We start from the raw sequence: 118,039 nt of genomic DNA, 5'->3' as shown, positions 1-118,039 counted from the left end.
TTCAAAGAAGTTTGTCAGGCAGGGAGGGAGAAACAAATCAGTGTGCCACTTGTTGCATCATGGGAAATGTATGGGATTCAATGTTTCTGAAGCTTGACCCATTCTAAGTTCTGAATATCAGGATATTTCAGCCTCTGCTACATCAATTTTGACAATAAAAAAAACACTCTTTTGTGATAGGCTAACTGAAGTGCTATGCTTCAGACATACGATCGTCATTTGAATTGTTAGCTCTCCATCCTTAAAAACTACTCCATTCCTAATGAGCTCATTTATGAAAACTCTTCATAGACACTAGACAATTATATGTTATTGTACGTTAACATTATTTTTTTTTTAATAAAGATCTTCCAAATGTATAATCGTCAACCAATATATAATACTCAACCAATTACTTCGGAGCTTAAAGACTGTCATCATTAATATACTATTCTACATCATACATTTATATTACTAAATTTAAGGTGTGGCTTGAAATACTTCTTTCCATATGGTTTTGAATTGGGTTAGTTTGTTCTTCTGTAAAGCCACTGTCTGAAAAACATGGTAACATTCTTAAATCAGAAGTGAACATACATGTAACATCTCATGTTAGAGCCGTATTTAGGATTTAAAAAAAATGTAATGTAATACTATTTAACTTATTTCTCACAGTTATTAATTTATTTATTCATTTCTATTTCATGTAACTTATCTCCCTTTACGGTGATCTAAATACCAAATTCTGGGTGTGACCTCAGTGTAGCTTACATCTCTGTCTTTTGTGTTTGGTTATGCAGTCACGTTTGCCAATAGTTTTATTTTGGAAGATGAAACCGGAAGTTGTAACTATCTTCGTAGCCCACTTGACCTAAGTCCGCAGCAGTACTGGTGCTAGAATTTAATAATAATGACAATGCACTCTCCAAAAATGAAATACTGTAAAAAGTCTTTGCATTCCAGAAACGTCCACAAACAAAAGCAAGTACACGTGATTAGGCCATACAGAACATTATCGATAGATTAATTTAAAGTTAAAATTTGGCAGCCCATTTTAATAGATAGCATACTATTTCGCACTTGACAGAATACTGAAAAATACTGAAATACCCCAGACAAAACAGCTCTGTTCTTGAAAGTCAGTACTCAGTTTGGTTATTTAGTAAATACTGACAAAAGTTCAACTCAAGAGGCAGAATCAAACATCTGGAATCAAGTACCAGGCATCAAGTACCTTCAAATATGTATTTAACCTAATGATTAATTATCTTTTACTAACTACAGTATAAATAATCAGGACTATTATAAGTATAAGAGTGCTGATCCAGAATCTGCATGATTTAAGTGGGCATCATTTGCTTCAAAAAGATGATGCTGAAGTGAATATGTGCTACTCATTTAAAATAAATGATAGATTGGATCATTAAGCATACCAGCAGCTACACATTTAAAATGAATGCATAAAGAGATACAATAAGAGTTAGGCCTCAATTACCATTTCAATTTTTTGCAGCTTGAAGAGAAAAGAGATTACCTCCTCATTATATTCCAATGACAAGACAAGATGTGGAGGAATTCAGCTTTCCACGGTCAGACTTTTATCATTAGGTACTTGCTGCAAATGCACTTGACTCTGCAAAAGAGATGAATAGAGTCACAATATCTTTCTTCAGTGGACATTCCCACCATTAGCATTAAGAGGGATGAATATCTCCAGTTGGCATGTGATATTAAAGTAATTTTTGTACACATGAAAACCAACAGGATGTTAAAATAAACAAAGTAACATTACTGGATGTATTAGAAAAAGTATATATACGCACGCAAACAAGAAAGCTTATCACAAAAGGATCTGCTTTCAAAGATGGTCTTGTCTTATATTTATTTCTTGCCTTTTAAAGAAAACTTTACACTTCCTATAACATTATTTACAAAGGTAGACTGTTCTTCCCTGTATAAGATTAGTTTGAATGTATGCTCAACAAGACTAATGCCTTAACATAAGAGGGAAGGGTTACAGCACCAAGACCACACAGATAGGACAGCATAGGACATGTGAAAAAAAGGGAAGGAGTTGAGAGCAAACTTCTTTCACTTGAACTTTAAGTCTGACAAGTGTAGCTACGGCTATTGTTTGCTGTGGAGAGGTCAACAATGAGGACAAAAACTGGTCAATGAAGCATAAAAACTGTAGATAAAGGACAAACACCGCCAAGGCCAAATTAATCTTAACTACCTCCATATTTAACAACTATTTCTAACAGCACCACAACCAAATTTAAAAATAGTAAATACTTGACAACAATACTCACATGGGGCTCTTTAAACTGCCACTCTAAAAAGGGAGATGGCAGTATTAACGTACAATATGCAATAGTCAGACAGTCTTCAGTTGTTCTTATTTCATTCAATAGGTGGCAGTGAAATACTTACAATATTTTTCTTTAGAGGCTCAGCAGAAGGTGGGTGGCCCACTAATCCTTGTATTGAACCAAAAGTGGACAAAGCAGATGTAAACTTACATGAACTTAGATAAACCTGGTTTGTATGTGTCAGCATGTAAAATGTAAACATCTTATATTACTGGATCTCTTTGTGTTTCTTATTTGAAAACTAAAAATCTTATTTAAAGCATTATACTGCAAATCATTATCACCCAGGTAAAAAGTTACAATAAGCACAAACAATTAATACAGTATAGAGAAAATAAGCACAATGACCTCATCCTGAATTTCTTCAGAGAATCTGGAAACAAATGTGACTCACTCGAGTAACTTGGGATTTCCACCTATGGATCACTTGTCCTATGTTGTTATTGCCTAAAATGTACCATATGCCATTATGTACTATCAGTCAGCCAACAGAGACATGAGTTGTTTATTGGTGTTCCTCTCATATCACACAAGTGCACCGTAATCAAGGTTGAGGAGGTTAAGCAATTGCCTAGTTTTCCTAATACCTAAGTCATTGCTGCTCATGAAACATTAGTTCTACTCTCTTACAGACATGCTGCGTGTGAAAGAGGCTTTGGTTACTCAAGATGCTGGTCACAATAGTCCAAGCAATCAGCCAAAATTCATTCCTCACCAATGCCAAGTCATTCTCACCCACAATTGTAAGCACAAAAATATGCCGAGTGTGAAATTTTAATTTCAAGGATGACATCATGTACAAGTAATAGCCATTTCTTGCCTGCCGTATCTGGCCTTCGTTTTTTGGAAATGTGTGGTTAAGTATCGTACTTTTCTTTTAAACTATAAATGTTTATCAATACTTAATAAAATATAAGGAGACCTTATTTTCCGGGTATCATACAAATAGGACTCCTACCCATCTCAGTATCAGTACTCACATGCAAACATTTTGTCTGCTCTTTTAGACTGTTGCTTAAAATTAAAGAAATAACAGTACTGCAAATTCCAATGTGGAATTGCACAGCAAGAACTACATTTTACACCCAGGCATAAAGTGGCCATTTTGTCTCAGAACAAGCAGCTTGCAAAGAGAGCTGCCAAAAGGAAAAACTGGACAAAAGCACCAGTGTCAGGGATTCAAGAATTAACTATAAATTTGGAGCTGACAAGACTTTGTTTGTATGTCACATTTACACTGATCCAGACAAACATTTAACACAGTAAGCGTAGTATTTCCAGTTCTGGAAAGTGAATTCAACCAAAGTACTTCACCACTTTAAAATCAGTTATTATTAAATCTCAAACGGAGAGAAAAATTGTTATTGCTATGTTTTTGGAAAGTAAACAAGATGAACAAATTTAAATGCAAAACAACAGTTTTATTGCAATACACAGGATCTTCTTCTGCTGTGCTCATTGCCTGCCAGGCACATCAACACACTGGGGACAGGCTGGTACCAGAATACCATGAATGTGCATCTTGAAGAGAGTGAAAAGGTGATTATCAATGAGCCCACCTGGACTCAGGTAGGCCACGCGCTGGTCCAGAGTTCACTTATCTTCAGCCGTTTTAATTTAAAACATAAACAGAGGCCTACCCCAAGCAAAAAAGGCATGTTCTCAGATAAAGCAAGCAATGACGACAAAGCAGAGAAGTACCTGCACAATACATCCGCATACAATCAAAATGGAATTTTCTTTAAGGAAGCAGAAACATTTGGGAGTCAACAATTGCATTCATCTTTGTTTCAAAGTAAATTTTTGGCATCTATCCTTTAACCGAGTTTGAGTTCTGACAGCAGATCATTAATGTTGGACACATGTTGAAATGAAGAGATAACTCATAAGGAGGAGTTCAACACATATTATTTTGTAAAATTTACAGGTTTTATGTAGTCATCCAATCAGGATCCAGCAACATAAAAGGTGGCACTAGTGGAACTCCCTGAAACATTTTACATTGGTGAGAAGATCTATTCACCCCTTTCTGATTGAATGCCTACACATTAAAGATTTAAAATAAGCACCTTGAAATTTGAGCAAATGTCTCTGTGATTTTTTTTACGTAAGGATTTCCATTTCACATCAATCACTGTTTAAAGCTGAACGTTGTACAAGCACTCAGATATCTTAACCTTACTTGAGATGCAAAAACGTTTTTAAAATGACAAACTGTGCCTTAAACCAAACTACATCTACAAACACAAACGGTGAAATTAGTAACCACAATACTGAGATTGATAGTGTCACAGTTAAAGTGATTAGGTAATAGCTAGACTGTTGATTGGTGATTGAATGATCGCAGGTTTCATTGAAGAACAATATGACGAATTGGACAAAGAGCTGGAAGCCAGAAATAGGGCTCAAAGTGCAAGAAGTTGAGGACAACATATTTGAATAGGAATCTGGTGAGAACAACAAAAAGAAATCCTGCTCTGTGTTTAGATGTACAGGTGAATTAACCGTGGGGTGTTGGAATGAAAGAAGATTAACAGGGGAGCAGACAAGGAGCGTATGGACACAAACAGGGAGTAGAGGTGTGTTCAGCTGATCAGTAGAATACCACACTAGACTTTCCTCCAGGGGGGTTGAGGACCCTGTTGTGAGAGCGAGGCTTGGGTCCCAGATGAGGCTCGTGGTTCTTCAGCTCACCAGTCTCCTCTTTCTCAACAGCAGGTGAAGAAGAGGAAGAAGGGGACTGGGGCTTGGGCTTGGGCTCAGGCTCTGGAGGAGCTGAGACAACAGCAGGCTCTTCTTTGGCTGGCATGGGAGCTGGGGCGGCAGCTTCCACCTTCCCTTCAGGTTGGCTGACCATGGCTTCAAGTGCTTGAACAGGAAAAAATAAAGTGTCTTACAGAAATGCCAGAATAGAATTATAGCCTAAAGGTAACAAACATCTTTTCCCACCTAGAATATATATATTACAAATCACATCTTTCCAGATTCACAGTTGAGATCTCAATGGTATGAGCCCGCACCCTATACCTACTTCTTACGTCTTAAATAACCACTTGTGCACATTCGAATGGTCTTATTTTGTAATTCAAAACTTAAGGCAACAGTTGGTGTTGATTTGTTAGTATTAGCAATGGGTGCAAAACTTAAAATAAACATTTCATTAAACAAAGAAAAAGAAGACCTAACTATTTTCTAATCCCTGTGATCTGCATAACAAGACTCTTGAACAGAGGTACTTTCAAAGCTACAGTGAGTAGGAAGACTCAATATAAAACAAATCTCCCAAAAAGATTTCACATGGACATTGTCCTTTATGTAACTTACATGGTGATGATTCAGGTCCCACACTTAGATTGTCCTGTAAAATAAATAAAGAATATCAATACAGCATAGTATCGCAATATTTTCCATGGCAATACTGTATCGATACACGGATGCAAAGTATCGCTCTTTTATTATATAAATTACACGTGATAATTTAACGTTTTGGTACTAGAATAATAAAATTAATTGCTTTTTCAGCCCACTAGATGGAAAACTGAAGTGAGATGAATAAACAGAAATGTATCTTTTTTTAGATAAAACACATGTTGACAAGGTTTTCCTTTCCAGACATTATTTAAAGTTGGGAAAAGGGTAATAAATTGCAATAGGTTTAAAAACGCAATAATATTGTATCATGACAAAAGTATTGTGATAATATCGAATCGTGGGGCCTCTGGTGATTCCCACCCCTAGTAATCAGTGAAAGGACTTAACACAGGCTCTCTTCTTGCTACTAGAATAGAGCTAAAGCAACTGCTCAAATTCTGGAGAACAGTGCAACTTCCATGACCAAGGGTCCTATCTGACCCCTAAATTCCTAATTGTGCTGCATTCCAGCAGCGCCGTGGCCACCAGAGCAATCACGGCCACTCAAGAAAATGCTTGCGATTCCAGCAGCCACGACACACAGCGTGTCCCAGAAGTGTCTCTCTGCTCCGCTAAAAATACACGCTAGGTCTATTTTAGATGGAGCAGAGTGTGTCGCACAGGCCAGGCAGGAAGCGGAACAGCTAGAGCATTCGGTCATTTTCAAAATAAACACTGCAGTAGAGGTGTTGAAATTAAATAATCGATGCATCGAATTGTGGACATGGACGATGCTGCATCGATAATCGGCCGGGCCATAATCGATTATTTCTGTTTACAATTTAATGTAGGCCTAACAACCTTTCTGTTTACATAGTGTTATGTTTTGCACATTCAGGAAGTGCCATGTGCTCAGTGCTGTAGTTTTATATATCCAATTTATTTAGTATTAGAGCACTGCAGAATGCTTTGTTTTTGAAGCTTGAAAAGCTATGAATTAAATATCCTATATGGCTCCAATAGTAAAAATGTATTTGACGCATCGAGACATCGAATCGAAGACATGATAATCGTAATCCAATCGGGAGATCAGTGAAGATTCACACCTCTACTGTGCAGACTCCTGTTCGTATATCACATACTATTACACTATTTTAACTAAAACAGAGCAACAAATCGTTGATCCATGTTGTTCATAACTGGACTAAATGGACGAAACCATTAAACTACTACTTACTTTAAAAGTATGTTTGCATGCCTTTCCAGGCTGCAAGTGGACAGGTGTATGCAATACAAACACCATCACCAACCTCAACAGGTTTACAGAAAACATTTAGGTTTGGTCTCAGGAGTCTAAGCAAACAATACTCTGGTTGCACAAACACTACTGACCCGTGGGGAAGACCGATTGATACACACTAAGGTATGCAACACAGTTGCTTTGCGCTTCAAGTCTTACAGCTCAAATGAGGATCAAATATTGGATAAATTGAGTAACTAGCAGACGTTTGGACCCTAACTGCACAGTGGTAAGTAGACAAATAATACATTTTTAATTTGGGGGGGGGAACTATTTCTTTAAAAGCTCACTTGTTGGTGAGCTAAAGAGGGGAAAAGGAATAATATAAAATTAAACAAAAAAGTAAAAACCAGAGTCAAAGTGGAGTATAAAATGTAGGTGCATGGCCTACCTTTGGCTTATTTGGGTGGCTTCGGTTCTGGCTTTGGGCAGGTGCACTCTCTGCAGCACCGAATATGTTGCTGGTTGGTCCACCAGGAGGTTTGGGTCTCTGTTGCCGAGCTGGAGGTTCAGGTTCCCCAAATATTCCGCTGGTCTTCCCACCTACATAAAGTATTACCAAGATGTGTGTTAAGTTATGCAGCAGTGACAGCATCATCATGACACTTATGACTGGCTAGTGGAATGCAAAGTGCATTTGGTGGTATGACACTGTGGCAGAATCTACTCTGTGGTTATAAGAGATTAGGAAATAGTTTGACATCGGAATGGTGCTTTTTCATGGCCAGTCCCCCTCCATACCATGCACATAAGAAAATTATAGTGCCACATACTGTACACATACCACAGTGGCAGCAATTCACTGACCATTTCAGGGATTCCAATGCCACAGTGAAAATAAGCAGATACTGCAGTCAGGGTGACTCGGCAGTCCCTGTCTGAAAACTCAGACCCTTTTTCAATACTGAACTGAATGAAAACATACAACTGAAAATATACTTGACTATAACAGATACTCCATAAAATCTGGAGGTGGATTACATCCATGCAGAGAACTGTGAAAGTGTTGATACTGTAATTATCACATCATTGTAACAGTTTTCACACCCTGGTTTTTACTGGCCTGCCTCTGCACATCAAGCCCTGACAAGCTGGTCTGACCTGGAGGATTGGAGCGTTTGGGTACACACTGGGACTCCTCTGGTGGAGCAAAAACTTTAGAGGCCATCTTATTAGGTCTTCTTGATGCTGCAGCGTCATCTTCATATCCACCAAACAGGTTACTGGAGCCACCTCCAGGAGGCTGCAACACCCTGCAGGAGATGAAAGATTACAGTACCATTTGTATAGGATCCTATACAACGTATTCAAAGTCTAATTTAAATGAATTACCCTGCACAGGCGTGACCTGACAAAGACAGACTTCAAATAGAGACAGATGATTTTCACCGGTTTACGTGGAATCTTTATAACTAAATCATAAAAGATTAAAGTAAACACGTCAAAATGAAAGCGTGGACACTAATGTATTAAGAGAACCTTTGAGTCATAGTTTCATGTTTACTGAACGGTTAGAACCATTATGTCATTTTACACTCTAACACACAAAGAGGACAAATAGAAAACAGAAGGTAACTTGGGTATAAATATGGTATGCTACAGAACAGCCGACAACTTGAGCCAACGCAGCCAAATGACAGGTTATTTGATTATATATCGGGAATGGCGCCATACGTCTGAAAACTCTAGCTAGCTTGTTAGAATTGGCGCTATGGGTTCTCAACATACGTGAACTGTACTATTTAGCGGGGCTGATCCCAAGAACTGACGCTTTCGAGTCAGTAAGAGGAAACTGAATCTGCCCTAGAACAATGTGGCCGCAACGCCGTTGTTGTCGAATACAAAGAAGAGCAGTGAGTGGCTTTCACACACTTCCGCAGGCGCAGCAGACAACGCCTGGTCGGTTAGCTTTAAAGCTAATTCTTGACTCTTAAGTTTGCTAACGCAAGACAACTCAAACCAAGCTAGCTCGAGTTAAGCGCCAATACAGATGTTTGGCTTAGCGATGTGCTAGCGTACGTTTGAAGGCATTAGCAGAAAAAGTGATGGTGCAAAAAGCTACGAAAGCTCCTGTCATATAATGTTAACGTTAACCTACGTTAAACAACTAACATTAGCTAGCTGACCGTGCGACTGCCTATCCTCGAAGTAAGACAATGTTGGCCATTTCTTACACAGATAACCAAGCTACACGACTATATTATTCACCTTGAACTTGGTTTTGTACCAGTATCCAACCCTTGAAACATGTTTGTCGAAGTCATAGTGGGGTTTGAGCCTTCAAGTTTCCGAAGACAACTTCGTCAGTTTGCCAACTGGACTGGAGTAGGTTCCTCCTGTTTGCGCATGCCCAGCCAAACTCCGTAGTGAAGAATTTAAATCCACCCAAGGATGACGAATATAACTGGTCCACTGTCAATCTGATGCGGTGCGCTCGTTTCATTTCACCTGGTACACCTCAAGAAAAGTATCCATTGCGTAGAAGTATTTTGAGACAAAATTGTTCTTTGAAAACAACAGTACTGAAGCCACTGATTTGTGTGTTATATATTTTGAACATGTCGTATATAGAATGTAAACGAATAACTCCGCCCTGCTGGTCTGTCACAGAGCCGATGCACTACTAATCTCGATCAATTATGTTTCTTTTGTGACAACCGTAGCGCCCATAGATGGTCTGAACAAAAGCAACGTGGGCTTAATCTAAGATTAGGTACTCTAACTGTTATTTAATTAAATGCCATTTGTACCATATTCTGTGTGCTTTCTAGCTGGCGCGTTGTAACTATGGTTGTAAACCAATGTTTTGTTGTCAGCCCTAAATATCTGATTCTGATTCCGCTAGCCGGTTGGTTTTCGGCGTACGCCAGGATAAAATTCTACTGCAGCCTGTGTTCCGCCCATTGATTTGATCGTCAAAATGTCAATCACTTTCTGGGCGGAATTTATTTTTAGAGTGCCAAAAACCTCAGTTGCGTTGATCCAATCTAGTTGAAATAACGCTTTATTACTAAGCAAAATGTTAGATTATTTAAGAGTGAAACTGGCTTAAACTTTAAAAACATATATTGGAAAACGTATCCGGCATGACAGGAAGAGAATGGCAATTGGTCCATCGCAGGGTTTATCTCACTAACAATTGGCGGTGCCGTCTGTCAATCAAAATCTAACCGTCGTCCTCGTGTATTTTTGACCAATCATAGGATTTGTTTTTGAGTTGTAGTGGGCGTGCCTAAACGCGTGTACAATCGAACCGCAGGAACTGTCATCTGTAACAAGCTGGACGGCTGCCGTCAGCTAGGAATGCTATCCTGTGTTTCGATTGGTAATACCAACAACAGGCTTACACTTCAGGTAATTCCTAAACTTTGAATAATGTTATCCATCTAACAAACTGTTTGAGGCTCTGCGTTAAATAGTAATTATGTTACAAGCAGGGTTTGCAACGTTATTCGCTTGTTTGACTGCAATAGCGTTGGCTAGCCAACAACAGCAGCCATGCTAGGTACCACGTTATGTATGGAGACAACTCTTGTATGCATGTAATACAGTTTATTACAACGAAGTTAACAACAACTGTTAGTATAAATAACATGCTTATATTAACTATTAACGGTACCACGTTGAACTTCTAGAGTAATGTCAACCTTTTAGTATTATGCCAGACCAGTGGTTAGACTAATCACTAGGCTGCTAGGACTATGCAGGGTCAATAATGTAACTGTGAAATCAGTGTTATGCTGTAAGATTTTAGATTAACATGAAGCTACGGCGAAACGATATTTTGACGTTGAGTATAGATTCAATTATAGTTACATTCATCTTTTAACATTACAATGACTTGAAGTTGTAAGATACCAAGCAGCGCAAGTAAAAAATAACGAACTTTACTAGTTTAGGGCTCTCACTGTGAGATCAGTTATACTTTGTGGCTGACGGAATCTGAGATTTAGCGTTTCGATGACACATAATTTAAGGCTGTGAGGGAATGTAGAAAGGGGTCCCTCGTCATTTTCATACTTAAACTATCATGTACAATTCACATTTTTTTTGTGTAGTTTTCTCTTGCTGTCATGCCTCTGCGCGCTGCCACACTCCTGATTGTTCAAAATAAATAGATTAGTGGATAACAATTCGAACAAACATAATATTATAAATTCTATCATGTTTACACATTATAACACTGTTTTAAAAATGTAATACTTCAGGTCTTAATGTGCGCCGGGCACATAAAGCCTGGTTATGGTTTTGACGTATGATTAAGTATTTGTATGAGGCGATAGTAATGTTAGAGCTGTGCAAATAGAGTATTGTCACAAAGCCTTACAATTGCAGGAATTGAGAATTAAAATACAATGTTTTACAAACATTTCTAAAGGCGATGGTGACGTAGTGACAACCAAAGTCCACTTGTATACAGGTTAATAAAACTATCTTATCAATTCAGATGAGCTCATTGAGATATGCTACAATACATTCTAATTCACTGCATGCAGTAAATATATATTATTTGCCAGTGGTTTTATAGTTGTATTTCTTGTTGCAAAGAAGCATTGAGTATTGTTGCTGATAGAAAACAGTTGAACTGCGCAGAGAGTTCAGCTCAGTCGAAACAGGAGCAAGAAGAGGGCAGAAAGCGGAGAGAACGGTCTCGGTTTTATTATGCTCAATTTGATCAGTATTTGCCTATCTAACCGGTCGGACTGATGGTGAAGAGAAAGAAGACGTCGCCTACTAGCGAAGAGCACGAAAATGGGTAAAATTATGTTTTAAATAAACACTTTATTTAGAGGTCGAATGCACCGAGGGGTTTCGTTGTCGTTTCTGCAGGGCGCTAAACTGAAAAGCGCTCGCATTTGAATTTAGTTGAAATTCAACCTAAAATATTGGCCATTTGAGCCGAAAGACACTTGGTAAAACACCGTTGCCACTTACTCAACTATTTTGGTTGTTGAATATAATTTATCTCAAGACGTTAAATGCATATATTTGGTGTTGTTTTGTCGGGACTGGAGAGGGGATTTGAAACAAACAGCGGCGGCCATGTTGAGAGACAGAGAACGTCGTCTTTAGAAGTTAAATTTGGACGCCGCTTTTCTCCTAATGTGACAAATTTCCCCTAAATGTGTTTTGGCAGCATGACACTGGGCTCCAGGGAGGGGATTGGTGTCGATGGGAGGAGGAATCCGTCCAGAAAGCCCGAGGGTTGCGACGAGGAGGAGAGCGGAGAGCAGGCGAGCGAGGAGCGCAGTACAAAGGGAGACGACGGAGTGGAAATTCTTAATCCATCAACCACGGATCTGAGCCCCGGTTCAGCTCCGGTTCTCCCCGCCTCTCCGCCGAACCAAACCGGGCTTGCCTCAACCCAGCATTCCCAGACCTCAGCGGAGCCCGCCCCTCCGTGTCAAGACCAGCATCATTTTCTCCGATCAAGCGTTCGACCTCCGAGCAAACGCATCCGGAAGGATTCAATCGGCTCGACCATTAATGGGCATGGCGGGGCAAAATCGAAAGGTACTGAATATGACCAGCTCATAGAAAAGTGTGTGCATAGGTGGGGTTAGCAGGGGGTCTGCCCTCAGTTGTCACTGTGTATACTGTTTGTAGTTTGTTTATCAGTGGTGGCTAAACTGATGCTGGTTTTGTTGCTGTTCCCTTGGGCCACTAGCTGGGTTGTACTCTGGGTAGATTTTTGGCTGCTCCAACCCAAGTTGCAATACCATCATATGGACCATTTCTGTGGAAAGGAGGAGAGTGGCAGACCAGAACTTAAATTGAATTAAGATCTGACTATTTACATTTACAATTTCTTGAAAACGTGTCATTATGGCTTTAAAAACACTGGGGCTGTTATGGCTGTCATTATCAAGTGAGTGTAGACTTCTAAGCATGGAAAAGATAGCAGGCCCGGAAAGCAGCATTATAAACAGTTGCTCCGCTTTGATTACATTTTTTATTTTTGTCAGCAAATAGAAAAAAACAGCAGGATCAACAATTGTATTAATCCATTGATTCAAACATTTTGTGTTTTTCTCATTTAAAATAAATAAATCATTATGTACAATTTATCCATACATGTCACCACAAACAATAGTGATGCAACAACCAACTGAAATGCCTTATTTCATTTTTAGCAATTCTACCTAGAGATAACCTAAGGCTCTCTGGCTTTACTGACTTTTAAACACAACAAAGGATTTGCCTCGTCGATTATTGATCACAAATAATGATAAACACTAAAGAAAGATGAGGCAGTGGGGCAGGAGCATTAATGTCCAGTATGTTTGAAACTTACAGCTACTGATGTGGCTTCTGCTCATTTGAAAGCCTGATATTAAATTGCTACACCACCAACCAAAAACCTGCATCTTCCTTACTCAAGATTTTTTATCTCTCACAGATTTAGTGAGGAATTATTTGTTTTAGTGTTTATAATAATGCTGCTCTGTTAATGGCAGTATGTCCGTTTTTTAAATGGCTTTTTACATGAATTAGACTCAGATCAGACAACACATCTACAGTATATCGATGAGTTGGTGTGCTCTGACAGGTATGATTTGATTTATTTTGTTGTTGTTAGAAAGAGATAGGGACTGTGATTGTTTCATCAAACTTAAATTTAGAATGCCCAAGTGTTGACTAGTTGACAGAGGAAGCCCTACTTATTTTGATATGATGCTATATTGGTGCACATCTATTTTGAAAGAGACATATCAAGGTTAGTGCGTGTGACCCACACAGATATTTGTATTTGTAAATTTAAAATCTACATTTCGCTTAAAATAGTGCAGTGCTGCAACAGCAACTGCCTCTGTGCTTGTGTTAGTGCCTCTGGCATTGTGCTTTACGCTGGGGTAAACTCAGCCATTGGAGAGTTGGTTTTGGACCTATGTACTGTAGACCTGGCCGTAGGGACTGATTGCTTTTCCTGTCTCCTTGCCAGACCTGAACCACAGAAGGGGAAGCTCTGCAGGTTGTGGGCAGTGTATTGGCAGTGATTGGCTTTGTGTGCATGCATTTTAACATCTCCCAAACTACTGACTACAATTGTATTTTTCTTTCCATGCCATACAAAACAACCCAGGCAGTCAACTAAAACATTTGGCTCAATCCTTTTTTATTCTGATATTAAATGTGTGGTTTTTTTTTCTCTGAATGTTTCTTGACTGATGGATTTGTGGGCTCTGTGTAACACAGGGGCAGAGAATGGCTCGTCCTCCCAGGGGACAGTGGGACAGTCAGGGCCTGTGTCGGGCTCCACGGGGGGAGTGTCAAAGGCCTCCAAGGGCCAAGGGTCTGCTGAGAAGGAGGAGCAATCTGGTAACCAGAAGAGGGCCCGTCGGCAGTGGGAATCTTGGAGCACAGAGGACAAAAACAGCTTTTTTGAGGGGCTCTACGAGGTAAAGGGTAGAACCAAATAGTTTAAAAATGGGCACTACTGTATGTGTAACAAAGTGTTGGCATTTATTTTTGACATCTTATACTCACCTCTAACTCCTCTGGTTTCCAGCATGGGAAGGATTTTGAGGCTATCCAGAACAACATTGCAATGAAGTATAAGAAAAGAGGCAAGCCAGCCAACATGGTGAAGAACAAGGAGCAGGTTCGCCACTTTTACTACCGGACCTGGCACAAGATCTCTAAACACATTGACTTTGCCAATGGTGAGCTGTCGGGTTGGAGGGTAGAACAGTATTTATTTCTTAGAGTTGGAGCTCCACATATAACTTTTTCACAATATTATCATACAACGTATAGAGGGTTTTCACGATGCGTCATCAGACCCGAAGTCGCCATGTTGGAGGTACTCCGCATCACAACAAAGCACAGGCACTGAAGTAGATCCCGAATGGCGTCAAGGAAAATGGTTAATTATTGCCGTGTTTTAGGTTGTACCAATAGGTCAGACCAAGAAAAACATTTGGAATATTATCGACTTCCAAAAGTTATTAAAAACCAGGGAGAGGAATGCCAGAAGTTATCAGAGGAAAGGAGGCGCTGGTGGTTGGCAAAGCTCAACCAGGATCTACGAGGGAAAACTCTGTCTTGTTCGGTCTTTGAAATGAAAAAAAAAACTGTTGAGAGTCACTTGGCTACACCTTGAGTATCACAATGATATCATACAGTTAAGGTTAGGTTGATTAAAGACGTTATTGCATTACTTACTTTGGCCTTCACAACACGGCGGTCGTTAATGACTTGGTACTGCGTCTCCCTCACCCATCCACACACCATCTGGTTATAAGCCTCCAAACGTTTGTAGGATTTAAGGTCTTCCGCTGTGTATGGGCTCGGCGAGAAAACCAGGTAGTTGACTATATCGGGATATGCAACTGAAGGAAGAATCACTGGATCACCATGAATCCAAGAAGAGGGAGCCAACTTGTAGGGATCTGCACCGCCAGTAAACTGTAATTTCTCAAAATATCGCGCCTTTTTTGTGGTCCAAGTCCTTTCATGCCTTTGCATCTTGGACGCGTTTTGATGAGCTTTTCTGTTGTTTAGACATAAAGTATTAAAGTATCCAAAGTGCACAATACTCCATTACTCCATTCAGTTGTTTACACAGAGTGCCTCCAATATGGCCACGCATCCAGGTTACCGCCCAGAACATGACGTCGGTGAAAACCCTCTATACCACTCATCTTGTCTTACTTATCCTGTTATGTCCATTAGAAATGTCAGTAAAGTTAACATGGCAGTCGTATGTGTTCGAGAACTGAAAGGGACTTTTGTTTATATTATACACTCTGTATGTTATGATGGGAAGACACATTCATTTTGTCTGGTCATATATATATATATATATATATATATATATTTTCCAGGTTCATGTTTTTTCAACAATTCCCACACTGATGTTTATATAGCATTTTGTTAGACAGGGAGACTAATCCCAAAACATATATGTTAAAAAACTCCAGATAAGCTTGAGCCCCTCTTCACTACAAAAAAACCTCTGTGTCACTGTCGTGTTATCTTTATGTAGCATAAACATATCGCCTGCCTTGCTAGTTACAGCCCTGTTGTGACTTGTGCCACCTTTCCTTCTCAGTGTACTCGAGAGTGCTGAAGAAATCCTCTCAAGAACTGTACGGCCTTATCTGCTATGCCGAGCTCCGCAAAAAAGTTGGAGGGCGTAAGTGAGAGGCTGCACATGTGTTTGACTGCATGTCTTTTTAAAGTTGTTTTGTGTGCAAGTGTTTTTCTGCTGTTTCTTTGGGACACAGGGGATGTGATTAAACGCTGCACCCTCCCAGTCATAGGGGACAGCTGCTCCTGAGGGATGATGTGGTAAACAGCTCTGTGTTTTGTTTTTGACAGTAATGGATGATAAGAACGTGGCAAAGCTGAACGAACTAATCCAGCAAGGGTAAGTTGGTAGTAAAATTGAACAAACTCATTGCCCACTCATACTGTTTTAAAGTTTTGTGATTACATGCACACATCTGGGATTGTCAAGTATGCAGTTTTGGGTTTTAAGTACTATCACAACACATATACGCTTTAACCCTCAGTATGAGGTGATGATGACATGCCAAAAGCAAGAAATTTGCATTAGAAGCAGGGGACTTGTACTTAAAGGTGTTTTTCTTTTAAAACATTGTATGATATGGTATAGTATAATATTACTGCATTGCATTACTGTTTTGTCAAATGTTTTTGGTATTTTGTTTACTACTAGTATGTTCAGCTTATTCTGTGATGTGTAGTATGTGATCCAGAAAAGTTGTCCCTAACATTGAATATTTCACTGCTGTTCTGTATGTTTGACCAGAGCCACCACCGTGCGCTCCAAAGGGAGGAACTTGCGGATCAAAGCACCCATGTGCCGTGCACTGAAGAAACTTTGTGACCCAGATGGTGAGCATGTGATGCACCTAGACATCCAACACCTACATAAAAAGTAAACAAACATCAGGGCTGAAAAATACAAACCATGGCGATGGTGAGGCACAGGGTTTGTGGGGGCGGGGTTGCGGCAATAACTATGGCAGCGTGTGGGCTCGTGGCGTTTCCTTGGTAACTCTGTGGGAGCAAAGTGAGGAGCAGGAGGACAATGATGGAGATGACTGGTCTGATCGACTGGCATCTTCCCCTCTGTTCAATTAACAGCCACTCACCAACCTTAGATAAAACATTTTATTTATTCAAGGATGGAAAATTAGAATCCCACTGTTCATCTGACAACGTTCTCATGTAGTCAGTGTTTATTTTCAGTGTTGTATCAGTGTTTTGCAAAAGGCATTGTACTTGTATGTTCTGTTTCCTCTTCAGTACTACTGAGTTTGGCTACTGTATTTTTGTAGCCTGCTAATCCAGTGTTTCCCACACATAGACTAATTTGTTGTAGAGATGTTCCGATACCGATACCAGTATCTGTATCGGCTCCTAAAACGCTGGTATCGGTATCGGGAAGTACTGGAGTTAATGCACTGATCCGATACCACGTAATAAAGCCCTAAAGAAAATCTACGTTAAAGTAGTTTATTTATGTTCTTTTTCCGTTATAACTGACTGTCAAACTGCATAAGAAAAGAAAGTTCTGTGGCATTCATGTTTCACAAAGAGTTTAACCTGAGCCAGACCGACAACAAAGATATAGAAATAATATCACATCCATACAGGGATAGTAGTATACAGTTGTTAAAACATAATAAAATATGACACACTGGTATCGGATCGGTACGCGGTATCGGCCGAAACGCAAGTTCAGGTATCAGAATCAGTATCGGGAAGCAAAAAATGGTATCGGGCCATCTCTAATTTGTTGCGGTGCGCCACAGAATCAACACCGGCCGCCACACATTGTGTTTTGTTATTCTTTTTTAAAAAAATGTAACGCTATTTAAAACACGCAGCATATACATTCAGCTGCATTTCCTTTCCCTGCACTCCGTCTCTCTGTCACTCACGCGTCTCACTCTCTCTCACACTCTCTCACACACACACACACACACATACACACGACACAGCCCCTCAAACTGTGCAGCCTCTGCTCAACCCGTACAGTGGGCCGGAGCAGCCTCTTATTTCAATACAAACACAGGTAACACAAGATACTACAGGTGAAATAAGCTAAGCCTTTTAGCAAAGTCACTTCCTTTTCTCAATTTGGCCGGCTGTGGCATAAGTTAGCTTGGCAGTCAGTTCCAATGCGCTACTTGCGTTGGGCTAGCGTGGATCATGTTGCTGTGCTGTGTGTATTCACCGGACCATTCGTTGCAAGAGAGCATACTCTTCAATTCAACTCAATTGCACTGTCAGCTGTATTGTACTGTCGTGTAGTATTTCTGTGGCTCTTTAGGTTTAGTATTTTGTTGTAAAGTTGTAGAATTTTTCTCTGCTAAGTTTTATTTATGACTTCATACTCTTACAAAATCCCTCTGACTAGGCGCCTGCTCTCGCTTTTCAAAAACACATAACCTTTTCTCCTAAGAGAACTTTTTGGTGTTTCTCATTCAATCTCACTGTGTCTTTGTGTCCCTGCAGGAGTGAGTGACGAGGAGGACCAGAAGCCGGTGCGTCTACCCCTGAAGGTGGCAGTGGAGCTCCAACCACGGAGTAACCAGTCCTGGGCCCGCGTTCAGAGTCTAGCCCACAACCCTCGGCTCAGGTTAGACTTGCCTGTTAACTAATGGCTGAGGAGTTAATTATCAACAAACGCTTTCAAAAGCATACTATATGGCATCACAATCATTTCTTAATATTTAGCTTCAAAGCAGACATTTGAATTGATTTCATCACCAGAATCAGTTTGCAGCCATATCCTAATTCCCCTGTTGGCGTCTTCAGAATGCTCTGACACCTGACACTTGAGTCGGATAGTTTTTAATAATGTAAGAAAATACAAATTCACAAAAATTCCGCTTTTGCCATTGTTTTCAGGATCAATTTTCCAACAGCACAGCTCAATAATGCAATGCCTTTTGGCAAATGAATGCCAGTCCATATTTTGTTTGCAACTGAAACACTGCAAGACGTAGGATTGCCAAAACAAACTATTAAAAAACGTATGTGTGCTTTGGAAAGTGGTCAGCATAAGTCCTAACTATACGGTATATGTACCGTTTATTGTTAGTTGCCAGGATCAATGGCTAAAGTTAATGTGTATTAGTTTAGAATGAGACCTAAAATTGCTATAAATGTTAGGAGCATAAAAACTAAAGCCCAATGCTGGTATGCACCATGTTACCTCAGCAACTATCTCTTTTTGTGTCTTCTCCAACCCAGGATGGTGGTGGAGCTCCACAGGAAAGTCTCCAGCCTCATTGAGTATCTGAAACAGAAGTGGGCGTACCATGACCAGCGGATTGTATCCTTTAAAACATCATATGATTTGCAACTTTGTAGAACACCGATGCATTTCAGTTTAGTGCAGTAGCACAGAGTGTGAGAGCGCTGATACAAAGTCGTCATGTGACAGTGGAGCAGTGAACTTTTAAGATTTTTCTTACAAAGAATCCATTTTATCAGTTAATGATGGGCTAAGGCTACGTTCACACTCCAAAAAATCCTGAGCGCTTTTTTAAACGCCACTGCCGATTTTTCTTTCTTTCTGCAGCTCAGGGCGTCTTTTTGAAGTTGAAGAAAGTTGATGTTGGGGGAACTCACTTTGTTTTATCTAACGTTAGTATCACCGGCCGCTCTCTGTGTTCATTCTCTAGCTCCCTTCGCTGCTTTGTTTTATCTAACGTTAATCCACATAGCACTCTAGGATACTGAAGCAGTAGCTGTTGTTATAGCAACAAAATATTTGCTTTTTGGAACCAAAATGCTGCCAGCTTCTTCTTTTTTTTACTACAAAAGCGCCCTAGTCAACTTTTCTTGTCAAAAAAGATGCCAAGTGTGATCATGGCCTAATTTAAAATTAGTTTTTTTTTTTACGTCACTCTTTCATACAGTAATTTTATGTACAGCCAGCTGCAAATAACACATTGTGTATTGTGCAATATGTTGCACAATACAATATTTTTATTATCTTTGGTCAGTGATATTGCACTTCAGCTGTAAACATTTGTGCACTGTAAACATGCCTATTTCTGTCAGTTATGTCTGAGTCCTTGACGCTGACGTTTCAGCTTAAGAGTCTCATGGAGAGGGAGGCTCTGGAGGGCGGCCAGTCCAACACAGCGTCTCCCAGCAAATCCCAGCAGGATGAGCTCTTTCTTTTCCCCGCTGAGAGCAGTACTTTGACCACACTGCCTGGTGTGGCACGTGTCGTTCACTCCAAGGCCTCCTGCACTGTACACTGGCTAGAAAGTGGCAAGAACCGGCCTAATGCCAAGGAACTGCCAGCTGCTCAGATTCTTGGTATTCACACGGCTCCACCACTTCGGACTAGCACTAAATCTGGACGGGGAGGCACAGTTGCTGCTGGAGGTGCTGGCTCTTCAGTGACTGTATTGGGTGATAGTAGACGAACTGAGCCCCTTAATCCTGAGCCTTCGCAAGACTGTTCTACAAAGGTAGAGGAGAAGAGACCTCAGTCTGTTTCTGTCCCTGCCTCCTCACAACAGACTGTGGCTGCTAGGGAAGAGGGAATTGGGATAGGACCCTTTGAAGGGGGAACAACCTGTACTGGTATGGAGGCCAGTAGTGGTTTAGCAGTGACCAAAAGCATGGATAACTTGTGTAGTGGTACAGAAAGCTCATCTGAGCAGTGCAAAGAGGAGCTGAACACCAGCACCTCTTCCCCAGAGGGCAACCAGACTCCCCCAGCCAAACCTTCAGTGACTGGCTCAGAGGAGGGAATGTTGCAGGGATCTGCACCAGCAGCCAAAGAACGGGCTGTTGAGCAGATCAGAGGGGAGGGCTGGAGCGCCCGTGACGCAGAGAACGTCACCCTGGCTGAGCTCTACCTGATGTTTGGGAAGCCTGGCAAGCTGCAGCTGGAGTATGAGTGGCAGCCCATTGCAGCTCCTTTCAACAACCAAGAAAACGGACAAGCCTCGTTACAGCTCAAGCCCAACAGGACACACCGCGTTTTGCGCTGCCTGCTCAAGCTGGTTGCCACTGAGGTCAATCCTAAACCTTTGGTAGGGATTAACTGTTTCTCACAATGTTGTTGCTGTATGCCAGATACCAATTTTATCTTTTTATTTGTGAACACAACTTCTGAAAGTCATGATTATTTGTGCAGACTTGTTACAAATTAGAAGTTTAACATTTAAACTTGGGTAAAAAAAAAAGAGAATGCAGGGTGCATATTCCTGGATGTGGATTCATAAAATTGCATTGCTAAGTGAATTAATCCACAACAAAAGGTTCAACACACGTAAACGTAATGTTGTATTTGTACAATGTCAGCTGAAAGTTGGCACTGGGAATGCGATGTGAATTATTTTGTGTCACCTGTAAACTCTAGTTAAAGCATTACTTAGAAATGTACATGTAGAGCAGATGGTGTGAACAATGTGTCTTCTTCTCCAGGCTCCAGAGCTGTGCTCCACAGCTACATCACCACTTAAGACCCATCAAGAGGAGCAAAACCAGGCCCTCACACCTCCAGGGAAGGGTCCCATAGCGGGTGTTCGCAGCCCCAGCTTTGGCCGGCAGCAGGCGTCTCTCCGAGGGGCCCGGTTACACCTGCCAAATGCTGGAGTCTCAGGTATTTGCGGGTGTCTCTTACATACTCTAAAGCCTCTACTACAGGCACTAAATGTGCATTCAATTCAGTGTAGCTGAATCCCATAAAGATTGTCACTGCGGTTTTCAGCACAGTAGCTACTCGGTTTTTGCATAACAAAATCTTGTTTGGGTTTAAATTAATTTGAAATCAATAAGATGTCAAAGAATGGTTATGATGCTTTATGATAAATATGATGCTTTGTGATAAATCATATCTACTCACAATTTAGCTTTGTTTGTTGACCCATGTAAGTCTGCCAATATTACTGATAATGTGTTTATCAATTTTGCTTGACAATGACAAGTTATTATGTAGTGCAACTCCTTCCTGCTTCATAGGGGATTGTTATTGATTGAATACTTATTTTGTGTAATGTACTTGTGTGCTGTGCGTGTGCAAAGAATCTCTGGATGCTGTTCAATGGCTTTATACATATTCTAAAATAATTGTCCCTCCTCACGTACTTTACGTATCTTACATGTTCCTCCCCTCTGCAGGTGGACGCAATCTGCCCCGCTCTCTGCTGGGGTCGACGGCGGGCAGCGACGGAGAAAGCGGTGTGTTTGCAGTACCCACCACGCTGCCCCCCAACAGCTCACGGCACAACAGAATGTTTTCCCCCAATAAGGAAGCGGAGCTAGCCCTCAAACAGCAGCTCGACTCTATCAGTGTAAGACAGAGAAATGCGTTATTTTTTTACACCAGTTGTACAAAGACTCAATTGGTACACCGTCCACAGGAATATGCACAAATGTTAATATGTATTTTTGTTTTGTTTTGTTTTTGTTTTTTTTACAGCAGTCAGATCTTTTTTCAAGACAGAGAAAACCTCGAAACAGACAACTTCGGAAACCACTTGTAGTTCAGGTAAGAGAAGAACAGAAGGCTGTTTTATCTATTCTGGAGTTTTTTTGTGATTGTTGCGGGCAAAAATCCTTGATTATGCGGAAAAAATGCGATGGAATATGCAAGATATTTATGCAATTTTATGCAATGAAATTGCGGGAACTTTCAAAAATTGCGGGAACTTTCAAAAACTGCGGTTTCATCATGGCTTCATCGCGGGGTTTGCAGCTTTTCGATGATGTTCACGTCGCGTAATTACGTCACTTCATAACGTTCCCATGGCAACAGGGGAAAATGGCTGCTCTTGTTTGAAGTAAACGCAACATTTTTCAACTTTCTGCTAAGATATATGTGACTTTTTTGCAACGAAAATGCGGGGATTATGAAATCATGCAAGCCCTGCATATTTCGCGCGGAAATCAGCAATTTATGCAGCGAAAGTGCGGCGTATTTGGGGAAAAAATGCGGCCCCGCATAAATATGCGGAATTTGGCTGATAATGCATTGAATTATGCGATCGCATAATTGCGTTTCTCTGGAGGGACTGTCTCGCTGAGTATCGCAGTGAACACCAACACGCCTCTGTTGCTTTGTACAGTAGTATAAACAGTCCTTTTGTAATGCCTTGAACACAAATGCTGCCCATTATAGGGCTGCAATAAAGACTATGGAGTTAACAAAGTTCCTACAGGTGTGGAACAAGTAATATAAAACATCACCGCTAAGACTTGAGTCTGTAACATGTACAAACTCCACAGTCCACATAGTCGGCTATGGTGGGGTTATGGAATTGGTTGAATACTTGTACTGTGAATGTATATAGGGCTTCTTTGGGCTATGTTAATAAAATGCATTTAGTTCAGTTGCTTCTGTGTCATCCACAGCGAACACTCCTACCCCGAACTACAGGAGATACTCCTCAGCACGTCTGCTCCTTCTCTATCCTCTCCAACTCCTCTGCCACAGGTACTCTTCAGACAACAGCGTTCTACAGTACAATTTGTTGTGAGCAAAATATAGAAATGTTTTTGATTGTACTTTTCCCCAATCCCTATAGTGTAACGTAAAACCGCTACCTTTTACACTATGTCATCTTTGCGTTCTTGTCACAAATTATTTTCCAAAAACTTGAGTGTCCCAACTGATGAGTCTTATTTGAGACAGGTTAGGGTTAAGGGTAGGGGTAGGGTTAGGGTAGCACAGGTGGTTTAGCAGGTTCATAATTAATTAAGGACATTGTATGGGGAATTTGTGACGCTAAACTGCACGTATACCGAAAGTAGGTCCTTGAATAGGCTTATTTGTGTAATGCTCATACACTCGGCTAATGCGCTCTTTGTACATAATTAAATGTAATTTCTCTTTTTCAACAACAGCCCTGGTAATCTCTCGCTCTCTAACTTCCTGTTTCTTCCCTCAGGAACTGGATCTTTCCGGCCAATCCACACTCGCCTGGCTCCTTCCTCCCGCCCCCTCCTGTCCAAAGCTTCCACTGCAGCGTCCAGCTCTGCAGCGGCCAGCCAGCTCTCCAGTATGTTCAGCTTTCATTGTTTAATCTATTTTTCTGTTTGATTAAAAATGGTTCTTTTTTCTAGATGGAGTATAATTTACGTTATACTGTTGAAGTTTGAGTATTAGTTAAACCACTTCTTGTCATCCTTTATCCTCTAGTCACTGAAAAAAAAACAGTAGTACTTATAAACATGCTTTTTTTGTCTCCTTCACTAACTAGGCTCAACAAAACTGTAAGCAACAAAATTAAACCACTTAAAGAGAGTTCTACATTTTCAAAACTAAAGTAACTCTACTTTACCAATCAGTTGGCTGATTTACATTTTGTATACCTTTTTGTTCGGCCATCTCATAGTCGTAAGCCATTTTTGTTTTTACATATGAACTCCAGACTATGTCCGAGGAATCAGGTCCACACACAGTCCGGAGTTTTCCTTTCACACATGTAGCACACAACAGGAGATTGTCCGCGTCAGATGCTTTCTCACTCCCTGGAAATACTCTATTTGATTTAGACGAGAGGTGGCGCTGGGTAGAGCTTGAAGCAGACAGGACGTAATGCAGATAACACAGTGTCACGGAGACGTTCATAATTTAGTCATAAACAACAGATTCTCTTGCCATTTGTTGAATTTGTCTGAAGATTTCGCCGTCAGGCCTTACCGACAGAAGTTCCCGAATCTCGTCTCTCCAGTTGGACATTTTCGTTGCTGACTTCAACAGTGTTTCCTCTATGTTGATTTTGTAGTGGCGGCCCACCATGGCAACATTTCTGCCACCACGGTATCAGAAATAGGGCCGTACAAAAAATGTAGTCGCAGTTGCGTTTTAAAGGTCCCATGACATGGTGCTCTTTGGATGCTTTTATATAGACCTTAGTGGTCCCCTAATACTGTATCTGAAGTCTCTTTCCCAAAATTCAGCCTTGGTGCAGAATTACAGCCACTAGAGCCAGTCCCACAATGAGTTTTCCTTAGTATGTGCCATTTCTGTGTCTGTAGCTATTGAGGAGGAGAGGGGGGGGGGCAAGGTGGAGGCTGGGGGTGTGGCCTTGACCAACTGGCACTTTGCTCGTTTAAAAGCCATGATGTCTCTCTCTTTCTCATGGGTGGGCCAAATTCTCTGGACGGGCAAAGCAGAGAAAGGGGAGGTAACCTTGCTCCTTATGAGCTCATAAGGAGCAAGATTCCAGATCGGCCCATTTTCTCAAAGACAGAGCAGGATACCCAGGGCTTGGTTTACACCTATCACCATTTCTAGCCACTGGGGGACCATAGGCAGGCTGGGGGAACTCATATTAATGTTAAAAAACATAAAGTGAAATTTTCATGCCATGGGACCTTTAAATGATCCTGCCGACATAATGCACTGTTGGCTGCTGCTCACATTGCAATTTAACAACAAGTAGAACTATTTGGAGGTTATTGAGTCTGTCCAGTTTAACTCCACATACTGTTGTGTTGATGTAGTTTATTGTCAAAATGTTCGCTTTCTTCCGAGTCGACTGTTAAACGAACAGCTCCACCAAAAACGTCACCGCGGTGGGTCCCTTCTAAGTGTAGACCTGTTGTAGATGTTAAGTGCCCTATTGTTCCTCAAAAAATACAGTTCAATCACAACTGAAAATATGCCTCATTGTGTGTGAATAGAGGTGAATAAATATATTAGTTTGTGTTGCAGCGAAGTGTCAGTTCCGTTTCATACGTAAAACATTTGGCCGCGGGGCTGGGGGGTTGTTGTTCGGACAGACCTGCCCCCACTGCTAAAAATAAAAATCCTAAAGGAAACACTGTTCATGTCAATCACCCTCCTTCTTCAGCCTTAGATGTTTGTTTCTTCTGGTTTTGCGCGAGCAGCATGAATCTTCCTCAACACACGCCCACACGCTTGCTGTGCACATTCAACGCAATCGAAGGAGATTACACAGATTTTGTCCTAGATGTTTCTACTCCCACATGATCTCTGACAGTCAGTATGGTTTTAAACAAATATTTTTTTGTGCAGGAGTAAAATGACAAAAAGAACACTTTTCCAGCTACTATCTCCAAGAGGAACAACTTGCTTTTTTCATGCTTTTCAATTTTTGTATTTTGTATGTTTTTAATTGTTGAAGTTAAACATTTATGGTCCATCTCCACATGCTCAGTTACTGTTAATACTTATCAGGTATGTGCTGATCCCTTGTGTTTCCAAACTGTGATTCCTCTTCCAGGTGCCATTGACCTGGCAGCGAAGTCTGCAGGTATCATCCCTGGCAGTCCCTGTCGGGAGCTAAATTCTCCCGCTGTTGATAACAGTACCCTGCTCGCCACCACACCCATTGTTGATGCTGAACCAGACTCTCAACTCCTCCAGCACAATGTCCCAGAGGTCAGCAGCACACATACACTAACTGGGAGCTTTGCTTCACTTGGTGTCTACACTATACCTTCTTCTTCGGTTTTTTTATGTCTCCTCACCTCCACATTAATGCTAAATGGCTATTCAGTATCTCAGTAGTTATTTGTGTAAATTAGCAAAACTAGTTTTTGCTTACATACCACTAGATCAGATTATGAGGTTATGAGAATGATTCAGTGGTTATCATGCCCGGTCACTGAACACCACATCAATGCTGGTTGAACTTGAGACTGAATATTTGCGGTTCAACGTGAATGCAGGTCACATCTTGGTAGAGTATACAGTAGAACCTACAAGGCTGCGGTGTTTAAAGGGGAACTATGCAGTTTTTTTTAGCTTAATTTACCTTAACTGAACAGCTTCAGAGTCATTGGAATGGTCATATGACTTTTTTCGAGTTGATTGGTGGTCGTCTCGCTCCCCCCTAGCGCCTGTGAGTGGAAAAACCACCCTTGCAACTTTCGGCCGGCGAGCCACCGGCCTCAACGTCAGGAAGTATCGTGTGATATCAGGTCTCGCGATGTAACAAATTGCTTCACGGCACTGCACACATACGCCCATTCAGGAACCGGCTAACAAGGTAGTGATGGAGTTTTTCACAATGTCATGGCTGAGCTGGCAAAAAAGAAGCAGAAAGCTAGGAAAGCATTGTCGGAGGAACAGAGAAAGAGGAAACGGCAGACTGACCAAGCGAGGAGTCAGACACAAGTAGACATAGGAGCTGCCAAATATCTATTCCGAATCTGTAGGGGGAGCTCTATAGAGAAACCTGCGAGCAAAACTGCATAGCGCCCCTTTAAGAAGCATGATGAAGAATAACTACTTTACTGTTGAGGGTGAAGTAGGACTCCATTGGGAAAGGCCACAGTACAGGCCAAGTACTGCTTGTCCGTACAAAACAATTGTTTGGTACCCACAACATGGACAAGTCATGTTTTTGTTGTTTTTCTGCAAATTTTCTGTCATTCTGTCCTTGCCTGGCCAGCTGGGTAGAAAACACATTGTTGCTCTGAAATCTCATCTGTGGGGGAAATAAAACCATAGAAAATCTAGCAAAGCAGCCCCAATGAAGTGTTCAACTTGTTCTTTTCACAGAATGGTCAGCCTCCACCGTCTCCTGGAGTGACCGGTGGTGGGGACTCTCTCCTCTCTCCACCCAGCGTAGCCTCGCTCCTGGACATCTCGCTCCCTGGCCCCCCTGAAGAGGCTCTGGCCCCCGGAGAACCTCAGACACACATCAGTGACTCCATCATCGAGCTTGCCATCAACTCTGCCCACTATGGTGCGTGTGTGTTTCTATCCCACAGTGGGGTATATTTCTTTCTTTAAAAATGACAAATTGCAGTTGGTACTTGTAAATGTTTATACTGGAGCGCAGTTTGCTAATTGAGATGAAAAGTAACAACAGGTCAGAAAAGTTTGCAACCCACACCAACAGGATTTGGTTGGGTGTTCTCCGGAGAGGTTGTGTTGCATCTTTGAAATATGTTGACAAGCAACCAACTAAACTTCTGAGACCTCAGCCTTATTGAACATTGTGTGTGTAATCTAATGGCTGTTTACCCGTTCTGCTGCAGGCGAAGAGGCCGCTCTCTCTCCAGCCAAGCTGAGCAACAACGACGGCTCCAAACTGTTGGCCTCGTCTCCGTCAGTCAGCCCGTCCAGAGGCTGGATCCCTTCGCCCAGTCATGACCCCCAGTGGTACCCCAGCGACTCATCTGACTCCACACTGGGATGCCTTCTCTGTAAGTCTATTTCTCTCTTAAATACATTTTAAAACACATACTATTACAGATCTTCGTTGTAGCTCTACTGAACTCTACTGTGTGCTTCCTATCCCAAGAGTTGATACTAGAAATGAAAGTTAAAGCCTGAGACAGACAAGCAGACTGTTGAATTGAAAATTTTAAAACTACAGACTGCCGGTCTATGCTCCCTTTGTGTCCGAGACCTCTGTGCCTAGAGATGTTCCGATACCGATACCAGTATCGGCTCCGATACAGCCTAGAACGCTTGTATCGGTATTGGGAAGTACTGGAGTTTGTGCACCGATCCGATACCACGTAATAAAGCCCTAAAGAAAATCTACGTTAAAGTAGTTTATTTATGTTCTTTTTCCGTTATAACTGACTGTCAAACTGGATAATAAAAGAAAGTTCTGGGGCATTCATGTTTCACAAAGAGTTTAACCTGAGTCAGACCGACAACAAAGATTGAAATAATATCACATCCATACAGAGATAGTAGTATACAGCTGTTAAAACATAATAAAATATATGACACACTGGTATCGGATCAGTACTCGGTATTGGCCGATACGCAAGTTCAGGTATCGGAATCGGGAAGCAAAGAATGGTATCGGGCCATCTCTATCTGTGCCTTCAAACTTTAATTCTCTAGTTAATGCAGCGATGTCCCATAAAGACGGCTTTGTTTCCACTCTTCATGTGTGCTGTCCCCTTTATTCACGGTCTGTCTCTTTTCCTTCCAGCCAGCATGGTCTCTCCTTATAAGGGCAAGCGGAACACCCTAACCCCCTCTGGTCCCTCCAGCGGCACGGCTTTGCTTGGTCCTAGCCTCCTGGACTGCAACTCCCATGATTCCTTTCAGTCCCGTGGCATTCCTGATGTGGCAGAAGTAAGTTGATCCCTTTCTCATTAAGGGATATGTAAGTAGAAAGAATGTTGGTATCCAGTCTTCTATACATAGCAGTTTTGCAATTGTTTTATTACTCTTGTCAGTCTAAAAATTGGCTTCCTTGTGAATAGTTTAAAATGTTGGTAAATCCCTGATTTTTTTTTTTCACAAAAACCTGATTTAAGATTTAAATCGATTCCCCCCCCCTACTTAGAATCAATCTTCAGATGACAAAGAAATTATTCAAAACAAGTTTTAACTTTATTTAGTTTTGACTCATACACACACATGGGATTATTTATGCCAATTTTGTGGAAATATAAATTGGTTTGAGTGTTTTCCCTACCACTGTTTTGAAAGAATGACAAAATGATATAATTATGCTATATATTCAACAACAAAAAAACGGATGTGTGAGATAAAGCTGTTTTCACACATACAGTACAGGTAATTCACTTATTCCTCGCTAAAAGTTCAAATAATTTTGACTTTAGTCGCGCAACCTGCCCCTATTTTCACGTGTTGCTGAGTAACGTATATTAACATCCCATGGTCTCATGAATGTAGCATACCTGTAGCAAGCCCCTTCGTAGTAACTACCGGTAAAAAAAAACGTGAAAGAGGAGCTCCGTGCTACAGAGCGGCGGTCGCTAGTTGTTTAAGCCGCTACAGACCTCCGTCACAGCTCGGTCGTATCAGCGGCATGTATCAGCAGCATTAGTAGATGTGCTGAGCCGCAACAGAGTTCCTCAACACCGCCTCTGTGCTCCGCATGGTGCTCCTTCAGGTCAGTGGTAGTTGGTGGTTCAGTTATCTGGGAATAGGTGACTGTGAGCTGTGTACAGAGCACCGCGAGCTGCCGGTCATTTCGGCGGAGATTACGGTTAAGTAAGTAATGAAACGACAAGTTAAGTAAAGAACTAATTTTAGTCCCTGTCGCTGCCATGTTGTTTGTCTATCTCTATGGCAAACGTGCAGGGGGAGGGCTGAGCCCTTTCAGAACTACGGGAGCCCAGAGGGGAGCGGTGGCGGATGTTAAGGAGAAAAACGATTTTCATTTAAACAAATCAACGTTAACTACACATTCGACTTAATCGATAAAATTGATTAATCACCCAGCCCTAGTAAATACATTAGTTGAATATTTATGTCGAGAGTTAGAGATTGATACCACTCACATGTAAATATGAAGCTACAGCCGGCTTAGCTCGGCATAAATACTGGAAACGGATGAAACGGCTCGCATGGCTCTGTCCAATGGTAATATCCCTCAAACTATTCCTTTAAACGGCAGAGGTCCCTGGGGGGGGAAAAGGTATTTTAATATTTTTTTTCAGTGGTCATTACTGTTGTACATTGAAAGCTCTTTGGTTGTGCTCACAGATGGACTCTCAGCTTGCTTGTATGATGAGTGAGAGCAGCGTGGACTACATTGCTCGCTTCAATGACCTGGCTCAGGAGCTGGCTGTGACAGAGCCCTCCATCCCACCACCCTGAGGAAGAGAGGACCTGGCTCCAACGGCCATGTGAAGGATATGACTTTGCTTTGTCTAGACTGTCAGATCTACTTTGGAGAAAAGACGGCGGTAGAGTAAAGGCCGTCCCCCCCAAGGCCACCCTACCCTGTATGTAAAAGTGCAATAATGAGAGTGAACTTTTGACGATTGTTCAAAGTAAGTTTGAAACTTGTTGCTTTCACTGAACTGTTCTTAAAGTTGAAATGCCCTTTAAAAACGAACACTTCAGAAAAACAAATGCGTTTACAAAACACAACCTCATGTACAGGAAAATACTATGCCATATCTGAACAAAATATTTTCACTGATCTTTTATGTCTCTTCCTGCTCTGTGTGTGTTGGTCTGTCTTCTACTCTCTCAGATTTAACCCTACAAAATGTGTAAATCCGCCAAAATGTGCAGTTTAGATCTTAGCTGGTGACAAACAACTGCTGAAGGGTGATTTTGAAAGTAATGGCAGCAAGAAAGAGATTTAATGTGGTGAGATACTTGTTTCTTTTCAGTTGTTTTTGTGGCCTCGGTTGCAAAAGTAGAGCAAAACACAGCAGGGCAGGTAGAAGTCAAATGCTTTGGTACTGCCCTCCATTTCACGCGCTCCTCCTGATCACTTCAGGTTTTATTGGTTGAATTTTAGGAACATAGCCTGTCATGTGTGTTTTGGAATCAGGTCTATCATTTCTTACGGTCAAATGTCACATGCAAAATGGCAGCTTTTGTTGGTTGAGTTAATTAGCTCAAGCTACTAGCCTTGAAGTTTGTGCTGAAATCACATTGGAGTTCAATGTCCATCGGCAGTCGCTTCATGCAATTTTCATCACCTTTTAATACATTTGAGATACAGTTGAGATAATACCAATTGCAACTGTCTTCAGGGTTGGTTTGTTGTTGCATAAATAGGTCGACATTTATTTTTGAACTTATTTTAAATAACCTTGTCACAGTAGTTGGGGTATTTTTCACTCGACTACTATTTACTCATTTACTTAGCTCTTTGCTTGTAGCTCACAGCCCTCGTTAGTTCAAACAAAGAAGGGAGTCAAACTGTTTTCAATCGAGGACTAAATCGAGGCACCCTTAAAGGAACACGCCGACTTATTGGGACTTTAGCTTATTCACCGTAACCCCCAGAGTTAGATAAGGCCATACATACCCTTCTCATCTCCGTGTGTGTTGTAGCTCTTTCCGACGGCTCCACCAGTAGCTTAGCTTAGCACGGATCCTGAAGGTAACTGGTTCCAACTGGCCTACTGCTCCGAATAAGTGACAAAATAACGTCAACATTTTGCTATTTACATGTTGTGATTTGTATAGTCACAGTGTGTACAAATAACAAGATCACATGAGACACAGACATCTTCTAACTGTATATAAACTGGGAACTATATTCTCAGAAAGGCGAAGCACTGCTACTTGGGCGGAGTGATATGCTTGCACCTGAGAAGCACTGGACAGAGAGTAGAAATGCTTCGCTTTTCTGAGAAGGAGCCGTCGGAAAGAGCTACAACGCGCACAGAGATGAGAAGGTTATGTATGGCCTTATCTAATTCAGGGGGTTACGGTGAATAAGCTAAAGTCCCAATAAGTCGGCGTGTTCCTTTTAACCAAGAATGTGACCAACCATGTATTCATTTTCACTGACAAGTGACATTTAAAATGTCATGGGTACCCATGTACCAGTAGTGTTACACTCTATTTCAACTCCACAAAAGCAACCAGTCAGAAGAATCTAATGAAATCAAACACTAAAGCCACTCCACTTATTCAGTTTTTTTGAAGTCATGTAGTCATTCTTTAAATCACTAGTAAACCTTTTGATTGGTTGTGCTCAAAAACATTAATTCCCCATTCAAGCTTTATTAACTCCTACTGATACCGGATGCTAACAAAACACTATGGCTAACATGATTGGCTTCTAAACATGTTCACCATCCCTTCACATCAGCCCACTCAACCAGCATCACCAATATGCAGTATTGTGAACATTCTGAGTGTAAATTGTAGGGGAGCTCTTGTCATTCCACAAATGGGAATTAAAATGTTTGTCTCCTTCAAGCACCTTGAGGGCTTTGACTACATTGTAAAAGCTCGTGTAATGTTTATTAATTTGTCAAAAGGCTTCATCTTCTCACACTAGATACAATGAAGATGATTCTTAATAAGGAATAAACATCAGGTTCGTCTTTGAATCTGGCACGTTTTCTTTTTTTTTTTTTTTTTGTTGAAGGATTACAAATGTCAATTCCAGTATTCACTGCGCTTTTGTAACATACATGTACATTTTTATTTGGACTATTTATTAACATTTCAGGAGAAAGTGTTTTTTTTTTTAAGTTAATATTAAGATGGCATCTAAAAAGGAAAAAAAACTGTTCAAAGTTGTTTGTAAAAAGGTGTTTTTATTCTGTGTATAAAGATAGTTATAAAAAAAAAAACTGCTTGAATTTTGTATTCATTATTTACTTTGTGGACCGTGGTAAAACCAGTTCAAACTTAAATCAAATGCAAACTTTAACGAGTATGGTATGTGGCCTTTGGGTTACTATACCAACAGTTTAAAGGAACGATTCACCCCGAAAGCATACTAATGAACGATGGGGTTTGTGCTCGTGACAGCGGGAGATGTAAACATAAATGGCGTCCTCATGGCTCAAAGGCTGAGCTGTAACATTAACTATAGCTCAAGTGAGCTAGCAGTATTAGTTAGCTAAAAACTAATGTCCACAAGCTAGCAATGTTGGACCGCGAGGGGACTTCTGTACTGTGATACGATTGGCGGGTCTATTTCGGTAAAAGAAAAGAGTTCCTACATGAACTGCTCAGGATTATCTTAAATAACCTGCACTACAGGTAAGAGGACAAATATGTATTTTTTTTTTATTTTGGGGTGAACGCTCCCTTTAAGGTTGGTCAGCTTTTCCAGAGATAGCTAAGTGGTATCTTGCTGGCCCCATATTGAATCCCCGACTGTTAAATTATTAAATTCTCACTCATCAAAACAAAACAGAAATAAAGTGATAAAACTTTGACAACTGCTTCACCTTTGTTTGTCAATCATTTACAGTGATGTGCCGTATTATACAGTTGACGAAGAAACATGTCCGATGCTATACCACATCTCTAGGAAAGACTCAAGCTTATTGACAAAGTGTTCTTTCTTTTTATATCTTTCTGCAACTGCTGTGGGTAGATCCTCTTGCCAAAACAGCATACAGAACACTTATTAAATCCTGCATTTTGGTAGCTAAAGTTCTCATAGAGTTGTTTCTACTGTTGAGATGAACAGCAAGTCAGTGTTATGTTTACAAATTAAATCTCTGTTCTTCAGTCATTACCTTGTATACTGTATGCTTTTAAAAGGCGATTATCTTGAGTGGGACACCAGAAGACACTGAGATAATAGTAGTACTCCTACCTGGACAATAATATTTCCCAGACCTGACAGAATTACAAATTAAACATTAATGCTCCTGTAAACGGATAACAGTTTAAACATTTTATTTGCTAACCAAATCCATGCGAGTCAATCTGAAAAACAGCATCACATGCTCACGTCTTTCCAGCACAGCTTTGAGTCTTGTCAATGTCTGAAATAGCTGAACAACACACCTTGCTAACCTGGTCAATCACAGATGTAAGTCAAAAACATAAAAGACACTCGCCATAGATCCTGTTACAACAAAAAGGGTTTCTGGTTTGTTTTGTGTTACTGAAGAGCTGCATTTATTCCCACCTCCTGTCCTCCATGTCAAGTAGTCACTTTCATGTTTCGGTCCATGTGCCTCTAACGTGCCCCGTGAGCCTTGTGGTCCTCACATGCTGCCGTCATCAATCGTCTTTTGGTTTCTGCTCCTTTTGAGCGCGAGAGGACATTAGTTTGAAGAAGAGTGCGGGCCACAGTGTGCGGAGGTAAATGGCCAGATTGGGCAGAGGTCCTGCCAAGACAACATCTTTGCTCCTCTGACGGACAGCCTTCAGAACTGCCTGAGCCACATCCCTGGGGTCCTGACCCATTTCTGTGGTTTTATCCAAAACTGAATACAGTGTTGCACAAACAAGAAACATGTCAATGATACAGAGGAGTCAGTAGGTCAACTAATACAGAAAATGGTTAAATTACTGGGATGGTGTGCCTTCTCTTGTCTTATTTTAATTCCATTGTTAGCTTTTTTTTTTTTAATCTTCTATCTAATTTAATTTATTTTAGCCTATTTATGTCTCTTTTTACATCATCTTGGGTTTTTTTCTATATCTCACCTGAAAGTCTTTTCATGTCTACAGTGCATATTTGTCATACTGATTGAAATTCTCTTATTGTTAGTGTAAACAGTCACATTTCACTGCCTCACCTCCATACTTGGAGCCGTCACCTGTGACAGCGTTGACCGACAGGCTGGTTCGGATGTACCCTGGACTGATCACGGTCACTGGAATCCCGTAGCGCTCAATCTCGGCCCGTAAGCAGTCAAAGTAGGCCTGGGTCGCGTGCTTAGAGGCTGCATCTGACCAAAGTGAGTGCAAACCAGAGTCCTGCTTCATTTCCAATCAGTCGCACAGATTGAAAAACCTCTTGGGTATTTTGTTTGCTTTAATTAAACAAGTAAAGACAACTTACAAGCTGATCTGTAAGGAATGGCTATCTTGCCCTGGACACTGCTAATGACAACGATGTGGCCACTGCGCTGATGAACCATGGAGGGCAGGAGCGCTGTGAAGGAGAGAAAGAAGCAAGAAAGTGAAAAGGCTGACTAATGCATTACGTATATTGTGCTTCCTCTGCTAGGAAATCTGAAATTGTCCATGATAATCTAGCTTTGTTACGTTTATGCATCAACCACTTCCCTTCCTTATTTTAATTCAAGATTCTTTAAATAACTTCACTATGGTTTGGCTCCCTCGTGTATTTCTGACTTTTTTAAACCTCATTTACTGCATCAAGACTACTCAGATCCATCAACCAAAAGCACTGCTCACAAACCTTGAGTAAGCGCAATGGGCCCAAAGTAATTTGTTTCCATAACGTCCCGCTGAACTGAAAGGTGTGTATCCAGTATGTTGCCGCGGTAACTGATTCCAGCATTATTAATCAGGACATCCACTTGTCCGTAACATTTCAGGATCTCCTCTGCAGCTCTGTCCACCGTGTCTGTATCAGCCAGATCGAAGATAACGGTGCTGGGAGTGTAAGTCTAGTGGTTAAACAGAACAGAACAGAACAGCTGTCATCAGTCTGCACCAGCATTCAAGCTGTTTCAAATCATTATACAATACTTCGAGCTTAAATATTGGCTGATACGCAGAGTTAAGAAAAACGGTTTCTCTTCTCATGCAGAGTAGTGGCGGGTTCTTGGAAAAGACGGAGTGATAATAGAGATATTGATAATGCAGACTTGTAAAAAAAAAAGGTTGCCCTCATTTTAAGAAAAGAAAGAAAGAACGTTTTTTTCCCGTCATTACATACAATCGTACAGTACATTATAGTGAAATTCAATCTCTGCATTTAACCCATCCTAAGCATTAGGAGCAGTGGACAGCCACATACAGCATCCGGGGAGCCACTTGGAGTTCAGTGTCTTGCTCAAGGACACTTTGACATGTGGCCTGGGGAGCCTGGGATCGAACCACCAATCTTGTGGTTGAGGGCCGATCCCTCTACATCTAAACCACAGCCATCCCAGTTTCTTTTCAGCTTCAGAAAAAAAAAGATGTATTGCCAGGTAATTAGCACTTACTAGGAATGTGCTTTGGTTTGGTGCATACATTAAAACATATTTAAACATTTTCTGAACTTAATGGCCTCAGAGCCTGATGCCATTTAGTCTTTGGTTGTCTGACTATGTGTAAGTGTGCGTGTACACACCTGCCGCCCTGAGCCTGTTAAACTTGCTGTAAGCTCCTGGACCACCTGCTGCAGGCGGGCTGCATCTCGTCCACACAGCACGAGCCGTGCGCCTGCTGCGTGAAAGACCTGAGCACACTCTGCAACACAAAAAACACACCTCTTGTTTATGGTGAATATCATACCAGGGCATGTTAGCACACGCACCATGACAATGACACACATTACTGTACAATATCTCACTACTACCCAATAGGGGTGGAGGAAAAAATCGATACAGCATAGTATCGCAATATTTTTCGTGGCAATACTGTATCGATACACAGACGCCAAGTATCGATCTTTTATGATATATGTGTTGGTCAGTCCGTCTGCTTGACACTCCCATTTTGCAGCAATAAAATTGAAGTGAGATGAACAAACAGAGAAATGTATCTTTTTTAGATAAAACAGATGTTGACAAAATGTTCCTTTGGGGACATCATTTGAAATTGTGAAAAATTTGAAGTTGGAAAAAAGGTAATACATTGCAATATATCGCAGAATATTGCAATATGTTTAAAATCACAATAATATCGTATCGTGACATAAGTATCGTGATGATATCTATCGTGAGGCCTCTGGTGATTCCCACCCCTACTACCCAATGGAAATTAACTGCCGCATACCAATATTACTTAGTTTGCAGAAAGCATCTACATGTAAACTGAAGAGAAGAAGAAATTATCAGGAGGCTGACCTTTCCCCAGTCCAGAGCTGGCCCCTGTGATGACCACCACAGCATCCTGCAGAGCAGCTCCTGGTCTGAGGCGTACAATTATCCGATAAAGCAGCAAGATCCCTGCACTTGCTAAAACAAACGGAAGCACTCCACCTCCCGTGACGCGCTCCATGAGCTGCAGATACAAGATAAAAACATTTAGGAAGAGTTTATCCCAACTGCAAAGTTGATTTGCAATATTACAACATTTAAAAGGAGCACGCCGACTTATTGGGACTTTAGCTTATTCACCGTATCCCCCAGTAAGATAAGTCCATACATACCCTTCTCATCTCTGTGCTTGTCGAAACTCTGTCTGACGCCCCCACCGTTAGCCTCGCTTAGCACAGATCCTGGAGGTAACCGGCTCCATCTAGCCTACTGCTCCCAATAAGTGACAAAATAACGCCAACATGTTCCTGTTTACATGTTGTGATTTGTATAGTCACAGGGTGTACAAATAACAAGGTCACATGAGACACAGTCATCTTCTAACCGTATACATACTGGGAACTATATTCTCAGAAGGCGAAGCACTGCTACTTCTGCTACTTGGGCGGAGTGATATTACCCCAACTCTGAGCGAACTCTCTGCTCCTCACATAGACTATATATAGGCTCCTCACCACGGGGCTTCTCAGTTGCTGTGAGCAAATCACTCCACCCAAGTAGCGAGAAGTAGCAGTGCTTCGCCTTCTGAGAATATAGTTCCCAGTTTGTATACGGTTAGAAGATGGCTGTGTCTCATGTGATCTTGTTATTTGTACACCCTGTGACTATACAAATCACAACATGTAAATAGGAACATGTTGGCATTATTTTGTCACTTATTGGGAGCAGTAGGCTAGATGGAGCCGGTTACCTCCAGGATCTGTGCTAAGCTAGGCTAGCGGCGGGGGCGTCAGACAGAGTTATGACACGCACGGAGATGAGAAGGGTATGTATGGACTTCTCTAACTCTGGGGGATACGGTGAATAAGCTAAAGTCCCAATAAGTCGGCGTGTTCCTTTAAATCCATTGGTCTTGTAAAAGACACCAAACAAAGGTCTTTTTATAACATTTTAAATAACAATATATCTCTGTCGGATGTCAAATGAACCACCACTGCTAACATGCAAAACACCAACTTTATTTTGGCATCAAGCCCTAGGCGCTCCATCAATGATCATAATGTTTCTTCAATTGATTAGTTGATCAATGATCAACTACATTTTGCAGCTCTTAGCTATTGAAATGTCAAGTTTTGGATGGACACTTAGGGATTTTATTAGCTGGATTTCAGACAGCAATTTTAAGACATGACTGAAGTAATTCCCCATAATGTTTTATAGTTAATAGGCTAAATGATTGATCATTTAAAAAGTAATGGATAGTAGATTTAATAATGAATACAAATCCTTGTTGCAGCGCTAGTCGGTTCATAAACAAAACAATTCATATTGGAATAAAATACTAATAAAAACACAAAAAAGGCCTTTAAACAAGCTACAGTGTGACCTTGATGTGTGTGTGTTCTGTAAGCTCTCAAGCCCCCATGCCAAAGGGATTGTCAATGTTTTAATGACCAGTGCATTTAGTTAAGGCCCTTCCACTTGTCCTGTCTCCAAAAGCACAACACAACCAGCATGGCAACAGTGACAAGTACTATCTCACTCTCTCACTCTCACACTCTCACACACACACACACACACACACACACACAGAGTATCAGGACTTTCTTTTAAAGGTAAAATAGACGGAATATCCGTATATAAGTCCCCTTGTGTGTCATACTTAGGCCTGTTTATTTCCACAATAAAATACTATCAGAGTTACATCAGAGGTACACAGAGAAGTTAGCCATTTTAATACTCTCCATATCCTCAATACATGCTGATTTGTCTTTAAACAGGTGATTTTCTTCTTCTAAGTCTTTCCTTGCATGTGTACATATTCTGATTGTGAGCACAATGACTCAATCATCTGACATGACATGAACTTCATACTTACACCACACATTCCCCGGATTAGATCATCTGACAGTATGTTGGTGCTCCATTACTCTGCATATTTATGAGTAAAAGGAGCTTTTCTTGAAATAACTGGAACTACTGAGACTGAAATCCTAATGTGTTGCTTGAAACGTTTGCTATCAACGGTGATAACGTCCACCTTTCACACGAGCACACAATATAAACAGGTTCGATGTTAAAACCCTAACTTACAAGCAGGGTCCAAAATTAACTTTTTTGTCCACCAATCAAATGGCTAGTGAATGTTTAAATTTTACCAGCCACTCAATCTATTACCATTGTTTTTTGGCTGGTGAGTGAAGCAAATCTACCAGCCACTTGCATATTTTACCAGCATTTGGCTAGTAGATGGTGCTAATAATGTTGGACCCTGCTTACAAGTGACAAAACACAACGAGCTCGGCATGTTCTAAAGTCGTGTTTACGTTTACATGTGGATGGGGATGCTAATGCTAACGTTAGCTAGCTTCCACATTATAATAAAACACTCATACACTAATGTTCGGGTATAGTTAGAGCTCACCTGAGTTGCTGTGCTGCTGCAGGGTGAGTTGCAGTTCCGGGCTCGGGAATGTGTTTTCTGAAGGCGCTACCGGGCGCAAAATTAGAGTCGCTCCAGGCTGCAGCCATACACTCTTGCAAAATTACCATAGACAGTATATAAGAAAGTTACGAATCCCACTATGGCCACGCCAAGACCCGCCCTACGAAGCAGCCTGATTGGTTGGGGTTAGGCATTTCACCTCGAGTGGTTAAGGTTAGGATAGCCGATTGGTCAGGGGATAGGACCTGTACAAAACAGGTTACGTTACCTTGCGTAAGCATGGACGCCTGGCCAATAGTAGCTATTGAAGGGCGGGTCTTGGCGTGGCCATAGTGGGAAAACAAATGTGAATGGATGAACCATTGACATATATGGATGAACGGCTACCGGTTGTGTTCCCCGCAAGGAATTGTGGGAGTTGAAGTTAGGTAAGCCAGTAAGCTGACTGATCTACAGACATGTACAAATAATAATTAGGAGGCGTCTATGTATATGTCTATGGACTGATCGAGCACATTTGGACTCAAGTGCCTATTTGGATGTCTGTCGGACACCAATAATTTGCCAAGGATAACATTAAGCAGCCAAATAAACCTATATAACTTTATTTTTAACCTCAGACAAGATTTATCTTATCTTTAATATCAAATCCAGTTTTGAAACCATTTTGGAATAACTAGGCTGTTTCAAGAGCAGACAAGGTTGCATGTAACAGGTGTCAAAGGTGCAGAGTGATTCTTCTCCAGGTTAAAGCTGACAGCGTCTGTTGTTTAAGGTACTTTCATATACAGTACAGTTAACAAACTATAAGTTATAGGTATCTATGAGTTTAAAAACAAAAGCACCCTGGTTTAAGCTTCAGCACACCAAAGGACAATAGGATGACAATTATCAATGTCAACAGCTATTTTCATTAAAAACTGAACTCTTTGCAACCCAGCCAGTCCTTTGAAACCAGTGTAATACGTGTTATAGATTTCCTTTGTCAGAAATTGACAAAATATTGTGAAGGCAAGACTTTTACATTTCCGTGATAAACTGCTACCAATAACAGCCGTCTATTGGCATATGTGATCACACTACTTACTGAAACACCACCAGCTGTCAAACCTTGAAGTTTACAATTTATTTATTACATTGTTTTATTGACCTTTGAGGGATTTACACAAAATGATTTAGGAAACTCTTCATGAACACGTTTTAATTTGCTCAAATCCTGCTGGCAAAGTCAACAATCTTTAGTCTGCTTGTAATGGACATTTAAATAAAATGTACTTTAAATCAGTGACTAACAAGATTACGGTCACTCTTGGTATTCAACTAATTCATATCTAAACTCCACTCTATTATTAAATTGTTGAAAGTCTCTTGTTATATCACAACTCATCCTTTACTTTGTCTATACTTCTACCTCCTCCTCCTCCTCGGACCCCAAAGTTTAAAACTGCAGGTCTAGACAGCAACTCATAACTAGCACCATTGGATAAACATACACAAGAAAGTATAAATTTATAATTTGCTGTGCAATTGGTATCTGTTGTGTCAAACATTGTTTATATTTAAATTTCAATTATAATGGCTTGATGTCAATGTAATATACATTATTAGAAGCATGTGTGAAATGTGGCTTTGTAAAGTTGGTGTTATTGTAGTGTTTCAAAAGAGGACATTGAGCCATAGCATTGTCACATAAGATCTTTCTTGCACTCTTTTAGACAAAAATATCTACATGAACAAGACACAATCTCAAATAAGTTGCAGTTATTTTCTCTTTTCTGGACATCATGTAGAATCCATTTAACGAAAAAGGTAAAATAAAATACTGAAAAGGTAGTTTGAAATATTCTAACGTTTAATGAAAGGGTGATGTAATGATCAGCAAGAGAGGGGTACAGTAAAATTACGAGGGAAAGGGGAAAGAGCTCGGTACCCAACACATGTCGGTCCGTTTCAACTGCAATACAATTCAATCCAGATGAACTGCTGCCATACCCTTGGGCACTTGCTTGTGTGTCAAGGATACAGGTGGAGGGTGCAGGGGAGGAGGCGCAAGGGTACTACACAGATAAGTGTGCTGTTGTTGTCACACAGAAGTAAAGAAAAAGAAAAAACAATTCCTTCTAGTTTAACTATATCCCTCTGATCATAGTTCAAAATGGAAGCACCCACCATGTGAGGAGCTAACTGCTGGGCCTGATCGTGACTTCCACTTTTCTTACATCGGGGGGGAGGGGGGGGATAGGTTCTGTTTCTTTTTTTTCTTCCTTTTTTTCTGTTGGTTCTTAAATCCTCTTCAGAGTGCACTCATACCGCATAGAGTTCGTAGATCTTCTTGGCGCAATACGCCAGGGCAGCCAGTGCTATCGTATTATGGAGTCTCTTTCTGTGGACGTCATCTCTGCGTACCAACACCACGGGCGTCGAGGAGGTGAGTGTATGCAGGGGCAGCCGCGAGAGTTTTTGGCTGTCGTATTCCACCTGGTACTTGCAGCAGGGATCAAATTGCCATGAAATCCCATAAAGGGCAGAGCAGGCCACACTGAGGGCGCCAGCGGGCAACGCCACATAGCGCGAGTATTCAACAGGCAGTGAAAGTGGCGTCAGGAGGCAAGCAGCACCTGACAACACGGCCGTCTTGTGCAGGCAGTTGCCCACGGTAATCCAACGGGCCGTTTCATCTCCGATGCGGGTGGGCTCAATGACAATGTATTTATACTGGGCCTCCAGCGCCTGCTCCAGCTCGTACTCAAACTGGTCCTGCGCATTCTCCCCGTTGTAGATCTCGTGCACAATGTAGCAGTCTGTCGCCGCCATCACTCCCCTTTTCAAAAACAGAAAGAACAGCAGGGAACAGTGAGAGAAAGGATAACGAGTAGAATATCAAGACTTGACATATCTAAGGCTTGTTTGCCTCCATTTTTACACCAACCTGCCCATTTGTCATGGACCCGTGAATAGTTTATGTCTAGAATGGTTTGCATTTCTGTTCCATCAAAACTCCCTCCATATTATTGAATTTGTAGTGGTGTGTTGCATTTCACACGTTGAACCAGTCTTCTGTCGTAATTTCGATGTTAAGTTCACTTTCCCATTTGGCCTTGATATTACATAGTAGAGGGAGCTGTTCAGTCTCTTAGCTTTTTGTATAGCACTGAGATTACTTTGAATCCTGTTCCATTACGTCAAGTACTTCATTTTTGAGGTTTGTATTTCCTTTATAAAATGATCCCTCATCTATAGATATCTAAAAAAATGTTCAATTATTTCAAATGTGTACACTTGGGTTGCGTAAGTAATATTGCTCCATATTGTTTTACATCAATTCATGAAATGTCACAATCACCAAATGGTCATCACGTTTTCGGAGCTTAGCTAAGTGCTGTCAACAAAATACTCTCTCCAACAGACAACAATCTCCGTTTGAAATATGGAATGACACATAAAACCTAGCATTTGTGGATCTGTAACCAACAACTTTTATTTATTTATTTTTTTATCTTATACAAATACATTGTTTACGTTTAGCTGATTAATCAACTACTATTTTCTGAAAACTGATTTCCGGTGGTTTGTAAAATATCTTTAAATATGACAAACGTGTGTGGATCAGTGACACCACTCTGAGGCCTTCCTGTACATGTTGACAAGATGGCAAACAAACCCTAACGAGATAGACACCAAGCTTATTCGACTTTTTAAAGACAGCGGAGCATTGGCTAAAGGAGTACTGGGGAGGATCACAGTGGGGCATAATGTAGCTGAGCGTCGGTTAGATAACGACAACACGTTAGCTAGTTTTAGCTGACTCGCTCGCATGGTAAAAAGTTGGAGGACTGGTCAGCTAAGTTGAGGACCGTTTTACTTTTGAAACAGGTCGACAAGCAGCGGGCAATACTGTTAACTCAGCCAGAATTGTGTAGCATGTGAGCCGTGGCATATCACACCAGCGTTCGCCACAACGAACGGTTAAACGCAACTTTTCCCACGGTGATCGGCTGGTGTGAAATAACCAAAACATCACATGAGCTGTTAGTTTATTTCCTTGCTAACGTTAGCTAGCTAGTTGTGCACGTTAGCCTGCTAACGTTAGCTAACCCTGGGATAAAATCCCGACTTGTCGTGTTGGCATTTCACCCTAAGTCTCAAACGATATGCATGTTCGGGGTCTGGTGAATGGCGACATCGACAAAATTATGTATCATATTAAAACATTTTTGTTTAATAACTAAGATGTTTAGTAACTGACCTCTCCCTGCTTACTGGGACACCGCGCCTCCTTCCCAGCGACGCCATGTTGGAGATACAACCGTGATTGCAGTTGACGTATGAGAGCACCAAGCCTTCTGGGTAATGTAGTGTGTCAAGGCAGTCGTCGCATCACTTCGACTTGAATGAGGACTACTATTCCCATGAAGCTATAAAGCAAGAGTACCTGCCTTTACGTATTTTATAATAGCACATAGAAGTTTGAGAGGTCAGACCATATTATGAAGCTAACACAGATAAACGGAGGTATGTTTGTTCATCATTTATCAAGTAACTATATTAAAACTAAACAGCAAATACAGCAGCTATTTATATTTTTTTAATTGTGCAAGTGGATTGCATGCATTAGTTACAACCAAAGTATGTAATATAGTGTCCCTCCAACCGCAGCCGTCTCATGATAGGATTTGTGTTTGTAGATTCTTGTTACTCACCCATATTGTGCTCTGTCTCTGTGTCACCGTGCGCAAGCATGGGCTCCCTGTCCGCGTGCTGTAACCCGAAGCGCTTTTGATGTAACAACTTTAAAAGCTACGTTCAAGAATGTGAGATCAGCTGAACCTAAATGCTGCGACTGTGACTACAATTGTAACAGCTTCAAATTCAAGCTGGCTAAATGATGCAGATATGACGAATCAATACAAATCAAATCAAATCAAATCAAATCAAATCAAAAAATATCGGATGATTGATGTTATGGTTACTTGACCTGCCATGTCGCCTCAGAACCCCCATTTAATACCACCAAGAGTCCTTTTAACTGATGTAGGCTATTTGGAGACACAGAACTATTTGTTGGTCGGTAAATGATTGGTTGATTATTGAAGGTTGGTACAGTATGTTTGGTTAGATTCTTAGGTTTGTTTACTTGCTCCAGGATCAGGTAGTTGCTGATTGAAATTAGAAAACGGTTAGAGTAGGCTACATTTTATTCGGGCAAAGGTTTTTATTTAACACTGTTTGAAATATTTTATCATAAAAAGAAAAGGGCAAATACCGGTTTAAAGGCTATTCTTCAAAGTTAGATATCAAGTTGGCACAATGCACAGCCCTAGTCCTTTATTAATGAAGTTTGTGTTGGCCCAAAACTTTTAGAACATTAACTCCCCCTGAGGTCCCTAACCCCCAGATTCCCAGAAATACGACAGAGGACATGACCGCAGTGTCCTGGTAGCCATAGCCCTGGCTTACATGAGACGCTCTATGATGAGAGTCCCAAAGAATCTGGGTATCTCAGCTGGGTTTGTGGGTGAACTGTTGCGCTGAAAAACAAGAGACGAGCAAGCAGATATCTTTCCAACTCACCATTTGAGGGGCGCTCGCCCCTATATTGTCAACAACACACAATGTGACACATAGTTCAGGTAATTCTTCATAGTGTCACTAGATGGCGCCAAAAGCAAAATGACCGTGTTTATTAAGAGCATGATATATGCTTAAAGTTACCACGATATACATTACATAGTTTAAAACAGTGGTCTTCAACGTCTTTTTTCAAGCCAAGGACCCCTTAACTGAAAGAGAGATGGAGCAGGGACCCCTTACTACAAAAATTAAGTTGCGTATTAAACTGAGCCTACAATAATGTGTAAGGCGGCCTAAAGCCTTTACATATAGGCCTACCCTTTTTCTTTTGCATAGAATACCAAGCTATTAAAATAAGTATTGTTGGCATTATTTAATAAATCATGTTTTATGTTAAACATACATGTAGCACAGTGAATCCTCAGGATGAACTGTATCTGTGGATAGTAAGCATATCATCAGTGGTTGTTTTTTCACAAATAAGTTGATTTATATTTGCTAATAATATGTTGGATTCATGTGAAGACATTTTAATTTTTTGAAGAAAAAAAAAGAAATTCAAACAATTTACAATAATTTGGAGCCCCCCCCCCTGCAGTAACTGAGGACCCCCTGTTGAAAATCTCTGGTTTAAAGTTTAAGTAGCTTTCTAATTTACTGTACATGTGGTACTTATGTAATGTATTCATCAGATTAAACTTAAGTAAAGGTGTTTTGGGGTGGACATTAAAATATTTTCCAAACAAATCAAATATTGAAACAAGCAGCAGTCCTAGTCCAGTCTGTGGTCATTCAAGGTTTAAAAACTACTGTACTGCCATGAGATTTAAATCCACCCATCCTATGAACACTGGAAAAACATAATTGCTTTTATGCCCCATTACTAAAAACTAGTTTGGCACTGTAATAACAACAACAGCTCAGTTGGCTGCACCCCTAATGAAAATCTATTTTGCAGTATCTAATCTACTCTTTAAAGTTGGCTGTATGTGCATCTTTTCCTGTTTTGTTATAAATACATACTTTGACATTAACAATGTGATGAGTATTGTTTTATTTATTTATACAAGAAGAATGGGGGAAAAAAAGTAAAACACTATAACAGGAATTGGTACATTATGGTCGAGCCACCTGTTCAAAACGGTTACATCAGACATTTGTTTCCTTTCAAGAAAAAACACACACACACACACACACACACACACACACACACACTCACACACACACAACTAAAATCATACCTTGGTCTATCAATAGGTGTGTCACCAAAAGCAAAGTTTTACAAAGGTAAAGTGGTTTCCTGCAATTACCTCAAGTGATTAAAGCAGTTGATGTGTGTCCTGCCAGAGTGTGTTGAGGAACCTGAGGTATTTTTCTCCTCAACACATGAAGATTGTCAACAGCAGAAGCTCATGAAGAGCCTAAAAAAGGGAAACCACAGTAAACCTCCTTCAGTAAAACATTTCTTCCATGATGACCTTTATCATTTTAATATCAGCTGGTGAAAGAAGCCTTGTGAGTACGAACAAAAAGGATCAAATGACAAGAAAAAAAAAACAAGTGAGTAAGCTTCGGCGATCCAGTGTCATTATTGTGATGGTGGACACAATACAATGTAAATGCCCTGAATATAACTGCTGTTTTTGAAATGCCGTTTTAAGCAGAGATATTTATCCATCTCCACGTGGACAACCTTCAGACCCAATGTATCACGAGTGCCTGTAATATTTAACACATACAATGGAGACAATTACGAGTTTTGTCCCCAGAGTTCGACTCAGTTTGTGTTCTTTGGTTTACAAATCTCTGCACCTTTGACTAATCCATTTGTGACTCCAATAATGAACGGGTACATTTGTTACTGGGAAGAGTGGATAGAGATAACACTGGAACCAAATTGAGAGTTTGGGAAAATAATGTCTTCAAAATGCAGATTGTTTTTTAAAAAATTACCCACCAATTTATGCCTATACCTCTTTGCAATTACCAAGAAAAAAAAAACCTCTTGAGTATCTTAATGTTAAAGATGCGTTTAGCATTCACAGCATAAAAATATAATACAAGTAGAGTGGACATTGAACTGTTTGCTGTGGTAATTTGATTAGTTCAAAAGAAAATGGTGCTCAGCACTGTGCATTGACCATAGAAATAGAATGAGTTAGCTCGCTACAACGGTCAGTCCGTTTGCAATGGCACATAAAAATGGCCGCCACTCCAACCATCCTGCTATGTTGATTTGAATGGGAATGTCTGTTCTACTCTCATTCTATTTTTATGAATCAGTTTACCAAAGTAGCATTTCAGCCCTAAAAACACTTTAAAGAGAGGAGAGGAAAGCAAAATAGAAAAGAAATAACAAAAAAGGTCGAAATATAAAAGTCATCAACTTTGAGCATCAGTGAAGCTATTATGGCTTCTGCTCACAACCAGTGAGTCCAAAGGACAGGAAATTTGCAACATATAAGATTTGACTCGCATCTGTTCTCATTACAGGCCTAAGGCTGCATTCCCACCAAATCAGGCGTTGTGGTGATCAGCGCAGCGTTGTGCGACGGTATGGGAGTGTCACCTAAACGACCCATTTGTATCTCCATTGTGTTCCCCACTCCATTGTGTTTAGTTTGTTTGCCAGTACGACACACTTGACATGATTGGCAGTGTCGTCGGGTTGCGTTTCTCCAAAAGTTTATTCTGTTTCAACTTTTCTTTTGTAAGCTGCTGCGTTTTTTTCCGGCATCCTCTGCAGCCTAATCGCACTAGCCATATTCACATGAATGGGGGGACTGGCGTTTTCGCCGAAACGCCCGATTTGATGTGAATGCAGCCTAACCCTTGTTTCCAGTCCATAATGGGTGGATCCTGAAGGTTTCTGTATGAGGTAACAGGCTTCAGCTTTGGTTAGTTTATTTGCTCATGTTTTTACAGCTAGTGACCAGCAGATGCAGTTCCTGTTTCTGGCGAGTGTGTATCCCCACATTACGGACCCGTAGACCCAACGTTCAGCTCATGGACGTCTTTGCCGTGAGATCAGTTGTCTCTGGAGGGACATGCCTGGAAGGTCATTTGTTGTATGTCAGCCTGTAACTCCAAAGCATGATGCCACACAGCATTTATCCCCTGGGAGTCTCTTTCTCCTCCTCTTCTCTGTCAGAGTCATGTAGGGTCATTGATAAATATGTTCAAAGTATTGAGGCTGAGGATTCTCTTTGACATATTTCTGAATGTACCAGCAGGTCAAGTGGGCTTTCAGATCCTCTTCCACCACAAAATCCATGGCTGCCTGCCATCACAGAAGCATAAAACCACATCACAACGGTTCTGACAGGCATTTTATATTTTTAATGTTATTATAATATTACAACATATTGGGCCTTTAAGAAATGAACAGAAAGATAAACGTTCTCTCTTCTCTTAAGATAATTTTGTTACTAAACATAATATACTGTGTGATCAGCAATATGGTTTCAGGGCTAATAGGACAACTTCACATGCACTTATTCAATTTGTAGAAGAAATAACAGCAATAGAACAAAAAAAATATGAAGTGGGGATATTCTTGGATCTTAAGAAGGCATTTGATACAGTAGACCACAATTTATTGATCATGAAATTATACAAATATGGATTTAGGGGGACTGCACTTTCTTGGTTAAATAGCTACTTATATAAATTGACAACAATATGTTGAACTGCAAAACCATAAATCAAAGTTAAAGGTCCCATGACATAGTGCTCTTTGGATGCTTTTATACAGACCTTAGTGGTCCCCTAATACTGTATCTGAAGTATCTTTTATATAGACCTTAGTGGTCCCCTAATACTGTATCTGAAGTCTCTTTCCCGAAATTCAGCCTTGGTGCAGAATTACAGCCACTAGAGCCAGTCCCACAATGAGCTTTCCTTAGTATGTGCCATGTCTGTGTCTGTAGCTTTTGAGGAGGAGAGAAGGGGGGGTGGGGCCTTGACCAACTGCCACTTTGCTCGTTTGAAAGCCATGATGTCTCTCTCTCTCATGGGCGGGCCAAATTCTCTGGGCGGGAAAAGCAGAGAAAGGGGAGGTAACCTTGCTCTTTATGAGCTCATAAGGAGCAGATTCCAGATTGACCCATCTGAGCTTTCATTTTCTCAAAGGCAGAGCAGGATACCCAGGGCTCGGTTTACACCTATCACCATTTCTAGCCACTGGGGGACCATAGGCAGGCTGGGGGGACTCATATTAATGTTAAAAAACCTCATAAAGTGAAATGTTCATGCCATGGGACCTTTAAAGAAAATCACCTGTGGGGTCCCCCCAGGGGTCAGTGTTGGGACCATTGTTGTTTAACTTGTATATAAATAATGTATGGGAGGGGTCAAAAAAATTGAAAACCATTTTAATCTGTTCTGGGGAAAATTTGGAACAACTCTTGGATACAGTGGAAAATGCATGTTTGATGCAAATAAACTAACACTGAACTTAAATAAAACAACATTTATAATTTTTGGTAATCATGCAATCACTTTACAATAAAAGATAAAAATAGAGAAAGGGAGTAGGACTAGGAAAGTTAGTTTATGAACTTCCTACTCCTTTTTGAACATGGGAATTTCTTATTTGAATTACTTATGATAACTTTGGTAGATTGTGCTGAGAAGTACATGTCCTTATTTATCTGTCATTTTAATTATATATATATATATATTTTTTTTTTTTTTTTTTTTTACATGTTCAAAATAAACTACTACTACAATGATGATAGATGAAAATAATGAGTTTCTTTAGGAGTTTTACCTTGGCCAGGTGCTTGGCTATTCCTCTACCTCTGTAAGCATCTGGAACTTCAGTGTGTTGCAAGTCAACTGTCTTCTTCCCAACATATTCATACAGCAGAACTGCACGATCATGAGATCCTGAGGGCAGACAGAGGTCATAGTTCTTGATTGTGTTAAGTTGGTCTCAACCCGACCCAGTTTCATACAGCTTGCAAAAGGCAACAGCAAACCCACCTTGCTGGGGGATAGTGATAATACTTAAAATGCAATTGTCAATCTTTAGAGGCAAAGTCGATTCACAAAAATTGAGCGTAAGCCCACAGGCTAAGTTATTGATCAAGTTGCAGGAGCAGCTTGAAATCTATACATAATACTGCAACTTGGCTGCACAATAAGACAAGGCATGAGTAATTTCCTTCAGTGAGCTTTCAATAAACTCTAAACAAGAGGGTTTGATACCATATGGTGCCAAAGTTAATAGCCTATAACTATAATAGAAAAGAACACATTGCCTAGCAGGTTCAGACAATGCTTGTGGAAAAGGATAATGTAGCTGGTAGGAGAGAGACAGAAATGTGATAAAGATCTTCACCTATTTGCTGTGAATACATGTCACACATTAAAAATTCATAGATATTTCCATGAAAACATTAAATTAAACTAACCTGGACATATACACACACATTTATACACTTCAAAACACCCGTTTAGTTTGTCATAAACTAAAAAGAATCAGCTTTAAACTTAAACATATATAAATCACTGTGTAAATAAAATTGGTTTGAAATAAAAGTTATAAAAAGAAGTGCCACAACCCATATATGGGTCTGATAAAAAAAATTCTAAAAATTGTCTATTCAGGGAATTTCATTTTTGTTGGTGTTTTAAGCATACATGTTGGATAACTAAGTTGTTATACGGTAACGTCACTAAAAATAATGATTGATAGTTAGGAATGTCTATTAAATTGTCTTTTGTAAGTGGAAGACATTGAAAGTTGCATATTTGCTTTCAAGAATGGAACCATCATGGGTGTATTAGAATGGAACGAAGAAAATGTTTCCGAAAAACAAGCTGGTGAAGTTACAAGTCAAGGAAATCAGCAGCTTTGACCAAGAAGCACAGTCGTCTGTTTAGTTCCTAGTGTCAGCTGACACTGAGTAATAATGGAATAAAGACGTGACATTCCGACTATGTGAATTAAATAAAGCCTCCGTGTGTGAAATGGCAGCTGGAGTTATCAATAAGGACACCGCGACGACGTTGCCAGCAAGAAAACCTAGCTACACCAACCTCTGAGCTAACATTAGCCAGCTAGCATGCTAATGTTTACATGTTGAACTTACCATTTAGTCTTATAACAAACTGCCGACGCTTTTTATCGTGTTCCACCTGGATCTGAGAGTTGTTTGCGTCGAAGACATTCGCCGGTGCTGCCTGTGCCATAGTAGCTTGCTACAGTTGACGATGACTGCTATGCTACTTTTCAGCGTTGCTAACCAGAAATGGCTACATGAAAATAAGTGATGAACGGTCAAAGCAGCACACAACACCTCATCCAACGAAATCAGCTGTGAGGTAATGTGACAGCCAGCCAATCAACGCCGGCATTGTCAGGGAGGAGAGAACAGTGCAGATAGATGTAAAAATTAAGATAATTGCAATATTAGTAACTGTTACACATAGTTATAATAACACGTTATTCTGTATTATGTTGTACAGAATTGTTGGAGTTGAGACTATAGACAGTATGGTTGAGACCCCCCTAACTTTGAGACCGACCGCAAATGTTTCAAATGCAGCATTCAAGTGACCTGGGAAAATAGAAAGTACGTGTAAAAGTGCAGTTTAATCATTGCAATTTTCCGAGTTAAAGCTAGTTTAATACCATATTTAACGTTGTCTCTTTTTAGTTAATTCGTCCAAAGGCGAGTTTTATGGGTTCAGATTTGGCAAAATAAACATTTTAAGTGAACAATAATTACTAAATGTTCAGAGCACTTGAAGTATACCCAATGTTAATTTTAGTATGCAGTTGAGGTTCATTTACTCCACAGCACCGTGGAGGTCAGGCCAGACTAAGGTTAACTAGAACTGGAAGCTACAATGGGCCAACCTTACCTATGGTACTAAAAATAACATGCCATATTAACACTTTTTACATTTCTCTTTCATGCCAGTATTTGGAATTGAAAAATGATAAACAAAAGATATAGTGTGTGTAAAAGTGTGTGTCAGATTTACGTGTTTAGTAACACTAGTTAACACTATAATCAGTTACAGCTACTTAGAATTGCCTCATGGCATAAGATTAAGCTATTTGACATAGTGTTTAACCTTTAGAAAAAACGGTTAAACAATTTCTTACTCGTCTCAAAATCATAAAATTGGCTGTAAAGTTGTCATTTTTTCTTTAGAGCCAGTTTTGTTCACGTGTGAGCCTTGCACTTGTGTCTGTAAATCTGATCAACTCATTTCTACCTTTCTCCAGATTGGAGGAATTTACTTCAAACCTTTTTGTATATATAGCCTACTGTATTTTCCATCTCAGTGTACTGCTTTACACTTTTTTGCCTTGACCACACAACTGATTTACTAATGAGTTTAGGCACATTTGCTATAATCACATGATAACTGATTTCTTGGTGTGTAAGAAGTGCTTTTATTCAGACTAGTAATGTACAGTAGTTTTTGATAGTTCAGGTCAGGTCACAGCTCACAGATCCACAGTGACAGCTGTGTGTGTGTTCTCAGCAGAGCAAATCCTTCTCTGTTGGACTTGGTTCATGTGTTTCTCTCCACTACTGTTGTGGATTGTACTCATATAAGTTAAATACTGTGTCATGATATAAACTTTGAGAGCCTTTGCAGTATTTCTAGACATTGTAGGCAGGTATGTCCACATCACTAAAATACAGTGAAGTAATCCTGTTAAGCTGTTGGCTTAATCCTGTAAAACTCTAATGGAGTTTGTCAACTCTGTATGGGATTGTGTGTGTGTGTGTGTGTGTGTGTGTGTGTGTGTGTGTGTGTGTTACTATTGTAAAGACCTGTTTGTGATTTGTTCTCTCTGGTTTTTGCCAGATTGAGTGAGAGGGAGCGCACCTCTTTTGCAGATGGATAACAATATCAGCCAGAAGTTCTCACATTTATCTTAATATTCTCATTCAGTGTTTTTTCATTATACTGCCAAAAATGATGTCTAAGGCGCCAAGGTAAGTCAGAATTATCCAGTTTTCCTATATTTATCAGTGTATCATTGCTTTTAAGCTATGTTTGGATTGCGATGTCCATAACATATCTATAATAATAATAAACATGCATGCAGTATTCTCACCTGGCAGCTGAAATACTAAATACACAAGTAAGGAACAGTGAGCATGTTCAATTCTTTATAGACAAAAGTTTGTAATATTTACCTATTCTGTTTCTAACTGTGATCAGTTTATTGGCAGTGAATTCTCTCTTTCTTGATGTGAGAGAGATGGATGTGGTATAGATTAAAATGTTTTTTAACACTTAGCATTGTAGACTCTGTGCACAGTCTCTGGCTGACAAATTATGTAAATGTTTCCTGGCACCATCCTGCCAACTCTGGGCTCTAATTTACGACGTAAAAAGCCCCTCCATCTCCTCTGAAGTAATCACAGCTTTTCCATGTGTCATTTTGGCAAAATTAGAGAAAAAGACAACATGTTGACCTTCAGTAATGATTTTGCATTGCGTTTTCTAAACAGTGCAGTAGACTGATTCGGGAAAGAGCTTTTTGACTTGTCAGGTAGGCATAAGGAGCACAGAAATTATCAATAACTTTAATTATTTTTTCTGAATCTTGAACTCCACTTGAAATAATTGTGTCGGATTATCCCTTTGAAACAACAACAATGATCACTGGCACAGATGCTTGTCAACTACATACTATTTCCAATAACTTGGGCCACATCCACAAGCTGTTAATTAGCTTACAAGTACACATAATACATACAGTAAAATGATCAGTTCAGGAATGCTTTCTATAAATGTGTATACATTATTAAATATTGCCAAATAAAATGTAATGATAACACTGTGACCCCCCCCCCACTAAAAGTTTCTGAAAGTGCAGGATGACAGGATGGTTTATGCTTAACTGTCTTAATCTTATCTATAACAGGTGGCCTGATAGCCTGGTCAACTCTAAGACCAACAAACCTGCACAGAAGACAGGGGGGAAGGTAAGTGCCAAACTCACTTCATAAATGCTGGTTTGGTAAGTGATGACCTTAAGTGTGTTCATCCTTTATTAGAAATGTCATGAGGATTAGGTAACATGTGCCCCTTAATTACGACTTACTTTACATTTTCATTTTTCATTCAATCTTCTAGAAAATGTATTTTCCACCTGCAGACTGTTGCTCAGCTGCATTGGAAACATATTGATGTAGAGCACATTTGATCACAATAAACAAGATTTGAGATAGTTTATGATGTTTATAAAATGCAACAGCAGTATTGTTAAGATTGTTTTGAGTTATGAAATTGACACATCATTTACGGGATCATGTGGGGGTCCTTTAAATAAGATCCCCCAAATACCTTTGAGCGTTTAAACCCTGTAGCATACTCATAGACACAATTTTCTCAGACTGGGTGCACGTTTTTGCTAGACGTGCCTGCATTTGGTTTTATTTATGTAACCATTAATGGCCGAAGATGAAGTTAGTGCATTTACAACCTTCACAAGCTGCAAAGTCAGGACTCTTCGAGCCTCCTCTAATTGATTTTTCTGTCTTGTGGTCCGGCCACAGATTGATTGCCCCTGCAGTTGGTGAGTTTGCATCTCTAGAGACTGGAATAAACTGCCTATGTCTGATGGCTTTCCATTGCTCAAGAGTGATTAAGTTCAAGTGTGTTTGTGTCCATGATCACAGTGTCGGTCAGATGGTACTTAAGCAAATTAAGAGCTCTTTTGAGGATTAAAAGGTTCTCTCCAGTCGTGATTGGATTGTATGTGTCAAAGAGTCCAGGTTGGGATGGGGTTGAGCAAGAGGTGCGATGTTTGATATATTTAATATTATCATCCTCAAAACTGAAAACCATACAAAACTTTATTCTTACAAATCTGTATTTTTGTGACTTATTTTCTCAGACAATCACTAGTCTCTACTCTTGCTCTTTTCTTTCTCCCAAAGGAACCAGCAGCATTAACTGTACCTGCATCTAGTAGAGGTAAACAGACTGGCAGGAGTACGTCTAAAACCAGCATTAGTGTTGGAAGGAGCAAAAGCCTCAGCAGCAGAGGTAGTGAGTCAACTGCTAGCGGCAGTAAGGCTGGTGGCAGTTTGAAAAGAGGCAGCCTCAGCCACCAAGACCACCAGGGTACCAGACAAGCATCTCGCCCGGCCAGATCAGCTTTCCGCCTCTGCAGCAGCCGCAGCTTCTCGTCCCTCCACACCTCCTCTCTCACTGCTGCTCCGTTCATAAGAAGCAGCCGCTCTCTCAGCAGACTCGACCAAAGATCCACCGGAGGCGGTAATTGCATTCATGTGTTATTTATGTATGTCTATTTCTAAAGTATTATACAGAATAGTTATCCAAATTAAGTTATATTACAGTCAAAATTACCTAGATATGGCTAAAAATCTAAATGTAGTGGCTCATTTGTATTATTTTATTTATTCAGGTTTTTTTTTTGTTCTTTGTTAATCACAATGTCACTAAAGAAGCTTCTGAAATTGCTTTATATACAGCTGATACAGCTACAGATTCAGACCATGCAGTATCAAGTTCACAAGTAAAAAAAGGACAAACTGCAGAAAAAAAAGCCCTGAATTCTGGCCAGCTGTTCTCTGATGAGCAAATCAGGTTTGTTGTTATTTTTGAATAATTTTAGAGGATTTTAGTTGTTACTGTTATTGTGCTATATTTCAAATGAAATAGGATAACCAGTTTTGTTAATCTGTTCCATTTATGTTTCCATTATTAAAGGGATAACAAAGACCAGTGTCATGGCAATAAAGCTGAGAAAATGAAAACAAGCAGCTCCTCTGAGCCACTGGAGTCTTCCTCCTCTTTGGTTTCCACCACTTCATTTCGTCATCACTGCAACAAAGTAAAGAAACAGGTACTTTTACTTTTAATATGTATTTATGATTACACACTAAAGTAGGTTAACTGTTAACTGCTGCTGTCTATACCAATCAGCAAATGACATACATATATTAATTGTTCTATATCTTCTTGCATATAGTCAGTTGGAACTGACTCATGTAGCCCCTACATTTAAAGGTGGACACTGCAATGATCTTAATAATCCAAATTCTTTGTTTTCCTGCTTATCAAAAATATTGCTGAGTTAAAAGCCAAATGAAGTCATAGCCAATAATGGCACTGCCTCTGCTGTTACCATAGTTTCAATAATAATCATGATGTGAGTGTGACAGGCAGGAGTATATGATATGAAGGATATGTCCAGTCCGGTTTCTTGCTGGTTACTGAAGGCATGCCACATTTTGGGGCCTGTGCAGTTGACCATTTATTTAAATGATAGTGTATATAGCACTTGATAATGAGGCTTTGTTGGTTTTTGTGTTTGCAATGTTTCTTACCATTTCATACGTTGGTGATTTGTGTATTTTGTCATGCCTCATTTACAAATTCATGAAATGATCAGGATTTTCAAAGAGTGAAATGAAGTTGAGGTCATTGGGGTATTGAAAGACAGGAACTGCACAATATCTGAACTCTAAAGAATCACACAATAAAATATCATGAACAAAGAATCGTGTTTAAAACATTAGCTAACCTTTAGTGAAACTCAGATGTTTGTGTTTATCTTGTGTCACAGCTGGCTCATAGGCTGCAACAAACATGGGAAAGCAGAAGAGGTATAAGTGTAAAATAGGCATATATTTACCGAAACCATACTGAAAAAACAGAAACGTTGAAGTCAGTAATCAGTCATCTATGTGTGTATGGCTGTGTGGAAATGTCTGTAACAAGCAAAACCAAAATGACAGCTGCGGTGAGGGAAGAGCTGGTCTCTGTAGGAAGGTGGTGATCTTTATAATGAGAACCATCCCAGGCCCAGGTGTGGCTCGTGACCGAGACCCAGAATAATTAATGATGATGTTCATCAATAAAGTAATGGATCACATTTGTTGATTATTCCTAGCCATTATTATGATACACAATATTTCTTTGGTATTGCAAATAAGATGCTTTGCTTCTTCTTCAGCCTGCCCTGCTCAACTTTAAGAAAGGATGGATGATGCGGAAGGATGCATCTGGTCAGGTGAACTGGTCAAGTCACTTCTACTTAAAATTTGAGGAACAGTGGCATGATTACAGGTCTGACAAGCTAATAATCCTGTGCACTGTCTTGTTCTGCTTAGTGGCAGAAACACTGGTTTGTCCTGACTGACCAAATCCTGAAGTTCTACAAAGATTCAATAGCTGAGGAGGTGCGCTGGTATTCTGCTATATTCTGCTCTGTTAAAAAGAAAACAAGATAAATGTAACTTTACAGTTGAATAAGAAGCTCATATGTCTGTCAGTATGGAGATTGATCCTAACAAAATAATTAAATACTGTAGGTAAAAAACAAATCATGACCCAGACATATGACGCGCTACTCAACATTAACTGTGAGTGAATGCTTCAATGGAGTTTCATGTCACAGATATTTGCCCTAAGCTTTCTTTGTTCCTTGATTGTTCATTTCAGGCAGCTGATGTGGACGGTGAGATAAACTTGTCCACATGTTTTGACATCAAAGACTACCCAGCTCAGAAGAACTGTGGTTTTCAAATTCATGTGAGTTCAATAACTTCTCAAATTTACAGTCAAACAAATGAGTAATGCAAATAGTAGGATGAGTCTGATAACATATATATATCATTTCAGTATAGTAAAGACAGACATTTTTGAATTTTAAAAACAGTTCTGTAGATTTATTTCTTATGATTTCATTTTACCCACATATTCATGGCTCAATAAATATTTAGAGCAATAAAATAAAAGAATCCAGCTGCTACACAGGCAGGTAGGCCAAATAGTATGTGCCAGAGTCTAACCAATCAGAATCAAGGATGTTTAAGCATCACTTTTGGTTGAAGCTGCCTGTTGGAGCTAGAAAAGAAAAATGGACCAGCAGCCCATTTGTGACTTTGGGGTGGCAGTAGCTCAGTCCGTAGGGAGTTGGGTTGGGAAACGCAGGGTTGCTGGTTCAAGTCAATGTATGGACCAAAGTATGGAGTGTGGACTGCAGACTGTAGCTGGAGAGATGCTAGTTCAGATGCCAGTTGCCCGGATGCTCCTGGGCACTGCCAAGGTGCTTTTGGGCAAGGCAACGAATCCCCCCAATTGTCCAGCAGTCGCAGCCCCTCACTCTGACATCTCTCCATTTGTGCATGTATAGGACCTGAGCATGTGTGTATTTCAGGCCTGTGTGTAGTGTGTTCTAACAAACAGAGTGTACATTGTAATTACCCCACTGGGGATCAATAAAAAGTATGAATTATTATTAAAATTAATTATTTTGGCTTTTCTACTAGGAATTTCTCAGTCTGCAGACGCTGTTTAAGCAAGTGTGGACCTAGTATGGGGGAACTCTGTGGGCGTAAATTATACAGGCTCTGTTGCTTTGCACTTGTACCAAGGTTGATTTTAGTTTGTTGTGTTATTTATGCTGTCAAACTTATTGTGGTCTTAAATATCTAGTGTAGGAATCCACATAAACAAATCTCTCTGCCACTCTGGAATCATGGGGCTTTTTGGCTCCTCTGTGTTTGAGGTTTGATGTCCTCTTTTATGTCCTCCTGGTTTATTTTTGATGAAACCCTGAGTATTCTCTGCAAACTCCCCTTTATTTTGTGAGTTATTTATTCCTCTGCATCTGTGCAATCAAACTGGATTACACTTGATCTGAAGGCAAATATGCTCACTTACTATAAGGCTTGTTCTGTTCTGGTGTTATTAGAGATGTAATATGCTTATCTGCAATTCTCCACATGTGAATTACTTCAGTGAGTTCACAAAGTACACTGTTAGAAAAGTCTGTAGAAATACGGACTAATATACTGTGTTAATATGAAGACATTTTCAGTAATGATATTTCACAGGTGTTTTTCCGTATTTGGATTTTTGACAGAAATGTCCGTTAAAGGTACAGAGGGTATATTGTAAAGCTACAGAATTTTCTGTCCGTAAACTTAACGGAAAAGGTACTGGTAATTTTCTGCCAGGACATTATCTGTTTTTCAACGGATTGTTTTCTTACAGTGTAGTGATTTTATCCGTCTGGTTCTGGATGCCATTGCAAACCGCCAGTATTCCTGCTTTCTTACTGTACTGTGTTGTATTGTGCTGTTTTCTTATTGTATACCAGTAACAATCCATATACACATCTACTACAGTCTGTGCACATTCTTCTTTGCAACATATTGTAGTACATTTGAAAAACGGTTTCACTAACCATAAAACATATTACATTGAGATTGGATTGGATGCTTGAGTAAAGAGGAGTCAAGCTTCTTTGATGTTACCAAATATTGAGGGTAAATCAAAGTATTCACACATTTTAGATAAACTGTGACAAGATGGAAACCGGTTTTTAAAGCCAACACATCCACTACCTTTCACTTTAAGGTGTGTAACGAATAATATTTAATTTCTTACCACAGACCAGAGATGGAGTGTACACACTCGGTGCTATGACCTCTGAGATGAGACACAACTGGGTCCAAGCAGTGTTGAAGAATGTGAGGCCCAGTCTTACCCTTGACGCCACAAGGTAAATAAACTTGTTAAAAATGCTGTATAATTGGTGCCAATTAGCAGTACATAGTCTACATAAGTTCCCTTTTCATTTCTCACAGCTCCCTTTCAGAGCAAGAGACTCATCAGAAATCACAGCATGCAGACTCACAGTCAGCTGAGGGTCTGGAGAAAGCTGAACACCCAGACAGCTTTTTGCAAGAGCACAAAACCAGTGACAGTGCAGAGGAAACACATCAACAGCAGAAAAAACAGGAAGTCAAACTGCAGCCAGAGACAGAGGAGAGTTCTGCTGATGCATCGTCAATGATCGCCTCCTCCTCTGCTCCTCCACGGCAGGTGGACGAGGGTGAAGGTGCTTTCTGTCTTCAGTGTACGCTTCATGTTGCAACCACGTGGTGCTTCTATATTAGTGGTTTGCAATCATGTTCTATATATTTGCTTCATAGGGGAACAGACGCAATGATACATGTCTACATATCATTACATATCACATTGTACTAAATTTATTTCTGTGTATAACCTTCTGTGCACCAGGTGTGACAGATGTATCACCGTGTGTAGAAGGAGCTGGAAGTGACAGCTCTACCTCCACAACAATGCTTTCAAATCTTGAGTGTTTGGAGCAACAAGTATCAATGAACGCCACCTGTGAGCGCACAAAAGAGAAGGATAAATTTCCCTGTGAGCAGCAACCTGGGCAACTTGTCAAAGAGGTGGGATTATGTTTGAGTGTGTGTGTGTGTATGTTTGTAATTGACACAATTGACACAACAATTGACTAAAGCATGTTCACCTAAATACGTAAACACAGGAATACCTGATTCGTGTGACAGTTTTGTTACTATTTCTCTACAGCTGGAACAAACACAGAAGGAATTCTCTCGACTGCAGCAGTTAAACAGGGATCTGCAGGAAGAGCTAAAACAAGAGAGAGAGAAGCATTCCAAGGAAAGGGTGCATCCACAGGTATAACACAGAAGACACTCAAACATATACCAAATCAGCATGCAAAGCACAGTTTGCCCTAAAAGCTCACTGTTGTCCCATAGAATGATCCTTTCTCCAACTCGTCTTCGGAACAACAAACATTGGCTTTACAGCGGCTGCAGAAGATAAACCATGATCTCCGCTTTGAGCTAGAGGCTCAAAAGAGTAGCCAGGAGGAAGCCAGGGAAGATGAACTACGGCGAAGGGTAGATCTCTTAGCTCAACAAGCGCAGCTACTGGTCACGGGTGACGCCACAGCACTTGCACAAGCCCATCTGGAGCAAGATCGTCGGCAGTTTCATGAGCAGCAGATGGAGTGGGAGCATTGCGTGGCGACCCTGAAGGCCCAGCTGAGTGCCAGTGAGGAGCAGAGGAGGGAGGCCGGGTTGCGCTTCACACAGCTGCAGCAGGAGTTGCAGAGTTTCCACAGTCTCCAGCAGGAGGCTGATCGCTTGCACAAACATCTCCAAGAGGTGACAACTCAACTTCATGCTAATGAGGAAGCGCAGGCTCAAAAGGAGGCTCGCCTGCAGAAGCACCTCACACTCCTTCAAGCAAGTCAGGACAGAGAACGGAAGAGCTTGGCCGCTAGCCTGGCACAGGCAGAGCAACACTCACACGACCTTCAGAAGAGACTGGACAGGGCTGAACAGCAGGTTGAGAGCCTGAATAAGACTCACACCTGGACCAAGGACATTGAGGAGGCTCAACAACAGCTTCAAGAGGAGCTAGCGTGTACAGTATCTGCTGTGCAGAAACTTCAAGAGGAAAGAGAGCAGCTCGACCATCGCTGTCAAGAGCTGCAGAACCAGTTATGTGAGGCAGATGAGGAGGTGAGCAGGCTGCAAAGCCGCTTGAAAACAGATGAGACGCACTACTACAATCTTGAGCACTCATACGAGAGAGTTAGTGAGGAGCTGCAGCTGGCCTTGGGGAAGGTGCAGCAAAAGGAGTCTGAAACACAGGATATACGAGAAGGCTACGAGAGACTCCTGGACAGGAAGGAGCAAGAGCTGAGTGAAGTTTTGCTGAAGATGGAAGTCCTAGGTAATAGCCTGGAGGACACGGAAGTGAAGCTGAATGATGTATTGAAAGGTTGCACCTGTGCCTTTTCTCAGTTGAAGGATGAGAAAAATGAGAGACAGACAACTGATCTTCTCACTGTAAATGACAGCAGGCCGAATGCAAGAGACTCAAATGCAGTTGAACATGCAGGAGATTACCCAGAAAGATTTATGTCTGTGATCCAGATGCTTGAAACCAAGCTTTATTTAACAGAGGAGAAACTAAGGGACATCATGCAAAGACTGGAGGAGCACCAGAGTCACATCAGCTGCCGGGACCCCCACCTTTGCTCCCAGCTAACTCAAAGCCGAGCCACGGCTCAGCACCTCAGTCTGCTGCTTCACAGTCAGGCCAAGCAGAGCCAGCGCTTTGCCCAGGAGACAGAAAACCGCTGTAGGATGTTGGTTGGTAGGTTTCAGGTCGCACTGAACATCATACAAGACTGCAGAGAGAGGCTCCAAGCTACTCCAATTAATATTACGGACTTTGAGAAGCAACTAGCAACCGTTGCTGCCTGCCTTCAGCAGGGAAAGAAAGATGCAGAGAAACAGCAGCATGAATCACACAATGAAAGCAAAGGAGAGGACAGGATCCTCAATGATGAGATATTAGCTGGAGCTGAGAGCAACATTAGTGCTCAAAGTAAGCCCCCAAAGGATGACATGGAAAGTGCTGGGAAGTGTTTAATGAGGGAAGTATTTGTAGTAGAACAAATTCTGTCTGTCCTTCAGAGTCAACATGGCATTGGGCAACTATCCTTAGCATCAAGAGAGGATATGGGGGATTTGGCACAAAAGTACAAAAACATAATCTCCCAAAGAATAGCCTTAAAACCCCCAAAAAGTACTGGGAGAGCAGAATGTGACAACAATGGACCTTTAGAGCAGGTCATTGTTGGAGTCTGTGCTGAAGCGGAGCTCATTTATGCTGCCTTAAAAGTTCAGCATCAATATGAGAGCATGACTCAAGTAAATAATCAAAAAGTGGAGCCTCAAAGGAAGGGTCTGGCAGATATCAACCCCCCAGAGTTGGCTTCCTATGAGGAGCAAGTGCAGGGAGAGGACAGAGGTTCAGAAGGAGCTGCAAAACCAGCTGAAAGGAATGAATCTGATGTCCAAAAGGTAGAGGCAGAGAAAGAACCAGACTGCTTAGAGAGACTAATATCCCGGCTGCAGAGAAGGGCTAAATCCTTACACCAACTCTGCCAGGAGATTTCGGATGGCAATGCAGTAGAGTGTAGAGTGGATGATAATTGGGAAAATGCTTCTGCGGCTGACTTAAATTGGATGCAGGAGCAGGCAAAGTTAATTTATTTGTTAGACAGGCTGCACTCAGATTTAGAGCAGCAGCAAAGTGAGGTGTTACAGGACAAACTGCAAGCTTTGTGCGAAGAGCAGGATATCACATTAAAGGATGAGCAGGAGGCTTTTAATCACACCTTATGTCAGCTTCAGGAGGACAACAGCGTATTAAGAGAAGAACTGGAGCGCGCTGAGCAAAAGATAGTATCTGCAGAGACTGGGAAGCAGAGACTCCTGGAAGAGTTACGGAAAATCGAGGATTATCATGAGGAACGGATGAAAAAACTGGAAATGGGGTTTCAAGAGAAGATTAGGGAACTGCAACAGATCCACGAAAAAGAGATGAAGCACTTGCATGGTTACTACACCAAGTCTTCCAAAGAGAAACAGACCAAAACCTGCACAGAGACACCTGCTTTGACCGAAAGTACCTCCTCCCTACCAGACCAGACTGCGGCGGAGAGAAAAACAATATTGGCAGGTGGTGCAGCAGCCATGAGAGAGGCTTACCAGAAAGATCTTGAAAAACTTGAGGTAACAAAGACCTTATTTCTTTATCAGCTACTCTGTCTCTTAAAGAAAGCAATTATTGATTTTGAATAGAGAACATTTTCTAAATTTCAATACAGGCATCCTGTCATCAAGGTGTCACTGCTATGGAGGAAATGCACAGGCAGCTGATAGGTGATCTACAGCAGCAGCATCAGACAGAGGTGGCAGCACTTCTGAAGGAGAAAGACAAGCTGCTGCAGGAAGAGACATCTGCCACAATGGCAGGTAAACTTTCAGCAAGAAGTCATACAAAAATAAAAGCACTTTAGGCTGTTATGTCAATACAAACTGAATTTCACTTCTTTTTTTGTGACAGGGAATTTTTGCTGAAGTTGTAACAGTGTTTAAATTGATTCACAAACAATATATAACAATGAAGGACATTCTTATAATGCATTAGTTAAATAAATGTTACGAATATACGCTACCGGTCAAAAGTTTGGGGTCACTTAGAAATTTCCATTCCACTCCATTACAGACAGAATACCAGCTGAGGTCAGCTGCATTGTTTTTTTAACCAGGGCAGCAGTTTTCAGATTACATTATGTTCTTACATCATTGCAAAATGGTTCTCGACTGTTGTAGAAAGAAGTGGCTGATCTTAAATGCAATATCTACATTGCCCATTATCAGCAAACATTCACCAGTGTTCCAAAGGCACATTCTGTTTACTAATCTGATACCATTTTAAAAGGCTAACGGAGAAAACATTGAAGAACCCTATGGCAATTATGTAAGCACATAATGTAATCTGAAAACTGCTGCCCTGGTTAAAAAAACAATGCAACTGATCTCAGCTGGTATTCTGTCTATAATAGAGTGGAGTGGAAATTTCTAAGTGACCCCAAGCTTTTGACCGGTAGTATACAATATATATATATATATATATATATATATATATATATATATATATATATATATATATATATATATATATGCACAATTTATGAGATCAGCAAAAAGAAGACTTACTATACAAGAAGCTTTTGTCCATCGTGAAAAGTTAGTTGAAGATTAGCAGAAATTAAGTTACTCTAAGGTAACAATGGTAAACAATTACGCAAGTTTTCATATCTTTCTGCAGCCATTGTAGCAATGAGGAGAGCCCATAAACAGGAGCTGGAGAAAAGCCGATCAGCACAGCACATCAAGGAGAGCGATGACATCGCACAACTGCGCATTGAATATGAGTGAGTGACTACTGGTCCTTTCACTGCATTTGTTTTTTCTCTTACGTTGAAGCTACTGAAAGACACCTGCATACATCTAACTATACACTACTGCAGCATATATTGCAGGACTCTTGGATTGGATTGCATTTTATTGTGACATTTTTCAGTACTGCATAAGGTAGGTAACACATCACAAGGTGTTTGGCGGTGTGAAGCGGTTTTAGAATTACTGCAGGGGTTACAGTTCTGGGTTTTCCTTTTTTGAACGTATTTATTTATTTCTTATTTCTTTCTGCAAAATCATCATTTTTCACTTAAAAATGAAATCATCACAAACGGAAACATACAAAAACATCAACTACGGCAGGTTGACTTCCTGTCTTAGATTGAGAATATAATCAATCAATTCATTAACTCAGAATTAGTGTAGTTTCCTTTCTAAAGTTAAAAGAAAATTGATAATTCTGAATAAAAGAAAAATTAAGTAATCAATAAAAGGCCCAGAAACCACCGTGACACTCTCCACACTCCACCCCTGGCTCTTCATGCCACTGTACTCTCTCTGCTGTAATGCTCTTTTTATTTCTATCTTTATTTTTAATTTAATACATACTGTGTACATATACTTATACTTATATTGTTTATACCTATACTTATATTGTTTAATATTCCATTTAGAGAATGTGTGACGTGCACCAACAACACCAAAACAAATTCCTTGTATGTGTTAAAAATTTACTTGGCAATAAAACCCTTTCTGATTCTGATTCTGAAATAAATTAATGAATTAAATAGCTAGCAGGTAAAATGTATTTCCACCAGGTGGAGTCACTCTGTATTTGGTTTTCCAGTCAAGATCGACTAAAGTTGATGTTCATACAAAGCCTTGGCAGCAGCATTTCTGTGCGCTTCACCACACCGATGAAGACAAACTAACGAGCCCTGAATTGGCTGCAGGTGTGGCAGCTAAGGTCTTGGCCTGTGTCGCTGACCGCTGTCCATGGTGCTGATACCTGGACAGTAACATGAGAGCAGATACTAGATTAGACTGCCATTGTGTTTATAAACTCAAACTTTTTTTTTTTTTTTACACAGACTGGTTGGAAGAATATACAAATGCCATGTACAACTTATTAGGACATGCACCTGTTCTAATGAAGATGTAAAAACACTGCCAAAAACTATTTGGGAAATACACTCCCAATATTTCCATCATTCAATGCAGGCCTGATAGTGAATCTGTGTTTCGAATGTGTAGCTCCATTTAGTCTTGAACAATGTCAATGATTCACATTTTTCCTCCAGTTGTACTATAAGTCTCACCATTTATGTCAGTTTTTTCCATAAAGAAGAATAGTCAACAATTATTAGCCATTGGACCTGTGTCTGGGAGCTGTTTTTCCCAATTCCTCATAATAGCTTTTTTACTTGCTCTGCTCACTTTACTGTACAACATAATGCTTCTGCTTTGCCATTGCAGGAAGGAGATCCAGTTGATGCATAAGGAGCTCGAGGTGTTGTCGGTTCAGCACACTCAGAGATGCCTGGAAAACTCTCAGCTGAGCCAAGAGCTGCAGGATGAGAGACAAGCTTTGATGCAGTACCAAAAAGAAAACCAGGAGCTGAAAAAGAAGCAGGTATAAACATTTTCTTTCCACAAAGGTGTCTCAGACAGTGTAGCTGAGTATTCTTCATTTGTCTTCAATTAACATATCCACATGTCAGTAGTGTAAACAGTGTGTATTTCAAAAGCCATTTGTAAAATGTGTCATCTCCCCCTCTGTCCCTGTCGTCCCTTAAAGAGAGAGACAGATGGCATGTCTCAGCTACATTTCTCGCTAAATGGACAACAAGCACATGTCGCCCCTCAAGTAAATGACTTCTATGAGATGGAGGTAAGTGTCTGGAAAACACAGTTTAACCTTTATCTTTGTCCAACAAAAAAACTTTCAAGAAGAAGAAAGTAGTGATGCTGTCTGTGTGTTCAATTGTTAACATGCATTTTAATTAGTTTGTGATGGTATAAGTGGTTTGTGTATTATTGATTTATCCAACTTGAGGTTATAAATACATTTGTGAGTGCTGGAAGAAAAGTTGGAATAATGATAATGTTTTCCATAGGTATACAGTATAATGTTTGCACTTAACGTATACTCTTCTCTCCTTTACTATAACACACAACATATAAACTACTGAATAACCGTGATGTACTGTGTTGATGTACTTTATGTTACAGGTGATTCTGCGAGCGAGAGAGGCAGAAATGCAATTTCTCAGACAGGAAGCTCGTTCTCTCAGAGAAGATTTGAAGATTGCTCGAATGGTACTGAAATCTCTTGTAACATCTGGGGATCTTGCTAGATTACGAGATTAAATTGCGAAATAAATAGTTAGAGAATCTTTTGCATTCATACTTGAACAAAAACATGATTCATTTTGTATTTACTGAAATTAGTGAATGAGTATAAATTATCAGTCACAATACAGTCTGCATGGAGTGCTGCTCGGGTGTGTAGAAAGTGTCCCTCTGGTGCTCTAGTTTCAAAAGGGGGATATTGACCATGCGATCACTTTCAAACAAGTATTAGAGACAGCCCAAAGGCGACCATTTTGTACTTGCCCTGATGAAGGCCTTAATGATTGAAACCGCATAGGCATGTTCTAATGACTTTATGTAGCCAAGAAGATATTAAAGGCTTTTTAACCACTACCCTCTTGGGTGCCTCAGATTCCTTCAACCCTTTTGAATATAAACTATGTCTGTCTGTGTGTATGTGTGTGTATGTGTAACAGGACAAAATATATGCCCAGAACAAGCTCAAGGCCCTCTATACGAACAGCCAGGATGTCAACAAACTCTGTGAAGATGTCAAGTTCGCCACTTGGTCTCCAAGCGGGGACGCCTCAGGACAGAGCATCGGTGAGACACTATTATTTTGTTTTCTACTCACACACACATTCAAGTCTGAGAAATAAAGCTTATTTGCTTTCTTGCCAATAGTTAGAGGAGAATATTCTGTACAGTGACTATGTAGCTACAGCCAGCAGCCTATAGAATAGCTTAGCATAAAGACTGGAAACAAGGGAAAACAGCTGGCTCTGTCCCAAGGTAACAAAATCCATTTACCAGCACCTCTATCCATCTCCTCATCTAACTCTCATAAATTGCATTCCCCAAAATGTAGAACTACTCCTTTAATTCCCTTCCTGTCTGTTCCTACCCTCTTGTTTTTTTCAGAGGAAACTGTGACAAACACAAGTAATGTTGCTTTTCTGAATAAAACAGAGAAATCCTCCCTCACACGTCAGATCAGAGGAGTGAGATCAAAGGTAACCTTTGTCAATTGATAAATGCCAAAAATGTTCCCTTCATACGAACCATTTTAAATACTTTTTTTAAACCTTCAACTCACTTTAAAGTGTTACAGTCATACTAACTGGAGATTAAGAACTTTTACTCTTTCTGTTTATTTTTTATTTTTGTATGTGTGTTTGGCTTGCAGAGTTTAAAAGAAGGCCTCTCTGCCCAAGAAAGAATGAAGTTGTTTGAGTCATTCTGATCCAAACAAGATGAGAAAATAGAATATGTGTTTCAGAGTAAAACTGCTGTTTGGTCAGTGCAGTTTAAAGACAGAGGATGTATTATACATTATGTCTGTTATATGTAACATTTGTTATTACACAATATGTGGTATATTATATGTAACTGTTTTTTACTGTGTAAAAAGTTGATTTGTTGTTGTTGTTGTTGTTGTTAATGTGCTTTAGAAAATATATGTGTGTCTGTGTGTGAGAGAGAGGGAGAGAGAAAAGGCATCAGAATACCACTAGAGGGAGCAACAAACTGTTTTTAGATAACATTTCTAAAAGATTTACTCTAAAATATAACACTGTTAATCACAAAGACATTATATATATTTTGTTCATCAGTACATTGCACAGTGTAATGTATAGACACACTGCCTGTGTTTTCATTAAATGACTCAGTGTGTTGCATCACTTGTATAAAAACTGTTATTTACATATTGTACCACTAGATGTAGCATAATACAACATGTACTCTCCCAGCAGCAGCACTTCTGAAACAGAGGTTGATGTCGGTGTATCTTTTCTGATGATATGCAGCTGTTTTATGACCCAAAATATTTGAGCTGCAAAATAAAATTAGGGCAAGAATTTTAGGAAGGTTACTATTTTTTTTATCAACATATGAAACAATTAGTCATGATGTATGAAGATGTTCTATTCTGGCATCATTCAGTTATATAAATTCAAACAATAAAGTATTTGTTAGTTAACCAAAACACATGTTTGTGTTTCCCTGTTTCTCTGATTGCGAGAGCCTATAAATAACTGTGTTGTGAAGTATGTAAATGGTAAATTATTATCAGTAGCATGCTGTGGGGATAGGTAGCCTTTTTTATCCCAGAGGGAGATTTGTTTCCACAGCAGGTACATGTTCCACACTGATGAAAAATGATAGGCTACTAAAACTAAAGAACAGTGTCAAGATTTTAAATGAAAAAGACACAGAGCTTATATGGAGGTTTGAGTCACATATGTGTTGATATGGCCGAATGTCAACAAAAAACAACCACTGTGCAGCTCTGCTTTTGTAAACAGCAGTGGCAGTGTGTGACACATGAGCCTGAGGAGGCTGGTGCAGGAAAACACTGATGTCCGCTCTCTTGAGGGACTACACAGTACAGTACCTCATTAGTGGAGCATCAAGTCTGAACTGAGCCTGTCAGTGATGTCAGCAGGGTCTCCAACATCAGACCAGACGTCATACAGGAGGAAAATAGTCAAGGATTCCCTGGTTTCATAGTTCAGAGATCCCAAACATATTGAATCACTTCTGAATGAGTGTGTTATTAAAATGCCGTTGACATTTAATGTGCCTCGCATTACTGAGATATGTTACCAGTCGCCTCAGTTAACCCCTAGCGCCTAATATTTGTGAACCTAGAATTATCTAGAATGTTACATGGAGAGCTTTTATTTCATTTTTAATTTAGACTGTCCAACTTTATTCTATGGGAACACAGATTATTCACATAAAATGTCTCTGATTTCTGTGTATATTATAAATCATAGCTTGGTGTCCTTGCAGAAGCCCTAATTTGTTCTTTGGATTCATATTCCTTAAGAGGAACATCGCACCTCATTAAAATCCAACACTCATCTTTCCTTCCCTGTGACTCCTGCGTGTGAAACTGCAGTCATGTGAGCCAACACTTTGAAAGAGCAAAGCTGTTTCTTAATGTTATCCATCATGGATATAATTCTGCACCTGTGAGCTCTTTTGGCTTGCTGTGACATTTAAAACGAAATAACCACAATTTTTGCACTTGATACCTGAAAATCAACATTGCTTTTACATCAGGCAGGTAAGATTTCTCATCCTAAAACACCTCAAGAAGAATGGAAATAGTAGTTTGACATAATAATCTTAATTTCACATCACAATGTTCTAGTTTTGCTAGCTCTGAAGATTTCATCTGCTGAAGAGCACTTTAAGATGTGGTTTAAAGCTCTGGAAAAAGAGTAATTGGACCAGAGTTGGACAAGTACATTACACAACTGTATTTTAGATCAGGTCACCTTGGGCTCTGGAAACTATGATGATAAAAAAAAAAAAAGATTACATCAGCAAATTAATCGATAATGAAAGTATGTGAATGTTTTGCAAACTGGATTTTAATTAGTTTTACTCTAAATAATCACATTAAAGAACTTTTCTTAGAAAGAAATTCATTTCAAAGGGCCAACGCATACAAAAGCATTTGAGCATGATTGGAGTTTTAAGGATTCAGCCTCATAAGGCGGGTTGTGTTGTCTCTGTTCTGTTGTTTATTGGTAGGCTACCAGTAAGCTGAGAATGATATCTGACTGATATCCTTTTAAATAATGCATACAAAATTGCATCTGTGATAAGGTAAGGGTTCCTGGTGTTGCATGAATTCTGTCCCTTTAACCACATAATTTCCTTTCGAAAATATATTTGTCTTGTCTTCTTAATCTTGATAGCTCAGTGGATGTAACTTTAACTGAAATATTAATTAAGTAAAACTTAAATCTTTGAAACCCTTTGACAAACACGCTCACAAATAGTTCTCTTATGGCTTTATTATCATGTACTGTCATTCTTTTTTTTAATTCCTTCATTATTTTCTCGACATGACTTTCTAATACTAATGACATTTACTCTGATTACAACATGTTAAACAGAATAAAGAAAGTAATTCTGATATATATCTCAAATATAAACTTCTCTCAGTTTGTTTCTGCATTTCTTTGTGTGGGGAGTGTATGTGCACCTGCCGGGTCGAGCTGCCCCACAAACGCTCCCAGTCCTCATGACTAATCAGCGGCTGATGTAGAAACACCAGTACAAAGGTGCACCTGCTCAGGCTGTAAAAATAAGTGGCCCATTTGCAAAGATCAATTACTGCAACCAGCACAGCCTGCTTCCACAATGATACACTTCAGTAGCGTTTACACTGCAGCTGACGGGACCACAACTCTGCTTGTTTTTCCTCTCACATGCAACACAAATCTGCGTTTGTGTTTTAAAGTGGGTGTGAACACGAAGGAGTTGCATGGGCTTGTTTATTTCCATTTTGATTTGGATCACAGTGTTACAAAATCAGGTCCAGAGGTGTGTGACCTACATGGAACTCAAATTTATCAGTGTTTCCATGACAATGGATACATCTTACGTTGTTCACCTGGGACAAATATAAATTTGGCACCAACATCAGTTTGGCAATGCCAGCCTCGGTATGGAGGATGATGAGGCTGATTGGTATAAAATGTGTCAGAAACAAACAAGCAAAGTTTTGTTGGTGCAAAAACAGGTGTGAAGATGTGAAGCATATTTATATCAGATACGATATGGACATCTTTAAAAGCCATGAACAATAATTCAATATGAAATCACTTAATAGGCACCAATTCTATAACTCAACGACTAACGTGAACCATGTACAGGACAGACCGACACATTTTTAGAACAGCACCAGACCATGACGTTAAACCTTTCATAACCTTTTCAAATAACCTTTATGTTATTTGAAGAAAAATAAACATCATTATCCACTTGTATGGGGTAGAATAACAGAATTAACTAAAGTGTTTGGATTGCAGAAGGCGCTTCACAGTAAGAGGGACCTTACTCCAGGGTCTCCCCCTGTTTATCACAAGGTGAGGGCACTTTATTATGATGAGGCAGGATGTTGATTAGGCTGATCTGGAGCAGACTCTCTAACTGGAGCAGGGAGGTTAGTGAACAGCTCCCTAAAAAAAGTTGTGTGTCTTGTGTATGTGCAGCATTTCTTTCTGTTCGGTGGGAGCACAACGCCTCTCTTCCCCACTCAGGTTGTTTTTGGCGGTGTTGGCTGCCAACAGAGACATAAATATCACTCACACTCTGTACAGTATATTTCGTGTTTTATTTCTCTCTTCCTTGTGATCACTGCTGTGTTAAACAGGTGTGCAACCATTTTGTTGGAGGTCCATCTTAGCAATAGAGTTAGCTCTGTTCCTAAGACGGACAAAAATGAATTTTCTGCTGTTTTTCTACAGCTGAAAAAATAGCCTCAATCATGAGGCCACTGTAACCTAATGTGGCAGCACTGACTAAGAGGGGAAAACAAGTTACAAGTTACAAGCTCTTGCTCAAAGATTTTACAAATATATGTACTATTAAGATGAAACAGCAGATAAATCACGTATTTAACTGTGTGATTGATGTTATTCCCAACAGTAATTACAGGCCACGTCTTACAGCTAGAGATACTGATATATAGCTATATATAGATAGCTATAGATAATAGAACAATGAGCTGCAGCAAGTGAGCATGAGCAGCAGGAGTGCTGCTGAGACTGAACTAAACAGACGGTTACACAGTTGTATAATTGGAGTACCTGCCATGCTCAAGATCCTGAGTGTCCTGCCAGGACCAGTTACGCTCATGTCTGACTGAGCTTTGAGTAAACATCCTGTGTCTTCCGTATCACATATGTTGGATAACCACAACATGACATAACACTCGATATGAATCAGGAGAGTTTGTGCTGATTATCTGAAAGGTGATCAAACTGCAGCGTGTGTATCCTGAGTGTGGTCAAGCCTGGCCCACTTTGTCCTGTCGCAGTGAGGCTGCCTTTAAATAACTCGCTGGGTACGAGGTATTGGCCGCGCTCTCTCTGTCCCAATAGCACACTTCACATCCCCATCTGGTCTGCCATCTCATAACTGAACCCACAACCCATTTACAGGCCTAATATCATAGTAACGTACAGTAACAGTAATGTAGTGTGTATGTAAAGATATGACTCACCCACACACAGGATCACACACCCAAAGCTCCTTGTATTTTAAGGTTTTGAAATGTGCTGTATGAATAATTACATTTATAGCCTGCCAAATGTTACATTCAACAGATTTTCTGTTAAAGATTTTACTTAATAAATGTGAAAATATGTGAAGATACTATAGTCTTATTGCTTTAGTAAGCACAGATCCAACAGCACTGACACTCTCAAAGGTCAAACATTATTTCCTAAAATTCCTCTTAGAATTAGAAAACTGATACTCAGACAACCATGGCTTAGCTTCCTTGGATGCCGTGCAATGTGCACCTTCCACCCATCTCTTTGCTCTGTGAAGGCATCTAGTGAATCTGGGTTAGGCCACTGGAACTAACTGATCCTGTTTCTGTCCTGTAAAATAATTACAAACTCCCGGGAAGAGAGGTGTGTCGGTGGGTTGTTAAAGAAACAGCATGAGATGTGTCGTAGCTTGCCCACTGCACATAGGAGATATATTTTTATCTGGAGTGTTTGGAAATGAATTGCCGTTACCCAGAAGACATATTTAGTGACAAAGTAAGTGTGTCTGTCCTATGCTTTGGCCCAGAGTGAAATATCTTTCACTATACTATGGACACTTCTTTTAAAGTCATGCTAGCACCGTGGCTATATTGGTTAGTCCACCACTTTGGTCCAGACTGAAATATCTCAACAACCATCAGATGGTTTGCCATGGTTGGTATTTTTTCTTTCTTTTTTACAGACATTCATGGTCCCCATAGGATGAATACTTTGGTGATCCTCTGATGTTTTCCCTTATTCTGCGAAATATCTCAACATCTAGATGGATTGGCACACAATTTGGTACAGATATTCATGGTCCCCAGACGACGTATCCTAATGACTTTGGTGATCCTAACTTGTCAAGTGGTGCCATCATTAAATCAAACATTCAGTTTGTCAAATTATTTGGTTTAGGACCAAATAACAAATAACAAATGCAAAATGTATGACATTCCCATCAGCCTTAGCTTTAGCTTGAGTTTAGTGCTAAAAAGCAAACAGCAGATAGCATGCTAACATGCAGCAAGGTGAACATGGTAAACATTACACCTGGTTAACATCAGCAAACATGCTGATGTTAATGCATTGCCTAGGTACAGTTTCACACAGCTGCTAGCGTGGCTGTAGACTCATAGTCTTGTTTAACTCTGATCAAGGGAACAACTGCTCACTGGCCCTGTGATACACTAACTATTCACTGATTTCCTCCTTCCTCCAGGCATGCACACACACATAAGACAAATGAGTGATGTTCAGCAAGGAACTGCCTACATGAGCTTTTCAAAGTCCAGCATGTTCAACAGGAGCTGCTTTGCTTCATGAATGAGTCAAAATAGAGACCACACCACCCACTCTGTGATATGTTTGGTTTTTAGTTTGAAAATAAAGACAACATTACAGAGTATGATAGTGAATTAGAAGTGTTAACTTTACTTCCATTTATGCCCACCTAATTACCTCTGGACCAATAATACACCCAATGTGCCAATCTAACCCAGATAAATCAATTGTATATGTTTATGTTCTGGTCATGGCTGGTCTCTCTAGTACACATCAGTCCTGAATAAACCAGTTGGTCTTTTCAACTCTGAGCATTGCTGACCAGCGGGTGCAACACTTGGTAGGGGAAGAGCACTTCGTCTCCAAATGCCAAGTATCTACAGTGACACCGTGAAAGGGAGGGGGAGGACGAGAGCTGAACAGTGAGCAATAGTTCACTGGATGTGGGATACAGAGTGGGATCTGCAGCAGAACAAGATCAGATAGCTGATATACCAAGAAAGTGTGATACTGTCGACTGCCCATGACTCTGAAATAAGCTGTGAGGGACAAATTTTGTGATTGGATTGGACCCTAAAGGCCATGTGAGTCCTACAGACATTTAATTTGGGATAGCTGTGATCAAGTCGTTGTGCTATTTCAGTGGTTCAAATTATGACTTCATTCTTCACTAAAGTCATTTTCTAATTTCTTGTCTGTTTTTGATCAACTGGATATCAATCGAGCAACAACTTTGGAGGACTGACAGAAGGAGCAATTGTAATGCTCTGCTTATTGAGTGGAAAAAGAGACATATTTAAAGTAGGAGGCACAGACATGATGGTACTCTGTGGCCATTTACTTTTCTGCCTCAGGAGGATAGAGTGGTTCTACCCGTAACAAAAGAGAAGATTTGAAGAAAGCCTGAGGAGAAGGATGCAGCAGTTTGGCTAAAAGACCTGGGGGAAAAAGGAAAATTGGAAATCAATATTTATTGGGAACACTTGCATACAAGGTAAGCTGCTTTAGACAGAAAAACTATATATATAGACCTGTGGACTGTCTCATTGTTTAATTCACATATATTTTCAGTCTCTATCATGATCAGGAGAGAAATAGACTCATCTCTGCTCCAGTGCTGAGATCACAGCCCAGCAGGCAAAGGGTGGCTCCTTTGAGAGCTGAGAAGCAGTCAGACAGAATATTAGATATTAATAACATTTGCATCCTAGCAACTAGAGCATTGAGAAACATGCACATAATGTCAAATTTGTTGTTATCAATTGTCATCCTGCAGTCTGTACTCAATTCAGGTTGAGGGTTTGAAACATACCTCAACTTGAATCTGTACAGAAAGTATATACCAAATTCATCATTTACTTTATGTTACTGTTCTGTACAATGTATTGATCTCTATAGCTATAGTGCATCAATGGTGGGGACACCTGCACAGCAGCCTTTGTGACCCCATTTGGTTTTATTAAAGATGAAATCTCAAATGCTTTATAAGTGCCATTCTTAAAACATTGAGGTACGTTATTTGATGTTTGACTGCATCTTTTCTCTTGAAAAAAACAAGCATTTCACTGTACTTATACATGTGACAATAAACTTGAACTTCTCAACAAGTTGAGGGATTACAATGCATTCTGAGGTGGATATGAAGGTGGTACACTTAAGTTTTCATTTAGTACCATCATCAGGTAAAAAATTCAATCTGTCCAACATTTTTTGTTTATGACCAAATACCTACTAAATTAATGACATTCCCATTAGTGTATCTTTGTGCTAATTAGCAAATGCTAGCATGCCAACATGCTAAACTAAGGTAAACATTATACTAAACATTGCGAGCATGTTAGCATGTTGATGTTAGCATTTAACTCAAAGCACCACTGTGCTTAAGTACAGCCTCACAGAGCCACTAACATGACTGTAGACTAAAACATTAATAGACAGTCTGACTCCAAAATATTCAGGCAGAAGGCCTATAAACCTGTTGCTGATAATGCCCTGGAATCACAATTGTCTTCCTTTGTGTAATGTGTTTCTGTGTGAACAGGATGTTGAGAAGGAATCTGATTACATTTACTGTATAATACTGGTTCTTGCACTATCTAGCAAAAAAAAAAAAAAATACAATCAAAACTGTATGGTGCACAGTTTGCTGGAAATCACATGGAAGATGTAACACACTTTATTTCTAGGATGTGCTGAAGGCTGCAATTGGATGAAGTTCCCCTTTTTTAGAATATTATTTCTGTTAATGTGCCTGTGTGGCATCGATTACCATCAAACCATTTGGATTTGAGGCCTTTTCTATGATATCCAATTTTCTGCCCCGTCTTTTTCAGCCCATATTATTTTCCAGTCCTGCCTCACAAGTCACAAGGGAATCACACAGCATCATCACAGTACTCCAGTGACTCTAATAGTTGTGCCAGCTGGAGGAAACAGAAGATACGTCACATAAAATGGCAGGACATTGGATTAGCTGGCTATTTCTGTACCTTGTTGATCAGAGAAACATGTATTGTATACACCAGAGTATTTCCAATAGAGCAGGGTGGAAAGAGAAGGACAGAAAATCAAATGTCTGAAAGGATATATTAAAAATAAAATGTAGTTGTGTTTGAAAATCTATGTATAACTGCATCATTTGCACGCCTGTCCTAAATTGTGTAGCATAAATAAATCAACGTCTAAACAGCTTTAAAACACAGATAATTGTAAATTACATTCATCAACAACATTTATATTGAAAGGAAAAACAATCAAAAGATTTGTTACTAAATCAACAGTGGCTAGGAAAGCTTTGTAAATCAACAGATATTATTAGAAACCATCTCCTTAACTATGTGGTTTGACAGTGAGTGAATCCTTAGAGAAGTACATCATAAGTAGCAGAAGTCTGTCCTAAACAAGTAGTCAAAAGTAGTTATAGTCAATAGTGTGGAACAAAGAGATAATGTGTAGATAGAGAATGTGTGTTATTCCTAAACTGAAATTTTTTTTTATCTCACACTAAAGCTACTTACGGGGAAATTTGAAGGGGAAATGTACATCATGTTCATTGGCCGTGTCCAGTCTATTAAATGTGCAATGTTTTTGCTGAGTCCAGAAGCAGCAACACATTAATGTACTATTGCAAACATTACTGTATGTCTGTTTAAACAAAGGTAAATTAATTCATATTCAACTTTTCAGGTGATATCCATCACTTTACATTCATACAAATACTAATATTTTACCTGTCCTTCCTTTACAGGAAAATACTTTTGTGCCTCACTTCTCAATTCCAGTTGACACTGACACTGTTTTGGGCGGAGCTGTGCACTTCCTCTGAGCCTGGTCAGTTTTGTATGATCCAAGCTGATAGTGTGAAGCCACGTCGCTGTGCCCCACTGAGGCATGAGTGTGGGAAGGGCCCACCACCACAGCTACGTGTCCTGTGAAGAAGACGGCCTGAGACTAAGTACCATGCCTGCTGTGGGCAGCTTCGGCAATGGCAAGATTCACACAAGACGCAAATACCACAGCCGGTTTGTCAGCAAGGCTGGACAATGCAACATCCACTTCTCAAACATGGATGAGAAGTCACAGCGATACATATCTGACATTTTCACCACGTGTGTGGACGTCCGCTGGCGATACATGTTCTTGCTATTCAGCCTGGTGTTTGTGGTATCCTGGCTAACATTCGGCCTGTCATACTGGGTCATCGGCCTCCTACATGGTGACATGGAACATCCTGAAAGGGATGGCAACTTTGTTCCTTGTGTCATGCAGGTTAACACCTTTGTGGCAGCTTTCCTGTTCTCTGTTGAGACCCAGACGACCATTGGGTATGGTGCTCGCTGTGTGACAGAGGAATGCCCGGTTGCTGTCTTCATGGTGGTCTTTCAGTCCATCATGGGCTGCATCATCGATGCCTTCATGATTGGTGCCATCATGGCCAAGATGGCAAGGCCCAAAAAACGTGCAGAGACTCTACTGTTCAGCCACAACGCAGTCATCGCTTTGCGTGATGGGAAACTGTGCTTCATGTTTAGGGTTGCTAATCTAAGGAAGAGCCACATTGTGGAAGCTCATGTACGAGCCCAGCTCGTCAAGCCCCGTTACACAGAGGAAGGCGAATACATCCCCTTGGATCAGATTGACATGAACGTAGGTTATGACAATGGCACAGACCGCCTGTTTCTGGTTGCACCCCTCACTGTCATACATGAGATTAATGAAGAAAGCCCACTGTTTGGCATCAGTAAACAAGATCTTGAAACATCTGACTTTGAGATAGTAATAATACTTGAGGGGTTGGTGGAGGCCACAGCCATGACGACGCAGGCGCGCAGCTCTTACCTGCCTTCAGAGATCCTGTGGGGTCACCGCTTTGAACCCGTCATCTTTGAGGAGAAGAGCCAGTACAGGATAGATTATGCCTACTTTCACAAAACATTTGAAGTACTATCCACCCCCAGATGCAGTGCCAAGGACATGGAAGAGAGAAAATTCCCAACATCGGGCGCCAACTCTTTCTGCTATGAGAACGAGCTGGCCTTCATCAGCAGGGATGAGGAGGAGGAGGGGGATGTGGAGAAAAAGGAAGACAGAAAGTGTTCAACAGAGCTAGTGGATGAACAGGTCATTCCTGGACATGATCAAATGTCTTCCCGTAAAGAATCAGAGATCTAACCTTTGGCTGTTGCTTGTTTGGTTTGTTTTTGGATGCAGAGCAATGAAAGCGTCGTGGGAAGAGCCCTATGACTGTCATTCTCCTGACATGAGGATACCAATAAAGGTGGATAAACAGCAGTAATGATCTCCATCAGAAAAGCAAGGACATTTCTCGTTGGATTTACTCTTTTGCTTTCCCGAAATTGTTATGGAGCTTTAATGCAAAAAAAAATCATGTCATGTTTCAATTTGCAGACGAAACATAAAGTGCATGACAATAGCATAGTTTTGTATGAATATTTTGAGAAATGTTTCATAGTTTGCAACGAGTGTGGAGTGAAATTGACACTTTGCAGATGATGTTTAGGAAACTAAACCTTGGGAATATTTCTCCAGATTAATTTGGTAAAAACAGAAGTGTAGATTAACAGTGGATTTTCCTCTTAATGATATAACTTTTGTGAACAATAAGACTAAATATTCTACATTATACAATGTAAATGGATGGTAAGTTGGCATACATACTGATATACATGCATGCATGTAGGCTAACTATGGGGGCCACATGACAAGGTAGAGTTTTAAATATTTCTATCCCAAAAAGGGAAAAGACTCATGTATGCATATCTTTGTCTTATATATTCAGCCAGAGGGAAACATTTGACCTGAGTAGATGTTAAATATGGAGTTTCTTTCTCAACAGTTGTTTTGAGTGTACGCTCAAAAACAAATGTTTTTGAGCATACACTGAGTGACTGAGCATTTTTCCAAGCCCTGCTCCCCTTGGTGTTGCTACACCTGTGAAACTTTCCGTTCTTCCACAGCAACATGCAATATAAAATAATAAGCAGATTTAACGCTCAAAAGCAAATATTTTCAGAAACAATGGGTCCTTGATTTGAGGCAGTGGTAGACAAAAGCAGGCTTATCATTTTTTAGCAGACAACCGTTGATTATATTTCACTCTCACTGGCTAAAGCTAGGCAGCCCACACAAAAACTGACTGCCTGTCTACTTCACAATATTTCAAAAGTGAGTTTTTCAAGATATGTCTCTTTAAAGTTTAAAGGCCAAATCCAAAAAACAAATATTGACCAAAGCGAACCCCAGCACACAACACAAAATACAGTACTGAGAATATCTCTTCAAGTGCTTGAATATCGATATAAAGTTTCTCACATTTACATGTTCTGTAATCACTTGCATTAATATATATATATATATATATATATATATATATATATATATATATATATATATATATATATATATTGTGTGACGTTTTAATAAGCACTAACTCAGATTTAGATGCGTTATAGTGTTATCTTCACATGAATTAAATGAAAATGAGTTTGAAGATTATATAACAATAATAAAAAATAGTCTACCTGGAAATCAGTGTAAACAAATCAATCCATACCCTGGGGTAACATTTGGCATATTATATTAATGTGAAAACAAGCAGACATGCAGGCAATCAAGAAACATTTATTTAATCGCGTTTTGCAGAGACATGTGCTTCCTAGTTTATATATTATTTTTCTTAGTTCTTCTAAGAAATAATGCCAGAGGCATTATTCTCTTTCTTTCTCTTACTATTAATAGGGCAAGTAATACAGACGTTAGGTCAGACAGTGTAGCACTGCTTCACTTATCCCAGGTGAGATTAATTTGTTTTCCCTCCACATTTCTCAATCTAATAGCTCCATGTGGGTTAACTTACTACACCTGACTGCCATTTCAGCAAATTTCAGCACATTTGTATTTATATCTTGCTGACTTGTGCTGAAAATATCAGAATGGGCTTGCTCCAGAAACAAATTGTGGTTCCACTGCCATTTAAACCAAGAGCAGAGCCAAGGACTTCCTGCATGTAAAGTCAGAGGAAAGATAGCTAATTTGTACATTAACATACAGGCCATTATTGTAAATAAATATTTATTATTTTTGGTTTTATCATCTTTCTGGCTGAATAGACACTAAGTATTAAAACATTATTAAAAAATAATCTGTGTTGTCATACATGTCTTAATCAAAGCAAGAAACTGGAAATACTCTCTTTGCTTGATGGACTGAAATAATGTCTACTGAATTGAACGACCTCTTCTTGTCTTCCACTAAATGCATTTGAAGCAATCTGGACTCTCTGAGTTGTACTTTGTTTTCTTCTAACAAAGTTTTAGTTTGTTGTGTGAGACAACAATATATAAATTGACAGAAGAAGAAAAATCTCCTGTTGATTACCACAATAAAATATATCTCACAAAGCCAACAGTTTTCTTTTTCCTTCGTGGCAGACAGATACAAAGTGCTGGGATTATTATAATGATATGCATCTGTTGAATGCATTTGTTGTCGAGTTAAAACAAATAAGTGGGACGGAAAAGTGGGAGCTGTTTGATAAACATGGAGGAATGGACTGTAGTTTATGGCAGTGATTTGGTGGGATGATATCTGGTTGGGGTCAGAGGTTTCTTCTTTCACTCTTATGCAACCAATAAGGCATGTCTTTGCATATGTACAGACAAGACTTGGCAGTCCCGCTTGATTTCACTGCCCTGTAACCTTGAACACACACACACACACACACACACACACACACACACACACACACACACACACACACACACACACACACACACACACACATAAACACGCACACACATAGCTCACAGCTTCTACTGATGGTAAATGCTAAGTAATGCTTGTTAAAAGTCCTGTAAAATGGACAGATATGAGTACAATATCATTGTATCTATGGGTTGGTGGTACCTATATCCAAGCACCCAGATCTGGTATTATTCAATTACCATTTAATATGACCTGTCAGCTAAAGAGCAGAACAGTGGGTGTATAAGATATTATACTTTTATCCTGGCATCAAGTCCTATCGCAGTGACATTCAACAATAATAATAATAATAATAATAATAATAAACTGTTCTACTCTTTCATGCATTTCACTTTCAGGAAGTAATATTGAGCGCCAAATGAAAGTCTCAATTCTTACTTTACTTTAAGACTGCTGTATCCTTTGAGAGGTGCTGTGTGATGGAAGGAGCACTGAGAATAAACTGAGATACTTCCCACCCACTCGGCAGTGTTGGAGGATGAAGAAGCCGTGGAGGGTCAGTCTTCCAACATGCAGAGTGGGTTGTTGAAAGGCAAATTTGGCCTTAATTGCAGCAGTTCTATTCTTCGCTGGTTTCCCTCAGCTGCCAGAGGGAGGTGGAGGGTGGAAAAAAGTAACATGATGCAACAGCTGCACTTCTTCTCCTTAAGCCATCACTCCAGATATATGAGACCTGATTCATATTGTTCCTGTGTTTTCTATTAACTATCAATTCTGACTGAGACCATTTCAACTTTTTCACTTTAAAAGTACTTAATGTCACTAATGGATGAAAATGTTGCCTATCTGAAGTTTAAACTTTTTAGGACCTGACAAGACAAGACAAGACAAGACAAGACAAGACAAGACAAGACAAGACAAGACATGACAAGACAAGACAAGACAAGACAAGACATGACAAGACAAGACAAGGCAAGAATGTATTGTGTCTGATTTGATTTACTTTCTCACTTGAGTTTTAGAATTTGTGTTTGAAAACATGAAATCCTCAGTCAGGGCCAATGGACCAAAAACCCCAAAAGCTCCCAGAGGAGTCTTTTCCAACAGTTTAATTGCTCTATCGTCATAAAAGGTGTAGATACAAAGCTGTAAATGTCTTTCTGGTGCAGTTTTAATATACCTCGGCTAAAAAATGTCAATTAGATGTTTTGGATGCTCTTTGGCTTGTGTGTCTGGAATGTAACCATCCATTTATAGGCGAGACTCTGATGTAAAGAGCTTTTGGTCAGAGTCAGCCTTAAAGTATTGTCGTCCTTGGGGTAGGGATGAGATATCACATCAGGACAGATCAACTCAAGGAAAGAATTCTTAGCATCTTCCTGATACTATATTACAGTTTCCATTTCCATTCACAGCCAAATCAGATAGCTAAGGCAGTGTTGTGTTATTCTTTTGAGGGGTGTGGAGCGTTTAAAGGTTAGAGGAGTGAACTTATGAATGGAAGATTGCTGGTTGGAAAAAAAACCCTGACTGGGAAAATGTGATAGAGGAAACTGGTTTTAGAAATCAGGGTGGATTAGACTGTAATTCAAACTGCTGTTTAACTGTCCCCAGGTGAAGCTACACAAAGGAGAGCGTGTGAATTGAAAAAAACAAAAGAAAAATCAATGTACAACACATAACACTGAAATATTCAGCATGGAATATCCTATAATAATAATAATAATAATAATAATATTAAAAACAATATTATCACTTGAATTGTTAACTCACTATAATGTAATCATAATCAGACATTCTCTAAAATTATCAGAACATTTTAAGTGTTTATTAATGTATTTCTAACAGGTCAAGTTGTATTAACACAGAGCGGTAAGTTGATGCAGTAGACAAATAAAGTTTACATTAGTCGTCATTACTAAAAATCATTAGTAAACATAAATTATTTTTTTCTGGAGTCACGTTGTCTAAAATAAGCATGTTAAGTTAAAGCTTTAGTGCGTAACTTTTTTATATTAATGAACATCCGTTACATTCAAGCCATTACCAAATGAGTTGATACAAAGCTAATTAAGACTATCAGCTCCACAAAACGCTCTCTGTATTTCTCAGTATGGCTGTGTTCAGAATCTGGTCTCGATCGGCAACTTTCACACACAGAAAATAGAGTGAAGATAATTACCTCTTCTGAAGAGTCCATCATGTTTTTTTAATCCTCCATGTCCTCCTTGGCTACTAGCAACTGTGTGGAGGAGGGGTGGGGGTGGTGCGTGATCACGGAAGGCTTGTATCATGTGGACGCGCCGACAGTTTTGTTGTCATTACAGAAACTACGCACTATAGCTTTAAACATGCAAAGAAATATAACAAATATAAAACATCAGGGCACTTATCATTACCAAAAATACAATTTGTTCACATAAATATAGTTTTTTCCTAGTATCCTAGACAGTATCACTTCAAGAATAATGTATTAAATACATGTATTCCCAAAAAACAGAATGAGAATCAATACAGATAAGAAAAGATTTTCCAATGTATTGTACTGCGAGGAAGATTTCACTCAGGAATCAGAGTTTCTAGTTTCCCATCTGTGTATATGCCACTGACTGCTTTCTCACTGCCCAGACCCCATCAGTAACCCCCCCCCACCCACCCACCCCCCTACAGCTGTGCTATACTATTTTAAGTGGTGGAAAAAACTCAGTACATGTACTTAAGTACTGTTCTTAAGTACAATATTGAGGTATTTTTACTTGAGTTTACTGAGTTTTTCCATTTTCTGCAACTTTATACTTCTACTCCACTTAATCTCAAAACCACCCAGATTTATTTTATAACCCTGATCGGCATATAAAACTAGTTCTACCTTAACCAGCTACAACAGTAAAATGCTGCTTAAGCAATGATGCATCAGTTATAATAATCTAATAAGGAAATGAATAATAATATATCACTCAAAAGGGGCTATATTTATGCATAACAAGTACCTTAGATACTTTAAGTACATTTTGCTGATAATAGCTATGCATTTTTACTTAATGAAGTGTTTTGAATGAAGGGCTTTTTTTTTCGTATTTCAGCACTTTTACAATGTTGCATTGGTACTTGTATTTAAGTAAAGGATCATAATACTTTTTTCCCACCATTTATTTTTTTTGTAAATTATTAATTATCTCTTAGACATGCTTCACAGGAGGAGTTAATTGTTGACAAATATATTAACACTTAAAAAGGTCCTTATAGCGGCTTACAACTACATTATAGTGTGTTATAAACCAGTATTTGTTACATGCTAATAAGGTGGTTAGAGTCAAGTGTTACCATTTCTTCTATTATTCAGGCAATCAAACTAATAATGTTGAAAGCTGACGGTGTAATGTATCTCATGTATCTCTGTATAACACTGTGAAGTCGTTGTCAACATGAACAACATGTGAACATGTGTCTTAACATGATTCAGCAAACATCAGTCACAGGTGAACGTTGGTTTGAACCACATTAAGTGGATCAGCATTCTCCTTTAGACAGTTAAAGCAGAGTATTACTAGTGTTCACTATTCTGATCATCTATCTCTCTAAGTTATTTTGCTTATGGAGACATTCATCCTCCAGCTGAGCACATCACTCAGTAGTGCTTGAAGCTTCAGCCCCGACTCCTGCAGACATAAAGTATTTGATTACAGCAACAGGCTGATTGGATTACAGGAGGCACTGACTCAAATACCTACAGCAAACACAGAGCAACTGGAGAACTTCCTGCTGGGGATGATCGAGCAGAAAGGTCACTAACTATTCAGTGCACACAAACACCAACAGGGTCATTCTGGACTATCAAGCTGACATGATCTGCTAAATGAGCTACAGTATACCTTCATAAACCATTAGGATCTCCAATGTCAACCACGCTTGAGGATAATGTCTCTCAGGCTGATGCTGTTGGTCTTCATCTAACAGAGATGTGTGTTTCATTTCACATCTCATTGGTGAATTTAGTGGATTGAATTGCTATAACTAATTATTTCTTTCTTAATTTTATCATTCAGTCTCACAACTTTTACTTAAAAGACTGTACATGGAGCAAATGACAAAACTATTTTTAATAGAACCATAAGATACTGACAGAAGTTGTATTGCATGGTGCTTACGTTTCTTAAAGTGCCCATATTATGAAAAAATCACTTTTTCTGGGATTTGGGGTGTTATGTTGTGTCTCTGGTGCTTCCACACACATACAAACTTTGAAAAAAATCCATCCATGCTGTTTAGAGTGAGATACGGTTTCTGAATGTGTCCTGCCTTCAGTCTCTGGGTGAGCTGTTCAAAATCAGCACGGCTTGTGATGTCACAAGCCGAAACGAGCAGGCTAACCGCAACCATTAGCTTGTAGCGTTAGCATGCTAACGCTATGGCTAACGCTAGCATGCTAACACTAGCATGCTACCTCGTTCTCAATAGCAAAGCACTGCTACAACACACACAAGTTCACCATAATCTACAAAAGAACTACTTACATGTGCGCCCTCATTTAGAAGTCTCCCAGCTAATCCTGCCTTGTAACTGAGCAAAGTTGTAGAAACAGCCTTTCTTTTACTGTCTATGGAGCTAGCTAGCTGACATGATCTACATCTGAGCTACTGGGCATGTGCAGTGCAATCAAAGATAGTACAGAAGAAGAAGAAGAAAAGAGGTCTCACTCTGTAGCTAAAACAGAGACCAGGTGAAAAGAGGAGCTGCAGCAGTGAGAGAGAGCACTGCAGTACAACACAAATATGGTGTTTTTTGAAAATTAAACCATGTAAACCTATTCTGGTACAACCTTAAAATACAATTATGAACCTGAAAATGAGCATAATATGGCTGCTTTAAGTATTACATTACTTGGTACACTGCTATTTTAAGTACATCTCAAACCTTTTTCATAAAAGAATCCTTTATCTGACCTTGAAAGCACGAGTAGCCTGGATGCCAGCCGAATTTAGCCCCGCCCACAACATTTGAGGTCGGGAAGATCATATTCTGACTAGAATCTGAGTAGGATGACGTCAGGCTACTACAGGAGAGTCAGACCATTCAAACTTTTAATCCATCACCTCTCAGATTAGCAGACCATGCTGAAGAGATCAGCAGGGTTATCGTTTCATCACATCTCAAAACATCTACACCTAGTTAACTAATGGAGTTGATAGTCTAAATATATGTCAAGTAATATACTAACCACAAATTGTAGAATTAATGTAATGTTTAAGTTACTAGTTTTATTGTATTTAACTTTTTTTTTTTTACAGCTCATCAAAAAAAAGATATAGTTAAGAAATATACTCTGACTTCCTAATTTTGTTCATTATAATTAAAAATCATTTTGACATCACTTGCAAACACGCTCTTGCAGCACCTCTTTGCTGCCCTCGTGTGACATATTCATCTCGTAACATGCAGTAATATGCAAATCGCATAGGCCTTTTTCACGGAAGACACTTAGACTTGGCGGTATTTATGCATAATACATGTAACAGAAAGGAATATACTTCTTGTTCATATATAATTTTTTTTTTGTGCATTTGCTTTTGTAAAATCACCTGGCTAGCAAATACCACTAAACAAAGGAGGCATTATTAAATACATTTTATTACATAAATGACGGATTTTTGACAGTTTGGCCTTTAAACATAAAGACAGTGCTAAACATTTCAGGTATTTTGGTTGGGTAAATCTGAACAACCATGAACCACGCATTCATTTGAGTCAATTTCTGTTTGAGGTTTGTGCATGGGTTTATGTACTGTATTTGTATGTTTCTATAATTATTTGATTTGACCAGACACAGATATCCACAGACCCTTCCTCCCTGCACCCCCAGCACATCCTCCCCCCACCCCAGTCCTCTCTGCAGAGTTTCCCCTTCAGCCCCAGTTGCTCTGGTCTTCATCTTTAACTGCCAGGATGTCTGTGACCAGGCCGGTGCCGATGGTTCTGTTTCCGTCTCTCAGAGTGAACCTCTGGCCTTTCTCTAAAACCATTGGCTGGCGGAGTGTGAGCGTCAAGGAGGTGTCCTCCCCTGGCATCACCATTTCCTGGACAAAGATGACAACAACAGACAGGAGAGTGGTTACTGTCCTTCAAAATCCTGTTGTTGTACTACATTGTTTACAAATGCAAGAAGCTTAAAAAGTACATTAGGTTATGTTGAAAACATAAACTGGTGTATGCCAACACCCTATCGGCAAATCCATACGGGTACGCTGTAATAAAATCAAGATCCAACAGGTCTGAATTCAATACTACCTTTGTGAAACTTATAATTCCTACAACTTTCACAGCGCAAAATGCAGCATTGCTTCAAATATCTAAATATCTAAATATATATAAGCCATTTTAGCGTACTTTTTTAAATCTCTATATATGTTTGACCTGAAACATACTGAAGTTATATAAAGTATATTAAGATGTTGAATACATGCATTAGCTATTTTACAAACATCCATTCACTGACAGACCGACATACACACACAAACCTTGTCATCGGGCAGAGTGACTCTGCAGGCCATGTCCCAGGTTAGAGAGAACATGACGGGCATGAAGTTGGTGACAAAAGGTTTGTGTCTGCCTCCCTCTTCCTTACTCAGAACATACACCTGTAATACAGGAAGCACAAACATGTCCACACACACGTCAGCGTTTCAGTTACTAGACACAGTGCATTTTTATTTTAAAGCTGGAGTGCAGAACCTTTGTCTCCCCCCTCTGGCTGTGAGAGTAATTACACAAACACTGTGGACATGCTTAAGAGAAGCAGAGGGATTCATCCAGCTGCATGCTGTGGTCTCTCCACCCTTCCTGCATGTCCAGGTATTGAGTAAAACAGGTAGACTGACATACTGTGTAACCAATCAGAGAGCCAGAATAGCAGCTAACAGGCTTAATCAGCACTGTGTGAACTCATTAGACAAGGGCTTGAATGTAACAGACATTCATTTATATGTAAAAGTTCCACACTCTTTCAAATAGTAAAAATTAAACTAAACAAATAATAAAAAAAAAAAAAAACATTACATAACCATCCTCACTCTATTTTGCTTTGCCAGTAGATAGACAGTGTCTGTAGTCATGTTTCCATCAACTTTTTATGCGCATTTTGAAGTATCACATTAGAAAATGTTGATGGAAATGGCAAAATTCGACTCAAATTCGCAAAAAGGTTTTTAAGCTCGCTTGAGGTGGTTTTTGCCTTTTTCGAAAAAGAGTTAATGCTTTGCTGAATAAGTTGTGACGTAGCGAACATGTAACTCACGACTATAGTCCTGGTATCCATCGGATGGGGGAAGGATCGAGATTCGGGTCCCACCCAGTGCACTGTACACTTGTGGCACAAGGTGCGTAGTGGAGTTGCGGTGCGCTATAGCCTCTGCCTCAAACACGTCGGGTAAATTGATGAATTGGTTCAACAGCTTGAATTGTATGGCCCTGCATATACACAGCGGTAAACGGTTGTCTCGCTGACACCAAATGTCTCTTCCACAACCCTGTATTCTGCACACGTGGCCAACTTGTACAATAATACCTCTCTCCATTTAGCCAAGGAACTTAGCTTCTAAACTCTTTGATATAGCAAGCCGGTTTGCAATCTACAACCATGCGTAACGTCAATTTGTGACGAAACTACGCTTTGCGTAGTCTACAGTAGTTTATTCGCTCTAAACCAGTTGATGAAACGCTTCTAATTTGCATTTTCTTTTCTGCGACATTTTAAAAGTTTACTTAAAATTCGCTTGACAATTAGATGGAAACATGACTTGTGTCCAACATCTGTCTGGTCTCCCAGTTTGCCTTTAAAACTACTCTTTGGCCGGTAGTCATGTAATAAATAAAAATAAATGGGACTATTGGTCGGTCAACTGGTTTGTGCTCTCAGACCTGGGCCTTGATTTTTTGGTAAGGCTGGATGGATCCTGGTTTGCACATCACCATCCCTCTCCTTATATCTTCTCTCTTCAGTCCTCGGACCAGAGCGCCCAGGTTATCTCCTGCTTCTGCCCGATCCAGAGACTTGTGGAACATCTCAATACCTGAGCAAAATAAGCTAGATGAAAATCCTGTGTGAACACCACCACTCATACAGTAAAGTATCATTTAAGCTAAACATATCAGCAAATAATCACCCATACAGTAGTCTTCAACTGGGATGATAGTTTGTGATCGTGAAGGTCATGTTATGGGATTCATATTTACATACTCAGACAATTCAGTGAGCCCCTAATGCCCTGTATGGAGGTGTCTGCATTTGTAAAGTTTCTCCATTTATTCAGATTTTTCCTTCATATTGTGACCTGTCTGCAAATGTGTCATGCTGTGGTTAAGTGCTTTGTAAGTAACACAGGAGCTCCTCCTCTTGAGTTTCTGTTGCTTTTTTTTTTCTCCCTTTCACTCACCTGTAACCACTGACTTGAAGCTGCGATTGTGGCCCACAAACTCACAGTCGTCTCCTTTCTTGATGATACCCCTCTCCATAGTGCCCGTCACCACCGTACCTCTGCCTGAAGCACACAAAAGAGAACACTCAAATTTAGAGCAAATAACTTTTTCACGTCACTAACTTCTGACTCGTTTTGAGATGGTGCATTTGCACAGCTAGGAGGAGCAAGTCAGTCATAATATTTCACCACTGAACAGAGGCAACTACATTAAAGCTATGAATTCATTACAACGAAACTAATACCACCAATATTTCTCCCTAATTGGGTTCTGCATTACAGTACAGTGTTGAGACGAAAAGTGTGCAGGTTGCATTTCTTGTAGTTGCCTACCTGGGATTGAGTAAACCCCTTCAATGGGCAGAAGGAAGGGTTTTTCCAGCTCTCTTTTGGGCAGAGGAACATAAGAATCCACGATCTCCAGCAGACTCATCACTGCATTTACACCGAGTTCAGGCTCTCTGTTCTGAGATGGAGCAAAACAAAAATCATTAAGTCAGATCACATCTAGATGCCTCACGTTAGAGACTCAAAATTTACTGCAATTAGCAACAAGATTTTGCTGACTGAACCATTATTTTTACTGTAGCTCGTTGTTAAAACCATGCAAAAGTAGCTGACAGAGCTGTAAACCACTAGTGGTTAAGATCAGCAAAGTATTATCTAAATTGTAAGAAAAATGACTGCAGGCGTTCCCCTCACCTCCAGGGCGCAGAGGGCTGAACCTATCACAACAGGTGTGTTCTCGCCGTCATAGCCGAACTCTGTGAGCAGCTCGCGGATCTCGATCTCCACCAGTTCCACCATCTCCCTGTCCTCCACGGCATCGGCCTTGTTGATGAAAACCACAACATGCTCGACACCTATCTGCCTGGCCAACAGGAGGTGCTCTCGTGTCTGAGGCATCTGGCCGTCAGTGGCCGCCACCACCAGGATGCAGCCGTCCATCTGAGCTGTGCCTGTAATCATGTTCTAAAAAAAGAGAAGATGTCGAGGTAATTAATTACATTTAAGTTATTTATAATGTAAATACATAAGGTTGAAATGCTTATGGAGAAACAAGGATTCTGATCAGCTAAAATAACCAGTCCCTCCAGAAAAACTCGATCACGCGATCGCATAATTCAATGCTAAATCAGCCAAAGTCCGCATATTTATGTGGGGGCCGCATTTTTTCAAATACGCCGCACTTTCGTTGCAAAAAAGTCACATATATCTTAGCAGAAAGTTGAAAAATGTTGCGTTTACTTCACACAAGAGCAGCCATTTTCCCCTGTTGCCATGGGAACATTATGAAGTGACGTAATTACGCGACGTGAACATCATCGAAAAGCTGCAAACCCCACGATGAAACCGCAGTTTTTGCAAGTACCTGCAATTTTTGCAAATTCCCGCAATTTCATCGCATAAAATTGCATAAATATCCCGCATATTCCATCACATTTTTTAAGAAAATGTGCTGCATAATCAAGGATTTTTGCCCGCAACAATCACAAAAAAATTCCGCATTTTTCTGGTAGGACTGAATAACAACAAAGCTGCATTATGTTCAGCACTTTCCAGGCCAGGCCTGTTGCTGGTGCTTTGAAGAACTTAAGTAAAGGCAGATTACCTTGACATAGTCAGCATGACCAGGACAGTCTGTGTGAGCATAATGTCTGTTGGCTGTGGTGTATTCTACATGAGAGGCATTGATGGTGATTCCTCTGGCCTTCTCTTCGGGGGCATTGTCAATGTCCTCATATTTTTTATAGTTAGCACCACCAGCGTCAGCGAGCACTGAGGACCCAAAAACATACCACGGTCACATTTCTGATTTCTTGTTACCCAAAACTATATATATATAAAAAATTTGAAGAAAAAAAATTAGGCCTCAAATTGTCGTAGGTTAGTGGAGCAAACTCAGTCTCTAGATCCAATTAATGTTGGATTTAAGGTAATCTGGGCCAGTGTAGAGTAAAACCTAGGACGTCAGTGACTCTACCTTTTGTGATGGCTGCAGTCAGGGTTGTCTTTCCGTGATCAACATGACCAATTGTTCCAATGTTCACATGGGGCTTGTCCCTGCTGTATGTCTTCTTAGCCTCTGCAGCAAAGGTCCGCCGACTCAGGGGCACAGCAGACTACAAGACAAAAAAAACACAGGAATAATGTAGTTTCAAAATCCATGTTAAACAGTCTGTAGACTGCAGTTTGTGTGCACACTCACCAATTTAAAGGAGCTGTGCAGGAGGCATGGCGAAGACAGCTGAAGGGCTGAGAAGAGGGAATCAAAATGTGAGAATTATATAAATTTAGAAAATGGCTGATTATTTAACATGATTATCTAGTGTATAATTCCACCATGTGTTCCAGTAAACCCTTTTTTATGTTTGCTTCATGACAGACATTTAAACTATTATTTTCCTTTTTCAGTCTCACTGCAAAATATACTGTATGTAGACATCTGTTGATAACAATATTGTCTCAATTTTCTGTTAGCACTGAATGTCTCACACATCTTTGCTGACTATCATCTAATTTAAAGGTATGCCAGTGTCACAAGGTAAAGCATCACTGTCATTTTAATAAAAAAAAAAACAAAAAAAAAAAACATTCAAATACTGTAAAATAAGCATGTATGTTTTGCACCTGCAATAATCAAAGTCTCATTATTTTCTGATGATAGGAATGGGACTGTGTCTGAGTTTTTGAATCTGATTTACAGTTTACATCAGGTAATTCGCTGAAAGCAGCTCTGCAGCAGCTTGCATTAAGCTAACAAACCCTTTGAACCAGAAGGGAAGACCCGAGACTTCTCCTCCAAATGAGCTGCTGTTAGTTATTAAACAGTAGGTTTCGATATCTAGCTGCCTATAATATTAGCTAGTTTCAATCATTATTCATCAGTCAGTTCTCATCCTCAGCTAGCTGTATCGTTAGCTAACAATCATTGGTAACGTGACCTTGCTCTGCTATTGAAGAGACAGCAGCATCTCTTTTTTCATGATATAATATGTTTCTACAAACACAAACAACATATTCTCTTATCTGTAGAACAAATCCGGGTGCTATGAATCAACAAAGTGCCAGAAATGCATACGGAGTCATTTACTACAAGAAAATTAAACTAATTTACCGGAGAAACATGCACGCAATCCCACAAGCGCCGCCATCTTGGATGGTGAGGCAAAACCAAGACGATCATAAAATCAAGAGAGTACCTCACCAGCTACAAAGCTGTCGCCCACGCAGCAGACAAAAATGGCGTTTTATTCGTTACAAACATAGATTGGTTACTATGGTATACTAATATAATGCTACCACTACGAATGGTGTTAATTGTGTTTTCAATACCACTACTACTAATGATAACAATACACATCAAGACACGACTTATTCAAATTATTTAATAAGAGAAAGTGCCAAACTGCAGGTATGAGGATACAAGCAGATCAAACTGAGTAGTTCGTTTTTAAAGTTATTGTAAAAGCCATTGTTTTGTATTCATTTCTCTAACTTGCTTATTTTATCTAGGGCATTGGTGGAGAAATGTTTGCTTTTTACTTGTCACGATTTAAACAAATGTGTTAATATTTAAATCTAAATCAATCATCAAAATCACATATGTTGTAAGCTGCACGACATGAGGAAATTATCATTATCTAATTGGAATTTCACGAGGCGCTATTCTCCTCTTACTTTTACTGATACTCTCTGAACGCCGTGCGTACAAACGTCACAGATTTACCTTAAACACGCTAATAGTTGGCGTTTGCATAGAAAAAGGTAGTTTGCTGTTGTGCCTTTTAAATGCCAAGGTTATAATACTGTCAGTTTTACAGTATTATACATTTTAAAGTACTGAATTAGCATAGAAAATGTGAATACTTAAATGACACAAAAGATGAGGAAAGAGTCCGGAAAAACATTTTTGCTTGCCAATTTGGTTCAAGGTTTACGGTACAGCATGGCAGCCTCCTTGCCACTCGTGAGATCAGCTAACGTTACGTTAGCTAGAATGTTCTTCTAGCGCATTCATGTATCTGTGTTTAAAGGGAAGTTAACTTGCTTTAAAAAGACGCAGTGTGTCTATTTTTCCAACACAGCTTTATAGGACTCTTGTAAAGGTAAATTGTGTTAAGTTTAAGGATTATATAGGGCTACTGCGTTTTTAAATGTTTTTAAATTTAGCATGATTCTAGTGATGTAAACTAATGAGCTGTAACGTTACTGTCTATTAGCAGTGAATGGGGTCCTAGAGTTAGTGCAAGGGTAATGCCAGGGTCATCAGAGAGTAAAGTTTAAAACTGTCTTCTGGGTTTGCTTCCTGTATTTTGTATTCATTTTCACAGGCCCTGTCTACTGCACGTCATTTTTGAATCCGGTTGTCCTTGTCTTGTTGATGTTTCTTGTTTTGCTCCTCAGCAGTGCACATCATGGCAGAAGACAGACCAACTAGGAGATATCCCCAGAACCTTCAGGGGGTCCTGCAGCTAGCAGTGGATGCTGGTTCAGCCGCAGAGGGACCTGCCACTGTTGAACCCATGTCAGAGGAGGTGAGGGCCTGTTAATAATACATTGCAAACCTAAGGAGGCTTTGGGCAGAAAGCCCTACACGCACACATCTCGTTTGTTCCAGACTTTCTAGTCCACGTCAGTTAGTTCTCACTGTACTTTAGACCAGTGGTTCCCAACCTTTTTTCCTTGGCGCCCCCCCTACTTGTGTCTAAGAAAAGCTGAGCCCCCCCTCCGAAACCGAAGTTGAGGTAACTTTCCCTTACTTTCTTTTTTGATACAGAGGAGTTATCAGCACTTTTACGTTTCTCCGCCATGTTTTATTCATAAAATAGTGATGCCGTGGCGGCAGGAAAAACGAGGATAATAGCAGCTAGCAGCTGACCTGATGACAGCAAGGGTCCCAGGTTAAGAGGTCCCAGAGGTTTGGCCTACTAAGTAGCCTGCCTACAAGTTTAAGCGACAACAAAAATATATAGTTTTTATACAGACTTTTGTATACATTATATATTTATCATAATTTGTTTAACATGTGCAAATATTTTTTTTTTTTACCTCAACCTCAAACCAGATAAAGACTTGCGCCCCCCCTGTGATCTTTGCCGTCCCCCTTAGGGGTCCCCGGACCCCAGGTTGGGAACCACTGCTTTAGATGGTCTTTTTTGGTTATTGATTGTTTTAACTCATTTTTTTTAAGCGAAAGGCCCATATTTACTGGTTTCAACTCCTACAATTTTAATATTTGTTGTTTTTCTTTTCTATGCTTTTGAAGTAAACATCTTTGTATTTTGGCGACAAAGACTGTGGGAAATTGTAAAAGGCCATTTTCTGACATTAATTGATGATGAAACTAATTGTTAGTTATAGCTCTAGACACAAGTGCTCTTCAAGTGCTCAAAACTATTTGCAGGCATTGTTCCATCACAAGGTCATAGTGTTTATCCATTGTTTCTCATAAAGCCTCTATCAGAACCAAAACAATTGATCCCAGTGCCCCATGGGTTCTCCTGAAATTATAACCCTTTTTCGAGTCAATTTGGGCTCAGTCCAGGTACTTTGGATTTTTGTGTGTGTTTTGAGATGTTTTAAAAGGACAGTCCATCTTAGGGAGTACAGGTTTTAATTTGGACCCATGAAGACCTCTAACTTGCATCAAAGGTAAGCAACATTCTTGTACTCTTTATTTGTTACAGAGGAAGACGTGGCTGGGAGATGCTCTTGCAGAAGTCTGTAAAGGCCCAATGGATGAAGTGGAGCAGATAAAGCACTGCTTGGCCGTCTTACGCAAAGAGGGAAGGAGCGAAAGGGAGAGAGAAGGAGAGGAGGAGAGGGATGAAGAGGATGAAGATGAGCGGGAATCAGCCTTTGAATTGCTGTCAGAGTTGTGTGAGAACCTGGACAATGCTAGAGGTTTGTTATAAACTGTATTATAGTTGATATTTCCATGCAGTCTAAGCATGGACTTAGAACCACTAGCTGACTAGAGGTTATGAAAAAAAAAGAAATACTTTATGTTGGCCTTTATCCTGACTTTGTCCTCTATTCCTGTGCTTCACAGACCTAATGACTCTTGGTGGACTGGAATTGTGCCTCTCCCAGTATCTGTGTCATGCCCAAAGTGGACTGAGGTGGCGTGCTGCCCATCTTATCGCTACCTGTGCCCAGAACATGTCGCAGGTGCAGGTCCACTTGTTTAGCATCGGGGCACTGCCAAAACTGCTGCAGCTGACAGACTCAGACCCCCACCCCACCGTCAGAGTGAAAGCCCTTTATGCTGTGTCGTGTAAGTATCTAAGACTGCAAGCTGCAAAAATTACAAAGTACGAAACTCGCTCAATGTTGAATACTGTTTACTTGAAACTGGCTAATAATGTTACTGACTAGTGGTTTGATCAGAAGCGTGAATTGGTTTTTTGACAGCATTGAAAGAGAGAGTGTAAAAACTTGAGACTAGATTTGACGTTCAGGATACAGTTCACCTCAGAACAGACTGTAACTGTATCCTGTTGTGACTTTAGGTCTGGTTCGAGAGCAGGAGGCAGGACTCCAGGCATTCTTGTCCCATGATGGCTTCTCAATGCTGATGCGAGGCATGCAGTCAGACAACGAGAAGCTCCAAACTAAGTCTGCATTCCTTCTGCTCAACCTGCTCATGTCACATCCTGAAACGAAAGGTAGGAATGAGAAAGGAATCGAAACAGGACAGTGCGTTTAACTAAGCTTGGGATTATTTATTTTTTTGCCATCACAGCCTTTGTCTGAAAATCTGGCAATGTTTGCCCTGTAAAATCATATTCTGTAAATTAAAAGAGCAGATATTCACAAATAAAAAAAAAAAGTTATGACGAACAGTTCACTAATTATTTTACAAAAAGAAGCTTGCTAATGATAATAATAATAGCCTATAGCCTAGAACCTGAGTTCCCAATTCCAGACCTCCAGGCACCCCTACCAGCTGATGCTCAAGCCCTGATCCAACAGTAGGGGCTGGTGAGTTGCTACAGGTGTGTTCCAAACATAAAGCAATCAGTATGTTTTTAACTACTGTTGTTGTGTTATCGATTTTATTTTTCCACTGCTCGGGTCTAATAAACTGATGACTTGCAGTTTTGACTGGGAAGTACTTAGTTCATTTTGGGTCAGATATATTATCTACATATTCTTCCTTCTTCCTGCAGACACAGTTGTCTCCATGGGTATGGTACAGCAGCTGGTATCTGTTCTTCGCACACCACACTCAGATTTCCATGAACATGTGCTTGGCGCCCTTTGCTGGTAAGAAACATCTTCTCTTAATTTCAACCTTGCTGTCTCTAACACCCACAAGTTGACATTAATTCATGGTTCATTAGTAGTTTAACTCTTTTGTGTGTCTGATGTATTGTCTAGTCTGGTGGAAGACTGTCCACAGGGTCTCAAAGACTGCAGGAATCCTGCTTTGGGTCTGGAGGAGTTACTCAGACAGCTATCCAAAGAGCTCCAAGGAAAAGAAGAAAGCCAGGTAATGCCTATGTCTTTAAGCCTGATGGTAAAAGATGGTAAACCTTGGTTCAAGTATTGTGTGAATGTAGACCTAAAATAGTTTTTTAGTCTTTTTTTATTTTTAAAAGCAAGCAGAGGAGATGTTTATAAGACGGTTGTCTTTTCTCATGTACAAAACTATGACTGCATGATGGCAAAATTTAGTGTTGTGGAAATGTGTACAATATTAATGAAATAGTATGTCTAAACAAAAAGCAACCAACTTCTGACTAAATGCATTTTCAAGTGCCAACTAGAAGCCAACATGTCGAAACGTTTCCATAAGACAATTTAACTTTTAGGCAAATGAAGATATCAGTTTTTTTTTTTTAATCCATTGTCTAGGACAAGGCTTTATTCTTGTCCAGGAACATCTTTCAAAGTCACATTTTTGTTTCCAACAGGAAGAACTGGACTTCTGTGAGCGTATGAGGGTTACTTGTTTCCGCGGGCAGCAGTCGGATGACAATGGGATGGATCGCTGAAGTCTTATTTACCTCACCTGTTTTGGTATCAGTGTGCAAAGATGTTAACAGAACATTTGTGATCTGGATCGTAGATGTTAAGCAACGTTTTTGTCTGTTAGGACAGATGCTGTCCATATTTTGCATGCAATGCAGGAGCTGGATTGTACTGTGTAAATAGCTCTAATGTATAAAAGTACTTCTCAAGTCAGCTGCTATTTTTAGTCCAGTGTTTTCAGTTCTTCAAATCTTAAATGTAACACCTAACCAAATACCAATCTCCCTCACAGGTAGTATGTATTTTCTGTTTGAGTTGTTAATATTTACATCCTGAATGTTAATTTAGTTACACATGCAACCAGGTATTAATTGTTGTAAGTTAGCATTGTCTGAAGTCTCTGAGTTAAAGTTTATTCATTTCAGTTTAGTCGATTGTCTCTTAAAGTGCTCATATTATGCTTTTTGGCTTTTCCCCTTTCCTTTATTGTGTTATATATCTTTTTTGTGCACGCTATAGGTTTACAAAGTGAAAAAGCCCAAAGTCTACCCCAAAGGGACTTACCATCTTCCAGAGAAAACAGTGTCCAAACAGCTCTATTGTAGTCCAGCCTTTACTTCCGTGACGAACGCTTTTCACTTTGTAACACACGTTATAATGCTCGCCTAGCTGCTAGCATAACACTCCCTCATACTCTGCAACTGACTAGCTAGCAGTACTTACTGCTCATGTGCGACTCCCAACAAAGATGGAACAGAAGTGAGATGCCTCACTCTGTAGCTAAAACAGAGAGCTCAACACACAGGGTGAAAAGAGGAGCTGCAGCAATGTGCAGTACAACAAATATATGGTGTTTTCTGAAAATCAAACCACATAAACCTATTCTGGTACAACCTCTAAATACAATTATGAACCTGAAAATGAGCATAATATGAGCACTTTAAGAAATTACTCAGAATAATGGACATCATTGTTTATGTTTTACACCATATTTATTTATTAATAACACAACAATATTGGAGTATTTGTACATATAGTAACCAGCTCACAAGTGAAAAATGTTGCCATCACATGCACAACCTACACATAAACATGGATGTCACGCAAAATTAAAATGTTTTGGCACAAATCAGAGAATACAGATATTATTCTAAACTGATATTTGTGGTGTTTCTTTAGGTTTTGTTGTAGACCATTGTATTTTAAAATGTTATGACTATTTGTATGATATTTCAAATGCAAACTGGAAACACAGTAAAATATCTTGACATTGAACGCTGCTCTTTTTATCTTTTGAACTAGCCAGTAGCTGTCAAGTGCTGTCCAGTAGAAGAACTGCCCTTCTATTTTCCTCTTTTTCCTTCTTTTATTGGTTCATATTAAAAAAAACTCAAAGACCTACAAAAAGTATTAATAGGTAGTTTTGGATTTCACTAGGGTGATGGAGATACTTCAGACTCATCCACATGGATGCTGATTAGGACCTCTTCCATTTTGCAAAGTCCTCCTTCTCCACTGCCTTTACATCGCCCACAGCTATTAGTAGCTGTGCCAAATAATATGTCACCATGACAATAGCATGACCATGCTTAATTGGATCTGTCACCTTGAAAACCTGCAGAGCCAGTGACAGGTCAGACACCATGAAGGACAAACTTCCTAACAGTGTTGCCGCATGGCGGGTTCTGATGGCTAATGCCCCCATTAGAGAAATTAAAACAATGTAGACCCCCACAGCTGGAAGCAGTATGTCTGAGTTTGGTGCCTTCTGCAGGAATGGATATATGTAGATGTAGACACCTCCTCCCACCATGAACAGGATCAGATATAGAAAACGGATCCAGGAGGAAGAGGAAGAGGAATATGCCACATAACGACTGGAGAGGAAGGTGAGTGAGTACAGCAAATGAGCCACAGCAAATGCACCCATTCCTGAAACAGATGTGTGACATGTTAAGGACATACAATACATCAATAAATAGCAGGCCAATCAATTCTTCACTTTATGCAAATCTTTGTAGCTTAAATTTAAAGGGTTCTATTGATCACAGAGTATATTAATAATTTTTTATACACAAAATTAAAGTATTTGTCACATAACAACTGCAGTACAATGTAGTGAAATTCAATCTGCATTTAACCTATCCTAAGCATTTGGAGCAGTAGACATACAGTGCCCGGAGAGCAACTTGGGGTTCAGTGTCTTGCTCAAGGACACTGACATTCAGTCCGGGATCGAACCACCAATCTTGTGGTTGAGGGCTGACCCCCTCTACACTCTGTGCAACATGCCATTACATGTACTTCTATACATGCAATGTACATTCTCTAATTATGAGGCCAACCTGCAGCTTTAGTTTGCATTTTGAAAATGCCTGGATTTGTGCTTCACTGATGTACAAATTCTTACCATGCAGAAAAAGCTCAGGCCATACCAGACAGCAGTCACCAACAGCAGAGAAGAGCAATCCTCCCACCACACCCAGGACACTCTGCCCTCCATTCCAGCTCAGCACTGCTGCAGCCAATAGGAGTGTTGGTGCTGATTTGACACCCGCAGACATGATGGAAGCAGGTGAGTCAGGAGTCCACAAGTAGAAGTACACAGCTGTGGATAAAAAGAAAGGCAAGAGAGAAAAAAGGAGAGCACAGGACTGATAGAGAGGAAATGACAGAAAGAAACGGGAGACATGTCACAGCATGAATTTGAAGAGTTGGCTGAAATGATGATTTTATCCTTTCCACATAGAGAAAATTTAACAAACATAAACAACTATTGGCCAATGACTGTTGGTAAGAATAAAGGAATATTAGGTACCATGTTTCTCCTCTGCCGCCTGTCATAGGCAGCTGTCTCAAGGATGTCCATCGTCTCAGAATCAGCACTGCCGTGGGCTCAAGCAGATGTCCCAATTGGATCCTTTTGCGCACCTTGTATTTTATATCCTGTCTTTGCCGATCTGCCTTTACTCTCTTTGTCACCAACACACAATCCTCAGGTGTTTTCGTCCTGTTCTCCTGTCTCAAATCTCTGCTGTGTCTCTGTCTGTTGGTATTTCACAGCAAATGAACTTTGGACTGATCCTCGCCTTCTGATTGCACTCTGATAATCAGTGTTCTCCCTTTGTTGAGTTCTCATGGACAAACAGCTGACCTTTGACCTCTTCAGCTGGAATATATTGGTGACACAAACACATGAGGGGCAAAGTTGAACTAGTAGTAAACTCATATGATAAAGGTCATTTTCTTACTTTACATGTAAACTTCAGATGATTGTTGGTAATGGCAAATTAATGGTGTGGAAATGGCCAGAAAGGGATTTCCTTTGGTAAAATCCTTTAAATCATATCTCTTAACCTTGTAGGTGATGCAAAATGAACTATTCATCTCTGCAACAACTTTGACCACAGTTAGAAATAGATGACTGCTGTATGTCAAGGCTGGAAACTGTGTTTTCACAACTGTTTAATGTCAAAGCAAAATTCTATTCTGCTGCTGTACAGGATTATTTGCCAACATATATTTAAAATGTAATATATGACACATTTTAAGGGGTTGGGATCAAAGGATAATCTTAATAAAGAAAAAAATTATTTCACATTGTATGAGTTCACCAGATGGCCACACTGCTTTCAAATTCTCCAACAAGACAGAAAAAAACACAGCTATAAATATAAAACTAATATAGTTGAAACAAAAAATTAAACACACAGTTACATTGTGCATGTATGAGAAATGTAAATATGTTGATTGATGTACAGTACATGTAATGTGAATCAATTTCTGCCTCATCTGTCATACACAGCTTTTTCTTTGTTGCACTTTACAAGCGATTCTGAATGCACCTGAAATCACTTGAATGGATGGAAGCTTATGGTGTGATAATTCCACACACTGAGAACTAACAATGATTAACTATGGCCTCTCTAAACTTTGTACTCTGATTTCCCACAATTCCGTGAGTCGTGGGCCGGTTGTTGTGCTTCACATTGGGAGAAACGCAGCTCTGCAGAGGTGTGGGATTATCTGGTGAGTAGAGCAATAAATAAGTGTTACAGATGTCAAGATAGGAAGTAATGTTGAAAGCCGACTTGTATATGTGTGTTTTGGTTTGTGTTGTTAAGTTGCAGGTGAATATTCTGGTCTATTCTCAGCATGTTTCCTTTTGTCAGCACAGGACATGGCAACCAGCTCTTCCTTCCAAAGGATTGGAGTTGTAGGTTATGGACATCTAGGTGTGAACTCCCCCTTTCAAACACTTTCTGACATACATCATTGTATGATTTTATTATATGAGTCTTTTGCTTAGATCAATGTGTGTGTGTGTGTGTGTGTGTGTGTGTGTGTGTGTGTGTGTGTGTGTGTGTGTGTGTGTGTGTGTGTGTGTGTGTGCGTGTGTGTGCGTGTGTGTGCATGTGTGTGCTTGCGTGCGCGCGCACTTCAGGGCAGTACCTGGTGGAGAGGATCCTTAAAGATGGAGCTGCTCTCGGTCTAACACTGGCTTTCGTTTGGAACAGAAATTTTGACAAGCTCAAAGGTTTAGTTCCTGATGAACTCATACTTGGTGACCTATCATCCTTTGCAGAAAGGTGCATAAACTCATATTCCAAACACCAGTATTTGCATCTTATATGATCTCTGTGCTAGCATAGACAACATGCACAGAATGTTCCGTGACATCTTTTTAAAATCATTTTAAAACTGTGTTTTACAGGCGATGTGATGTGATTGTAGAAGTGTGCCATCCGCAGATAGTGAAAGAATTTGGGCTTCACTTCCTGTCTAAGTCTCACTTCATGGTGAGATTCTTCTCTGTTTTATGTGGAAGATGTGGTTGTTGCAAAACAGGGTATTTAATTTTTCTATTTTGTAGCATTTTATACAGTATATCGAGAGATCAATTAGCCTTGATACACCCTTTGCTTCTGATGTTCCTGTAGACTATAACAGGTAAGAGTAAGAGGGGTGACAAGGTGTGTTCATGTTTATCAGTGAGGCTTTTTTTTAATTAACAGTCTGGTCTATTCTAAAAAGGTAAATTAGTTATATTATTTTGGTTTTCTGTATTTTAGGGATACTCAATATGTTCGGGCAACTGTCTGATATGAATTTTAACATGGTAGCACTGTTTTCTTTTGTTGTCTCCAACAGATATATGCTCACTGGTCAGAAAGGCTGACACATGTCTCTGTTTTAAACTGATGTGTAAATACATGTGGTTTTAAAATAAAATAGGTGCTGTACGTAGCCATTACAGAAAATAAAAACACATAAGGTGACACAAAGTTTCAGTTATTAATCACAGAATTATGAAATCGTCTATTGTGCCTTTATGTATCCTCCTGTCAGGTGGGTTCTCCCTCTGCCCTCTCTGACCCTGCTCTGAATCAGAAGCTGCGTCAGGTGGCTCAGCAGTATGGTAGGACACTCTACGTCCCCAGTGGTGCATTATGGGGAGGCCAGGACATCCAGAGGCTAAATGATAGTGGAGCCTTGAAGGTAACACTGGGGTGGTGCAGGTGTGGTTTAGACTGAGTAGTACAGGAAGAGGAAGACATACAGTGGCCACTCTTCACATGGTTTATACTTTGAGAATAAAGATGCAGCTGGCTTAGTGACAAATAAACTATTATTTTATATTAGTACTCAGGATATGAGTGTCTTCTGGTAAACCTTATTGTGTTCTGATTGAACTCTGTTCCTTCTCTTGATTTGTTTTCAGGCTTTGTTTATAAGAATGTCCAAGCATCCATCCTGCTTCCGTCTGACAGGAGACGTCCTCTCTGAATGGACGGAGAAAGAGGGCAGGCATGTTTTATTCAGAGGCTCAGTGGCAGAGTTGTGCCCACTTGCTCCAAACAACGTTAACACCATGGCAGCAGCAGCAGTGGCAGCAGGAACACTCGGCTTTACGGGTGTTCAGGGAGAGATTGTGTCTGACACAGCGTGAGTCCTATTAAACATCTGATTGATCTGATTGAGCCTTTCATATCTGCTTTAATCACACTTTACTTTCCATACCTGTTCCTCCTGCCCCAGGTTAAGTGAGTATCATGTGGTGGAGGTGGAGGTGACTGGGCCCGGTGGCTTCTCAATACACACAGTGAGGAAGAATCCAGCCAAACTCGGAGCTGTAACCGGCAGTGCAACATACAACTCCTTCTGGAATAGTTTACTAGGTGAGTCCTGCATGGTTCCTCAAAGATCCTGATGGATCCTGCCAGCTATCTGCTACCACTGGTGGAAGAAGTCCTCATATACTTTAGTGAAAGTACCAATGTAGGTATTTCTGCCACTGTCTACTGGAAAGTCAGTTGGAAACAATGATGTAATTAATGTCATGAAAAAACTGTTTAGGTCCAAATAAGAGAACAGATTTTGAGTTTGTGTGCAAATAAGTGAATTGTTGTCAATTACCCTTCATAATAAGTGTGTAATATCAACAGAGGGTAAAATTGTAGTAATTGTAAAATTGTGGGGATTAATTAAAGTATAAATTCTAATTATATATATCTTTTTTTTTTTTACAGTTTGCAAAGGTCATGGGGGCCGAGTTTACTTGTGCTGAAGCAGACGAGAACTCTGCAGGATTACCTACGACACAGCAAAACAAGCCAGATAAATCAGATGGTTTATAGTGGGTGTGTTGTGTGGATGGTGTCACTGGATCAGTATGTTACAAAGAACTTGAAAACCCACAGACCTTGGATATTTGTGTTCCAATAAACTGCATGCATACAAAGAAGAGCCAGTTATCATTTGTAAAACACTTATACTGTAGGTATATATATATATATTTATACTTTATTATTAGTTAATCTGGTGCAAGATTGTACAAATGATAAAACTCTTACAGGCAGTGTGAGCATATGCCTGGTAAAATCATTTCCATCTTCTGTTACAGACAAAAAGTCAAGTCTAGCTCTTTCCCAGCCATCTCTCTATGTCCTTCACCTGTTCCCTTTTTTGCTGTCTGTCTCACCTCTATTCCATTCAAAAATAACAGGCAAACCCAGAAATAATTCACAAAAGCACACACACAGACAGGAGTGCAAGGTTATGTTGGTGATCGTCACTGAAAGACTGTAATACAATAAGGTGCAGAAAGAAAATGAAAACACACGCAACCCTATTCTCAAAATGAGAATCAGCTTTTTTTTGTTTTCTGATGCTATTTCTTGTTCTTGTGTGTGTGTTGTACATTTCTTCCCCCATTCTCCTTTCTTCAAGTTTTGTAGTAAACAAGGCATTTGAAAGAAAGAAGACAATGCTATAAGATGGACAGTTGAGTTTGAAGTACTGTATCATCATCATCATCACACTTTTAAGCCAAACACAAGTAAAAAGAACAGGTGTTCTTTGTGGGTATTCACAGCAACTGTCTTTATATGAGCATTTCTTTAAACCAGTAAAACAGTTTTGAATGTTTAAAGATGACTAAATGAGTCTGGTAAAAAGGATGGTTATGCTATTTTCCCTGCTCTGACCCACGTTTGAATTTAAGTATAAAAAACCCTCCAGAGACTCAAAATAATCCTCTATTATTGTTTCCAATGCTTCAGACCTACAGTATGTTATCCAGTGTTAGTACACTACAAAATCCAGCAATCCTGATTTGTTTCCCATGTTGAGCTGTTTAGCCCTTTCTAGCTGCTGCATTTACTACACAAAGCAAACCACTGGTTGCACTGCTGGTGTAACTGAAACAATACCAAAACATATCAAACTCACAAATATTTCTCAAAATCTGAGGTACGAACAGGTTGGGAAGACACAGACAGTGATGCAATTTTTCACAACAAGCCAATATTACATTTATCACTCCCATTCACACAAATGCACTCATTTACAAAGTACATGGATCACTTTAACAATTGGCGATAAACTTTCACTAGTGAGGTTTAGCATGTACTGTATGTATATGTGTGTGTCTGTCTCAGTCTTTCTCGCCGTTGCCATCGCTGTTTCCATTAGCCCCATGTACAGCAGAAGACTTGTTTTTGAATGGCAGGGTGTAGGGCTGGCGGATGTTTACCCGGTCCTTTTCTGCCTCTAGATCTTCATCGTAGCGTTCTTCTTCATCGTTGTCCTCAGCCTCGCTGTGGTGGGGGGAGGAGTGGCGGGACAGAGATGGAGACGGTGGCACAGAGGCTGGTCGGGGGTAACGGAAACCAGAGGTCTGAGGACGAGAACCAAAAGGCATCAGAACCAGTGGGTTGAAGTGTAAAGATTTCACCTTGATGAATGCATGAATAAAATTAAATAACAATGAATAGTGACAACACAGTACATCTCCCATCCTAACACACATGTTAACTTACTGAGGTGGGCTCCTGAAGTTCATACGTGTAGGTGTCGGGGAAGGCTTTAGCCAGGGCCATATGACGGGCAGATATATAATACTAGTGCAGCAAACAAACAAGAATTAATATTAGTTCATCTTGAAGTTATCACATACACAAAAGGAGTCCTTTTTTTGGTATCTCACCCTGCCGAGGTATTTCCAGTCCAAGAGGTCGCTCAGACGCTCAGTACGGTTCCTCTGGATGATCCGCTGGCGCCGGCTCTGCTTGCAAAACTGAAACAGGAAGGACGTGAGCTGGTTACACGACTCGTCCACCCCCCGATACCGCCGGTCCAGGATGTAAATGCCTGCAAAAAGAAACAGCACGATGTCATAGAAAGCAACAGTTATCACTGCGTATCTTTTAAAAGACAAACTTTGAGAATTTAACAGAGGAAGTATGAGATACGCACCATACGCTGAGGGGTCTGCTATGTGTTCCTCCATGAAACAGCCAAAGCCTGACAGGTTAGTTGAGATGGATGGAATTCCCATGACTGTGCACTCAGCTGATGGTAACAGAAACAGCAAGGCCCTCTTAATATTATACAATATACCTGCTGTTGGAGCCATTACACCGCTTTGTTTTATTTATATAGGCTACCATGTTGGTTATGCCAATTCATATGCAGTTTTATGTTTGAGCACTGGGTGGAGCATTGCCTTTGGGAAGGCATAAAGGTAATCAGCCACAGGTACACAGGTGTGTGGAAATTGGGGAAAGCATACAGCTTTTCACCGTGTCAGTCGTGTCTTTCATTTGTTTGATAAGGAAAATGAATGGAACTAATCCAGAAATTAAATTAAATGGACTGTAATGCTTGTGCGACGGTGAGCAGGCCGTTAAGGAAAATAAATGGGTCACAGCACCGAAATGCGAACAAATTGTGGACATTGATTATTGGCACGCAGAACACGCGTCCAAGCAAGTCCTCCCCTGATCCCAATGTAGGAGATGATAAAAGACTCTACACCTGCATACATAAATACACCTTATCAGCATACATGAGAACGTACCTGGTGTGTAGCCCCAAGGCTCGTAGTAAGAGGGGAAGACGCCAAGGTGGCAGCCTCTTACAAACTCCTCATAATCCATTGGAAGTAGAGGAGAGGTGGACGAAAGGAACTCTGGATGAAAGATAATCTAAAGGAAGGAGAAGCCATTCTGTGTAAGTATTCACTATAATACAAACTGATATTCTTGGCCACATGACGCTCTCAAAAGTGTGGAATTATAAATCACTGCAGAAATTTGACTCATGTGCACTCCTGAAATGGTGATGTACCAACAGTTTCTGCCCACCTATACATTGAATGCATTATTTATTAGTTAAAGGGGAATTTTTTAGCTTAATTAACCTTAACTGAACAGCTTCGGAGTCATTGGAATGGTTATATGACTTTTTGACTTATAAACCACCCTTGCAACTTTTGGCCGGCGAGCCGCCGGCCTCGGCGTCATGAAGTATCGCGTGATATCATGTCTCGCGATTTAACAAATTGCTTCACGGCACTGCACACATACGCCCATTCAGGAACCGGCTAACAAGGTAGCGATGGAGTTTTTCACACTATCGTCATGGCTGAGCCGGCAAAAAAGAAGCAGAAAGCTAGGAATGCATTGTCGGAGGAACAGAGAAAGAAGAAACGGCAGACTGACCGAGCGAGGAGTCAGGCACAAGTAGACATAGAAGCTGCCAAATATTTATTCCGAAGCTGTAGGGCGAGCTCTATAGAGAAACCTGCGAGCAAAAAGCAAAAAACTGCATAGCGCTCCTTTAAGTTTAGGATGCCTTCAAAAAAACAACAACCACATGTTAAACTTAGTGTACTGTATATATGTGAACTTGTCTACACTTGTTTACACTCTGACGTAACAACACGTAAAAAGGTGAGAAGACATCTTTTTTTGTGGCCTATGCCATTTATGGACTACTGACAGCTGACCTTACCTTGACACGGTCAGCAGAGCTATTGAAAAGGCCGATACGGCGAACCGAGGTAAGGATGGGGTCGTTGCTGTCCTCCAGCATATTATGGGTGCAGACTGGAGGCTGGCATTGTCTCTGAGTTGCAAAAATGGCACGCTTCATTAAGGTGAAATCCTCTTTGTCCATTATCTTCGACACATCTGGCAGCTGCCCACTGATGAAAAAAGCGTGTTTTAGATTCAAAGGAAAATTGTAAAATGACTACAATACAATATGTATTAGCATGAATAAACTCAACCATATATCATACTTTAAAACAGGTTATTCCACATCTTACAGGTTTCATTAAGTAGACTGAAAGTGGTCAACTTACACTAGTAGTGACTCATAAAGTTTCTTTCCGAAACGTTCCTTCACAGTCTGAGCAGTGTCCCTGTAAGTGACAAAAACAAAAGAATACAACGGAAATAAGACAACTACACACAACATTAATACACTTTTTCAAGTGGAAATTAAGTATATACACTTGAAGTCAATGTACACTTTTAGTAAGATACTTCATCTCCTTGTTTAACATAACATAAACCTCACCAGAGCTGTTTCCTGACTGCTTGGCCCTTCAAGGTCTCCACATTGAAGTTGTTAGTCCGAGCCGGCATGATGAAGAATGCAATGACGGTTACGTCACTGTGATTGACCTGCAACAGGCAGACCATTTTACCAAAAAGATTTACCTTCGTCCTTCTACACACAGACACACAGACACACACACACAAATACATGAACACACACATGAACACACACTTACCCTCAGTAGATAGTTGAGTCTGGCCAAAGCTTCCAAAAAGATGTCGGCTCCTTTGTTGGAGAACTCGTACCTTCCAGCAATGAAGAGGAACAAACACTTGTCCAGGTTGAAGTCAAGGTGCCTGATGGTAACACAAACCAAAATCTGTCACAAGAGCTGGATGAGTGTAGCACTTACAATGTTTCCCCCCTTCTCTTTAATAGCATAACAAGTACTATATTCTTCAGAATGTGATTCATCTATTTCTTATGACAATTCATTTGATGAAAAGTAACCAGCAAAAAACTCTCAATTTCACTTCTTAAAGTTCTGACTGTGCTGTGAATGTTGTAATGTGTGTTGTGGGGTGTCTGACCCGTAGAAGTGTCCCCTGACGAACTCCTGAATGCGATTCTTGCTCTGAGCGTGGAGGTTTTGAAACTCGTGCACGGCTGAGAACTTCTTCACATTGAGCCCATTGGGAGTAACAATGTCTGTGTGTGATTGGAGAGATTAGGGGCATTAAATGCAACATAGAGACAGAGAAATCAGTCAAACTTTAGTAAAGTATCTAATTAGCTAGGTAGCTAACTGTGTTAAAGCTATAGTGCGTAGTTTCTGCTGCCCCCATGAGGAATTCTAAGTAATGACAAAAAAAACTGTCAGCGCGTCCGCATGACACAAGCCTTCCGTGATCGCGCACCCCTCCCACTATTAAAGGCTCCCACCCCTCGGCCATGCAGTTGCTAGTAGCCAAGGAGGATACGGAGGATTAAGAAATCATGATGGAGTCTTCAGAAGAGGTAATTATCTTTTTCTCAATTTTCTGCGTGCAAAAGTCGCCAGTTTCTGAACACAGCCATACTGAGAAATACAGAGAGAGTTGTGTGGAGCTGATAGTCTTAATTAGCTTTGCAGCAACTCATTTGATAATGGCTTGAATGTAACGGACGTTCATTAATATAAAAAAAAGTTACGCACTAAAGCTTTAATTAAAATGATGATACATTGAAACATTCACTAAGAAAGCAGTAAGAAATACATCATATCCCCGTACCGTAAGACCTGCTTGCCCAGGCAGTGACAAATGAGGATAGGACGTTTCTGAATATCACACACCTGGTTTCCTCTTGAGCAGAAACTCTGCCTCAATGGCTGTGATCTGTGACACAGTGGTGAAGACATGGGCACAGTGAGCAGCTGCCCGCTCCAAACAGTAGCGGTGGTAGATCTGTCTATCGCCTGCTTCCTTATCCACGTTGAACTAAATAAGACATAGGAGAAAGAGTGCGATGAGTACATTTCTTGTTGAACTGTCTGATTATGTATTCATTTCTAATTTACCTACAGAAAAATCAAAGTCAACATGACTGTTCAATGGCCTATTTCTATTGTTTTGCATTTGTTTAATTACTGTACATTCCTGCAATAAAATGTACACACACATACCTCTGCAAGTTTGTTATAGAAGTCCACATTTCCAGCACACAGGTATCGTCCCAGCAGTGTGGCGTGAGTGGTGAATATGGTTGCGATGGACAACTGTCTATGTCTACACAACACCAGGCCCAGGCCGGCCAACCACTCATGGAAATGGGCCACGATGTGTGAAGGCTGCTCACTCTGGGCTGCGAACTGCAATACGGAAAAAACAGGGTTTATATGTACAGTACTGCACATACATATATTTCAAACCTTCAGATTATTTGGATATTAATAATAAGACAATTTCAGACTTTTCAAGAGATAATTGATCTTCTTTCAGCACTTAAACATGCAGTATTGAACTTCTTCTTTCGACACAACATAGGTAAATAATTTAATGTTTATAGAAATTCTTGTCACTTGACAGTTTTCTTGCTGCTGACCTCCCCCAGAAGCCAGGCGGTCAGGAAGCCAAACAACACGGCATCGTTGGCCTCGCGGTCGAACCACGGCACGCCGATGTCACAAAGATCCCACAACTCGCTCTTCCAGCTGTCCAGAGACCAGGCGGTGAACGCGACATCAATCAGAATAACATAGGGACTGCCCTCGATAAGCCACCGCCCAAAGTAAACCTGCAGGGAAAATGGAGAAAAGGGTGAGCGAGGTAAAAAATAACTTTAATTCTTTATGCCATACATCATCCACCATACCAAATAAACCACGCAAATCATAGAAAGCATAAAGATCCGCAGCTGTAACAGCAGCTCTTATTTTTTGTTACATTTACCTTCACCATGTTTTTTGTATGTAAATGGTTCAGTTATTTGCAACTTGCTCATCCCAGTTACAAAAACATGTGACCGACCACACCGTTCAAGAATAACCTTGATGAAGTTTGTCGAGCAAATATGTCACCTCAAGCTTCAAGTGAACTTAAAAACTAAAATAGACATAATTTAATGTAATAATACAGGACATAAATATCTTTTAAGAAACTAGTGCATGTCTGTCCTAAGCTTAAATGTCGTGTGATTCAAGGTAAACCAGATAGGCTTCGTTGAAAAAGGATGCACTGTACCTTTAAAAAAAGCCCCTCTCCTAGCCTTGACCCATAATACCACAGCACTCCCAGAGTGATACAGCACAAAGCTTTAAAAGTATCACGCACACACACTGACAGTCATCTATTTCTGGAGTGTGTTTTTGAGAGAGAGACAGAGAGACACTGATACAACCTCTAACCTTTGCGAGGAAATGTCACAGGGTTTGGAGACGTGGCCAGTGAGCAGAGACCGAGTGGGTCGGATATAAAACAGGGGCTAAGGATGATCTTAAGCTGGTTTTCTAAGTGTAGTTCACATCTACCACACGTTTTCACAAATCTCACTCTATAATCCCTCCAACTATGTGTAGTAAGAATGACTGTCCTTGAGTGGATCTTACAAATTTAACTCAGAGCCGTATGTGTTTATTGTGTACGTGTGGTACTACCTTGCACCCACTGGAGTTCATCTTGTCAATGGTTCTCTTCAGCGCCGGGTTGGTAGGCTCGATCAGCTCCACCTGAGTGCGCACGTTGCTCTCCACATAGGGACCCACCAGGAAATAGTTCTCCCCCCATTCCTCTGCGGTCAGACGGGCTTTGGTCTGGAGGACAGTGTAGATACCTCCAACTTCACACATGCAGCAAACATGCCACACGTCGCACACAAAGCAGAGGATATAATGTGATTCAACCAGATATATATATGAGACATTACCGTGATAGGTCTCTCTAACAACTAGAATTTCCCTGAAGATGATGTGAATAAACAAGATTGGACATGAAAACAGAATAAATGACAAGCAACACATTTTCTGTCTTTATATACATTGTTTGTGCAAGCAGAAAACAAAAATATCTAGAATAACCACTTGTCAATATGTGCTCACATGCATTTGTTCATGATATATCCACACCATATAAGTTTTACCTACAGCAAACTCAGTATTAAAGTGTTAATGTGTACGTCAGCTGACAGAGTGTATTAAAGTGTGGTCACGTTTCCAAGGCAGACATAAAAAGCTCATCTGACACCACCCACGCGCACACACACACACACACACACTTGCCTTTGTTAGCGACCTCCCATGCAATTTCAAAAAGAACAGCGTCCTCCAAATCAAACTCCTCGTCCCACTCCTCCAGTCCTGACAGGGACGTGACAGAGAGGCTGCGAGCCAGCGGCATGCTGGGTAAACACAGAACACACTCAGCTGAGATGGGAGCACCTACATGATTGTCACTTATTGAACTTATTTACCAAAAGTTGTTTGATGTGTAAGCAATTCACACTTAGAAACAAGGTTTTTATATCGAAACCTGTTCTTTGTTTTTATTCCTTTCGAAAGAAATGAAATCATATAAGCTGTTATAACCAATTGCCTGTGATGACAGAAACTGAAGCATTGCATTTTTTCTAGTTTATCAATGCAAGTTTCTCTGGATAACAGTATCAGCTAAATCTCAAGTGTAAATGACACATTCTTTTAAACAGTGCAACTTTCTCTTGACTAAGATTTCCTCACACACGTGCAAGTATGTCATCAATGAGACACACATCACATTTCACAACACTATTACATTATACCACTGTGATGTAAATACAACCTTTCCCAATTCTTTTACCATGTTAACAATCCTCTCTTGTGAAACTCTGATGATTGAATTTGTAGTCAAACCTTTTTAATGTTTTTTTTTTTTTTCTATTTCTATTCGGTCTTTGGAATAGACTCAAAAGCTTAAGTTAAGCTTAACCTTGGCTGTTCCTATAGGAAGCCCTGTGCAAACACACAACACTAATGGTACATTGATTAATAGATAGGGATCCAACGTATATGTGTGTGGGTTGTGTGTCTATGGTATTTGCTCTGTCTATTATCTGAGATGGTCAAAGGGCTTTTTCTGCCTACTACTACTAGAGCTGTAACAATTCCAAATGTTGCTGTACAATTAATTGTCTCAGAAATAATTGCAATTAACAATATCATTGTCTCTTTCAGTTTAATTTAAAAATATTTATTAATTTATTACTTTTTTAAACCAATTCAAGTTTTGAATTAATCTTTTGGTTATATATCACTGTTATCTGAGCCAGATAATGTAATAACACAGGTACGCAGCCTATGAAATAAACACTGCCTATTTATTATCATAAAACATTTTTGTATCCCCCTTGTCATTTTTGTTACCTAAACAAAATCAACAATCACCCTCTACAGTCATACTCCTTAAGACCTTAGCTAATGTTAGCAATTAATTGCGGTTAAACAAAGAAACTGTGATTACGTAAACAAAATGGACAATTAGACAATTATGTAATAATTGTTACAGGCCTAACTACTACTTCCCTCTAACTACACAACACACACACGCGTACAGTCAAGCATATCACATACTGCTGCTCCTGTCAATGCATCCTACTGCAACAGAAAAAGTTTATTTGTCTTCCTATTAGCAGTGGAGACATCTAAAAGGCATAATTAACAGAGGAGTGAAATCAAGCTGACTGAGTGTAAGATGCACTGAAAATACGACTTTGTGTTCAGTTTCTGCTTGCAGAAATGGTGCAACCTCCTAAACAAATGGTGGAGTGGGGTGAAACAGGATGCAGGAAGGCACAGATCAAGTAGAAACTTGACTCGCTGATATGCTACTATGAAATTTTGAAATTGCGTAAAGTTCAGACGTGGTAAACTACAAAAACTAACCAGTGCACAAACACTGGGTTACACATAGACAGATAGGAAATGCCCTTCCACCTGTTCAACTGCTCATTGCTTACCAGAAAATCAATAGGTGTGTACAGTATACAACAGACAAGTTGATCTCAAATTCCCAGGTGATTGTGCTGAATTGCTACTGAGAGCAGTGGACAAAAGAGAGTTTAGTGATTAACAATAGATCTGTCGCTGTCCAAGCCTGATAAAGGCCCAGATGAACCAGAACTCCAGTCTGATTAAAATGTGCGGTTCAAATTGATGACTAACATCTTTTCAAATAACCTTTCCTTCATTTGCACGTCCCTCAGATAATTCACATCAGACCGACTTAAATAGAACTTCAATATCCCCACCAGACATGTTTTCAGATATGAAAAATAGAGTAAAATACTCTGTTTGGAATTATTGTGTTTTAACAAAATAATGTCAATTGCTTTGTTAGAATTGCTTCAAATTACATCTACTCCTTCATCCTCGTTGAAATATCTAGAATCTATACGCAAATATTTTTTATTTGAATGTGAACTGCACATTAGTCTAAGCCAACCAAGTGAAGTAGGCTAATCATAAGCAAAACATATTTTTTAGTGGAGGTTGATTTTAAAAGTGGGAAGGAGAGGGAGAAACAAACTTCTGAACAAACCACCATCCTTTTACAGGGAGTAAATATCACAGTGCTGAAACTGAATTGCTGCTCATATTAGGGGACTCCCAGGGATTCCCTTGGGGTCTCCTTGGAAACCCTCACCTGCTTGGGACACATCACTTTATGGATGCTTTCATGAATGAATGACACTTCACACTAATCACCATCATGCCCCTGTCAATGGCATACCCTTTTAAGGATATTTTGATTTGAACTGCCCAGGGCCTACGGATCTGTCCCACATCAGGCAATGGAGGACGCACTGCACGTCAGCCTCGGGTAGCGACGGCTCGTCCAAAGACTACAGGACACAACAGCACCATAAAACCAACAGCAGACCTCTCGGCTGAATTTGCATGCTGTTGTGTGTATCGTCTGTGTTTTCTCTCACGAGTTGAGGAGCGAACGTGACATCAGGCGTGCATCTACTGCATCTGCGGACACGCGCAAAGGACACAGCGTCCTGATGCGCGCCCCCGTCTGTTGAGGAAGTAGCCTATTCAACTATATTCAATGTGGAAATGAAAAATACAGATGTCTACTCACCCTTCGGTTTCGTCCCCACTTCAAGAGGATGAACAACACATTGGCAGCTGTCGCAGTCAATCGAAAAAAAATGAAACCAACGGAGAGTGAGGAAAAGGGGGCGGCGGCTTTAGTTAAATGCCAGCGATTCACATTGGTTTGGTGCGTTTGCTGTCAGATTGAAGGACAGGGCGCTCATGGCCTGCGATGCAGGAAGAAGGTTGGGTTGGTGAATGCGGGGTCTCTGCTGTCACATTATTCATGAGCTTTACTCCCATTGGACCTCAGTCTCATCTTTGTCTCTGCCTCTGCACACAACGTGACGGGAACTGGGCGTTTTCCTCAGCTGAGAGACGCAATTGGCTGAGCAGAGGTTAAATGGAGTTGCAGTGGTTGGTGAATTATCTTTTCATCCATACAAAAGGGGGGAGTCATGGGAAACCGGGCAACTTTTTTTTTTCCAATGAGGAGGTAGAAGAGCAATAGAGTTATTTATAATGTCTTCTGAGGGTCATGAGTGCATATAGTTTTGAGAATGCAACGTGACCAGTGACATTAAGACACCCAATCCCTTTGCATATCCCTGAAATATCACATAGGCCTACTCCACTGGCTGCCATCTGTCTAACCCCACCAACTTCCACCCTTGATAGGCCTGACCACAGGTATACTGTATATTGGTAATGCTGCTGAAAATAAGAGTCAGTATCACAGACCCCGATTTCAGTAAAGGTCTGCACAGCTGAGGTGTTACTGAGCATGATGCTATCCTCCTGCTAGCTCAACCAAGTCCTGGTCTGTGCTGTGGCGTGACCTCTGAACTACAACCTCTGAACTCTGACTGTGTTATGTGTGTCTAGATGGGTTGACAGAAAGCACCAACAACTTTCAACGATAAATAGCCTACAGACACATTGAATGCACTGATAAATATGAAAAGATCGGAGGGTCATCGTCGCTGACGTCTAGGTATCACATTTTCATTTATAAAGCCTTGCTCTTTACGTTTTTTGGGGATTATTATCATTGAGACATCATGAGTTTAAAGTGAATAACCATGACACTAGATCATAGGATAGGTTAGCTTTAGAAAATCCTCTTTACAAACTCTGAACGAGACAAGACTGTTTTTCTTGATCTGCTGATCATTTTATTGATTAATTCATTAGTGGTTTGGCCAATAAAATACCCTCTACACCCAATACAAATTTATATATTTGATATAATACGTATATATCTATGCATAGAGCCCAAAGTCATGTCATCAAATGTCTTGTTTTATCTGACCAAAAGCCAAAGATATACAATTAACTATCACGTTATGACTAAAAAAAGAAGTTCTCACATTTTAGGACTTAGAACTATCAAATATTAAATATTTTTCCTTGAAAAATTACTTAAATGGTAAATCAATCATCAAATTAGATGCCAATTATTTATCTGGGGATCGACTAACCGTTTCATCAACTAATCTTTGCAGCTCTAAAACTGGTAAGGGGCACATGTTCTGCTGAGTAGCATACTTTAAAGGTCCCATGGCATGAAAATTTCACTTTATGAGGTTTTTTAACATTAATATGAGTCCCCCCAGCCTGCCTATGGTCTCCCAGTGGCTAGAAATGGTGATAGGTGTAAACCGAGCCCTGGGTATCCTGCTCTGCCTTTGAGAAAATGAAAGCTCAGATGGGCCGATCTGGAATCTTGCTCCTTATGAGCTCATAAAGAGCAAGGTTACCTCCCCTTTCTCTGCTTTGCCTGCCCAGAGAATTTGGCCCACCCATGAGAAAGAGAGAGACATCATGGCTTTCAAACGAGCAAAGTGGCAGTTGGTCAAGGCCACACCCCCACCCTCCACATTGCCCCCCCTCTCTCCTCCTTGAGCCGAAGTCGCGCCCTTCTACTTCCGGTCCATGGGACCTTAATTCGGAAAGAATATGAACGGGAGTGAACGGGGAGAGGCAAATAATTTGTTTATCCCAATTGAATTGAGCCATGGATTACAAATATGTTCGTTAATTTAAAAGATATTTTTTCAACCGAAGAAAGTCTCAGTTTATTGTTAAACTGTTAACGTAATTAGAAAGACTACACACTTCAAAGTCGCATGGATGACGTCTCTCTGAAGCTACGATGTTTGTGTGTATCGTACCGGGGATGTTACATTACTCAAATGAGCTGAGGATCTTGCTTGTTCTTTTGCTTATCTGCTGAAAACACTTAACTGGGTGAAACACATCAGGTAAGATAATGTTACATGTGTTGTGGAACAGAGCTAAGCTAGCTAGCTAGCGATTAAGTTGAGCATCAAGCTAGGTGACGTAAATTGTGTGAGACGAGAGATGTAGTTCACTGAGCGGTTTCACACGAAACAAAGTGGTCATATGACAAACCTACGGCTAACTGAGACTTTCTTCGGTTGAAA

General features: G+C 40.1%; 12 protein-coding genes across 23 annotated transcripts; 5 read left to right on the top strand and 7 right to left on the bottom strand.

Annotated features, from left to right (window-relative positions):
- Positions 1-3,751: 3,751 nt before the first annotated feature.
- On the bottom strand, positions 3,752-9,426 carry jpt2 (Jupiter microtubule associated homolog 2). Of its 3 annotated transcripts, XR_004108726.2 has the most exons (6): positions 9,211-9,426; positions 8,050-8,255; positions 7,394-7,545; positions 5,676-5,709; positions 4,254-5,219; positions 3,752-4,185 (listed from the first exon to the last, which is right to left on the bottom strand). XR_004108726.2 is itself a non-coding variant. In XM_031320899.2 (5 exons), exons 1-5 carry the CDS (start codon positions 9,264-9,266, stop codon positions 4,945-4,947), a joined length of 723 nt encoding a protein of 240 aa, XP_031176759.1. In that variant the 5' UTR covers positions 9,267-9,426; the 3' UTR covers positions 3,752-4,944. The 3 variants fall into 3 exon arrangements, 2 of the variants coding, with proteins under 2 accessions (XP_031176759.1, XP_031176760.1); XM_031320899.2 differs by having other exon boundaries at positions 3,752-5,219; XM_031320900.2 differs by having other exon boundaries at positions 3,752-5,219; positions 8,104-8,255.
- Positions 9,427-10,240: 814 nt separating this feature from the next.
- cramp1 (cramped chromatin regulator homolog 1) lies at positions 10,241-31,381 on the top strand. 3 transcript variants are annotated; one of them, XM_031320897.2, is made up of 20 exons: positions 10,241-10,356; positions 12,140-12,516; positions 14,200-14,402; positions 14,513-14,666; positions 16,058-16,141; positions 16,327-16,375; positions 16,781-16,866; positions 18,496-18,619; positions 19,237-19,318; positions 20,085-21,041; positions 21,436-21,613; positions 22,132-22,304; positions 22,433-22,501; positions 23,365-23,446; positions 23,901-24,011; positions 26,205-26,362; positions 27,488-27,674; positions 27,970-28,137; positions 28,884-29,029; positions 30,413-31,381. In XM_031320897.2, exons 2-20 carry the CDS (start codon positions 12,141-12,143, stop codon positions 30,524-30,526), a joined length of 3,501 nt encoding a protein of 1,166 aa, XP_031176757.1. In that variant the 5' UTR covers positions 10,241-10,356; position 12,140; the 3' UTR covers positions 30,527-31,381. The 3 variants fall into 3 exon arrangements, with proteins under 3 accessions (XP_031176757.1, XP_031176756.1, XP_031176755.1); XM_031320896.2 differs by lacking the exon at positions 10,241-10,356 and adding an exon at positions 11,545-11,758 and having other exon boundaries at positions 22,436-22,501; XM_031320895.2 differs by lacking the exon at positions 10,241-10,356 and adding an exon at positions 11,546-11,758.
- A 917-nt stretch (positions 31,382-32,298) lies between these two features.
- dhrs7b (dehydrogenase/reductase (SDR family) member 7B) lies at positions 32,299-39,796 on the bottom strand. Its single transcript, XM_031320898.2, has 7 exons — positions 39,680-39,796; positions 37,123-37,279; positions 36,405-36,523; positions 35,523-35,733; positions 35,160-35,252; positions 34,894-35,046; positions 32,299-34,578 (listed from the first exon to the last, which is right to left on the bottom strand). Exons 2-7 carry the CDS (start codon positions 37,274-37,276, stop codon positions 34,373-34,375), a joined length of 936 nt encoding a protein of 311 aa, XP_031176758.1. The 5' UTR covers positions 37,277-37,279; positions 39,680-39,796; the 3' UTR covers positions 32,299-34,372.
- Positions 39,797-41,382: 1,586 nt separating this feature from the next.
- tmem11 (transmembrane protein 11) lies at positions 41,383-44,580 on the bottom strand. 2 transcript variants are annotated; one of them, XM_031320774.2, is made up of 3 exons: positions 44,401-44,571; positions 43,947-44,115; positions 41,383-42,521 (listed from the first exon to the last, which is right to left on the bottom strand). In XM_031320774.2, the coding sequence occupies exons 2-3, from the start codon at positions 43,991-43,993 to the stop codon at positions 42,005-42,007; spliced, it is 564 nt and encodes a 187-aa protein (XP_031176634.1). In that variant the 5' UTR covers positions 43,994-44,115; positions 44,401-44,571; the 3' UTR covers positions 41,383-42,004. The 2 variants fall into 2 exon arrangements, with proteins under 2 accessions (XP_031176634.1, XP_031176635.1); XM_031320775.2 differs by lacking the exon at positions 43,947-44,115 and having other exon boundaries at positions 44,401-44,580.
- Positions 44,581-46,649: 2,069 nt separating this feature from the next.
- natd1 lies at positions 46,650-51,715 on the bottom strand. The gene is made up of 3 exons (XM_031320776.2): positions 51,370-51,715; positions 50,043-50,161; positions 46,650-48,551 (listed from the first exon to the last, which is right to left on the bottom strand). Exons 1-3 carry the CDS (start codon positions 51,467-51,469, stop codon positions 48,435-48,437), a joined length of 336 nt encoding a protein of 111 aa, XP_031176636.1. The 5' UTR covers positions 51,470-51,715; the 3' UTR covers positions 46,650-48,434.
- A 1,329-nt stretch (positions 51,716-53,044) lies between these two features.
- On the top strand, positions 53,045-69,755 carry LOC116065483 (trichohyalin-like). 4 transcript variants are annotated; one of them, XM_031321030.2, is made up of 21 exons: positions 53,045-53,238; positions 54,177-54,237; positions 55,195-55,534; positions 55,768-55,867; positions 55,991-56,126; positions 57,240-57,296; positions 57,397-57,465; positions 57,728-57,817; positions 59,686-59,795; positions 59,881-60,134; positions 60,317-60,495; positions 60,638-60,748; positions 60,832-63,669; positions 63,765-63,912; positions 64,772-64,877; positions 66,340-66,496; positions 66,662-66,754; positions 67,096-67,182; positions 67,653-67,779; positions 68,098-68,189; positions 68,363-69,755. In XM_031321030.2, exons 1-21 carry the CDS (start codon positions 53,219-53,221, stop codon positions 68,417-68,419), a joined length of 5,232 nt encoding a protein of 1,743 aa, XP_031176890.1. In that variant the 5' UTR covers positions 53,045-53,218; the 3' UTR covers positions 68,420-69,755. The 4 variants fall into 4 exon arrangements, with proteins under 4 accessions (XP_031176890.1, XP_035852839.1, XP_035852840.1 ...); XM_035996946.1 differs by lacking the exon at positions 57,397-57,465; XM_035996947.1 differs by lacking the exons at positions 57,240-57,296; positions 57,397-57,465.
- Positions 69,756-74,883: 5,128 nt separating this feature from the next.
- Positions 74,884-81,444, top strand: kcnj12b (potassium inwardly rectifying channel subfamily J member 12b). Of its 2 annotated transcripts, XM_031320909.2 has the most exons (3): positions 74,888-75,103; positions 75,374-75,513; positions 77,767-81,444. In XM_031320909.2, exon 3 carries the CDS (start codon positions 77,910-77,912, stop codon positions 79,188-79,190), a length of 1,281 nt encoding a protein of 426 aa, XP_031176769.2. In that variant the 5' UTR covers positions 74,888-75,103; positions 75,374-75,513; positions 77,767-77,909; the 3' UTR covers positions 79,191-81,444. The 2 variants fall into 2 exon arrangements, with proteins under 2 accessions (XP_035852835.1, XP_031176769.2); XM_035996942.1 differs by having other exon boundaries at positions 74,884-75,513.
- A 5,909-nt stretch (positions 81,445-87,353) lies between these two features.
- On the bottom strand, positions 87,354-93,602 carry tufm (Tu translation elongation factor, mitochondrial). The gene is made up of 10 exons (XM_031320770.2): positions 93,333-93,602; positions 92,424-92,470; positions 92,199-92,337; positions 91,827-91,993; positions 90,917-91,186; positions 90,548-90,680; positions 90,173-90,277; positions 89,658-89,809; positions 88,259-88,378; positions 87,354-87,817 (listed from the first exon to the last, which is right to left on the bottom strand). The coding sequence occupies exons 1-10, from the start codon at positions 93,367-93,369 to the stop codon at positions 87,647-87,649; spliced, it is 1,341 nt and encodes a 446-aa protein (XP_031176630.1). The 5' UTR covers positions 93,370-93,602; the 3' UTR covers positions 87,354-87,646.
- A 304-nt stretch (positions 93,603-93,906) lies between these two features.
- On the top strand, positions 93,907-99,349 carry hspbp1 (HSPA (heat shock 70kDa) binding protein, cytoplasmic cochaperone 1). Of its 2 annotated transcripts, none has more exons than XM_031320772.2 (9): positions 93,907-94,014; positions 94,622-94,752; positions 95,905-96,121; positions 96,270-96,494; positions 96,730-96,885; positions 97,390-97,486; positions 97,601-97,712; positions 98,137-98,640; positions 99,140-99,349. In XM_031320772.2, the coding sequence occupies exons 2-8, from the start codon at positions 94,633-94,635 to the stop codon at positions 98,215-98,217; spliced, it is 1,008 nt and encodes a 335-aa protein (XP_031176632.1). In that variant the 5' UTR covers positions 93,907-94,014; positions 94,622-94,632; the 3' UTR covers positions 98,218-98,640; positions 99,140-99,349. The 2 variants fall into 2 exon arrangements, with proteins under 2 accessions (XP_031176632.1, XP_031176631.1); XM_031320771.2 differs by lacking the exon at positions 93,907-94,014 and adding an exon at positions 94,130-94,323.
- A 12-nt stretch (positions 99,350-99,361) lies between these two features.
- On the bottom strand, positions 99,362-101,302 carry tmem86b (transmembrane protein 86B). Its single transcript, XM_031320773.2, has 3 exons — positions 101,013-101,302; positions 100,605-100,848; positions 99,362-100,126 (listed from the first exon to the last, which is right to left on the bottom strand). Exons 1-3 carry the CDS (start codon positions 101,061-101,063, stop codon positions 99,672-99,674), a joined length of 750 nt encoding a protein of 249 aa, XP_031176633.1. The 5' UTR covers positions 101,064-101,302; the 3' UTR covers positions 99,362-99,671.
- Positions 101,303-102,146: 844 nt separating this feature from the next.
- On the top strand, positions 102,147-104,939 carry aspdh (aspartate dehydrogenase domain containing). Of its 2 annotated transcripts, none has more exons than XM_031320616.2 (8): positions 102,147-102,223; positions 102,372-102,429; positions 102,639-102,783; positions 102,909-102,993; positions 103,544-103,693; positions 103,917-104,140; positions 104,234-104,373; positions 104,725-104,939. In XM_031320616.2, exons 2-8 carry the CDS (start codon positions 102,375-102,377, stop codon positions 104,760-104,762), a joined length of 837 nt encoding a protein of 278 aa, XP_031176476.1. In that variant the 5' UTR covers positions 102,147-102,223; positions 102,372-102,374; the 3' UTR covers positions 104,763-104,939. The 2 variants fall into 2 exon arrangements, with proteins under 2 accessions (XP_031176476.1, XP_031176477.1); XM_031320617.2 differs by having other exon boundaries at positions 102,149-102,223; positions 102,367-102,429.
- A 315-nt stretch (positions 104,940-105,254) lies between these two features.
- gys1 (glycogen synthase 1 (muscle)) lies at positions 105,255-115,867 on the bottom strand. Its single transcript, XM_031320615.2, has 16 exons — positions 115,639-115,867; positions 112,797-112,915; positions 112,176-112,357; positions 111,125-111,316; positions 110,706-110,891; positions 110,376-110,520; positions 109,633-109,750; positions 109,278-109,398; positions 109,061-109,167; positions 108,843-108,902; positions 108,491-108,683; positions 107,556-107,682; positions 106,952-107,047; positions 106,683-106,846; positions 106,516-106,596; positions 105,255-106,373 (listed from the first exon to the last, which is right to left on the bottom strand). Exons 2-16 carry the CDS (start codon positions 112,912-112,914, stop codon positions 106,131-106,133), a joined length of 2,133 nt encoding a protein of 710 aa, XP_031176475.1. The 5' UTR covers position 112,915; positions 115,639-115,867; the 3' UTR covers positions 105,255-106,130.
- Between the last annotated feature and the right edge of the window lie 2,172 nt (positions 115,868-118,039).

The sequence above is a fragment of the Sander lucioperca genome, chromosome 21 (genome assembly GCF_008315115.2).
Source record: "Sander lucioperca isolate FBNREF2018 chromosome 21, SLUC_FBN_1.2, whole genome shotgun sequence".
NCBI classification, from domain to species: Eukaryota; Metazoa; Chordata; class Actinopteri; order Perciformes; family Percidae; genus Sander; species Sander lucioperca.
This window is presented reverse-complemented; position numbering and strand designations above follow the sequence as displayed.

Bases quoted from the DNA above. Each gene is read 5' to 3' on its own strand.
- tmem86b (XM_031320773.2), bottom strand. From the start codon at position 101,063: ATGGACATCCTTGAGACAGCTGCCTATGACAGGCGGCAGAGGAGAAAC. The intron at 100,849-101,012 runs GTACCTAATATT...CCTCTCTATCAG, and splicing joins GGCGGCAGAGGAGAAACATG to TCCTGTGCTCTCCTTTTTTC. The intron at 100,127-100,604 runs GTAAGAATTTGT...CATCTGTTTCAG, and splicing joins GCCTGAGCTTTTTCTGCATG to GAATGGGTGCATTTGCTGTG.
- hspbp1 (XM_031320772.2), top strand. From the start codon at position 94,633: ATGGCAGAAGACAGACCAACTAGGAGATATCCCCAGAACCTTCAGGGG. The intron at 96,495-96,729 runs GTAAGTATCTAA...TTGTGACTTTAG, and splicing joins AGCCCTTTATGCTGTGTCGT to GTCTGGTTCGAGAGCAGGAG. The intron at 97,487-97,600 runs GTAAGAAACATC...TGTATTGTCTAG, and splicing joins GTGCTTGGCGCCCTTTGCTG to TCTGGTGGAAGACTGTCCAC.
- aspdh (XM_031320616.2), top strand. From the start codon at position 102,375: ATGGCAACCAGCTCTTCCTTCCAAAGGATTGGAGTTGTAGGTTATGGA. The intron at 103,694-103,916 runs GTAACACTGGGG...ATTTGTTTTCAG, and splicing joins ATGATAGTGGAGCCTTGAAG to GCTTTGTTTATAAGAATGTC. The intron at 104,374-104,724 runs GTGAGTCCTGCA...TTTTTTTTACAG, and splicing joins CTTCTGGAATAGTTTACTAG to TTTGCAAAGGTCATGGGGGC.
- cramp1 (XM_031320895.2), top strand. From the start codon at position 11,709: ATGGTGAAGAGAAAGAAGACGTCGCCTACTAGCGAAGAGCACGAAAAT. The intron at 21,042-21,435 runs GTAGGGATTAAC...CTTCTTCTCCAG, and splicing joins AGGTCAATCCTAAACCTTTG to GCTCCAGAGCTGTGCTCCAC. The intron at 22,305-22,432 runs GTAAGACAGAGA...TTTTTTTTACAG, and splicing joins AGCAGCTCGACTCTATCAGT to CAGTCAGATCTTTTTTCAAG.
- natd1 (XM_031320776.2), bottom strand. From the start codon at position 51,469: ATGGCACAGGCAGCACCGGCGAATGTCTTCGACGCAAACAACTCTCAG. The intron at 50,162-51,369 runs GTAAGTTCAACA...GTCTGCCCTCAG, and splicing joins GTTTGTTATAAGACTAAATG to GATCTCATGATCGTGCAGTT. The intron at 48,552-50,042 runs GTAAAACTCCTA...CTGTGATGGCAG, and splicing joins TAGCCAAGCACCTGGCCAAG to GCAGCCATGGATTTTGTGGT.
- LOC116065483 (XM_031321030.2), top strand. From the start codon at position 53,219: ATGATGTCTAAGGCGCCAAG. The intron at 56,127-57,239 runs GTACTTTTACTT...CTTCTTCTTCAG, and splicing joins GCAACAAAGTAAAGAAACAG to CCTGCCCTGCTCAACTTTAA. The intron at 57,818-59,685 runs GTGAGTTCAATA...TTCTTACCACAG, and splicing joins ACTGTGGTTTTCAAATTCAT to ACCAGAGATGGAGTGTACAC.
- gys1 (XM_031320615.2), bottom strand. From the start codon at position 112,914: ATGCCGCTGGCTCGCAGCCTCTCTGTCACGTCCCTGTCAGGACTGGAG. The intron at 110,521-110,705 runs GTATGTGTGTGT...TGTCTTATTTAG, and splicing joins TCTATAACAAACTTGCAGAG to TTCAACGTGGATAAGGAAGC. The intron at 109,751-110,375 runs GTGTGTGATATT...AATCACACACAG, and splicing joins TCTGCTCAAGAGGAAACCAG to ACATTGTTACTCCCAATGGG.
- dhrs7b (XM_031320898.2), bottom strand. From the start codon at position 37,276: ATGGAGCGCGTCACGGGAGGTGGAGTGCTTCCGTTTGTTTTAGCAAGT. The intron at 36,524-37,122 runs GTCAGCCTCCTG...TTTGTGTTGCAG, and splicing joins CAGCTCTGGACTGGGGAAAG to AGTGTGCTCAGGTCTTTCAC. The intron at 35,047-35,159 runs GTAAGTTGTCTT...CACTTTGGTCAG, and splicing joins CATTCCTTACAGATCAGCTT to ATGCAGCCTCTAAGCACGCG.
- tufm (XM_031320770.2), bottom strand. From the start codon at position 93,369: ATGGCGGCGCTTGTGGGATTGCGTGCATGTTTCTCCG. The intron at 91,187-91,826 runs GTAATCTGCCTT...CTCTTTTTTTAG, and splicing joins GTCATGCTGACTATGTCAAG to AACATGATTACAGGCACAGC. The intron at 88,379-89,657 runs GTCTGAGAGCAC...CCTGTATTACAG, and splicing joins ACCAAAAAATCAAGGCCCAG to GTGTATGTTCTGAGTAAGGA.
- tmem11 (XM_031320774.2), bottom strand. From the start codon at position 43,993: ATGGCGTCGCTGGGAAGGAGGCGCGGTGTCCCAGTAAGCAGGGAGAG. The intron at 42,522-43,946 runs GTCAGTTACTAA...GTTTTTGAAAAG, and splicing joins GTCCCAGTAAGCAGGGAGAG to GGGAGTGATGGCGGCGACAG.
- jpt2 (XM_031320899.2), bottom strand. From the start codon at position 9,266: ATGACTTCGACAAACATGTTTCAAGGGTTGGATACTGGTACAAAACCA. The intron at 8,256-9,210 runs GTGAATAATATA...CATCTCCTGCAG, and splicing joins GGTACAAAACCAAGTTCAAG to GGTGTTGCAGCCTCCTGGAG. The intron at 7,546-8,049 runs GTGTGAAAACTG...TACTTTATGTAG, and splicing joins GCAGGCCAGTAAAAACCAGG to GTGGGAAGACCAGCGGAATA.
- kcnj12b (XM_035996942.1), top strand. From the start codon at position 77,910: ATGAGTGTGGGAAGGGCCCACCACCACAGCTACGTGTCCTGTGAAGAA.